Here is a 135,240-nt window from a genome sequence, read left to right on the forward strand (position 1 = left end):
GCACACAGTCAGCCATCAGAAAACGCTGGCGCCGTAACAGTGGGGACGCAGGCGCACAGAGTCTGAGGGTGGAGGCAAAGCTGGAGCGGGAGGGAAGGGGCTATTGGGTCCTTCTCCACGTGAGCTAAAGCCCCTACTCCCCGTCTCCCAGATGGGGCGCAGGTGCCGCCTCCTCTTGCCTCCTGGATTGACAGCCCTGCGTGAGGCAGACTGGGCACGGAGCCAGGAGGTGGGGACCAGGCTCAGGCTGGCTAATCAGGTCGTAGGGTGAAATTAAAAAGGAGGAAGAGGGCACCAGCCCATCAGACTTCACACTGCTTCCTGGCAGTGCCCAGGAGCTCAGGAGAGGAGCCGGGGCCGCCAGGCGCGCAGCCGCCGGGGTGCCCGAGCCCATCTGGAACCTGGGAGCCAGGGGCCAGGATGGCCCCGCAGAGAGCAGTGCAGCTGTCCCTGGAGAAGCCCACCTATGCTGTGTGTGTGGTGGGAGTGGAGACGCATGTGGACGTTCACAGGTGAGGGCTGGGCGGCACCCGCTTGGCCACCGGGGGCTGCGCTCCCATGGAAGACAGCAGGGTGGGCGCCCCGGGGGACGGCTCAGGCGCGTTGGAAGATGCTGGCAGGAGATTGTTTTGACAGCGCAGGAGGTGGAGTTGGCTGTGGAGCCTGGGAGGGAGGGACCAGGGTTTGGTTGGGTGCACTCCAGGCTCCAGCTCCTGGGACCAAGGTCAGGACACCGGTCTCCAGCCGCTGGGTGAGGTCTGGCCTCCAGATTCTGACCCTGAACCAGGCTTTGGGACACGGGCTCTGTGTTTGGAAGTCGGAATGGAACCTGGGTGGCACATCAGAGTGACTTGTTGCCCAAGACAGGCACAAGGACGGAGCTTCCCCTGGTCTCTCTCGATTTCATGCCAACTGCTGTGTCTGGGGTGGGCAGGCCGGTGTGTGGCAGCCCCGTCCCTGGAGACCATCCGGGGGCAGCCAAGGTGATGGGATCGAGAGGGTATGGCCATGTGAGTGGAGAACCCGGAGCAAGGCCTGGGTCTTGGGTGATGATGATGGTGCCAGTGAGAGTGACAATGATGACATCGGAGTGGGCAGCCATAGCTTCTCCTCCTGGCCCAAACCTCTCCTGCGTGGGCTCTGCCCCTGTGGGGTTCCTGGGACCTGGCTCAGCCAATGTTCCTCTCCCTGGCTGCTGGACCCTCTGCAGGTAGGGGCTTAGAGTAGGGGTCTCCCTTGGAGAGGAGCTAAGGTCAGGGGTCTCTTATCAGGTGGGATCTGAGCTGCCACGGCCCTCCTGGGTCTTGGCTCCTGGGTTTGCCCAGGCTGCTCCGTGGATGTCAGGCCCAGCGGCCCACCTGGCTTTGGGTGAGCCTCTGCCCGGAGCCCTCCCTGGCCCTGACTCTGGCAGCAGCCTGGGGCTCGTCTACGGGGCTGGGGGAGGAGCTGGGAGCCCGGGGAGGCAGACCTGGACCTCAGCGGCTGCTGGGGGTGCTGGCCCTGGGCTGGTTCTCTTGGATGCGGGTGACTGGTGAGGAACCCACGCAGTTTCTCCTGCCCTTTCCATAGGGTTGGCTCCACTTAGCAAGGGAAAGGAGCCAACATGCCCAGTTCCAGTTGGACTTCAGATAAACAACAAATAATTTTATTGCATATACTTCAAGGTACATACTGCTTAAAAAAAGTCCTGTCTAGTTGAGTCTCTCACCAGGGGCACGGTTGGTTCTGGGAGGTGCGTCAGTTCCTCAGGCCCCACAGTGCAGCTGAGACCAGATGCCTTCGACAAGAGCCAGGGGCTCTGGCCCTCACACCGCCGCTGACGTACTGTGCGGCACGGGCCAAGTTACTGCCTGTCTCTGGGCTTCTTTTCCCTGGGAGCCCCAGCGAGATGAGCTCGGCGTGGAGGGTGGGTGCCCAGACCCCGGGGTCGGACAGACTCGAGTCCTCATCCTGGCTGTGCCTGTGGCCGCTGAGCCCAAGTTTTTGCATCTGACAAATGGCCGCAACAGATCTGGGGGGGACCAATGGGACCGTGCAGATAGGGGGCCCCTTGTGTGGGGGCTGCCAGAGCTCTGATGGCTCTGGGGCTCCGTCTCCCCCAGTGTCTGTCCTTTCTATGGCTCCCCAAGGCTGGGAACCCCGAGCACCTTAGCACTGTCCCGTGGCCCCACCCAGCAGAGGCTCAGAGGAAGCGGTGGAGGTGGGGGGTCACAGCTGCCATGCTCTGGCTGCCTCGGGGTGCTGAGCGTGTGGGGGGGGCGACCTCCGCTGGGCCGTGCAGAGATGTTTGATCTGCAGCACCAGGAGAGCTTCCTGCCAGCCGGGACTGTGACAGGTGCACTTGTCCACCTGCCAAGGTTTTTAGAGAAGCCAGAAGCTCACTGTGGGGGCTGGGCTGGGGCGAGGAAGGGCTGCACTTGACCATGAACGACGGACCTGGGGCTCCTCCACTCCCATTGTCCTGGGCCTGGTCCCTGCCGAGACTGGGCCAGGGCTCTCTCCTTGGCCTTGCTGGTAGAGAGGGAAGCCTCCAGGAGAGACCGTGCCTGGTCACCTGTGCTGCTGGCGGCCAGGGCCCTCAGGGGGCACTGGGCGTGGAGAGTGACATCATGGGAAGTGATGAATTCCCCTGAGGGCTGTGTGCACTGCCTATTTGGAGAAATATTTATGTTTGGGGTAATTGTGTGCCATGCGGTGTCCCAGACGGAACCCTGAGGAATCCCCTGACTCAGCTACAAATCCCACCCCTGCGCTCAGCGGGCTCACTCAGTATCCGAGCCCCTCACCCCAGCGGGCTAGCTCACCACCCTGACACCTGCATTCCAGTGGGCTAGCTCACCGTCCTGATGCCTACACCCTAGCGGGCTAGCTCAGCACACTGACCCCAACCCCCACCCCAGCGGGCTAGCTCACCACCCTGACTCCTTGGCTCTCCCTGCCCTTGCTGGGTAGCTTGAGGTGGCCCCCAGACAGGGGCCAATAAAGAGAAGGTGGGCATCGCGGGCAATCCACGGGGCCCAGCCTGGCCACCTCCCTGTCTGCCCAGCGGCTGGAAGTGGAGCCCCAGGTGGAGGCTGGGGAGGAGCTAATTCCTTAGAACGGGGAAGGCAGGAGACGGGGACGCTCACTTGCATGTGCCAAGGCCACACCAGCTCTTTGGGGCGGAAGGGGGAGTTCGGGGAGAAGGGTCACCCCAGGGCCTCTCAGGTGAGCCCTGCCGAGGCCCAGGCCGGTGCATTCCCTGGGCGCCCCACACTTCAAAGAGTGAAAATGCCGAAGGCAGGTTACAAAGCTCAGGTGCACGGACGGGTGTTGTGGTGCTGTGGGTTAAGCCGCTGCTTGGGACTTCAGCACCTCCTACAGGAATGTGGGTTCGAGTCCCGGCTGCTCCACATCCAGTCCAGCCCCCTGCTGATGGCCTGGGAAAGCAGCGAAGATGGCCCAAGGGCCTGCGCTCCTGTACCTGCATGGGAGACCCGGATGGGGCTCCTGGCTCCTGGCACTGCTGTGGGCATTTGGGGAGTGAAGATGGAAGATCTCTGTCTGTCTCTCTGTCTGTCTCTCTGTCTGTCTCTCTCTCTCTGTCTCTGTCTCTCTGTCTCTCTCTCTCTCTCCCTTTTAAATCAATAAATGGCCTAAGCACCCAGGGTGCAGACAAGGAGGAAGTGCCTGGAAGCACAGGGACGCCGGGCCGTGGGCCTCTCGGGGCGGCCACAGCTCGGAGCCGGCACGGACTCACAGCCACAGGCAGGCGCCGGGCTCCGTCCTGCCGCCCTGTCACCACGGCAGGAGAGACACCCTTATTTGGAAGTGACAGCAACAGCTTAGGTTTGAGGGTCCCTGGAGAACATGCAGCTGGGGTGGGGTCGCCTAGGAGTCCCACACGGCGCTGACGGAGCCGGAAACGCCATCTTGGACTGATGGCATCTGGCATCCGCAGGGACCCCAAGGCAGCCACCCCTTGACGCTCCAGCTGTCCCTGCTTTCCCGGGCCCCCTCCCCCGCCACATCCGTCAGCCGGCCTCTCCCTCCCCCACCTCCTCCCGTCATTGCTGGGACACCGATACCTCTCTAGGACTTGCTCCTCCTCCTGCTCCTTCTCCTCTACCCCCCTCAGCGCCCCCCCAGCCCCCAGTTCTCCTCCTCCGCGCTCCCTGCCCCCTCCTCATCCCCACGGTGAGCAGGGTTCTGGGAGCGTCCAGGGCAGGTGGGCCCTGACGGAAGATTCCAGATGCAACGAGATCATGCGCTGGTGATGTCGAGTCCTCCTGGGCTCTCCCCAATGCGTTCCCTTCCCTGCCTTGTCTCCCCACCCGGCTTTCTCCGGAGTAGCGTCACTCCCACTGTCACCGGCTTCTTTCTCTGTGACTTCCGATTCACTGCCCGGCTCTGCCAAGGTGTGCAGGGAAAGGCGCAGGCCCAGGAGGAACTGGCAGATGGTCAGCCAGCCCCGGACCCTGGCGGCCTGGGAGGGCCGGGCGGTGAGGCCCCCTCCACCAGGCAGGAAATCATGAGGTGACTCGGCAGTGCCCGGGCCTCGCCTCGGGGATGGAGCTGAGGGAGCTGGGTCCTGCCTGGCCTTGTCCTGAGATGGTGTGGGGAGCAGGCAGGACAGCGCTGCCCTCACAGCCATGGCCCTCACAGAGTGGGTGGACCCGGGAGGAGAGGACGCGAGGGCCTGTGGGTAAGAGCCCTTGACTCAACCAAGCTGACCGAGGAGACGGGTCACGTGGGCCACAGCCATTAAAACCCACACCCCATGATAGGATTCGCTCCCTGACTAGGAGGGGAGCTCCTCACAGCGGGTGCTGGCCACAGCCCCCCGGAGCCAGCCAGGGACCTGGCCTCCCAGGTGACCACGTGTGTCTGGGCCTGGGTGCAGCCTGGGCCCGGGGCAGACAGCTCAGTTGCCCCGCGTCAGCATTTGAGGCCACGCAGAGCCCCGCTGTGCACCTCCCCTGCTCGCCTTCCTGGCCACCTTGATGATCCCACAGTGACCCCACCCCTGCAGCCCTGGCCCAGGCACTGCTCTGGAGGGAAGGGCGAGGAGTCCAAGTGGGGAGACCGGGACTGAGTGCCCAGCTCCTGCCCACGCCCAGCCATGGCCACTGTGGGCATTTGCGGAATGAACCAGCATTTGGGAGCTTCCCTGTCTCTCTGTCTCTCTCCCCCTCTCTTTGCCTGTCAAATAAACAAAACTCCACAGTAGGGTCCAGCAGGGGGCGCACTTGGCACCATCTGGGCCAGACTGGGTGCCACAGTAGAGGACCGGGGGTGGGGCTTGAGAGAGCTGGGCCCCCTCCTCCTATGACCTTGGCCCCAGTCCAGAGGCACCTGGCTGGGCTCCCTAGGAGGAAGCTCCTGGCAGCAGGACCACCTGAGCGCCGATTCACCAACTGCTGAAATCAAGGGGGCTGGTGGGTGCGACTGCAGCTGTGTGACCCTGGGGCCGTGGCTCGGCCTCTCTGAGCCTGTTTGCGCCAGAGCTCACTGGAGACGTTGTGGCTTGCCGTGTGTTCCTGTGAAGTCGGCGCCTTTGTTGTCCCCATTTTACAAATGAGGACTTTCACAATCTGCTCTGGGGAGAGGCAGTGACTCACGAGGCTGCCTCTCGAGTCCGGGCCGGACCTGCGGGCACCTCGAGGTGCCCGGCCCTTGACCGTCTCCGCAGGGCACACCCAGGAGAGGCAGCTGCCCCCAGCCCGTCTTGGGCAGGCAGGGCTCCCCTTGAGAGAGGGCCTGTGCCCCCGGGGTCCTCCTCCTGGGCTCCTGGGCACGGCCCTCCCTGGGCTCCCAGGAGCAATGGCCATCTTGGGGAAGGAGGAGAAGGTGAGGGCACGGCCTTGGCCCTGTGAGAGTCTGGAATTCCAGGATGGTGCGAGGTGGGCGTCAGCCACGGCACCCCCCTCCCTCGTACCTCTGGCTGCAGCCAGCCGTGGGGGAGAAGACAGGGGGAGATCAGAGCCAGCGCAGGGAGCCGGGGGTGGGTGTCTGAGCTGCCCCTCCCACTGCCAAGCACCCACACCTCCCCATGTCCGAGAACCCCCTGTGGTCTGCAGCCCACTGCAGCCACTTAACAAACGCTCCTGGCACCTGCTCCCGTGGGCGCCGATGCTCTGAGAAGGTGCCGCCCACTCCTGCTATGGGAGCGACCCCCAGGGCGGTCAGGGGCAAAATCATTGCCAGGGGTCGGTTTAATGGCTGCGCACTTGATCTGCTTCCTCCCCAGCCAGGAGAGTAAAGGGAGGGGCAGGTGGTTCCTCTCCTCTCCTCCCCCGAGCCCGGCCATGGCTCCATGCCTTTGGGACAGCCCTAGGGTAGCGGCCGAGGGGGCGGCACTGTCTTAATTGCTCCCCACACCATCTCCATCAAAGCCCACGAGAAGATCCTGGGACAGGGACTGCTGGGATCCCCATTTGCAGACAGAGAAACTGAGACACAGAGGTCAAGAGACTTTTTCCTTTTTTAAAAAGAGTTATTTATTTAAATTTCAGAGTTAGAGAAAGAGAGATATATCTTTCATCCCTTGGTTCACTCCCCAAATGGTTGCAACAGCCAGGGTTGGGCCAGGCCAAAGACAGGAGCCAGAAGCTTCTTCTGGGTCTCCCATGTGGGTGCCAGGGCTCAAGCACTAGGGCCATCTTCCTCTGCTTTCCCAGGTGCAATAGCAGGGAGCTGGTTCAGAAGTGGAGTAGCCGGGACTCGAACCAGCACCCATATGGGATGCTGGTGCTGCAAGTGGCAGCTTTACCTGCTACACCACAGTGCTGCCCCCCATGAGACTTTTCTGAAATCCCACAGCCCACGATTGCCGGGCCTGGGATTTGAACCCACGGCTGCCTACTTCTGGGAGCGAGCCCATTCTCTGGGGTGGGGGCAGGGTGGAGGGCGAGCTCTGCAGCAGACCCAGGCAGGGTGGATTCCCAGCTCTGCCCTGTGTGACCGCGGTCTGCATTGCAGTTCGTCTCTAGCCTCGGTGGGCAGGGGCTGGGCGGGTGGACTGGAGTAGAGGAAAGGCGCTGTGAGCACGGGACACCCTGCCCCCTGTGGAGCCTCGGTCCGCTTTCCTGGTGCCTGGCGAGGTGCTGACGCACAGTGGGTTTGCAACCCTAGTGGGACCTCCTAGTGGGAGCTCTGTGGCCTGGGGCAGGGCAGGGTGGGGTGGGGGGCAGCTGCTAACTCTTAGGACAGGGCCGGCCATGGACTGTGTGCCCTGGGGGCTGGGCCCCCAGCCGGATCTGCAGCCCCCGCAGAGCCCTCCCCATGCTGGCCGCGTAGAGGGGACCTGCCAGGTACAGGGCCGGCTATGGGACTGTGTGCCCTGGGGTGCTGGGCCCCCAGTCGGATATGTAGCCCCAGCAGAGCCCTCCCCGGGCTGGCCGTGTACAGGGCACCTGCCGGGTCCTGCTGGCTCCTGGGTCACTGTTCTGGATTTCAGTCCAGGAAAATTGGAGGCTGCCCCGCCCCCACCAGGGGCTCCGGGTGGGTCGGAGGCTGGCCAGGGAGCCACAGTCTCCCATCTCTTCTGTGTTGTGCACCCCTCCTGCCCCTGCACAGGGCCCTGGACACCCCCAAGGGGCCCCTGGGCCCCCACCCCTGCCCAGCTGGCTCCGCCCCCAGGGCTGCACTGCCCAAGCTTTGGGGTGGGACTGGCGGCCTGGTGGGACTGCTGCATGCCCCCTCCCGCCAGAGTCCCTTAGATGAGGCGTGGCCTACAGAGCTGCGGAGGGCGGAAGCTTCTGGAAGGCTGGTTGTAGCCGAGCCGAAGGAAACACTTTCTAATGACCTGAGCTGTCACAGCAGAGAGGTGTGGGGCCGTGAGCTCTCTGTCCTGGGAGGTGGCGCTCAGGTTCAGGGTCCTGGCCCGGCAGGGGGAAGGCCAGAATGACCTCCCAGCCCCCTCTGGTCTAAGACCTGTGCAGATGCACTTGGGCAGGGCGGGGCCGGCCAGGCGTGCGCTCCATCCTCCCCACCTGCACCAACCTCACCCCTGCAGGGTTCAGGAGTGTGGGCGGGGACAGCCTGTCCTGACCTCCACGGCTCACCCGTGCGGAAGTGTCAAGGCGGAGCTGGCATGGCCGGGTTTCCACACCTCCTGGTTTCCTTCCTCCATCTTCCCCAGCCGTCTCTTCCTCCCATCCCTGACGGGGCACGCGCAGGGCACACGTGCGCATGCTGATGTCAGCCGGGACAGCCCGGGAGAGAGGCGGGACCTGCTGCTCACGCCCGCCTCGGCCAACAGTGCTCCCCGAGGAGAGCTGCCTCGCCTCTTGGGGTCGGGGGTGGCTTCACCTTTAAATGGGCCAGTAACACGTCCCAGGGGGGCTGTTGTGAAGGCGAGAGCCTCACATAGCAGGGGTGTCCGCGTGTGGGCTCTTCCTCGCCCCAGCATCCCACAGCAAGCAGCCCCGGCCGGGCCTCCACCCACCCTGTGTGCCTCTGCCCACCCTGTGTGCCTCCTCTGCGAGGTTCTCTGAGGATCACCTCCGTTCTCTTAGCTGCCTCTCTCTTGAACCTGGCCTGGGGGCCCTGCCCTGGGCTCAGGGTGGGGGACGGTGCAGGGTGAGTCGGGCTGGATGTGCCCTGGGCGGCACAGACTGACCGTGAGGGCCCCCAGGAAGGTGTGTGTGAGCTGAGCGGGCACAGAGGAAGCACAGGGGTCCTGGCTGGAGCGGGCTGGGCTGAGGGCAGTGACAGTGACAGCAGCGCCAGCAGCCAACTCTGACGACGGTCAGGTTTCAAATGCAGCACCTTTAAGAACACTCAGAGCGCTGAGCTCTTGGTTCTTTGGCTTATACCCATTTCAGAGAGAGGGAAATGGAGGCTGGGATTGGAGCCACATTCCTTCTACAGAACAGGACAGACGGTAACCATGGTTACAAGGGCAGGAGTGGGTGGTGTCTGCAATGGTGATACTAATGGTCCCTTTCATTTAAATCCATTACCTCACCTGGTGGGGAGCTTGGAGACTGGCCCTGGCTGCATACCTGGCGACTGGTCTGGTCTGGGGGCTGAGGTGTCTACCTGGAGCAGCTCCCAGGGCTGGGGGGGCATCCTGGGCTCCCCCAGGCTCCAACCCTGCCAGTCGCCCCCCAAGGCCACATCTGCAGACCGGGGACCGGAGAGGTGAGCGAGGGCAGCAGGTGCCCCATCTCTGAGCCTCCGGGCAGGGCGAGGGGAGGATGCCAAAGAGATGAGACTGCAGGGCCGCCCGGCACCTGTCTGGCAGAGCTCTGCCTGCTTGGGTCCAGCAGGAAAAGCAGCCCCTCCTCCCAGCAGGTGCAGGACAGGCCCTTCCGGGGGGGGGGGAGTCTCCTGGGGAAGCCCCTGCACCTGGCTCCTGCTAGGGGGGAGCAGAGACAGAGAGAGACACACACAGAGAGACACAGAGAGAGACAGAGAGAGAGAGAGAGAGACAGAGACAGACACACACACACACACACACAGAAGACAGAGAGACACACACACACAGAGAAATCTTTCATTCCCTTGTTCAATTCCCCAAAGGGCTGCAGCAGCTGGGAGCTGGGTTGATCTAAAGCCAGGAGCCAGGAGCTTCTTCCAGGTCTCCCACGTGGATGCAGGGTCCCCAGCACTTGGGCCATCCTCTGCTGCTTTCCCAGGCCGTAGCAGCGAGCTGGATTGGAAGTGGAGCAGCTGGGACTTGAACCGGCGCCCATATGGGATGCCAGCCCTGCAGGCGGCGACTCTGTACACTATGCCACTGTGCTGGCCCCAGGTTGAATCCTACTCTGAAAACGGAAAACCGAATGTTTGCTCGGGTGCACGTCGTACTATCATAAAGCTTTAACATTGTAAGAACCACAGACCAGGGGCCATCTCTGTATTAAAAGCAAACTTAGGGGCCGGTAGTGTGGTGCAATGGGTTAAGCCGGGGATCGCTGGCGGCGTCAGGGCGCGCGGCCGTGGAGAGCGTGGCTTGGTGGTGGCGAGGATTTTGCCAGCAGCTTCGGGGGACCGGGGACCCCCGTGTACTCCTGCTCATGTGGGGATGAGTGTTTTCCTCGTGGGGGCACGGTGGGCAGCAGGATGTGATGGCCGGAGCTGACCAGCATCACCATTGTCCCCGGGGCAGCTGTCTGGCGGGGACACAGGGACCAGGGCAGGGGTCTCCAGGGGGTTCAACACCTGGTGGTCTTGTGGGTGTCCAGGAAAGGACAGAGGCAGAGGATAGAGAAACAGACCCCACTGGGGAACCATGGCAGGCCAGCGGCCTCTGGACGTGGACCTGACCTTGGGCGATGGCCAGGGGAGGGAGGAGCACTGGTGGGACGAGATGCCGCCCCCTGAGGCCCTGTGGGCTCAGCCCCGCCTTTGCAGGGCTCCCTCGGTGGCCCTAAGCAGCTGTGGCTGGGAGCAGCGTGTGTGCCCTCAGCCTCCTCTCCAGAGCCCTGGGGAATCGGTGTTTGCGTGGGTCCCTGGGTACCGCGGCAGTCACGGGCGACATCTCCACTCAGGTGCATATGGGCCTGGGGACGCCCGGCAGGGCAGCAGGAAGTGAGGAGCCTCCATCCAAGAGCAAGTGCGCCGGGCACTGTCATGAGTGCCAAGGGTCCGGCAGTGAACAAAACACAAAACCGCTGCCCTCGGGGGCTGACCTGGCAGGAGAGAGGGACGCCTCGCGGGCACAGGCAGGAGTCGGAGCAGGGGCGAGGGGAGGGGGGCGAGGTGCGACATGAAACGCGGTGACTGGGGGCCTCGCCGAGAAGAGGACATTTAAGCAGAACCCTGCGGGCGGTGATGGGGGGAGCCATGTGGCTATGTGGGGTGGGGGAGCATTCTATCTGGAGGGAACAGCAGGTACAAAGGCCCTGAGGCAGGGCGGCCTCGTGCCTTTGAGGAACTGCAGAGAATGCCAGTGTGGTGGGCACAGAAGTGTGAGGAGCGTGGATGGGGAGGAGGGGCCAGAGGTGGTGGGGCGGTCAGCGGGGCCTGGGAGCCACTGGGAGGAGCTCGCCTTCTGCCCGCTGGGAGGGAGACCGCTGCTCCTGAGCAGAGAGCACACAGCCCGACTGATGCTTGCAGAGCAGACGGCAGGGGCGTGGGTGGTACTGGGAGAAGAGCGAGGCAGCGCTCAGCCCTCCAGGGGGCCTCATGGAGGCCCGGAGCACAGTGGTGGCCGCAGAAGCCGGGAGACCTGGCCAGACAACGGGTGGCCCGTGGGCCTGGGGAACGTGGCCGTGGCCGACTTGGGGGTGCTTGAGGGTGGGGCGCCTGGAGGTTGGCCAGCTATGCGCTAGCCCGGGGGGGGGGCTGTCTGAATGGCCGGCAGCCCCGGTGCACCGCCCACTGCTGCTGTCATCTGTGGTCTCTTCCTGGCAGGGACGTTCCCGAGGGTGCCAAGACCTTCGGGGTCTCCGGGAGCCCCGGCGTGGAGGTCTTCGTGGCCTATGACCCCACGCAGGTGACAGAGCCTGCGGGCAAGACCCACTGGCCCCTGGATGCCAGTGTGGATGTGGTCTTGTCCGTGGGCACCGCCAGCAAGGACTTACATGACTTGAAGGTAAGAGGCCACTGTGGCGGTCAGGGGCTGTGTCGCCCACCCCAGCTCCACCTACAGCAGGAGCCCCCATGGCACACCCCCATTCATATACAGAGGGAGCAGGTGCAAAGGCCCTGAGGCAGGATGGGCTAGGATCTTCACAGGACAACACGTGAATAGACACCTGGCCCGGCCTTCATGTGGACACACATGTCGCCCACTCCTAACGGCCCCCACCTCTCTCAGGCGCTGTCCCGGGCTCCTGCTCACTGACACGATCCCTTCTCCCCAGCAGGCCCTGGAGAGGGCGGGGGCTGGGGCCGCTTGGCTGCAGGACGGGCTCTGCCTGTGCCCTGTCTCCAAGGCCATGGGGCGGAGCACCAGGCGCAGCTCTGAGACCCCTGGCTGGGATGGTGGGGGTGGGGGTGGGGATCATGGCTCCCATTCTGTAGACGGAGAACCAGAGGCTCGGGGAGTTTGAGGAACTTGCTGACAACAGTGACGACAGCTGTCCAGTCCCTGGATGTGGCCTGTGGTCACCTGCTCCTTCTGGGACACCCCCCACCCCCCACCCCTGGTCCTAAACCGTCCTGTTCTCAGACTACCCAGGGAGGGGGGGTGGCAGCCACAGCCTCTAGCTGGGAACACAAGCCTGGAGCCCCTGCGTCCCGGGCCCCTGGGACCCCCATGTCCCCTCTCCTCCCAGTGGAGGAGGGACGATGCCATCCACCCCCCTCAACAGCCATGGCTGAAGGGGCGGCCTCGGCCAACTGTGTGTCCCCAGGTAAAGGTCTCCTACTTCGGGCAGCCGGAGGCGGGCGCCCTGGCCCACAGCGTGCTCTACCTCACTGGCGTGGGTGAGTACCGCCCCCTGGAGACCATGGCCCCCACCCCGCACCTGTCCCCAGGGGCTTCCTAACCCCCCTCCCCCCAGCAGTGCTCAGGGAGCTGGGCCTTGCCCCCTGCAGGTTGCACACACAACCCAAGCAGCAGCATCTTATGGCCCAAAGCTGGTGGCACAGAGTTCACTTCCGGGTCGTGCATCTCCATCAGGAGTGGGGAGGTCTGGGAGGGGCGCTGCATAGTCAGCAGGGAACAGGTGCACCTGCCGCCACGCACCAGGCCCGTCCGCGCGTTCCGCGGTGAGCTGAGGTTCAGCCTTCGGAGAGCGGCTTTGGGCTTCCGCCGTCAGAAAGCAGGTGGGGGCTTGCAGCTTGTGTGCAGGCACCGCAAACCGCAGGTGCGGCTGGGTCTGCCCGCCGGGCCTCGCACCAAGTGCTGGACGCCTGGCTGTTCCACCTTGGGCCTGGTCAAGGGCCCAAGGGGAGGACCTAGCAATGCCACAGCCCGGGAGCCCACAGCTGGAGCCACGGCCGAGTCTCCCGTGTGCCCTCGCTGGACACCAGGACCTGGCACCAAACCCCGGAGAGCCCTAGGCCCCCCCAGTCCGAGCGCAGGGCGCAGGCTCCAGGACAGCAGAGCCCGGTCCCTGGAACCCCGGGTGGCTCCCCAGCTGCCAGCGCTCAGGGCCACCAGCATAGACTCCAGAAGGCCACCAGAGCCGGCAGCTCGAGAGCCAGTGACGCGGGGCCCCCAGCGCCCAAGTCACTGACACCCCCGGCACCGAGGACCAGGGCGAGGGTGTCCCTGGGCTGGGAATGGGCCATTCTCGGTTCTCGTGGGCCTGGGGCTGGGGGAGGCCCCGTCAGCCCCGCCCCATCGCATTCCAGATGTTTCCCTCGACGTGGACTTGGGCCGTACCGGCAAGATGAAGAGAAGCCGCAGGAACAAGGTGAGACCCCCCCCCCCCGCTGCCGCCCTCCGGAACCTGGGGTGGCCCCCTCCCCCAGGGCACCTCCAGAGGGCTGGCAAGGCCCCAGAGTCTGGGGTCTCCAAGGCGTAGGGAACCCTGCCAGGGACGGCCACACAGGCCTCGGTGGGCACTAGCTTACGCCACGTGACCAGCACACGTGTGCTTCGTGGCCAAGAGCTCATCCTCTCTGCTCATATTTAAGGCGATTCAAACTCTCTGTGTCCTTAGTGAGAGGAGAGACAGAGAGATCTCAGAACGGTGCCCTCCCGGGGTCACGTTTGCAGGAAGCAGGGTTTGGGGGCGGAGGCAGGACTCGACCCCAGGCGCCCTGCCGTGGGGAGCAGCGTCCGAGAAGCACTGGATCCTCCGGGTCTCTCTCGGGCCATCTTGGGGTTGGGCCGGGGTCTTTTGCTCGCTGCCTCTTCCATCTGGAGCTCTGTTTTTGAACCCTGAACGGCCCAGGGGCTTTATAAAAACCTGCTGAGTGACTGGATGGAGGCAAGGAGGTGAGCCTCTGTAGAGGACGCTGTGGCGGTGAGCCGGAGTCAGACCCCAAGAGGGAGGAAGAGGAGGAGGCTGGGGTAGGGTAGGAAGAGGAAGAGGTGGGGGGGCTCAAGGTCTTCCCCCACAGGAGGCACCTGAGGCTGAAGGCACAGTTGGCAGAGAAAGATCCCAGAGAGGCAGCCTGGATCGTATGGTTATGGACAAGGCAGTGCAGGGCTGCCACGGACAGCTGTGCAGGCTGCTCACTGCAGAAGGATACTTGGGCCCTGGTGCAGGATGGCAGCCACCCGGGGGTGGACGAGAGGGCCATTAGGCTGGCAGTGCTCGGTGTGGTCCCCGAGGCCGGGTTCTGTTCCCTCCCGGGTGCCACGAGGCTGAGCCCTGCCCCGCGGTCGGCTGGAGATGAAGCGGAGGCCAGTGGGGCGGAGCGGTGGCTGCCGAGGCGGGCGAGGTCCCAGCCATCTTTCCCGCTGCAGCGTGGGCCTCAGCGTGCAGGGCTTGTAGGACACTGGGTGGACATCAGGGATGTCTGTGGGACAGGCCACAGGGGAGGGCTGGGGTAGGGAGGGTCTCCCCGGGGTTCTCGGCCCCTCACCCCGATCCAGGGTGGGCAGGGCAGCCTCTGTGCCCCAGGCGGACCGAGCGCCGCTGGCTCTTGAGGTCCCTTTCTGGGTGTGGAGGCGGTGCCCCTGTGCCTGGTGTGTACAGTTGTACACGTTGTTCACTGCACAAGGGCGGGGTGACTCTGGGTAGCTCCAGCTCCCAGCCTACAATCCCTCTGTGAGTCTTTCAGCAAACCCAGAGCGGGCGTCTCAGGCTGCTAGGAGGGGTGGCCCGGGCCCCGTGCAGAACCCCCTTTCCCGAGCCCCCGGTCCCTCTGATGCCCAGATCTTCTTATTTGGCCCCAGAGAACCTGGCACTGGGGCCCTGAGGGCCATGGGGCCGTCCTGCTGGTGAACTGCGACCGGGACAGCGACAGGTCCAGGGACCCCGACCTCGATGACGGCCAGCTGACGTCGCTGGCCGGTGAGCGACATGGTTGCTGGTGGTGGTGGGGAACCGGCCGGTGGGGCGCCTGGCCAATGAGCGACAGCGATCACGGGGTGTGTGTGTGTGTGAAACCATCTGGTGTAGGGGAGAGGGGACCCAGCCGGTGGAGGGAGGGCCCGGCTAGTGGGGGGGTTGTAAAGGCACCCCTGTCCCCAGACCTGAAGGACATGTCCCCCATGGTGCTGAGCTGCGAAGGCCCGGACAGCGTCTTCGACAGCCACAGGCTGGTCTTGAACGTGCCCTCATCTGATGCCAAGAGACTGCGGGTCTTCTGTGCCCGGGGTGAGCGGCCGGGGTGGGAGTGGTGCACCCTCCCGGGGTGGGGCGTGGGGCGCCCTCCCTTCCCCCATTCTGGGGCGCCCTTCCCTCCCCCGTTCACCCCCATCTCTCCCAGTCCCCCCATTCATCACTCTGAAGCTGGCACGGCTGGTGTCCGACGTAGTGTCCCGGAAGGAGGGTCCGCATTGGGCCCATTGTACGGGGAGGAAAACCGAGGCTCCGACGCACGAGTTCACTGTCACAGGACCAACCAGGAGCAGGGCGGGCATTTGGGTCCCGGCCCCTTGAACACCAAAGCCCCTCTCCTGTCCATGGCCTGGGACCCCTTCCCTCCTCTGCCTGCCCAGCACCGCCCAGGGGAGGCTGAGGCCTGGGCCCCGCCCCATCCTCTCTGTCCCCAGAGTTCTTATTAATCAAAGCCGCAGCAAGAGGCTGAGTTAAAGGCAGAGAGAGAGAGAGAGAGAGAGTCCTCCACCCGCCGGTCCACTCCCCAGATGGCCGAAACAGCAGGGCTGAGCCAGGCCAAGGCCAGGAGTCAGGAGCCCACCCGAGTCTCCGCATGGGCGGCAGGAGCCCACTGCCGGGAGTGGGACGGGAAGTGGAGCAGCGGGGATGTGGGGTCAAGGTCACTGCTGCCCCGTGCTGCCCGCCCCGTTTGCAACATTTCTAAGTGAACCGCTCCGTGGCGTTTAGCTCATCCCGCACGCCACATGCCCACCGCTGCCTCTTCCTCGTCCCCGGCGTCTTCACTATCCCGGATAAAAACAGCCGGCCACCGCTGGTCACTGGCCACCTCCCCGGCCCCTCCCCGCCCTCTGCTCTCTGTCCCTGTGGCTTTCCTGCTCGGAAGACACAGCACGCGGCGGCGGGAAGTCCTCCAGGATCTCCCCAGCCTAGCGAGAACAGGCGCACGGTTGCTCTTAGGGATGACAGGTGCACCTCCCTGCACACTCTGTCCCCTCCTCCGGCCACAGCTGGGGTTCTGGTCCCCTTTTGTGTCGGGGCTTTGATCTCTCTGCCTGGCTCAGAGTTCTCACGGCTTCCCGAGAAACACACCGTGGCCCATTGTATAGATGAGGAATGAACTCACTGAGCCACAGCCACGTGACGTGGGTGTGGCACGGCTGGACAGCGACCCAAGTAGCTGGCACCCCAGAGGCGGCTCTGCCCCTGGACTCCCACCATGGGGCTCCTGCCCATCCTGGGACCCCGCCCGGCCCTGGCCCCTGACCCTGGCTCTCGGCAGGTGGGGTGTCCCTCTCGGACTACAGGCAGGTGCTGGGGCCCCGGCTCCTGTCCTACGAAGTGGAGCGGCAGCCGGGGGAGCGGGAGGTGCGCTTCCACGTGGAGGGGCTCGCCTTCCCCGACGCCGACTTCGCAGGCGTGGTCTCCCTCAGCGTGAGTCTGCTGGACACCAGGGTACGTGCGGCTCGGGCCGAGGGCTGTGGGGGGCCGGGCTGGGGCTGGGCGCTGAGTCCTCCCTCCCTCCCCCCAGCCCCTGGCCGAGGTGCCCGTCTTCACAGACACCGTGACCTTCCGCGTGGCCCCCTGGATCATGACCCCCAACACCCAGCCCCCCCTGGAGCTGTATGTGTGCAGGTGAGGCCGCCCCACCCCCCTGCCCCGTGGCCCCGGATGGGGAGGGGTGAGGACAGGGTGCTGGCTGGCCCCTCGCTCAGACCGGCAGGGAGCGGGGCCCAGGACCAGAGCTGGTGTGCGTGGGCACCGCCCTGAAGCTCGGGCCTGGCCCAGGTCCCCGGCTGTGGCTCCCACCTCCTGGCCCCTGAGTGGTCTCATGGCTGCAGCCCTGGGGCACCCTGGGTGTGGCCTGGGCAGTAGCGGCCCTAGGGGGCCTCGTCTCCTGCATCTGCTGAGGACTCGGGAACCCAGCCCAGCCCAGCCCAGCCCAGCTCTGGGCCATCTGCATCTCTCAGAACCTTGGGTGGGCTCCTTGCTGGGGGTGCGTGGGACAAGGCCCCGCCAGGCCTCTGTGGGGGGGCCGGATCCACAGACAGGGCCACAGCTGGGCTGCACACAAATCCCAAGGCCGGGATGGGGGTGGCCAGACAGGTTCGCTCTGCTGACCTGGGCCCAGGTGTGTGCAGGTGCTCAGAGCGTGTCCTGTCTGCCTGTGTGCTCACAGCCCCGCCCGGCCCTCGGCTTAGGCCAGGCCAAGGAACAGGAGGAGCCGGGGCGCCTGCCCCCTACAGCTCCAGGACTAGACATTCAGGCCCAGGTCACCTCCAGGGCGGCCTCTCGGATTACCTGTGCCGGCTTAGGTGCCTCGCTCTGGGCTCCACCGCCTGGGCGTAGCCCTGCTCACTGTCACTTGGTCTGGGGACGTCCCCTGGGTCCCCCACGAGCCTGGAGCTTCTCTAGGGTAGAGACCGTGTCTGCACCTCTGCACCCCGGGGGCCACCCAGAGCCCAGCACAGGCTGAATCCAGGCCACGCTGGCCCCCGCCCCGGCCCTGGCCCCGGCCACAGGCCCTCGCCACGCTCCCGCCTCCCTGTCTTTGCAGCGTGGTGGACCCGCACGGCTCCAATGAGAAGTTTCTGGCCGACCTGGCCTCGCTGGCGTCGAAGGCCGACTGCAGGCTGGTGGTCTGCCCGCGGGCGGAGAATCGCAATGACCGCTGGATCCAGGTGCGGGCGGAAGCCGCGTGGGAGGGGCAAGGCCTGGGGTAGGGGAGCCTGCAGGGGTCCTGCCCCTCCTCGGGCTCCTGGAAGAGGCCCCGGCCTCCCTCCCAATGCCCTAGGACCAGCCGGAAACCCCTCCCACCTCCGCGCCTGCACCCCGCCCAGGTCTGCCCGGGGCCACCTGTCTGATAGCGCCTGTGCGGGTCCGGTGCCTTCATTCCCCCCCTCCCCCTCTCTCCCAGGACGAGATGGAGTTTGGCTACGTGGAGGCCCCGCACAAGTCCTTCCCCGTGGTCTTTGACTCGCCCCGGAACAGAGGCCTGAGGGACTTCCCCTTGAAGAGGATCCTGGTACGCCGAGGCGGAGTGGGGAGGGGGCCGGGGCCGGGTGGGCCCTCCTATGGGAGCCCCCAGCGAGGCCTCTCCTGCAAAGATGGGGGCCCGCAGACACGGGAAGTGGGGGGCAGCCAGCCGGGCAGCCAGGGAGGGGCTGGGGCAGGACGAGCTAAGGATATGCAAACCACATGCAAATAGGCAGCCGTGCCCATTGCCCCTTTTCTGGGACTCTGCAGTTCTAGGTAGGGGCCTGTTTTCCAAAGGGAAATCAACAGAAGAGTCAGCCCCAGGGAGACCAAGCCGCCTGTTTTGGGGGGAGGGGGCACCCCTGGTGAGCCCCCCTGGCCCCGGTTCTAAGGGCCAGAGCCTCTCCTCAGATAGAGAATGCTTTCTGAACACCCGCTGTGTGCCAGGCACTGTGCTACCTCCTGTGCTCAGGATGGCAACAGCTGCACCTGCCATCGTGTAGCGAGTTCCAGCACTGTCTCCCCTAGCATGTCACCGGCTACCTCATTTAGCTGACAGGGCACACCTATGGACAGAGCTATTCTAAGTCCTTCTTTGCGAATGAGGAAACTGAAGGTCGGGAGGTTACGGAACTTGCCCAAGGCCACCCAGTAAGTTAGTGGTGACATCAGGATGTGGAACCAGAGAGGCTGCCCCCACATTCCCGCCCTTGGGCTCCTGTCTTTGGAGTGGCCCTGCTGCTGGTTGACCCCGTGCCAGTCCAGGGTGGGGTGCCGGGGCAGGGGGCTGAGGGCCTGCAGAGCCGGTGGGGACGTTGGCCCCAACCTGGAGAGGTCGGGCAAGTGCTCGGCCGGGGGACACCTGGCCCCCAGCCCCAGGCTGCACCTGTGGGGCCAGGGGGCTTCCGTGGGTTTCTGCTCTCATCTCCGTGATCTCGAATCTGCTGCTTTCTTTGGGGTTAGTTTGCTCTTTTCCCAGCTTGCAATGGAAGCTAAGATCTTCAACCTTTCCCTACGGTACAGGCGCTTAAAAACCCATGGAAGGTGGAATTTAAAGATAAGCTTGTTTTAATGTGAAAAATGTAAACCTATGCATATAGGGGGACTTCAAAAAGTTATAGGGGCCGGCGCCGTGGCTTAACAGGCTAATCCTCTGCCTGTGGCGCCTGCACACCGGGTTCTAGTCCCGGTTGGGGCGCCGGATTCTGTCCCGGTTGCCCCTCTTCCAGGCCAGCTCTCTGCTGTGGCCCGGGAAGGCAGTGGAGGATGGCCCAAGTGCTTGGGCCCTGCACCCCATGGGAGACCAGGAGAAGCACCTGGCTCCTGGCTTCAGATCGGTGCAGCGCACCGGCCATAGAGGCCACTTGGGGGGTGAACCAACGGGAGGAAGACCTTTCTCTCTGTCTCTCTCTCTCTCTCTCTCTCTCTCTCTCACTAACTCTGCTTGGCAAAAAAAAAAAAAAAAAAGTTATAGGAGGGGTGGCGTTTCCGTTACTGGGGGGTGGTATTTCTGCCATGGGGGGATGGGTGGGTGTCTTGCTGGTGGTTGACATACCGCGTCCCACATCCGGGTACCTGGGTTTTAACCCAGCTCCGGCTCTCGACTGCAGCTTCCCGCTGACGCCTCCCTGGGAGGCAGCAGCGATGGCCCACGTGACGGTCCCTGCCGACCACGTGACTGGGTCCCTGCCGACCACGTGACTGGGTCCCTGCCACCCACGTGACTGGGTCCCTGCCGCCCATGTGACTGGGTCCCTGCCGACCACGTGACTGGGTCCCTGCCACCCACGTGACTGGGTCCCTGCCGACCACGTGACTGGGTCCCTGCCGCCCACGTGGGGCACCCGGCGTGGGGCCTGGCTCCCAGCTCCAGCCCCTGCTTGTCCCCGGCTGTTACAGGCAGCTGGGAGTGAACGCGGGAGCGCGAGCTCCGTCTCAGGTCGGAAAGAAAATGTGCAGGGCACGGCGTGTTATGAGAACGCTTTGCATCGAGTTCAAAATTTTTTGCATCAAAATAACTGATTTTTCTGTTTTTATATAAAAAAAGGAGATTCGTGTATTTGAAAGGCAGAGTTACAGACAGGGCGGGGGTGGGGGGGGAGGTCTTCCATCCGCTGGTTCACTCCCCAGTTGGCCACAACGGCCTGGACTGGGCCAGCCCCAGCCAGGAGCAGGACCTCCATCCGGGTCTCCCACGTGGGTGCAGGGGCCCAGGCACGTGGGCCGCCTTCCGCTGCTTGCCCAGGTGCGTTAGCAGGGAGCTGGATCGGAAGTGGAGCTGGGACTCGAACCGGTGCTTAACCCTCTGGGCCGACGCTGGCCCGAGCGCCTCCCCTAGACGCGGCTTCCCGGAGTTCTAAGAGCCCGGGGCTGGCCTCCCGGGCCGCTTCGCCAGGATTCTGAGCGCGCCGCACCGGGGCGCCGCACCGGGGGGCCGGGGGACCGGGGGACCGGGGGCGCCTTTCGCTGCGGCTCTCCACGGGGGTTTGCTCTGGGGTCAGGGACGGCTGCTCCTTGCCAGGCGCCCGCGGTCTTCCGGTTATGCGGTTATCCCGTTGTCCACCGGGGCTTGCGTTGCACGGAGCCCAGAGAGCGGGGGTGCGGGGGGGGGGGGGGGGTTGTGAGAAGCTGCCCGAGATGCTTTCTCAGGCAGGAAGACCAGGGGGCGGGAGGTCCCCCAGTCCCCCCATCCCCCATCCCCCTATCCCCCCAAGAGCCGCCCCTTCTGCCCTAACTGACCCCTCCTTCTGGGGGCGGGGTCTCGCTGCTCCTCCCCTAGGGTCCTGACTTTGGATATGTGACCCGGGAGACCCTAACTTCCGGCGCCTCCAGCCTCGACTCCTTCGGCAACCTGGACGTCAGCCCGCCCGTCACGGTGGGCGGCAAGAACTACCCCCTGGGCCGGATCCTCATCGGCGGCAGCTTCCCCAGGTGCGAGGCCGGGGCCGGGGGAGGGCTGGACCACCCACGGCATCCATCCCTAGGCCCCAGGTCCCCAGCAGGGCACCCGGCCTGGGAGGTGGCCTTAGCCTCTGCCCAGGAAACCTGGAGTTGTGGGCTCTCCCTGCAGAACCTCCCAGAACCTTAGGGGGGAACTCGCAAGCTCGTGGCCCAGGGCCTTGGGGCCTCCCCTGGTTTTAGGGGCTCCGTTAGTCCCCAGCCTGCACTGTGTCCGCAGGGGGCCTCCCCAAAAAGCCGGAAGCCCAGGCAGAGCTGCAGAGGTGACCGCCCGGCACTGAGGCAGGGGGATGGACTCGGTGATTTCTTCCGAAAGGGCCCAGAGGTCGCCAGGGCGGGTGGCTGAGGTCAGGGTGTGTTTGGCCAGGCTGCCGGGTGACAGAAGTGACCCGGTGGGTCCCACCCCCTGGCTGTGATGGGGCAGGAAGCGAGGTATTTGGGGTTTAGCGCTCCGGCCACGGGCCACACCCTCCGGCGGGACGGAGGAATGAGGTGTGGGTGCGCTGCTTCCTCCCTGAGGTCTGCCCCCTGCCCCCCGCGCCCGGTGCCAGCCTGCTGGTGGGGTGAGCGTGGAGCGTGGGCGTGCCCCAACGCCCCCAGCCCCACCCCGACCCCTGGCTGCCCTCAGACCCGAGGCCCAGGGAAGACGGGCGGTGCTGGGACGTGAACCCGGCGGCCTCAGGTCTCCGGGGCAGGCGAGGCGAGGCGCCCTGGCAGCCACCCAGGCGGGGAGCAGGTGCCCCGGCTGGTGCCTGGGGCGGAGGATGGCCGGGGCAGGAGCGGGCTCAACCTGACACAGCGGGGGCTGGGCCCTGGCCACTCCCTGTGGGCAGCTTTCCTGCGACCTGGGCTTGAGTCCGGCCTTGCCGCTTAACGCTGGACCTGTCGCCCAGCCGGTGCCGGGCACACAGTGGGTGCTGTTTCTGTGAAGACGTCTGGTGTGTGCCAGGCACTGCTGAGGGGGCCGGGGGTCTATGAGGGAACAGAACAGATGCTTGTTAAGTGCACAGTTTACTTGGTGCTCCATGCCTCAGTCGCCTTGTCTGTAAAATGGGCCTAATAGAGACCCCCATCCCAGCTGCATAACCAGCATTCCGGGGGGCAGAGAATCCACGTGAGCCGGCTCTCAGTGCCCCGCCGCTGCCCCGCCGGCCTCCAGCCTGGGCCCGCCTTGCAGCAGGTTGGGACCGTGGGACAAAGTTAATTGACCACCTACTATGCGCCACGCCCATTTAGTTCTTGCAAGCTTGGGACTATCAGGGTTCCCATTTTGTTCTTGATTTTTTTATTTCAAGATTTTTTTTTTTTTTTACTGGAAAAGCAGAGAAAGTTGATGGACAGAGACTCTGCCATCCACCAGCTGGCTCCCCACATGCCTGTGACAGCCAGAGCTGGCCAGGCCGACGCCAGGAGCCAGGAGCTCCACCCTGGTCTCCCCTGTGGGTGGTGGGGACTTAAGTACCCGAGCGGCCACTCCCGGGGTGTGCATGAGCAGGAAGCTGGGACTGGTGGAGCCCGGGCCCAGCATGGGGGGGGCACTCCAGGTAGCACCTTGACCGCGTGCTGCGTGCCTGCCCCTGCTGTCCCATTTCACAGATGAGAACACCGAGGCTCAGGAGGGCAAAGTCACGTGCATCCGTCTGCCCTTTTCATGACTTTGTCCTCTCTGCAGGGCTGGGGATGCAGGACAGCCGAGGAGTGCGCCCCGGGCAGTTTGTTGTCTAAGGAGCACGAGCAGTGTTGGTCTGATGGGATCGCTCAGCGGCTGAGGCGGGTGTCAGGGAAGACTTCCTGGGGTGGCGGTGACATGGACCTGTCACGGAGAAGGGAGCGAGGCAAAGTGTGCCAGGCAGAGGGCGCCGCACGGGCCACAGCCTGGGGGCCGGAGAGAGCACGGCTCGGGGAGGCTGGAGAGGTGGCAGGGGCAGGGGCGGGGCAGGGCTCCTCCAATGCTCAGGTGGTCCCTGCCCCAGCCCAGCAGCAGCCTGGGGAGCCGGCCTGGGGCACAGAGCTCAGCAAATGGGGCTCAGGAGTGGGAGGGGCTCTCGGGGGGGGGGGGTCTCCGAGGACTCTGCTCCGATCCCTGGCCCGGGCTCCTGCCCCAGCCTCTAGCTCACCCTGCGGCCGGGGGAGCCGAGCTGGGAGCCCTGGCTCAGCCATGCCCATCGGTCTGCTCTGGGGGTCCCCAGGCACGGAACAAGGGCCTGGAAGGCGGGCAGGGGTTTCTGCTATGGCCGCACCCAGAGCTGAGACAGGAATAGGGCCCTCCACAGACAGTCGGAGTCCTGGGATTCCGGGAGGGCTAGATCCTGGCCCACGGCGTGTTAGTGGCACGGTGGGAATCCCACTGGTGCCTCTGCTCCTGCCTTGGCTGCTCCTCGGTGGTGAACGGGGGCTACGTTCTAGTATATTCTATCAGAGAGGGACAGCGAGCAAACCCGGAGGGCGGGTGAGAATTGCACAGACTGCGTGGAGAAAGGCGCATCACGTACCTCTTCCAACCCCCGGCCGCTCGCCTGTAGCCCTGGGCTGCTGGCCCCGCCTCACAAGGCTGTTGTGACGATTACGTGAGGTGACCCGGGCGGCGCTTCTGTGTGGGGCTCAATGCAGAGGGTCGGTAGATTCTGCCCAAGCTTTGGTGAGGACCTGACATTTAAACAGAGCCCTGAAGGCCATAGGGGAGTCAAAGAAGCGGCTACTCAGGAAAAGAATGTCCCGGGCATTGGAAATCGCCTGTGCAAAGGCCCTGAGGCAGGAGACATTAGAACAACAGGGAGCCCAGTGGGGCTGGAGCAGATGGGGTAAGGAGCCGAGCGGTGGGGAGTGAGGCCGGGCTTGTGTGGGTATCAGAGAGCTCGTGAGGATTCACTAAGACACGTAGTGTGAGCTTAGAGTAGGCACATAGTGGGTGCTCAGCAAACATCGGTTCCCGGCTCTGCAGGCCTGGGTTCTGCACCCTCTGCGTGCTGCATTGGAAACATTCTTTGAGCAACTCTGCCACCTAGTGGTGGCTTTGAGGATGACTCGGAGACGGAGCCACCTTTGGGCTGGAGTCATCTGGTCCATGCCCCTGCCCACCACGCAGAGGGCTGAGAGCACGGGGGGGGGGGGGGGGGGGGGGGCTTCCTCATCCCCAGCCTTATCTGCTTTGGGTTCCTGCTGCTTCCGTAGGGACACATTCTCACCATTTTAAAATAAACCCTTTAAAGTTGCCAACACGCGATTAAAATAACAGAAACCCCAGAGAAATCTTTCCCGTAATCCAGCCCAACCTTTGAGTCAGGCCCTTCACCCGTTGCTGCCCGGGGGGGTGGGGGGGGTCTGTGGCACGTGCCAGTCGTGGGGACCGTGGGCTGTGTATTACACAGAGCCTCCGATCCCGCGGTTTCGCGGCAGGGGTGGGGGGTGAGGTCTGTTGTGTGCGGAGCTGAGGCTGTGGCAGGAGCACCTTAGAGACCCTGGCCTTCCTGGAGCTCATAGCCCAGTGGGGTGGAGGCGGGAGACTAGCGAGACCCAGGAAGGCCAGGTGGTCCCTGGGGCAAGAGAGCGATGGGGCCGGGGCGGGCGCTAGGGGGCGCTGCAGCCTTCAGAGACAGAGTGCATTGGGGAGGTGCAGCCCTGGGTCGGTGGGGGACGGGCAGAGGCCTCGTAGGGGCCCCGTGAGGACCTGCAGCTACCGTGCGTGCGTGAGATGGCAGTGACCCCGGGGTTTAGCCAGGTCTCCACGTGGTCTGAGCAGGGAGAGGGACAGGCCGCTGGGTCGTCAGTGTCCGTGGGCTGCGTGGTGGCGGCAGGGCTACTGTCCCGAGTCTGAGGCCGGGAGCCGGCATGGGTTCTTGTCCGGGTCGCGTCCTCAGGCCGGGCCAGCAAGTGCAAGGCGAGACGCGACCCTGTCTGAGCAGGGAGCGTGTGCTGGTGTCTGCGCGCGGCCAGGGCGGGGGGGGGGGGGGGGAGTGCAGCAAGGCATTCTGATTAAAAAAAAAAAAAGTGATTTGTTTATCGGGAAGGCAGAGGGCGGGGGAGATCCTGCAGCCGCTGGTTCGCTCCCCGAGTGGCCACGGCAGCCAGCTGTGAGCCAGGCTGAGCAGGACCCCGTCCGGGTCTCCCAGGTGGGTGCAGGGACCCCAGCACTGGGGCGCCTTCTGCCGCTCGCCCCCAGCAGGGAGCTGGGTTGCGAGCAGAGCAGCTGGGGCTCCAAGCAGCACTCCAGCCTGGGACGCTGGGGTCGCAAGCAGCGGCTTCACCCGCTGCACCCCTGCGCCGGCCCCGACGTTCTGACTTGTGCGTCACCCCTCAGCCTCAGCCGCCGGGCCTGTGAAATGGGGCGTTGCCTGCCTAAGACGTCTTGGGGGTCCCTCCACGCACACGCGGCCTTGGGTGACGTCTTCTCCTCCGGGGCAGGGATTCCAGTCCTGCTCCCTGCCCCTGCCCCCTCTTTCCACGTCAACCCCCCCACTGGCAAAGGGGGTTCTGCCCCCTGTCAGGGACTCCTGGGGACTGGGCGGTGCTGAGCGCGGGGTGCCCGGGGCAGGGTCCTCAAACTTCAGAACGGGTGGGAAGCAGGTGCTTCTCAAAATGCAGATACCTGGGCCCCTCCCTGGGGATGGTGGCGTGCGGGGTATGGGGGCTGAGGAATCCTCGTGGCCACAAGCCCCGCCCCTGCCAGCCCCTGACCCCGGGGACTCCCTGGACTGAGCAGGGGCTGCTTGGAGCCAAAGGCTGTGTGTCCCTTGAGTGAGGAGTCCGCTGCCCTGAACCCCGGGCTGGGCCCCGGGGGTCTTCCACTCCCTTTGGTCCATGCAGCTGTCTCCTGGGACTTCTTTGGGCCCAAGGAGGAGGTCGGGGTGGGGGTGGGGCAGGCGCTCTGGGTGACAGACAGGACAGGGGGCAGGTTCCTGGGAGCACCTAAGGGTTGGGACAGGTCCCGGCCCCGCCCTGACACTCTCGGCGCTGGCACAGACCTGACCCGCGGCGTGTCGACCCCCTGCCCCCCCGGGGCGTCCCCCCTGGTTCCAGTGCCACTGGCCATCAGGGAGGTCTGGCCCTGTCACTCCTCAGCTGTGGGAACCACGTTAAGTCGCTGGGCTCAGTTTCCCCTTGGACCGGCTCAGAGGGTTGTGGAGGGGAGGGGCCGTCCGAGAAGTGCCGCCCTGGTGACCGCCGCCCGTCCCTCCATGGCCAGGTCCGGCGGGCGGCAGATGGCCCAGGCGCTGCGCAGCTTCCTGCAGGCCCAGCGGGTGCAGCCGCCCGTGGAGCTCTACTCGAGCTGGCTGTCCGTGGGCCACGTGGACGAGTTCCTGAGCTTCGTGCCCACCTCCGACCCGAAGGTGCGTCCCCGCCTCCTGCCTGGGCCCTGCCCACTGGAAGTGACAGGGCTGAGACCTGCTGCGCCCTGGGAGGGGTCAGCGCCTCAGGTGGAGGCTGCTCTTCCGCTGACTACGAGGGCCCTTGTTCTCGCCCTTCCTGGCTGTGTGTTTGCCCCCAAACCCCCAGCCACCAGACGCGCGCTGGTGATCTTTGCTGAGCACCTACTGTGTGCCAAGCACTCATCTGAGTGCTTAATCCTCTAGCGAGCCCTCAAGATGTGTGCAGTGACTCTTGTACCCATTTTACCAGTGAGGAAACTGAGGCCCTGCAGGTGGCAGGGCAGGATTCAAATTCAGAGCTGAGGGGCCAGGTCTCTGCACTAACTGCTGCGCTCAGCTGCTCTGCAGAGGTGACCTGGGAGGGGGTGGCCCTCAGGGAGCGAGGAGGGGCATCCTGGGGGCCAGGGGTCCCAGCCCAGCGGGGTACGAGCTCCCAGGGCGTAGCAGGCACACTTGCAAGGGAGCTTGGCCACTGCCTTGCAAGGCAGGAGATACCTGGGCGTGTGGAAGGGTGAGCCGGGTTCCTGGTGGCTGGGTGGGGGAGGGCTGCAGGCTGGGGGGCATCTGGGAGGATGGGGCGGGGTGGGGGAGGAATGGCTGACCCTTTCTTTGGGGCTGGTGGCAGGATGGGGGCACAAGGGTGCCCCATGCCCAGCCTGGCTCCTGAACGGGGCCCCTCCTGAGGTTGGGGGTCTCCTGTGTCTCGGGGGAGCCTGCCCCCTGAGCGGTTCCCTCCCCCTGTGCCAGGGCTTCCGGCTGCTCCTGGCCAGCCCCAGCGCTTGCCTCCAGCTGTTCCACAAGAAGAGAGAGGAGGGCCACGGGGAGGCGGCCCAGTTTGAGGGTGAGTGACAACGCCCGGTCTCCATGACAGTGCCCCGCGGCTCAGCCCTGACACCTGCAGGCCAGGGCTCTTCCTGGATGGGGTGGGGCGGTTCCTGGGGCACATCCCAGGAGAGCAATGGAGACTGGGGTGCCCGGGTGCGCCAGGCCCCTTCACGCTCGCCTGTCTCCCCTGCCACCCCCTTCGAGGCTCAGAGAGGAGAGGTGGCTCTCATGGGGCTGTGGAGCCAGGGGGGACAGCAGGGCTCAAGGGCGTGCGGAGGAGGAGGAGCCAGGCTCAGAGGCCCAGGAACTGACAGGCCCCGCCCCCTCCTACCTGCCAGGACCTGCCCACTTCCCTGGGTGTTCTCACCTGAGGAGTGGAGCATTGGGAAGAACAGAGTTCAGATCCTGGTCTTGCCGCCCGCTGGCTGCGTTGGGATCAAGGCTGGGGTCGGAGCTGCCTCTCGGTGCCTCTGAGTCGGAGGTCATAATTAACTCCTCCAAGGATTCTTTTAAAGCTCAGTAACAAACTGAGTAGGGCTCCCGGGCATGGTGGGTGTTCGGTAACAGAATCTGGTGCTGTAATTATTAGGCTCAGTGAGCAGAAGTCCCTGCCCACGGGTCTGCAAATCCATCACCAGGTTTTACCCACAGCCAGAGCCTGGTCCCTCTGCATGGTCTCCAGGTCTCCATCTCCTGGCTGGAGGCCTGGCTCTGAGGCAGGAGAAAATCCTGGCCTGGATTCTGCAGCTCCAGTCCTGTCTTTCTCTTGCAGGGTTAAAACACAAGGCAAACAGAAGCATCAACGAGATGCTGGCAGACAAGCGTCTCAGGAGCGACAATCTCCACGCACAGGTGCGCGCAGTCTGGCGCACAGTAGGGCCACCGGCTGCTCTAAGGGGCCCCCATCCTCCAAGGAGGAGCTCCCCCAGCAGCTGTGGGGAAGGGCGGAGGATTCAGCCCTGGGTCTCTGATGGTCCTGGGGCGGCTGGGACCTGTGGGTAGAATAGCGTCTCTACTCTCTGGAGCCCACAGTCTGATGGAAGAGACAGGGCTGTGTGCCCCAGGGAGCTCCCAGTCTGACGAGGGAGGTCTGCTCTACTCTGGGGGTCTCAGCAAGAGGCAGGGCTTGCCCAAGGGTAGTGCCGCTGCCCAGTGAGTGGGAGGAGATGCCTCCCCCTGCCCCTCACCAGTGGGGCCGGGCACTTGCCCTCAGCTGCCCAGGTGCACCGTGCTGTGGCTGAGGCGGGGATGGTGTCCTAGTGACCCAGAACCTGCTCCATCCAGGCGCCAGCTCTGCCGCTTCCCAGCCACCCCCTCAGGGGATGGCGGCTGCTGCCCTGCGCAGGCCCTCAAGCTGAGCTGAGCGGCGCGCGGCCAGTGCCCGGCCAGGGTCAGAGCCCTCCTGCCCCCTCCCACCCCCAGAAGTGCATCGACTGGAACCGCGAGGTGCTGAAGCGGGAGCTGGGCCTGGCCGAGAGCGACATCGTGGACATCCCGCAGCTCTTCACCCTGAAGGGCTCCTACGCGGAAGCCTTCTTCCCCGACATGGTGAGAGGCTTCCCCTGCGGCCAGGGGCATGTGCCCCCCCATGTGTGCATTGTGTTCATGCATGTTCACATGTGTTGTGCGCATGCATGTGTGTAGACAGAGACCACTTCCCTGCACGGTTCTTAACCAGCACCGATTTCGCCCCTGCTGGTCCACTACCCCAATACCCACAATGTCCGGGACTGGGCTGGCTGAGGCCTGGCCCCGGCTCCAGGTCTCCCACGTGGGTGGCAGGAGCCTGATGAACAGAACCGTCCCGCAGGAAGCCGGAGCCAGGGGTGCAGCACCGTGGGTGTCCCAACGAGGCGGGTGCTCCTGGCACCGTGGGCAGAGGCCAGGGCTGCTATACACACCCGCACTGCACGGGGCAGCGCCCATGGCCAGGGATTTCCCCAGCCCAAACAGTGGGGGCTCTGGGGATGGGGGAGACCCCGCCTCTGGGTCTCTGCCAGCAGCTGGAGGTGAGAACTGCACCACGGGGAGTGAGGAGCGAATTCCTGTGGAGGGGATTGAACCCGGCGCTCCTGGACGGTGGGAGAGGGGGCTGAGCGCCTGCCCCCACGTGGCATTTTTGCTGATCACAGTGAGGCAGGTGCACCTGTCTGGGAGCAAGTGGGTACGGGGCAGGGACACACCGTGGGGCACAGGGAAGCCCCTGCCCCCAAAGCACAGCTGGGTTCTGAATGTTTCAGCTTTTCCTTTCCGGTCTTGGCTGCCTACACTGTACCCCCACCCCGGCTGTCTCCCCCCCGCCCCCGCCGTGTGTCTCCCCAAGGCAGCTCTGGGGCAGGGCAGCTGCGCGGGTGGCACAGGAAGGGCCTCCTGGCTTTCATTCCCCGGGGGGGCAGCTGGCGAGCGTGAACAGGTGTGATCTCACCTGCCGTAGATGCTGCCGGTGCAGGTGCAGGCCTGGCCCAAGCACCCATTACGCCCTCGGGAAGGGAAGCCAGGCAGTGGCAGCTGCGGGGGGGGGGGGGGGGGCGCTGTAGCTGAAATCCCTCTTCTGGGAGAAGCCAAAGGTCGGAAGTGATCCTGGGGCCCAGGTGGGATTGGAGGCAGGGGCAGAGGCCCCGGTGCCGGGTAGGGCGTTGATGGCAGCCCTGGCCTCTGCCCACCGGATGCCAGGGGCACCTGTAGCTGGGAGAATCCACGGTGCCCTGGAGGGAGCCTGCAAAGCCGTGCGGCCACGGGACTTCCTGGGACAAGGAAAAGAGTCTGGATCCAGGGGGCAGACAACTGTGCACCCCTGGAACGGACACTGAAGTTGGGTTTGCTGCACATAAGGCTGAAAGCTAGGCCTCTCACACCGCGCACTTCCCGCGAGATGTCAGGGCCCCGTGGACCACATGGTCGCCCACGTGACCATGGGGCGCTCGCGTGTGGGTTAATAACGGAAGCGTCCGTTTCATTCACCGTGAAGCTGAGTGTGAGCAGCCGTGCGTGGCTGGTGGTGGCCGCTGTGCTGGACGGCAAAGCGCTCGGGGACCCACTGAGGGTGGGGCAGGGCCAAGGCCACAGCCCACGACCCTGGGCAGCCCTCCCTGGGGCAGCGGCCCCGCCCAACAGCCACCCTGGCCGTGGGAATCTCCACAGTCCGTTCTCGCTGCAAGGGCCCCTAGGGGGCGCTCAGCTGGCTTCCCTGCTCGTCAGACGGGGAAACCGAGGCCCCCAGACAGAGCGCAGGCTGCAGAGCGGGCCCCAGCCCCCACCCTCCTGACTCGTCACCAGGGAGGAAGCGGAGGCGTGGCCTGGCTCCTCTTCCTCTCCTGCCCCCCCACCCCCACCCCAGCGCTAGCGGGCAACGAGGTAGCTCATGGCACTGGCCCCCAGGGACCCTGCAGCTGCCTCGACCGTGGCGGCCCTGCAGGGCAGACCTGAGGGTGGCGGGCCAGGGCGTGGGGAGTTTGAAGGCAAGAAGTCCCCGGACAGCTCACCCCATCTGGAGACAACCCAGGACCGCCCTCCGGACGGGGTCCAGAGTCCCTTTGAGCCCCAAAGACAGCCCTTTGACCTCAGCTGTCAGTCTGGAGCTGAGATGCCCTCAGAAGCCCCCTCCCCCACTGTGCTGGGGAGACCGCCCTGCCCAGTTAGAGCCCAAGCCAGGTCTCCACGGCGGGAAGGAGCGGGACCACCAAGATGCACTAAGCGGCCCAGGGGCTCTCAGTCCCTCCCCCAGCGCCTCATCCCCACACGTGGCCCCACTCGTGGCCCCACTCGGGCAGGGTGTAAAAGCGTGGGTCAGATCCAAGTTCCAGACCTCGTCTCCCCAGCCTTTGGCCATGTGGCCTTGATCATGTGGCCCAGCCCCAGAGGGAGGTTGTGAGATTTAGAGGCTGTGTGTACAGGGCTCAATAAACAGTAACGATGATCAGGGCTGCCAAGAACAGACGAACAAGGTGTGCACTGCACAAGCACGCCACACTTGTGAGGACATCACACTGTAGGCCTTGTCCAGAGTGCATACTTAATGCACAAGTTCCTGGCAGGCGACAGTGAAATCTCTTGTTCTAACAAAGTCCTTACAACGCCGGGATTTCCTAGTAGATGGAAGAGGGTGTTGGAGAAAGGCGAGGCTTTGACTGATACAAGGTTGCCAAGTGTAGGTTTTCTCCTGCAGCTCTGGCGGTTGCGGATTCTTGCAACCATGCATCTCTTTCTTTGCTTGCCTAGGCTCTGGTTCTTACTGAGCTCAGACCTGGGGGCCCAGGAATGCTGGTGGGGCTGGCACTGGCCCTGGGAGGGGGAGGCAGCAGCCGCAGCCCAGTAGGGGCGGAGCCTCCACAGCCAGGCAGCCTCCTCCTTGCCTTCTCTATCGCAGGTGAACATGGTGGTGCTGGGCAAGCACCTGGGCATCCCCAAGCCCTACGGCCCCATCATCGACGGCCGCTGCTGCCTGGAGGAGAAGGTGCGGGCGCTGCTGGAGCCGCTGGGCCTGCACTGTGTCTTTATCGACGACTTCCTGTCCTACCACGAGCTGCTCGGGGAGATCCACTGCGGCACCAACGTGCGCCGGAAGCCCTTCGCCTTCAAGTGGTGGCACATGGAGCCCTGAGCGCCCCCCACCAGCTGTCCTCGCTGCCCTCCTGGGGGACACTTGGCGCTCTCCCCGCCTCCCGCCTGCCCAGTGCCTGCAAGTGTGCTGGCCACCTTGGGCACTGGAGCTGCAGCGCACACGGGCACCACCCTGCCCGCACTCTGGAGCTGGCCCCACCCAACCTGGGACGGACTGACCGCAGCCCCCAGATGTTCTGGAAAGAGACCAGCAGCCCCAGCATGTCCGAAAAAGGCTGTGAGGGGCCTTGGCGGGCAGCCCTCACCTTGAATCGCGGCCGCTGTGGACGCCTGCCGGGGGCGCGAGGAGAGACACTCTGGGTTTGCACCAGGAGAAGGTCCGTGGGGTCTCAGTGAGGCCCTGCCTCCAGGATGCTCTGGCTCTCGGAACACAGCAGGGGAGACCCAGGGGGTCCTCCTGGCTTGACCAGCTGTCTCCTCCCTGGGGGCCCCTCAAGGCTGTGACCCCAGCATCCTCCGCCTGTGTGTAGGTACCCGGACGCAGGACAACCCAGCACCTGGGCCTGATGGCAAACAGGAGAAAGAAAAGCAATGCAAACCCTTTAATTCCCGACTCCGTGCTCAGCAGGTGCTTGTTACCGTTGGCTGAGCCTCTAATTAGGAGAGTCCTGGCTTCCGGCTCAGGATCGCTGAGAGGCAAAGTGAGCAGGAGGCCCGGACGGGAGCGCAAGAGGCCAGGACTGGGGGGAAGGCAGGAGGCGCCCCGGGGGAATCTCCAGCCCGGATGCTCCTGGATCTCTGGTACCTAGTTCTGGATCTGAGCGGAGCTGGCTTCCAGATGTAGCCAGGGAGGGGCCCAGCTGTTGGAAGAGGGTGGGAGGCGTCAGCTTATCTTGAAGGCGGGGTTAATTCCCTCTAATGCTCTTTAATTACGCCCCTTCCTGCTGCAGGCAGTAGGAGGGGGGAATCGGGAGGCCTTCTCCCAGCAACCTGCACGTAGCTGAGCCGTGTCCCCTCCCACAGGGGAAGACACGGCTGCCCCAGAGGTTAACAGCCCGGGTGAGGTCACCCTGACGTGACAGGCGGGCTTGCTGGGCATCGACAGGAGGCAGCCAGCCTGCCCCGCCCCCTTTGGCTGGGGGGCTACTTCTGCCGGCGTGGGTTTTTGGTGGCCTCTGGTGAGACCTCAGACTGAGCCACGGAACACAGCACACAGGTTTACGTGGTCTGCAGTGGTCAGAGTAGGTGGGCAGGGATCCGGGTCCTCCCTTCTAGAAGGTTCTGTGGAACTCCATCTGCAAGCTCCTGCGATAACCGGATCAGGATCCAACCCGGGCTGAACCAAGGAGAAAGGAGCTCCCTGGGGCGGAGGGCGTGAGGCGGGTACTGGGACTCCACAGAGAAGGGGCTGGGGGCAGGGAGGACCGGGCAGGGGGTGGGGCCGATGGAAGCCCACCGAGCGGGGGACGCTCCGGGGTCGCTGCTGAGGCCATTCCGGGGGCCCTGGGTCCACTCTGCGAGTGCGCTGGGTGACCAGTTGTCTCTTTCCCCGTCAATAAAGACGTCTACATGCATTTCTCTCACTGCCGCCTCCGTGGCCTCCCTTGTTGGGCTCTGGGAGAGAAGGAAAGCGAAGGGGCTTCCCATGCTCCCCCCACCCCTGCCACCTGCTCCTGGGCGCAACTTCTGCAGGCCATGGGCAGCCCTGACACAGCCGCCAGAGCCCCCAGCGCCTGCGAGGCCCCGGGGTGGGGTGGGGCTGAGTCAGCAGTGTGGCTGGCACACACCCGCCTGTCGCCCCCAGGGCACCTGCCCTGCTGTGATGGGGATGGGGCGGGGCCCCGCCGCTTCCTCTCTGCTGTCTCCTCCTCTCCAGGAAGCTAGGAGGGGTGGGGGCCCTGCTGGCAGAGAGCTGGTGCCCAGGGCTCAGGCCCTTTCATCTCTGCCGTGCCCAGCCTTGGTGGCCTGGTTTCCATGGCTGAAAATACCACCTCTCTTAGCCCCATCCTGGGCACCGCCTCGGACGACACCCTTAACGCCTGCTCGCTTGCTCGCTCAGGGGCTCACTTTATTTTAGCTTTTGTGTGGACTAAGAGGCAAATCATTGCTGCTCGTCAGTCATTGACACTCTAGTCTGAATGCGCCACAGGCCTACTGCTGGCATTGCCTGGGAGACCCAGGGCTCTGAGCAGGAGGCCGGCTCTGCCCGCTCGTGGGGTTCCGGGAGGATTCAGGCTGGCTCTGTCCACACCGCAGCTGTGCGCACAAGCAGGCTGGGGAGACCACCCACGGCTTCCTGCGGAGCCCAGTTGGCCACCAGGCCTTTTCCAGCTGAACAGACGACACTGTCCCAGCGGCCATGCTCTCCGGGGACAGGGACACACACACAGTCTAGTGTCCTGAGATGCTTGGGCTGATGCCGATGCACCTGCTGAGGTCTCCGGGGAGCAGATCCCACCAGGGACCCTGCCTGAGACCCGCAGTGCCACCGGGCGGGAGAGGAAACCCGGATTTAGCACCTGTGTGCCTCCGCCCAGCAGGGCGCGTCCGCCATTATCTCCTCCAGGGCTGGTGCTGACCACATTGTCTGTAGGCGGAGAGAGGGGACAAGAGCCCCCAAGGCAACATGGCCAGGGCACGGTGCAGCCTAGGAACCCAAGCCTCCTCTGCTTGGAGCCCTTGCTCCTGCTGTGCCAGAGCCTGGACGCTCGCTCAGGCCTCAGTTTCCCCACCTGCCAGACGTCCCAAGCTCCCTTTGGTCCTAGGGAATCCCAGCCTCTGCATCTGATAACGACGATGACAATGACAGTGATAAAACAATGCCAAGCCCCACACTGGCGCTCCCCGGCGTCCATCCGTGTAAGCCATTTATCAGATGCAAAAGGTGAAGCACCGGGCGGCAGAGCTGCCCAGGGGAGGGCTGAGGTGGACCCACCCCTACCTCTCAAATCCACACGCAAAGGGCAGTAACACATTTTGGGTGCTGGTAAAAAAAAAAAAAAAAATCAATCTACATGCTAGGCTGCACCCCTGCAACCACTTTGTCTCTGAGCCTGCAGGAAAGGGAGTGAGGGAGGCTCTAAGTCAGTGCCCACCACCCCTGTACACCCTCCTCCCAAACCCCCCACTGCCACCCCCAGCAGTCCCCAGGGCCCTGGCCCAGTACCTGTGGGAACTTGCTGTCTTTGCAGCAATTAACTTCTCAGGTGCTTAGGAGGGGGCAAGATTCATATGCAAATTTCAGATCCCTTCTAGCCAATCCTGAACTCTCTGCTCTGGGAAGGGGTTGGGCTTCCAGGACTGGAGCCAATGGGTTTGCACCTTAGGCTGGAGGGGTGGGGCCGGGGACTTTATAACTGCGTCCCAGGGGGCATCGGGGCAGTGCTGGGTTTGGTGGCCAAAGCCTGGTGTGCAGCCAACATGTCGCTGCAGAGGATCGTGCGTGTGTCCCTGGAGCACCCCACCAGCGCCGTGTGCGTGGCTGGCGTGGAGACTCTCGTGGACATCTATGGGTAAGAGCCAGAGGGGCCAGCCCGTTGGGCCCTCCTCCTGGGAGCTGGGGCTTCCTCGGGGCTCAGGCCACTCCCTTGTCGTGGTGCAGCCAGGTTAGACTGCGGGGGGAGAAGGGGCTTGCCGTGGCTGGTGCTGGGCTTGGGGGCGGCGACAGTTTACTCCGTGCAGAGATGCTGCAGGCTGGGCTGGGGGCAGGGGGGCTCTGTCTGGGGCACACAGGAATACGAAGTGTACACCCAGCCTCGTCACCCCTCGGTTTACACCCCCAAAACAGAGTCAATCTTTTTTTTTCCAATCTGTTGTACTTAACACGGCACTCACGATGCACCAAGCACTGTTGCACCCCTTAGGACCACCCTAGGAGCTGGGTTTCTCATTAGCGTCATCTCATCTGACAGATGACCCGTACACAGGAGCCAAGTGGCAAAGCCAGTGGCTGAGCCCGCCTGTGGCTGTCTCAGGGGTGCTGGGCGGGTCGCGGCTCTGCAGCCCCAGGAGGGCGCTTTCCCCAGCATTTCCTCCCCCACCAGAACCCCCCCCCCCCGCCATGTCTGTGGTGCCTAAGGCCAGGCCCCACCTCTCTCCTAGGCAGAAAAGGCAGGTTTGGGGAGGGGCGCAGGAGCTGGGCTCTGGGAGCTGTGCCAAGCGGCTTTGACGGTATCTGTGGAGTGTTTGGGGTCCCAGCTCGGGGACAGCACCCAGGATGCTGGGAGGAAGCAGCGGAGTGAGTGACCGTCCCCACCTCTCTGGTCTCCCGCCCCTCTCCGCATTCCCGGTTTCCCTATTTCGGCGTCTTGGTTCCGTGCGTGGCAAGGTGTTGAGAGGCACCCCGGCCACCGTTTCCTGCACCAGGGCCCCTCCCACTGTGACAGCCAAAACTGGGCACGTTGTCCCATGTGCACTGAGGGGGCAGACTCGCCTGCCTGTTGAGAAGGTGCATCCCAGATTCAGACTTGACAACCTGGAGTGAACTTGAGACGAAAGCAGTCCTCGGGTTTGTCCGTGGGCATTGGATGAGAGGGGTTGAGGGGTGGTCGCGGGAGAGAACTGAGTCTGGAGCAGGTGCAGCCCAAACAGGCTCCAGGAGCTGAAGCCCGGCTGAGGGTTGGGGGAGGGGGTGGCGAACGGAGTGGGAAGGGGAATCAGTGGCTCCTGAAGACCAGGCAGTGACAGAGGCGGTGGGGGGAGGGGCCCCTCGCTGCCTGGCGCCGCCGCCCGCTCTGGGGATGCGAGCCATGGGTGATTCACCTGCCCCAGCTGCCTCGTGCCCGTCGGACAGCTGTGTCTCCAGTCTGACCTGCCCAGGAGGCCTGGGGCTGGCTGCTCCCCTACACAGCTTTCTTAGAGGGCGGAGGAAGCACCAGGCAGTGGGATGCAAAGATGGCCACGTCCTGGGGGAGCACGAGTGGGGGGCCCACGTTAGAGGCTCACGCCGGAGGCCACGAGAAGCACAGCCAGGGCGCGGGGGGTGGAGACCCCAGGGAGTTCATGTGAGGGCCTCCGGGGCCCGGTGACCAGACCGCGCTAGAGGTGGTGGTGAGCGCCTGGGTCGTTTCGTTCACATGGGCGGGCATCGGGGGTTTCCCTGGGGTCTGGTACGTGCACACAGGGCACAGCCACTGCCCTCCAGGAACCCCGTCCCTGGGGGCACTAGCAGAGGCCGCACCGCCTTCTTGTGGGGGGGGGCTGCAGGCGGGGAGCAGGACTGGGTGATCACCACGGCCCCTTCCGGCTTAGCGGCGCTGTGAGTTAGCAACCCCGGGCGCTCAGCCTGGGGGCCGAGGAGAGACAGGGCAGCAGGTGTGGCTGCGCTCTGAGCTGGGGAGCCGGTCTCTCCCTCTGCAGGATGGAGACTGTGGTAACTCCAGCGACAGCCTCAGCACCCGAGCGTGGCGCTCGCTCTCCTGAGCGGTTGACGTATGCGATGGGATTCTCACAGCAATCTGATAGATGTGAATCCATTTGATAGACGTGCAGACTGAGGTACAGAGAGGTTAAGTAAGTGGCCCGAGGTCGCACAGCCGGTATGCAGCAGAGCCCAGATGCAACCCTACCAGGTTGGCCCTGGTAGTATAGCACACGTGACCAACACCTGCTGGGGGTGAGCACTTGGTTACGGCAACTGTCTCCATAATCAATGTCGTCATCATCAAAATTGTATGTATTTTTTTTTTATTTGGAATAGAGAGAGAGAGAGGGAGAGAGAGAGAGGGAGGGAGATCTTCCATCCACTGGTTCACTTTCCAAATGCCTCCAACAGCTGGGGATGGCCAGGCTGAAGCCAGGAGCGCAGAACTCCATCCAGCTCTCCCATGTGGGTGGCAGGGCCACAGGTGCTTCGGCGGCACCTGCTGCCTCCCTGGGTGTGCAGTAGCAGGAAGCTGGACTCTGAGCAGAGCCGGGGCTCTGACCCCGGCGCCCCGATGTGAATGCTTCTCCCGAGCAGCATCTCAAGCCTGTGCCAGTGGCCCCTCCCATAGCATTGTCACTTGCAGGCTGTGTCTGGCCCTGTGGACAGGCTCAAGTGTCCTCGGGCCTGCCAGGAACCTCATGGCTGGGGAACAGCCACGGGGCCATACTGGGAGAAGGAGAGGTTGAGAACAGAGACCAGTGTAGGCGGAGCACTCGGGGCAGGCTTCCTGGAGGAGGAGTGCCTTGAAGAATGAGCATAGGCAAGACCTTGGGCCTCTCTGTTGCGGTGGACCCAGCCCTGTGTTCCTGACGGCTGATGCGCTGGAGTTGGCCCAGGGCGCCTGTGGGAGCTTTTCTTTCTTGAGCAGTGATGGGGGACGGGGGGAAGAGAAGGAGGGTGGTACAGGGGTGCCCTGAGCTTGGCGTCTCGTCTGCTCCTCACTGCGGCTGGAGGCCAACATTACAGTCTCCATGTAGCAGGTGCGAAAATGAAGACCCAGTGGCCTGGTCGCTTGACACCTCTTGTCCTTCAAGCCACAGCTGAACTTGAACCCAGAACTCATCAGTTTCCAAAGCCCAGGTGGTTTCCTGCATTCTACTTAGCTTTTTCTTTTGTGTTTTTATTTTTTAAATGATTTCTCTTAGTTACCTGAAAGGAAGAGGGAGAGAAAGAGAGAGAGAGAGAGAGATATTTTCCATCTGCTGGTTCGCTCACCCAAAGGCTGCCGTGGCCGGTGCTGTGAAAGCAGGAGCCTGGAAGGCCATCCTGGTCTCCTATGTGAGTGGCAGGAGACCCGGTACTTGGGCCATTTTCTGCTGTGATCCCAGGCACACAGCAGGAAGCTGGATCAGAAGCCGAGCAGCTGGGACTGGAACTGCCGCTAGAGTGTGGGCTGCTGGTGTTGCCGGCGGCGGCTTCACCCACTGCGTCACAGCGCTGGCCCCTCCATGGCTCTCTCTCGAGGCTCTGACGTTCAGCCTTGAGATGAGGGTCTCGGACTTGGGCTTTGAGTTGGTTCTCGTTGGACAACGTCAGGATTCCAGGCTGACCTCTGGTGCTGGGACCACCTGGGCCAAGGTCACGGTCAGTGGCCAAATGTTGAGATGGGAGAGGGACTGGAATCTTTCCTACCGGGCCCTCCCACGCCACCGGGAAAACCTTCTTGGAGTCCATCAGGGGGTGACTGCGCAGTGGCTGAGGAGCCCTCCAAACTGGTCACAGACTTGGACATCAGTCCCCAACTGGTTCAGTGGAACCCTCCCTGGGGGCTCACCCTCCTCTCCCCTCCCCGCCCCGGCCCAGGATCTCACAGTGAGTCAGGGCCAGAGCAAAGTCTTCCAGTTCAAATGGGCGACCTCTGAAAGGCAGAGTTACAGAGGCAGAGGCAGAGAGAGCTCTCCCATCCGCTGGTTCACTCCCCAAACGGCCGCAACGGCTGGAGTGGGCCGTGCTGAAGCCAGGAGCCAGGAGCTTCCTCCAGGTCTCTCACATGGGCGCAGGGCCCAAGGACTTGGGCCATCCTTTACTGCTTTCCCAGGCCATAGCAGAGAGCTGGATCAGAAGTAGAGCAGCTGGGACTTGAACCGGTGCCCATGTGGGATGCCGGCACCGCAAGCAGTGGCAGTACCGGCTATGCCACAGCGCTGGCCCCATGGGCAGGTCTAAACCTGAGCTGCTGCCAGCTTCCTGGCCTGTGGACCCCTCCTTCCATCTTCCCTTAGCAGCTGTTACTCACAGGGCCGCACCTGGCAAGCAGCCGGCAGCTGCGGTTGGGAGTTCCCTACCCTGGTGCAGGGGAACCGCCCGGGGGGCCTGGAGATCAACCCTGATGCCCAGGGCCCCACCTCGGATGCCTGGTTCAGGTGGTGCGCTGGGGACTCCAGCAGCATGGCTCAGGTGAGGCCCCCGGAGTGGCCGTGGGGCAGGGTAGACAGCAGCTCCTGTCACCTGTTGGCTGGCAGAGCCGGCACCACGGTGCCCTGAGCTTTGGTCTCGCCCCCATCACCCCGGCTGCATAGCCTGAGCCACTTTCTGTGCCGTCCTGTGCCTCAGTTTCTCCACCTGTGTCCTGAGGAGTTGGCTTAGGGCAGTGGTTTCACGCTCTGCCCCTCCCTGGCTTGACGCTGGATGTGGTTCTGTGGGCCGGGCCGGCAGAGTGGGGGTGTCTGTGAGCCTGGCGCATTGGGTAGGGGCAGCCGGAGCTGTCACCCAGAGCCCCAGCCAGCCGCGTCTCTGTCCCCTCCGTCCCCGCAGGCCAGCTCACAGGGGACGTCATTGGTCATCTTGTCACACCTTCTGTTTTCAGCCGTGGCGCCCTCGCCCGCTGGCTTCTCTGCTCCGGAATTGTCTGGGTTTGTTTTCCCAGAGGCCAAGGCCCTGGGCGCGTGGAGAGCGGGGAGCGGGGACAGGGCTGGCTGTGAGTCCTGGCTCTGTGTCCTGTGCAAAGCCTCAGTTTCTGCATCTGTAAAATGGGGCTAACGGTCCAGGTGACGCCCCCTCCTCCGATAGCTTGGGACCAGAAGGGGTTCAGAGGGAGGGCTTTTCCAGTTTTTGGAATATTTGCATATGCATGATGAGATAGTTTGGGGTGGGACTCGAGTCTCGACCCCAACTCCATTTATGCCTCGCGGACACCCGGGCGCTCAGGCTGAGGGCGACGACATAGTGTGGTCTGTTGTGACCCGTCCCGTGGGGTCAGCTCTAACAGCGAGCCGGTGCTCAGAACGTTGGGGACTTGGGAGCGTTTGGGATTTTCAACCTGCTCGTGCATCCGTCGGCTGCGGGAGCCCCCTTCATCTCCACTGCCCCCATTGTCATGGGAGCACCAGGGAGACCACGTGGTGCTGGCGTGCAACGTCGGGGTGTTGCCTGGGGTCATTCCTTCAGCCCCGGGGACCAGGCTGAGTCCCTGAGCAGCAGAGGCCGGGGCCCAGTCTGCAGCACTGCCGGTCCTAGGGCTTTGTGTTTTCAGTAGGTCAGCCTGAGGGTGGCCGCTTCCCGGGTGACCAGTTGTCCCCACCAGTCTAGGCCCCTCTGGCTTGTAGCACTGTGCGTTGTGCATTGTAGGAGCCCAGGGCTGGGGGTCTACCCCCACCCACGTCATCCCACCCCTCTCCACTCTCGGGCTGGCCAGGCCGGGGGAGCAGCTGGGCCCTCAGCTTCCTGTGTGTGACCGCTCAGCTGAGCTTGGCAAAGCCGGGGTGCGGGGGCTCAGCCACGCTGGCTGCTAGGTGTGGCCCGGCTGGGGGCACACGTGGTCCAGGAGAGGTTCCGGATGCTTCCCTGATCCCGAGGAGGTGGGACATCTGGGTCCTCCTGGGCCTGATGCAGGCTCTCCTCCTGCGGCCACCCCTTCGGTCCCCTAGAACTCAGCTTCCCTGGTGGGGCCTGGGCCCTGGCCCCGAGGCTGGAGCTCAGCCTCCCATTGTCCCTCAGTTTCCCCTACAGGGAAATGGGGGCAAGACGTGCTTGTCCTGAGTGCACACCGCTCGCGTACAGACAGCTGCAGACCGGGGGTGGGGGAGGCTGAGTCAGGCCCCCGAGGTCTCACGCCTACAGACGGGGGGTGGGGCTGCAATCTGTCCACCCCCGGGGCCCCCAGGCGCACCTGCCTGGCCCCAGCTGTGTCGCGTTGCTGCTCGATCAACAGCCATCGCCAGCTGCCATTGTCTGGAGATGAACTAAAAACAAACTCATTAAAACCTGAGCCTAAATGGCCTCCCAAGGGGGCACCGAGAGACAAGCGTCCCCTCCAACAGGTCCTCCAGGAAGCCCGCCTGGCCGCCCCAGCCTCTCGCTCACCCCGCCCCATCCCTCCGTCTCCTGCACCCCAACTGACTTCATAGCCCCTTCCCCGTCCTGGGCGGGGCCGTGTTCCAAGCCTCTCCTATCTGCCATCGCATGGGAGCCTAGTGATTGCCATGAGCTTGGCCAAAGGAGTGTCATTAACCCATTTCATAGATGGGATGACTGAGCTAAGTGACTCAGCCAAGGTCACCTGACCTGGAACCTGGCTCCTGACTCGACAAGCCCGGGGCTTCCACGGCCCCAGCTGCACCTTGTCCTCCTTCACCTGAAGCCCCGGTTTGGCCATGGCCCTGGGGAGGGGTCTCACTTCCATCCTCATCAGCCCCCACCCCCTGCGTGCCTCTCACACAGGGAGGGCCAGGGGAGCTGGACTGTGCTACCCCCAACCCAGGGAGGTGCCCGCAGCCGAGTGGGGGTTCCCACCAGGGGGGCCAGCAGGGGTGTGCAGCCTAAGGAGCAGCCCCCTGGGGAGCTGTAGGTGCAGCTGGGTGCTCCCTGGGGTAGGAGGTGCCCTTCTCACCCGGGTCTCACTCTCTGAGCCCATCTCTCTGATGCCCTGTCTTGGGCTCCCCATCTCTGTCTCTCTAAGTCTCTGTCCCTGACGGGGGCTGCCCACACCCCCAGGGCAGGGCAGGCCGGAGGAAATGACAGGTGTTTGAGAGCAGGGCGGCTAGATCAAAAAGCGATGACGGAGCGTTAGCCGAGCGCGCCCTTGCTAACGTGCGCGGCAGACTTAGGGCAGCACGATTGTTTGCTGTTGATGGGAGCGTCGGGTCCGACAGCGCCTTCCGGGTCTTTGTCTGACGCATCCCTGGGAGAAGCAGGTGTGTGAGCCCCCCCATCTGGCAAGGACTCCGGGCAGGGGCCATGCACCCGAGCAGGACCCGCCAATGGAGCGGGTTTGTGCGGGAAAGGGCCTGCCTTCCTCCCAGGGGAGCTGGGTGGGTGGCCACCTGCGCGAGCTTGGAGGCGTAATTTGGCCACTCGAGCCTCAGTTTCCCCATGTGTGAATAGGAGTAATGGCGCCTCCTCCTGGGCGGCAGGGAGGAGCCCAGAGCGGAGGGGTGGGAAGGCTTGGCCAGGCCCACCTTGGCGAGGGCGCGGGGATGGGTGACCTGGGAGTCAGGGTTATTCTTGTTATTGTCCTGGAGAGGTGGCGGCGAGGGTGTGGACTCGGGAGCCAGAGGGCCTGGGTTTGGATCCTGCCCCTGCCGCTTGTGAGCTACGAGACCTCAGACGGTTACTCAACCTTAGTCTCCCCATCTGTGAAACAGGAGACAACATGAGCGCCTGCCTCTGATGCTTACTGAGAGCATTGCGTGGCACAAGACACTGAAGCGGGGCTGGGCCGTGCTAGAGCCCTGCCAGCGTTAGCTTCTGTAACCCCATGGGCCATGGGGGCACTACTTCCTCCAGGAAGCCTTCCGGGCCTCTCCCTACCTGGATCTCCATAGCCCAGAGCCCCATCCGGCAGCTGTGAGCAAAGTTAAGCCTCAGTTCCCCAGTGGAAGTGGGAGGGAGGAGGGAGGACGGGAGGTGCACCTGCCCCAGGCCGGCCACACCCAGGAGCGCAGCAGGCCCCCTGCAGGCCAGCAGCAGCCGGGCAGGTTGGTTTGCACACAGGAGCCCAGAGCGGCAGTGCCAGGGCCAGATGACGTCACTGAGTCTGGCTAAGTTCCCCAGGCGACGGCGCCGAGCTGTGGGAAGGCGTGGGCTCGGCCTCTCTGAGACCTCGTGCAAAGCCGGCTCTGCTAGTTGAGGCTGTGTGATGCCATGCCTGTGAGTAGACCTCTCTGAGCCTGTGACGGGGGACGATTGCACTCGCCTGGTAGGCTTGTCACAGGAGCCAGCTAACGGCAGGTGCCTGGCACACAGCGGGCAGCCCCTATGCAAGTGCAGGGGGGACCCAGGCCATCTCCCCTGCCGTGGAGGCTCACGGGGGCACGTGGGGAGGGAACTGTACGGGGAACACCCTCGCTGCCCACTGCCGTTCCCTGAGCTCTTGGCACCAGTTCTGCCCCAGGAGGTTAGGAGGCAGCTGGGTCCTGGCCGCCCAGGAGCTTCCGGCTCTGTTGGGAGGCCACAGCAGGGGACAGGTGAGTGGGTGCCGAGCCTTGGACCTGAGCATGTGGACACAGCTGTCTGGGAGCTTACTGCGAGGCTCTCGGGGGCTGGGGCAGTCAGGGAAGGCTTCCTGGAGGAAGCAGGGCTTCAGCCAAAGCTCGGACATCTGCACCATCCTTCCCACGCCTCCCGCTCTCCCCAGGTCGGTTCCCGAGGGCACAGAGACGTTCGAGGTGTACGGGACCCCGGGTGTGGACATCTACATCTCTCCCAGCATGGAGAGGAGCCGGGAGCGCGCGGACACCGGGCGCTGGCACTTTGACGAGGGGCTGGAGATCATCGTGGTCATGAATTCCCCCAGCAACGACGTCAATGACAGTCACGTGAGCACTCCCGGCCTGGGGTGGGCGGGGCCCAGACGCAGCGCCCAGCGTCCTCTCCTCTGGGGTGCGGGCAGCACAGTGGGCGAGCTCCTGGCCCCGGAGCGGACTGCACACACACACTCTGTGTCCCCGGCAGGTCACGTGGGCCCCGGGCCTCTGTTGGCCTGTCTGACGTGGGGGTACTCATCACCTCTCCCTCGGGGTGGCGTGCAGCGGAGCATGGCCAGCGCTCGCTCCTTCTCCCAGTCCCCAGGAGCCTTGTGCGGGGAGGAGCTGTGCTGGCCTCAGCGCCCCCCCCCCCCGTCTGCAGGCTGACGGTGGATTGGGAGGGGCCCCTCCCCAGGCGACCCCCTCCCTGGGCGACGTTTCTCCTCGCTCTCCCCCAGCCCACTCTGATGCTGATGCTGTCAGCGTGGGAGGAGGACGTGGAAGACATGGGTGCACTGAGTGTGGCATCGGGGCCCAGCCCAGCCCTTCCCCGGGCACTAGGTGGCCATTCCCCAACAGCCCCTGAGGCAGGAGCGGCTCCCCACTCCCCAGGTTCAGGGCCACACACTGGGCAGGAGAGCCGGCCACCTCCCTGACACCTGGGGCAGCTCCCACCATCCCGCCTCCTCTGTTCCCACTGAGCCTCTCCCCTGAGCACAGCTCAATTGAGCCCATTTTACAGACAGAAGGAGTGTGGCTTACCTGCACTGCAGAGTTGGAACGAGGGTGAGGACAGGGTCCTGGGGCAGCCTGAGAGGCCCCCTCTGGGTCCCATCAAACGGGGTGCTCTGTGGACGCCTCCCCACCCCGTGTTAGTTCCTGGGCCCCACGGCCGCTGAGGTTGAAGAAGGCCTGAGTCCCCTCCCCGACCCTGCCTTGGGCCAGGGTCCAGGTAACTGTGTGTCTGAGATGAGCACCATGGCCGGGGCTGGACAAGGCAGGGACAGGAATTGCAGGACGGAGCAGGCGTGGCGCCTGACCCCCGAGCTGAGATGAGGCCGTCAGGGAGGGGAGGGGCCCCTCCAGGGGAGCGCTGTGGCCGCTGGGGACACAGACAGGTCTGGCCCCCCGACATCTGCCGTGGCCGCAGGTCTCCAGGCTCTGGGCGGAGCAAGCCCTGTGTCTCCTTCCGTCCTCACAGCCAGCAACCACCCCGTGGGGCAGGAACCCCTGCGGCCCCCAGCCTCCAGCTGAGACTGAGACCCAGAGAAGACGAGGCCCCTCCCACCACCGCCACCGCCCGGGATATCCATGGGGGGGTCCAGGATCTGAGCCCAGGCCGTCTGATTCCAGAGCGCACAGCCACCGCCTGCCCACTGGTAGTGGAGGCCGTGTTTCCCGGGGGCACTGCCCGCAGGCCCAGCCCTGCACACGTGTCTGAGCTGCCCTGCGATTGCCTGCACACTGATAGTGGAGGCCGTGTTTCCTGGGGGCACTGCCCGCAGGCTCTGCGGTCCTCAGAGGAAGATGAGGAAACTGAGGTAGCTCAGAGAGCTGAAGGTCCTTGGCCAAGGTCACTGAGAGCAGCCAGGCCTGCCTGAACCCACAGATAAGAACGGTGGCTGGGACGGTGCCCCTCAACCCTGCCCGGTAGAACTCCCCATTTCACAGATGGCAAAACTGAGGCTCACGCAGTCGGTTGTCAGCAGCACTGGGACCCAGGCTCCACAGAATCCTTCATGATGAGGTTCCATTATACAGATGGGCTGATCAAGGCAGGGAAATTATAAACAGCACAGAGAAAGCTAAAGGAAGAGCTGGCTTGGCGTGCAGAAGTTCCTGAGACCCTCGCCCTCCCCACCTACCACCCTCCCAGGCCTGTATTTTGGGGTGGGGGCTCTTGGCTCCCACTGGCCTGATGACCCGTCTCTCTGCAGGTCCAGATCTCCTACCACTCCAGCCACGAGCCTCGGCCCCTGGCCTACGCAGTGCTCTACCTCACCTGCGTGGGTAAGTGAGCGACCTGGCGGGGGTGTGGCCAACAGGCCTCTGCCGAGCACACAGGGAGATGGGTGGGAATGACACTGAACCAGGGTGTCAGCCAGTTTTATTATAAAAATTAGAGAAATGCACACTTAAAAAATTCCAAGAGTACATATTGAAAAGTCAACCTCTTCTTGTCCAACCCAAGGCCTCTGGTCCCCCAAAGCCAGCGTCTTTCTAGAGAGGAGCTGGGCGTGTGCACACATACACACACACACACCTGTGCATCCCCCTCTGTGTACACCTGGGACTGCCCCTTGCCTTTCCCAGCTTACACACTCTGCTGATTCTCCACAAGTGGATGTACAAAGTCCACGCAAGCTGATTCCGATGCTGGAGCAATGGGACAGGGAGCAGAGGGTGCCGTGGGTAAGGCACGGCGGGCTCTGGCCGGGGACGTGCCGATAATGCGTGAACAGGAGGGGGATTTACACAGGGCAAGGGAAATTGTCAGAAAGACGCAAGTGGAAAGCTTGGAGATAAAAATCATAGTAACAGAGGTGGAAAATGCTCCCGATGAGTTCGATAGACTGGACGTGTTGAGGAAGGAACAGGTGAACTTGGAGATAAGTCGGTGCAGGTTTCCCAGGCTGGGGATGCCTTTGGTGCATTGGGTCAGATGTTGGACTTGGTGAAGGCGTTAGCTCTGACCTGTGCACAGCACAGAGAGAACCCCGAGCGACAAGAACAAAGACCAAAACGTGTAAATGGGCAAACCTTGAAGGCGTAAGTTTGTAGGAGAGAAGACCTCTGTGGTCTGACTCCACAGACACTGGACGGACTGAGTGACGCTGAGGGCGTGGGGCTAGGAGCTCCCGCAGGAGGCGGGCGTGGGCTGCAGGGGCTGCAGGGGCTCCAGCCATTAGCACCGAGGCCCGGGTGCTTTATCTCTAGGAAGAAGTTTCATTAGCAGAGCAGCCGGGATCCAGGGAGCATATACTTTAAATTCTGATACATTGCCCAATGGCTTTGCACCGAGAGTTCTGAGTTGTGCACCTGCCGGCACCCTGGGGAGCCCCCGGCCAGCACTGTGTGCATTCCGTGTTTGCTGGTTTTGCCAGGTGATTAGGTCAACGTCTCATGGTGGCTTGCATTTGCCTCTTAAGTTAGCAGTGACGTCGGGTATCCCTCCTGACCCCTTCACCCCCACCTTGCAGGAACACAGACACACCCATGCGCATGCGCGCACACACACACACACACACACACACTGCAGACCCTGGCAGCCATCACTCAAGTCAGGAAACAGAAGGTGACCTCGCCGCCACGCCCCTCTCTGAGCCTCCCTCCCACCTCCCCCGACGGTAAAGGCTGCTGTGTGCTGAGCCTGCCCGGAATGGCAGTCCTGGGCTGCTCTGTCAGTAGGGGGTCGCCATGGGTGCAGTGTGCAGGTGGGGGAGCCATCAGGTACTAGGGGGCGGGGCCTCTCCCGCAGGATCAGGTACTAGGGGGTGGGGCCTCTCCCGCAGGATCAGGTACTGGGGGGCGGGGCCTCTTCCGCAGGTTTGGAAACTGTTTCAAATTCTCCTCCCTTCCTCCTCCCCTGCCCTGCTCCTGCAGGGGCTCGGGGGAAGCTGTGTTTTCTGTGTAGGAAGACGGGGTTTGACCAATCAAAGGCTCCATTTGTGCCGCAAAGTCTCTCCCAGTTTCTGCCGGGCGACTCGGAGAAGGGGGGTGAGGGTGGGGCTCACGGAGTGTGAGGACTCGCGGAAGCTGGGCTCGGAGGCCTCACGGCCAGGCAGGGGCAGAGCGCAGATTCACACCCACGTCCTGGTGGTCGCCCTGTCTCCCAGAGAGGGCCGCTTCACACCCACCAAGGTCGTCCTGGGAGTCCTGGGCTCCCAGCAAGGTGCTACAGACAGCGAGGGCTGTCAGTGTGCAGGAGAGGAGGGGCTCCGGGAAGGCTTCCTGGAGGAGGCAGCATTTGGTCTGGGCCTCTGCTCTGACCCTCCTTCCCCCTCCAAGGTCTAGTTCCCATCCCAGGGAGCACACCCATCTCCGGGCTGTGTCTTCTTGGAAATGTGTTATTTGTGCCCGGCCCCTGGTGGGCACCGTGACATGGCCTCTGGGGCTCCGGCGAGGCTCACAGGGATGCCCACTGCCTCCTCCTTGTAGACATCTCTCTGGATTGCGACCTGAACTGTGAGGGCAGGCAGGACGGGAGCTTCGTGGACAAGGTAGGCAACCCCCACCCGGGCCCAGGACCAGGGAGCGGCGTGTGACGCTGCTGTCAGGTGGGTCGGGAGAGGCGAGGTCATTACGGATAGCCCCCTGCCTCCTGGCTGGTGCTGAGGTCAGGGCACGCAAGTGAGAACTGGGCACGGCCAGGATCATCTGTGACCAGGAGAAAAACCACCAGGGACAAGCCGGCACAGAGGCACACAGGCCTGGGCACGGCTCTGGGTCAAGCGTTGCCAAACTTTTCCTATAAACTAGACGGGTGTTTGGGCGTCGTGGGCCCTGCTGTCTCAGGGCCAGTGTAGTCTGAAAGCAGCCAGGGTCAGTACACAAGCTGACGGACGTGGCTGTGTTCCAATAAAACTTTATTGACAAAAGCAAGCAGTGGGCCAGATGTGGCCCACAGGCCGTGATGGGCAGAGCCCCTGCCAAGTGTGAAGCTTCCAGAACTTTGGGCTGAACGGCGGTGGCACTGATGCACTGAGAATTCAGAGGGGACGGTCAGGTTGGGCTGGGCGAGCGGGGAAGCTTCTGGAAGGCAGTGCGCAGGAGCTGGGCTCTGCAGGGATGAAGATGGGGGGGGGCGCTCCAGGTGGAGCGGGAGGAAGGAGTGGGTGGGAGGCAGAGAAACAGGACATGGGCTGGAGGCGCAGCCCAGCCAGCCACGAAAGGCAGCTCTGTGGTCTGCGCTCGGTGGTGTGGCCAGAGGGAGCCGTTGCCATTTCTGGAGTGGGGGTCCCTCCGTGAAAGGGCCCCACCCCCAGGGGGTAAGGCGCAGGCTCAGCAGGCGCCGGGGAGGGCGCAGGTCTGGGCGGGGCCCCAGCACCTGCCCTGTTGTGCCATCGGCAGCGGCAGTGGGTCTGGGGGCCCAGTGGACACGGAGCCATCCTGCTGGTGAACTGTGACCGCGACGACCCGAGCTGCGATGTCCGGGACAACTCTGACCAGCACGTGCGCTGCCTGGAAGGTGAGGGGCCAGCACGGGGGTCCCCGGGTGTCCAGGGCCCCTGCTCGGTTATGGCATGGGGGCTCCAACCCACAGAGGGGACCCAGGAGGCAGCGCTGGGGTCCGCAGTCCTGCCCTGGGCCACACCTTGATGTTGGACAGAGTCCGTCTCAGGCTGGCCGCTGGCCTCTCCGGCCGCCCAAGGCCTGCGGGCACTCGCGCTGGGGCGGAAGCTGGAAACGGTGTCCCCACCACCTCCCTCCTCCAGGACAGCAGAGGGCGCTCCCTCTGCCAGGCCCCGCATAACCCTCCACGTTGGAGGGTATCCTCACCCCAACTCAGCAGTGGGATGCTGAGGGTCAGAGGTCAGGACACCTCCCGTTGCCCAGCGTTTCTGTGAGGCCCCAGCCTCTGCTGAGAGCACCTGCAGTACAGGCAGCAGCAGGTGAGGGAGGAGGCGGCCGCATCCCGGGGTGCTTAGCTGCTCCCACGGGACCCTCACGCACAGCCGCCTGGAGCATGTGGCTTCGTGGTTTGCTCCGGGTGGGGTCCAGTGCCTGCAGAGCTGGGCTGGGGGACCAGGTGCCCGGGGACAGGACCCCCCATGTCGCCAGCCCCCGTGTGGCTTCGCAGACCTGGAAGACATGTCCGTGATGGTCCTGCGGACCCAGGGCCCTGCGGCCCTCTTCGATGACCACAAGCTTGTCCTGCACACCTCCAGCTCGGACGCCGAGCGGGCCCGGGTCTTCCACCTCTGCGGTGAGTCGGGGCCTCCTTGCCACGGGCAGCTCTGCGCAGACTCCAGGGGCTGCCTTGGGAGGTCCCTGGAAGAGTAGCCAGCAGTGGGTGGGGGGCACTTTGGGACCCATCGGCTGGTTTCCCCAGCGTGGCACCTGGCCTGGGGTTGTTTTCTTGGATGGGTGAATTTCAAAAAATATAGTCTAAGCATGTTCTGAAATTCTCAGTGTCGAGAATGTCGGCTCCACCTAAGTGCAAGCGTCAGGAGCCCCCAGGCCAGAGCATGGTCCTCACTCGGCCGTGTCTGCCTTCCGGCTGCAGCGCCCTGGGTCTCCTCCCCGCGGGCTTCGGGCTGTGTCTCCCCGGAACATGGATGACTGTTGGTTTACACAGTTGGCACCAGAATCACAAAAGTGCAAATGAGCAGCTAAATACCCTCTTGAAACAGCCTGTGTAGATAAATGATGTCTCCTTGTGCGTGTAGTTTTTTCCCCCAAAGATGTATTTATTTATTTACTTGAAAGTCAGAATTACAGAGAGAAGGAGAGAGAGAGAGGTCTTCCATCCACTGGTTCACTTCCCAGATGGCTGCGATGGCTACAACTGGGCCAGGCCAAAGCCAGGAGCTTGGAGCATCTTCCGGGTCTCCCACGTGGGTACAGGGACCCAAGCACTTGGGCCGTCTTCTACTGCTTTCCCAGGCACATTAGCAGGGCACTGGATCGGAAGTGGAGCAGCCGGGACTCGAACCAGCGCCCATATGGGATGCTGGCTCTGCAGGCGGTGGTTTCACCCGCTGAGCCACAGCGCCAGCCCCCGCCAGTGCACATGGTCTTGTAGGCAAACTAGCCAGAAGCAGAAGCTCTGGGCTAGGGGCAAACGCTGTTTGGATGCCACTAAACAGTGTCGGCAAGGTCAGCCACACCCACTGGCCACGCCCATGCCGCCTGCCTCCCAGCTGTGGCCACTCTGGGCATTGCACACCCCTCTTGCCTTTGCCAGGGGCAGGTGCTAGGAAGGCGTCATCACACCCACGTGCGGTGAGGCTGCGCATGCTCCCCGGGGCCTGCCTGGGAGTCACCCGCCCCCTCGTCCCCCACCCCCACCCCAGGTCCTGAAGACTCCTGCAAGGCCTACAGGTGCGTGCTGGGCCAGGACAAGGTGTCCTACGAGGTGCGGCGCTTCCACGGGGACGAGGAGCGCTTCTTCGTGGAGGGCCTCTGCTTCCCCGACGCCGGCTTCCCGGGGCTGCTCTCCTTCCACGTCACCCTGCTGGATGACTCCAATGAAGTAGGTGCTGGCCCTGGACGGAGCGGTGGGGCAGGGGGCAGGAAGGGCCCCGTGGCCACTGCAAGGGAGGACCCAGACCCCCCATCCCCCGCTGGGCCGTCTCCACCTGGCCGAGAAGCAAGGGGCTCCCTCACGGAATCGGAGCCTCCCTACCCCCACCCTAGGCCCCTGGGCTCCGAGTCCAGTGCTCCCTCCTCCGGTCCCCACCCCCCCGCAGGACTTCTCCCAGTCCCCCATCTTCACCGACACCGTGGTGTTCCGCGTGGCCCCGTGGATCATGACGCCCAGCACCCAGCCGCCCCTGGAGGTGTACGTGTGCCGGTGAGTCTGGGGGCCATGGGCATCCCTCCCGGGCCCCTGCACCACCTCCCCGCCCCGGCTCTGTCCTCAGCCACTCTCCCTGGCCTCGCCCGCAGGGTGAGGAACAACACGTGCTTTGTGGAGGCCGTGGCTGAGCTGGCCGAGAAAGCCGGCTGCAAGCTGACCATCTGCCCGCAGGCCGAGAACCGCAACGACCGCTGGATCCAGGTAACAGCGGTCACCGGGCAGGGGCCCGCCGGGCGCCACCCCGGAGTGGGAGGCTGGCCTGCGCTGGCCGGGGCTCCTTAGAGATACCCAGGAAGGCCTACCCAGGTGGTGCTCCCGGCTCCTAAGCCGGCCATGCCCGGGCCACGCCCATGGGGCCATCTGTGGACATCGCCGAGGCTGGTGGGCCCTGATGCGGTAAGCTGCTCCCTGGCAGAGGCGGCCAGGGTGCCAGCAGCACCAGGAGACCCCGGAGGAGCTGGCGTCCCCTCTACCCCGAGCCTCCACGAATGTCCCTGGGAGGAAGGGCCCGGGGCTGGACCAGACTCGGCACGTGTGGGAGGGTGGTTTCCGCCGTCCAAGTGTGGCTCTGGGAGCCCCTGCAGTCACCCCCATAACTGAGGCACTCTCAGGGGAGCAGGTGCCCGGGGATGAAGCGCCCCACCACCAGGCTGCACAGGGCGGTGGACCAGCAGGTGCACAGGCCCAGGGGCAGGAGGCAGGAGAGAGGAGTGGAGCTTGTGTATTCTCCCTGCCAGGGCCCGGGTGGGTGTTGAGGTGGGAGACCTTGAACGCCAAGCTAGGGAGCTTTCACTCTGGCTGGAGACTAGACCAGCGAGGGGGGCGGGGCAGGATGCCGGAGCTAGACGGGCTGGGTTTGGGTCCCGGCCGTGCTACTGACTGGCTGTGTGCCCTCGGACAAACACCTGGACCTCTCCATTCCTGGCTGTCGTCATCTGTCACCTGCACATGACAGCGCCTCCACATGGGCACATCCTGGGAAGAGTGGGGTGCAGCCTGCAGGAACTGGGGGGCCTCTCACTGCTGTGCCCTCCGTCAGTGCGGGGCCATCTTGCCTCCCAACCAGGACAGTCACCCTGACCTGCCCCGACCCCTCATGACCACGGGTGGAGGGAGAGGGACTGGCTGGTGCCCTGCAGCCTCTTTGTCCCACTCGGGCCACCCGAGGTCCCCTCTACATCCATCCTGCCCTGGCCCAGCATGGGGACACCCCAAGGTCACGGCCACGTTCTTACACTCGGCTCTGTCTCGCTGTGTGACCCCAGGCAAGCGTGTCGGCTCTCTGAGCCTGCAGCCCCTCCCCCAGCCAGCAGGCCTCTGACCCCTGCCCGCCCCTCCGAGGGCTCAGCCGGCCTGCGCCAGCCGGGGGTGTCCTAACTGCCCTTGTCCCTGCCTTCCCTGCAGGACGAGATGGAGCTGGGCTACGTGGAGGCGCCGCACAAGACCTTCCCCGTGGTCTTCGACTCACCGCGGAACGGGGAGCTGCAGGACTTCCCTTACAAGCGGATCCTGGTGAGCGCAGGCCGGGTGTGGGCGGCAGGGCCCAGCCCGGGGGGGCTGGCTCCGCAGGGGCGAGGGTGCGGGTGCCAGGGCATCCGCGGGAGGTGCGGCTTACACTGGCGGCAAGGAGCTCCCCGCGCTGCCTCGGGCCGTGCTCACACTGGACAGGATCCATTCTTCTGGAACCTTCCAGGGTGGCCAGGCCGGGGGCAGCCTGTGTTCTCACTCACTGGGTCCCTGGGTGGGAGGAAAGCACAGGCCCCGGGCCCGCCTCTGTGTGACGTGGCCGCGTCACTTCTGCTCTCGGAGGTGCAGCCCCGGGCTCCCGTGTTTGTGAGGGTTCTCGGGGCTCCGGGGCCACAGGGAGGGGGCCGGTCCTGTTGGTGATAAAGGAGCGCGATAGAGAGGCAGAGAGGCTGCTGGCCAGGACCCCGCTGAGCAGAGCGGGGAGACCTCTTCAGTGCCTTAGAGACGGGACCCCCGTCAGCCTCAGCTCCGCCTGGCCCTCGATGGCGGGGGGCGGGGGAGGCCCAGGCTGGGGCTGGGTGGGGGAGGAGCCTGTGGCCTTGTGGCCCCGGGCACAAGTCACTGCACAAGTCCAGCTGGCTGCCATGGGGCTGGACTTGGCTGTGCAGGGAGGGGGTGCCGTGGTCTCAAGCTCCGTATCTGCTGAGGGGAGCAGGGGCCCCCAGAACCCTGCCCGTCTCCCTGCGCCCTGGGATGCAAGCATGGCCCGAGGGGTCCAACCTCCGGCCTCTGTGTATGCATGGGATGGTGACCAGGTCGGATCTCTGTCTCGGACTTGGTCTGTCCACCTGAGCAATGGGTGGCTACTCCCGTCCTGTCTTGAAGGAGCTCAGAGCCCAGCAAGTGGCTTCCAGCTCTTCCTTGTGCCCCACCCCCATCTGACTCCGCCCCAACTGATGCTGCCCCCATCTGACTCCGCCCCCTCTGACTCCGCCCCACCTGACTCCATCCCCCAGGGTCCCGATTTTGGCTACGTGACTCGGGAGCCCCGAGACAGGTCAGTGAGTGGCCTGGACTCCTTCGGGAACCTGGAGGTCAGCCCCCCGGTGGTGGCCAACGGGAAAGAGTACCCCCTGGGGCGGATCCTCATCGGGGGCAACCTGCCTGGGTGAGCGAAGAGCGGCGAGGGAGCGGGAGGTGGGGGGTGCTGATGATGGTGGGGAGGGACCACGCGCCCCTCGAAGGGAACCAGAAAGAGGAAACAGTGGAACCACGGCCCTGGGCGTGGGGGGCCGGGTGTTTGATACCCACGGTGAGGGGTGTCTGATGCCCACGGGGGCCGACGAGCCCTTTTGTTTCATCTGAGTCTGAAACTAAGTAGACGATGCTGGTCACAGACTGTCAGCCCACAGTAATAGAAAAAGATTCAGTCCTCAGCGGTCCTGGGAGAAGCGCCCCTAAGTCAAGGCTTGTTCATACTAGCATGTAAATGACTGACCCCAGATCTGTTCCAGAGGGCAGAAGGGAGGAATAAGACAAGGAAAGTGAGGCGCAGTTGCAGAGAGAGTAGTGAGCTCCGGGTCGTGCGGCACATGGCCTGGCTCTGGGCTGTGCGGCCTGGCTCTGGGCTGTGCGGCACGTGGCCTGGCTCCAGGTTGTACGGCACATGGCCTGGCTCTGGGCTGTGTGGCACGTGGCCCTGGAGCACCGGGGGAAGGCGATGATGCCGTGATGGGTGGTTGCTGTGGGGTGGCCGGGACAGCGAGCCACGCGGTGCAGCTATGCTGTTAGAACCAGGCTCAGCGCCCGTCCGGAGTTCACCTGTGGGACTCAGAATGCCCCCGCGGGTCGTCTTCCCTGCGCACAGCAGCAGGCCTGGGCTTTGCCAGCGAGGTTGCCCTTTAACCCTGCGCCCCCAGGTCGAGCGGCCGCAGGGTCACGCAGGTGGTGCGGGACTTCCTGCACGCGCAGAAGGTGCAGCCGCCGCTGGAGCTCTTTGTGGACTGGCTGGCCGTGGGCCACGTGGACGAGTTCCTGAGCTTCGTCCCCGCCCCCGATGGCAAGGTGAGGGCTTGGGGGGCGCCTGGGGGAGGGGTGGGGACCCGGGGCCGGAGCTCAGCCAACCCCTCCTCTGCACACAGGGCTTCCGGATGCTCCTGGCCAGCCCGGGCGCCTGCTTCAAACTCTTCCAGGAAAAGCGCAAGTGGGGCCACGGCAGGGCCCTCCTGTTCCAGGGGGTCGTTGGTGGGTAACAGCCCCGGCCTCGTCACCGCTCGCCCGCTCCCTCCCCTAAGACCGACCGTGGCTTCGGAGAGGGAGGCCCAATTTCATTTTTTTGAGAGCAGAGAGAGAGAGCACGCGCACTCCCATCAACCACTGGCTCCCTCCTCAAGTGCCCTCGACGGCTGGGGCTGGGAGGCGGGAGCTCCATCCAGGTTTCCCCCGCGGGCAGCAGGACCCCGGCTGCTTGAGCCGTCACCACTGCCTGCCGGGCGCGCATAGGCAGGAAGCCGGAGCCAGGTCTCCAAGCTGGTGCAGAACACAGGTGCTCTGATGGGGCCTGCGGGCGTCTAAATCCCCAGGTTTCATGCTGGCCCCCGGCTGGGCAGCTTTAAAGCAAGGCTGTCCCCGCCCCCGCTAACGCCGCGTGGGGCCCCTCACTCCTGCCCCTGCACGCCAGCCTTCCCCACCACCGCTGCCTGGGCCTGAGTCAAAGCGAGGCGAGGGCAGACGCGGGCGGGCATGGACGGTGTGGGGACACGGCAGGCTGCCGGGGGTGTCCCCAGGACCTGCTCAGGAGGCCCCGAGCTTAGGGTTTAACGCCCTGTGGTCCCAGGCTTGAGATCCTAGTGACTGTTTCATTGTGAGCACTGATGGATGGGGGTTGGGGGTGGCGCATCTGCTGGGGGTGTGCAGCCTCTGTCTCCACCCCCACACCCTGCGGGAGCCCCGAGCAGCCCCCCACCCTCAGCGGGGGCCTGGGCACTGGCAGGGCTGGGTCCCCAGGTGGGGCCTGGCATCTCACCCACACCCATGTGACACCCCCACCAGGACCCTTCCTCTCTGGGACCCCAGGGGTCTCTGGCCACGAAGAGATTTTCTTAGCCCCATGGGAGGCAGACAGGAAAACATCAACACTCCCCGGGTTTCCAGCTTCCCAGGGCCCCTCGCTCTGTTTGCTGAGGTCCCTGTGCCCCTCGCCACACAGGAGCCAGGCAGAGCAGTGGGAGAGCACAGCTCCCAACCCACTGCTCCCGAAGAGACCACGTCTGATCTCGAAAATCCTCTGATCCGAGTCTGATGTGCTGGCGGGATGGAGGGGAGGGACCCTCGGCCTTCCCGGGAGAGCCACGTCTGCAGGGGGTGGGGTCGCGGGTGCAGGCCCGGCAACGTTATCCCAAGCTGCCAGGCTAGGGGGTGAGCAGGGGCCTCCCCGGGAGCCACGTGCAGCCACCAGCCCAGGCTGTGGCTGTGACATCACGGGGGCTCCGAGGCCAGGGTTCCCGATCAGGTGCCCGTGCACCTGCCCCGTGCTGTGTGTCTCATGCATGCCGCACTGCCTCTCTGATCCTCGCTGAGCCTATGAGGGTCTCTGTCCTCACCCTCCCTGCCCCCTTCATACCTTAGCATGGGACACTCAGAGGCCAAGCAAGAGTGTGTGCAGCTGGGGCCTGCGTCGTGGCTCACTTGGTTAATCCCCCGCCAGCAGCGCTGACATCCCATATCGGCGCCGGGTTCTAGTCCTGGTTGCTCCTCTTCCAGTCCAGCTCTCTTCTGTGGCCCAGGAAAGCAGTGGAGGATGGCCCAAGTGCTTGGGCCCTGTACCTGCATGGGAGACCAGGAGAAGCACCTGGCTCCTGGCTTCAGATTGGCGCAGCACCAGCCATAGCGGCCATTTGGGGAGTGAACCAACGGAAGGAAGACCTTTCTCTCTGTCTTTCTCTCTCACTGTATGTAAATCTACCTCTCAAAAAAAAAAAAAAAAAAAAAGAGTGTGAGCAGCTGGGACCGGACCCAACTGTGTGCCTGGAGCGTGCACACGGCCTGGGGAGCCTTGGCCTTGGCCTTGGCCTGGCCAGGGCCTGGCCGTGGGACGTGCTTCATGTATGGCTGACGTGAGCCACTGGCTCGTGTCTCCCTTCCTGGACAGTCCCGCCTCCGGGGGAGCCCTGCAGGCTGGCTGGGGAGCCCCCCTGCCATGCGGCCACCCCCTGCTGGTGTAGGAACCCCAGACCCCCGCCCCTGCCACACCCCCACACTTGCACAGTGGCCCAGCTGAGCTCTGACAGGCGATGCCCAGGGAGGTGAGAGGCTGTGACCTTGGCCTCCGCCTGGCTGCCACCAGAGCAGGTGACCTCCATCTGCCTTCTCCCCGCCCCACCCCTCCTTGTGTCTCTGGCTCCTGCACAGGCGACGGGCGGGTCAAGACCATCTCCATAAACCAGGTCCTCTCCAATGACAACCTCATCAGCTTCAACAAGTTTGTGCAGGTACAGGGGCCGGGGACTGGGGACAGAGGGGCTCAGTCCCCTCCTTGAGCCAGAGGAAGTGAGCATGTGAGCTGCACACGTGGGGGAAGACAGAGGCCAAGGACGATGAGCAGCAGGTGGGGAGGAGTCTGCGAGGAGCCCGGTCCCGGTGGCCGCGGGACGGGTCAGGAAGCCCGTGGGCTGTCCACACTCGCACACCTGAGCTCTGGGCGGAGGATGGGACAGGGCTGACTGGGCAACAGTCAGCCACGGGGCTGGAGCACCCACACGGGGCTCTTGGGTGTCCCCAACTCTGCCCCCGCCTCTGTCAGAGCTGCATCGACTGGAACCGCGAGGTGCTGAAGCGGGAGCTGGGCCTGGCCGACCGCGACATCATCGATATCCCGCAGCTCTTCAAGCCCGAGAAGAAAAAGGCCGTGGCCTTCTTCCCTGACCTGGTGAGGCTGCGTCTGGGCCTCGGTGCCTGGGGGAAGACGCTCGGGCCTCTGGGCTGCAGGGGGGGCGGGGACATCAGGGCTTATGTGGCGCCCAGCAGGAGGGCTTCTCTTTGGCTGACCACCAGGGCCAGGCCTGGCTCGCGGCTGCCAGGGAAGCGAACGACTTGACCTTGGTGGCCTCAGCTGGGGCACAGGGGCCCCTTCTGCCTTCCTCCCAGCTGGTGGCGGCCTGCCCACCTCACTTAGCTCCAGGTGCCCTCTGGGGGCTCGGAGACGACAGAGGTTGGCCCTTAATCTCCAGGAGCTTCCGGTCCAATCCGCGGGAGAGGAAGGCTCTCACCTCTCAGGGGACCATAAAGTGGGGTGGCAGTTTGGGGGTGGGACAATGTGCGTCCAGCCTCAGAGATAAGACTGGGGATCCAGGAAGGCTTCATGGAAGAAGCGGCCTTTGATTGGGCCTTGAGGACTTTGCTGGTGCCTCTAAACCTTGGTGCCTCTGAAATGCGTGGGCAGCTGGGACGGCACCGGGGGTCCTGCTGCTGCAGGTCTGAGTTGCACGGCAGGGGGTCGCCTGGCTTCGCCCCACCCCCAGAGGAACTCAGCTCACCCACCCTGACACCCGGGGAGGGGCCGGAGGGCCTTCACGCCACCCTTCCTTCCCCTTTCTGGCCAGCTTGGCTCTCTCCTTCCTTCCTGTCCCCTGGGGCCACTTTGTGATTGGTTGTGCGCCCCCAGCAACTTGCACAAGGGTTCAGGCTCTGGTGTTGGCAGGAAGCGGAGGCCACCCGAGCTGGCTCCGGCCAGGGGGAGATTGGAGGGCCCCGGAAACAGAGGCCAGGGTGGCTCAGCAAGGCCTCTGGGGCCAGACCCGGCTCTGGTCTCTGTGTCCGCATCGCTCCCTTCTCCCGCGCTCCCCCCGCAGTTTGCCTTTCACCGCTGCTCTGTCCCTGGGCACACGAGTGACCATGGCCATACCTTCCCAGGGTCAGCTTCCCGTTCCCCAGAGGGACAATCTGATTGGTCCGATTTGGGTCCGCTGGCCGCCCTGGTCCAATCAGCTGCGGCTCGGCAGGTTGGGATTCCATGGCGCAGACAGGGCGGCGGCAGAGAAAGTCCTGGGGAGCTCTACAGGGGCTCCCAGGCTCAAGAGCTCCTCCTGGCCCCCGCCGAGCGGCACTGGAGGAGCAGCGACTTCCGAGGTCGGGGCTGGGGGCTCGCAGGTGCAGCTCTGCCTCCCTCCCCCGCAGGTGAACATGCTGGTGCTGGGCAAACACCTGGGCATCCCCAAGCCCTTCGGCCCCATCATCAACGGCCGCTGCTGCCTGGAGGAGAAGGTGCGGTCCCTGCTGGAGCCGCTGGGCCTGCACTGCACCTTCATCGACGACTTCACCCCGTACCACATGCTGCACGGCGAGGTGCACTGCGGCACCAACGTGCGCCGGCAGCCCTTCGCCTTCAAGTGGTGGCGCATGGAGCCCTGAGCCCGCCCCTGGGGCTGACGGACACGGAGGCAGGCTCCCGGACGGCGCGCATTGAGAGACCCCACCCCGCACACACACACAGCCCCGTGTGGGACGCGCAGGGGCCGTCCTCGCTCAGAACCCCCTTCCCCAGAAGTGTCCGTGCCTCGCCTGCCACCCATCTGGTTCTCAGACCCCCAATGCCCCTGGCCTCCCCCCAAAAAGGACCTCGTGTCTGTGGCCTCTCCCGTGGCTCCACGTGACCCACGGGGACTCCCCCAGACACCCCCACCCCCACTGGCAAGTCCTCCATTTGGGGACATGCTCAACTTTGGGGTCAGAGGACATCCATCCGTGCATCTCCCCAGCCGTGCTGGCCTGTGGGTCCTGACAGAGGCAGGACCACGACTCCGCTGTGGTGTGATTGCCCCCTGCTCTGCAGGGGAGGGGCCCCAAAGCGAGACTGCTGCACACAGACAGGAGCGTGCCTGCCTAACGCTGCCCCAAAGGGAAGGACCTGGCGGTCCGTTAGGTCCATGTGCAGCCGCGGTTCCCACGGCCAAGCTCGACTGATGCTGAGCCCCGCACCCCCACCTGCACCTGGCATGAGCCTTCCGCAGACACGTGACCCCGGCCGGCAGTCACCGCTCAGCCTGACAGACACCCTGTCTCGGACCTGCAGAAGCCAGCTTGGAGCTCCTTGGAGCTGGAAGGGCGTGGGGAGTTGTTGGAGACTGGGGGGGGAGGGGCTGCAGACGAGGGGGAAAAGCATCTTCCCTAAGGTGCAGGGTGCGGGGCGGGCCCCGGGGAGCAGGGACAGGGAGGCTGCGGTGGCCGTGGCACCTGCCTGTGCAGGACCTGGCCCAGGGCCCTCTGCAGAGCTCTGCCCCGTGGGGGAGGGGCCAGAGGGGCCCATGAGACGGCACAGATCTGGGAAGAGCCGCTCTGCATGTAGGGGAGCTGGGAGGGTGCTGGTTCTCTCGAGCTGTGCGTCCACCCCTTGTGGGTCTGTGAGTCCGGCTGCGTTTCCATTGACGGTGAATAAATCGACAGCACCAAGTGCGTGGTCTGGGTCTGGTTCTGCCCCCTCCCTGGGTCAAGAGCAGGCAGGCAGGACCGAGGGGTTTCCTGCCCAACCCCCCCGAGGATGTGGGGTGGAGAAGCCCACATCGGGCAACACGGCGCGGGGTTGTCCCGTCTCGGTCTCTAGGGAGCGAGGACTGCCCTGCCCCTGCCCCAGATGGCTCTGAGCAAGTCCAGGGGGTGGGGTGGGGGGTGGTGGACAATGGGGAGCCCTGCTGGGGTGCCCTTAGCTGCACCCTGCTTCCCACCCACGGGGAGCAGGTTCATCCCTCTGTCCACCAACTCACGGCCCCTGTAGTCTCTCCCGAGATCCAAAACACAGGAATGTTCCAGCTGGTCCGGGAGGGGGTTGGAGAAGTGCCCCCACCCCCTCCCCAGGCTGCCTTCTCTGTGTTTACGTAGTGAATTCAGGACAGTGCCCCCTCACCTGCCCAGACTTCGACAAAAATAACCCTCCCACCACGGAGGGGGGCCGGGAGAAATGAGGGCGCCGAGGAAAACCCGGCTTGGGCCGAAGGCTTGGGGTGGGCGTGACTCTCAGCCGGGCCTCGCGGTCTCCGGGCTGGTGGGGGGACCCAGCCCCGGGATGAGCGGAGCAGGAGGGGTCTCTAGCGGCAGGGGGTTGCTTCCCCATAGTCACAAACTGCCAGGAAGTTGGTGGACTGGGCTGTAGTCTGGAGGCCAGAGCCTGGCATGGGTCTTGGGGTGAGGGAGGGGCTCTGCGGGGCCGGCGCTCAGGGGACAGTCCGCTCCCTGTGCTTCCCACACTGGGGGCCCCTCCCTCCTCTGCCTCTGACCCTCCTCCTCCCTCCTCCACCTGCAGGCGGCCTTAGGATGACCTTGAGCCCCCTGTGGGGAGCCAGGCCGTCCCATGCTCCCTAGGGCAGCTGCAGGGCAGTCGTGCCCCGGCCGTAAGGGGATGCACGCCCGGGGCCTGGGACTGGCACGCGGGCAGCTCCAGGAGCTGCTGCTTCCTGACCACAGCCGGCCAGGCCCCGGCAGCCTCGCTGAGGGACACCACACAGGGACCCTGTGACATGCAGCGGGGGCCCCTGCCGAGCCGGAGAAGGGGTCCTCCTTCCAGCGCTGCTGGTCGGTGCCGCAGCCTTGGGGGCGCTGGGCTGACCCTGGGAAGCAGGGGTGCAGGCTCGGTGGTTCCTCAAAGTCCTAGGGGCTTCCCCCGCCAAGCCTGGGGCGGAGGGTCCCTCCCAGGCGGGGCCTGGGTCTCAGGCCCAGGACCCCTAGCTTCTTGTGGGGGCACTCCCACCCCTCTGGCTCCTCCTACACCACAAGTGGACTTGACCAGGCCTGCGGAGACTGGGAGATGCCCTGCGGACCGTCCCCTCTCCTCACCGGCTGCCTGGAACCCCTGGGAGCTGGACCCTGGGATCCGGAACAGGTAAAGCTCGGCTCTCAGCCCTCAGTTTCCTTCTCTTAAAATGGGCACAGCAACTGCCTGCCTCGTGGAGCCGACTTGCTGGGAACAGAGTGCTCGGCACATAGTAAGTGCTCAATAAGTGCTTGCTGCACTGTGACCCTGCCTGCCCTCTCCCCCCACCCTCTCCCCATGGTTCTGGGAGGGCACGGGGGTCAGGGAAGGGAGGGCTGCCCCTCCCCTCTGGCTCGCATCCGGGCTGCCCCGGGAGAGGATCTGGCCCAGACAGGCAGCCAGGCACTGTCTTTCTTGTGGGGATTTAAAGCTCGGAGCCCTGACTCACGCTCAGGAATAAGTAACCGCAGGGCTCCTAACCCCGTGGTCTCCGGTGCCTCTCGCAGCCCCAGAGGGCGGAAGCGGCGGCTGGGAGCTACGAAGGAATTCCGGATGGCAAGACAGAGTCAGCGGGAGCCCCTGCTCCCTGCACAGCCAGCCTGGTCGTCGCGGGCCCCTCCAGCGGGGCGCCATCTTGCTCGCTCCGCCTCGCCAGCAGGCACCTGCCGGCATCGCCCTCACTTTATAGGCCGGAAACCGAGGTGCAGGAAAATGACAGAACTTGCCCGGCTGTTCACGGGGCACACAGGTGGGGGCAGTGACACGAGACCCCCAGGCCCCGCCAATGGTTCTCACCCCAGCCACGCACTGGGAACCAGCCAGCAGATGTTAAAATCTAACAAGCCAGGCCCCGCCCTCCGAGACCCTGCCTGACACTGGGACATGGCACAGGCTGCCCAGTAGTCCTTAAAAGAAAAAAAAGCTAGTCTGTTTTTTTTAAGTTTTTAAAAAATATTTATTTATTTATTTGAAAGGCAGAGCTACGGACAGAGAGAGAGGGGTCCTCCATCCGCTGGTTTAGTCCCCAATTGGCTGCAACGACCGGGTTGGGCCAGACCAAAGCCAGGAGCCAGGAGCTTCTTCCGGTCTCCAACGTGAGTGCAGGGGCCCAAGCACTTGGCATCTGCTGCTTTCCCAGGTGCATTGGCAGGAGCTGGATCAGAGGCGGAGCAGCCGGGACTCAAACCGGCGCCAGTGGATCTCAAACACAGCGCACCCGAGGCTTCCCAGCAGCACAAAGCACTGGTTCCTGGGCCCCCAAATCCCTGGGCCCGGGGCTCCGTCTGTTACAAGCGCCCAGCTGGTTCTGTGGCTTTGCACCCTGTCCGTGGTGGAGGACAGCTGGGGAGGACGGATGCCTGCCACCAGGCTGGGATGCTCCAGCTCTCGGACTCTTGGGCCATGCGTGAAAAGGGAATGAACAGCCAGACTGACCGGGAGGTGGCGTGGAGCCAGAGAGGACACGAAGCAGTGTGCCGCAGATGACGTCCGCGTGGCCACTGAGCGCGGAGCCAGCCTCCCCCCCAACCCCCACCCCAGCACACGTGGCCCTGGGGAAAGGGAAGATTGTGGGCGGATCCACGTGGGTGACGGACGTGAGCCGGCTGAGCCAGGAGGGATGGGCAAGGCCGTGATTCAGGCCCGTGACGTCGTAAAGGTTGGTGGTATACGCAGAGTTTGTTTTGTTTTTATTTTAAGTCGGAGCCGGTGTTGTGGCTCGGTGGATTGAGGTACCGCCTGCGACCCTGGCATCCCATAGGAGCACAAGTTCAAGTCCCGGCTGCTCTACTTCCGAACCAGCTCCCTGCTAAACTCCTAGGAAGGCGGTGGAAGCCGGCTCACGTGATCGGGCCCCTGTACAGGGCTCTGACCCACACAGGAGACCCGGATGGAGTTCCAGGCTCTTGGCTTCAGCCTGGCCTGACTCTGTTTCAGCCACTAGGGGAGTAAACCAGCAAAATGGAAGATCTCTTTCTCTCTGTCTCTCCCTCTCTGTAACTCTGCCTTTCAAATAAATTAATCTTTTTTTTTTTTTTTTTTTTACAGGCAGAGTGGACAGTGAGAGAGAGACAGAGAGGAAGGTCTTCCTTTTGCCGTTGGTTCACCCTCCAATGGCCACCGCGGTAGCGCGCTGCGGCCGGCGCACCGCGCTGATCCGATGGCGGGAGCCAGGTGCTTCTCCTGGTCTCCCATAGGGTGCAGGGCCCAAGCACTTGGGCCATCCTCCACTGCACTCCCTGGCCACAGCAGAGAGCTGGCCTGGAAGAGGGGCAACCGGGACAGGATCGGTGCCCCGACTGGGACTAGAACCCGGTGTGCCGGCGCCGCAAGGCGGAGGATTAGCCTAGTGAGCCGCGGCGCCGGCTAAATTAATCTTTTTTTAAAGATTTATTTTATTTATTTGAAAAACAGAGTTACAGAGAGAGATAGACAGAGAGAGGTCTTCCATCCGCTGGTTCACTCCCAAAATGGCCACAATGGCCAGAGCTGCGCCGATCCAAAGCCAGGAGCCAGGAGCTTCTTCCAGATCTCCCACGCGGGTGCACGGGCCCAAGGACTTGGCCCATCTTCTACTGCTTTCCCAGGAAATAGCAGAGAGCTGGATCAGAAGTGGAGCAGCCAGGTCTCCAACCCGTGGCCACATGGGATGCCGGTGCTTCAGGCCAGGGCTTTAACCTGCTGTGCCACAGCGCCGGCCCCTCACATAAATTAATCTTTTTTAAAAGTTAAAATTACCTGTGCTTTGGACAAAATACTATGGCTACACAAGTCCAGGGTTGGCATCCCATATGGGCGCAGATTCGAGTCCCAGCTGTTCCACTTCCGATCCAGCTCTCTGCTATGGCCTGGGAAAGGAGTAGAAGATGGGCCAAGTCCTTGGGCCCCTGCACCCACGTGGGAGACCTGGAAGAAGCTCCTGGCTCCTGGCTTCAGCCTGGCCCAGCCAGGCTCCATGGGTGTCACCGCTGGGGGGGGCTCCGAGTCGCCCTCCCTGGCACAGCAGAGCCAGCCCCGCCCCCGCAGGCTCCTCTGGGTGCCCCCAGGTGCTGCATCTGCCTGTGACCCGGTGATCGGCAGTTTCCTGGAGAGACAGGAGTGAGTCAGGCATTGCTCAGCCAGAGCCGGGAAGATGGTGCAGGTGTGTGGGGTGGGGACGAAGCCACGTGGCTCTGCCCACTGCGGATGATTGACAGCGCTGCCGATGGGGCCTGGAGCCAGGGGCCAACTCTGAGGCACACGCCATGGAATTCATGAGATGTTTACCGCCCAGGCACCACGTGGCATGGCTGTGGCTCGGAGCGGAGGCCGCTGGGGCAAGCGTGCTTCTGGGCTTTTGGCTCCTTGCCGGCTGTGTGACTCTGGGCGAATGACTTAACCTCTCTGAACTTTGCGCTCCTGGTTGGTGGGACGGGAGAAAGCGTGTATCCCAGGGTGGAGTCCTGCCGTGAAGGGGGCAGACTGTACAAGGAGCTGCTGGGCCCGGTGCCAGGCACCCAGCAAACCGGGGCGGGGTGGCCAGCCCAGAGCCAAGGGCAGCTGTGTTTGGATCCGTGGTCTTGGGTTTTCCGCATGGCCACCCAAGGAGACTTTTGCCTACCTTTTCTCTTTGCTTAAGGTTGTTAGTTATTTGAACGGCAGGGTGACAAAGAGGAAGAGACCCAGACCTTCCATCCACGGGCTCAAGCCTCCAAATGGCCACGACGGCCAGGGCTGGTCCAGGCCAAAGCCTGGGGCCCAGAATTCCATCCGGGTCTCCCGTGTGGGTGCAGGGACCAAGCACTTGGGCCATCTTCCGCTGCCTTCCCAGGCATATTAGCAGGGAGCTGGATGGGAAGTGGAGCAGCCGGGACTCAGGTCCTTAACCCACTGTGCCACAGCGCCGGCCCCTTCTTGCCCACTTTTTCTGGACGATAAACCTTTGTCTGAGCTGCAGCTGGACGCATGGGGAGTCAGGCTGCAGGGAGCCCTGACTGACAAGGCAGGTGTGTGGGTGTCCCCTGTTTGCCCCTGTGGTGTGCCAGCGGCCGCTCCCCTGAGACTCCGGCTGAGACAAGCAGGGGCAAGCGTCCATCAGGCCTGGGGCAGGAGAAGGGCTGGGCTCCCCGTGCCCCGAGGGTGTCGCCGGCACCCGAGACTCGGGCGCCCCCAGGATTCCAGCCTTGACAGCCCTGCAGGGGCGCAGGGAAACCCCCCACGGAGCCACGACCCTGAAGCAGAGCTGTCTGGGAAGAGCTGAGGCCGGCGTTAGGGAGATTGGGGTCCTTTTCTGGAACCTTCTTGGGTCTGCAAATGCGAGACAGCAGCCTGGGAGGCTGCAGGTCGTGTGAAGTAGCTGCCTCTCGCTCAGAAACGACAGCTGCCCGGGGCGGTTCCCAGGGCTCCGGCGAGCAGGGAGCGGGGCGGGGCGGCACCGTTCAGAAAGAAGTTCTGACCTGCGGATCCCCGCCCCACAGGGCGCTCGGCGGCGGCCCCGCCATCAGATTTATTTATTTTCATCTGGCTGCATTTTGATTCCATTGACACATTCCTGAAGGGATTTGAGCAGCACACTGATGGTTAAACAGCAGAAGAATAAAGACGCGTATGACCACGAGGATCAAACACTGCACGTGGTGGAGCTTGGAATTACGCTCTGAGCTTCCCAGCAGCCAGTGTGAGGAGGGGAAGTCAGCGCCCCAGTCCTCCCTGCCAGAGAGCAGGCAGCCAAGGTGATCCCCACCGTACGGGGGCCTTTAGAGGGACCCAGACCCCCAGCACCCTCGGCCACCTTGTTGGGAAACCCGTGAGAGATTTCCCATGGCTGAGCCTGTCTGCTCACCTGTAGGACGGGAGTGAGGCTGCCTTCCGGGTCCGTCGAGGACCGAAGCCGTGCCCTGCAGACCGTAGCACCTGACCAGCACTGATTCTTCCGTTTCCTTCAGGTGCCCCAGCCACCCTTCTCCAGGCAGCTGGTGGACCTCGCACCTGTTTCATGAGGGCACAAAGTTCCCTACGTGTGCCTGGCCCAGGGGCTGACTTTGGGAGAGGGGTGGAGCCTGCTTCCGTAACGCTCACAGCCGAGCGGAGAAGCGAGGCAGAGCCACGTGCCGGGCGCAAGCACGAGGACGGCACAGTAACCGCAATCAGTCACATAAAAAAAAAAAAAAGATGCTATTTATTTGAAAGGCAGAGAGAAGGAGAGAGAGACAGAGAGACAGAGAGAGAGAGAGAGAGAGAGGTCTTCTAACAACTGGTTCACTCCCTAGATGGCTGCAACACACAGAGCTGGGCCGGGACAAAGCCAGTGCCGGGAGCTCCTTCCAGGTCTCCCACGTGGGTGCAGGGGCCATCTTCCACTGCTTTCCCAGGCCACAGCAGAGAGCTGGATCGGAATTGGAGCAGCCAGGACTCAAACCAGAGCCTATATGGGATGCCGGCACTGCAGCCGGCGGCTTTACCTGCTACGCCACAGCTCCGTTCCCTAGTCAATGGTCATTTAAACAAAGGGGGGGGGGGGGTGAGAATGGGAAGCGGTGTTTTTAACCTGATGAAGAAGTCCCTGGGGCCGGAGATGACTTTGGTGCGATCGCTTTCAAAACCAGTCTCCTGCTACTTACGCAGCAAAGTTGAAAACAGGCTAATCCTCTGCCTAGCGGTGCCGGCACACCAGGTTCTAGTCCTGGTCGGGGTGCCAGATTCTGTCCCGGTTGCTCCTCTTCCAGGTCAGCTCTCTGCTATGGCCCAGGAAGGCAGTGGAGGATGGCCCAAGTGCTTGGGCCCTGCACCCGCATGGGAGACCAGAAGCACCTGGCTCTTGCCTTCGGATCAGCGCGGTGCGCCGGCCGCGGCGGCCATTGGAGGGTGAACCAACAGCAAAAAGGAAGACCTTTCTCTCTGTCTCTCTCTCTTTCTCTCTCTCACTGTCCACTCTGTCAAAAAAATAAAAATAAAAATAAAATAAAAAGTTGAAAACAGCCTAAGGCCGTGCCAGAAATTCCACTCCTGGGGTGGGGTGAGGTGGGGGGGAGCCTCCAGACACTGGGGAGCCGTGCTGGGGAGGAGTGAATCCGCAGAGCCGCCCCGGTTGGCTCATCCAGAACGGACGCCAACGCCCCCTCCCCAGCAGCCATGGCCCTGTTCTGGACCCCGGGGGGGGGGGGGGTGTCAGCGAGGAGCAACCACGCACAGCCTGTGGCGCCCACGTCGCCAGGACGAACTCACGCAAACTCGGTGCTGAGTGAAAGAAGCCTCAAGGGGACAGAGAGCCTCGGGGAGGGGTGGGCGCGTGGTGCAGCCGGTAAACCTCCCCTGGGAATGCCTGCGTGACCGCTCTGAGCGCTGGGTGCAGTCCTGGCTCAGCCCCTGATCCCGGCATCCCGCTAACACACACCCTGGAAGGCAGCAGGTGCGGCTCGGGTGGCTGGGTCCCTGGCACCCAGACTCAGCTCCAGGCTCCCAGAATCAGCCCAGCCCCGTCCCAGACAGCGCAGGCTTTGGGGAGCGAACAAGTGGAAGGGAGATCTCTCTCTCTCTCTCTCTCTCTGCCTCTCTCTCTCTCTCTCTGCCTCTCAAATAAGTTAATCAATAATTTGTGAACAGAGTTTTCATTTACATGAAGACCACAAATGGGCAAAACTAAACAATAAAAGCTGTATGGGGCCAGCGCCGTGGCTTAACAGGCTAATCCTCCGCCTTGCGGCGCCAGCACACCGGGTTCTAGTCCCAGTTGGGGCACCGGATTCTGTCCCGGTTGCCCCTCTTCCAGGCCAGCTCTCTGCTATGGCCCGGGAGTGCAGTGGAGGATGGCCCAAGTGCTTGGGCCCTGCACCCCAAGGGAGACCAGGAGAAGCACCTGGCTCCTGGCTTCGGATCAGCGCGATGCGCTGGCCGCAGCGGCCATTGGAGGGTGAACCAACGGCAAAAAGGAAGACCTTTCTCTCTGTCTCTCACTATCCACTCTGCCTGTCAAAAAATAAAAAAATAAAAGCTGTAAAGAAGAACCAGGGAGCGAGAGCCCAGGCAGTGGCATAATTGTGATTTCCTGGGAGGAGGGGCGTGCAGCCAGGGGCCGTCCCCGGAAGCCTCGAAGCACTGAAGACCCCCCCTGTCTTCCCCGGATTCATTCGTGGAAGACGCCCACATAGGGGACGGCCAGGCCGCGCACTCCAAACACAGCCTGGCCCTGTCCCCAGCCCCGAGTCCTGCCCCCGGGATGACGTCCCCACAGGCACCTGGAGCAGGTGGCCAGGCCAGTCCCGGACGGCAGCTCGGGTGTCCGGCCGGCAGGACCCCAAGCGCCCCGTGGGTCCTGGGGAGCCCCAAGCTTTCCCTGGGGCGGGCTGGCGTCTGAGCCTCCAGCATCCGGGGAGCAGCGACGACCCGTTCAGGCACTGGGGGTGCAGCCGAGACAGACACGGCCTGCTCCCAAGGCCAGCAGGGGCAGACACTGAAGCTCGCTGTGGCCGGATCAGAACGCTCCGCCGGGGACTGCAGAGAGGCCCTGCAAGCAGACGTGCGCCCAGGGAACGCCTCTCAGCACGGCTGAGGACGCCGAAAACTTGGTAACGGCTGCGCGTCCACCAGTAGGGAGCAGCCGCGCGATGCCACAGCCAGAGCGCCCGCCAATAGGGAGCAGCCGCGCGATGACGCCGCCAGAGCCCCAGGTGTAGGTGGGTCCGCACTAGCGCTGGGTCCAGCTGCCTTTTCTTCCACTGCCCTTGGCTCCTGCCCATCAAAGCCTGTTGCCAGGTGTGCGTCTACCAGGAGGGTTTGCACCCATGGTGCACCTGCTCTCCGTGTGTGTGTGTGTGTGTGTTTTACAAACCTGGGTTTTCGCTGCCCCTGGAGAACAGCAGATAATGACAGATCCTGCCTTGTCTCCTCTCGCAGGTGCTCACTCTGGGTCTCGGGCGGAGGCCTTGGGGCTCATCCCTTGGCCGCCGTCCCTCTCCATCCACCCTCAGTCCCTAGGGGAACTGGAGGTGTTGACTTCTAGTCATTTCCTGCCTGGTCTTGTCTCTGATTTCCAGACTCCGTGTCCCACGGCCCTCCAGGGCATCTCGGCACTGACTCACGCTTGACCCGGCTGGAACCCAACTCCCACTCCCCTCGCTGCCCGCCACGGCCCCTCCCCCAGCCTCCGGCTCAGCTGGGGGCAGCTCTGTCCCTCCTAGGGCGCAGGCTCCTGGATTCCTCTTTCCCTTCCACCTTCTCCACCCCGGATCCAGCCCCTCCGCACATCCTGGGGGCTACACCATCCCCAAATGTCCAGAACCTGCCACTTCTCACCTCCCCCACGGCCCCACCCCGGCCCGACCCCCCGTCATCCCTCACCTGTGCCCTCCCTGGTCACACAGCAGTCCCAGCGTTCTGCCCGCACACACCATGGCTGCTCCGTGGCTGCACACACAGGCACACAGACAGAAAGACACTCCAAAAGCCGCCAGCAGCGGGGCCGGGGCCAGGCCAACGCTGGGGCTGGGAACTCCGTCCAGGTCTCCCAGGGGGTGGTAGGCGCCCAAGCACTTGAGCCATCACTGCTCCAGGATCTGCACCCGCAGGAAGCCGGAGTCAGGAGCCAGAGCTGGGATTCGAACCCAGGAATGCAGACGTGGGAAGCAGGCGTCTGAGCGCTCGGGCCCTCCCAGCTCTGTCGACTGACAATGCGCACAGCCAGAGAACTTGGGCTTCTTGGACCTACTGTGTGCAGGAAGTCCCGTGGACCTGTCAGGGCATCAGGCAACAGGAAACAAACAAGCCCCGGCTGAGCTAGGGCAGGTGGGTGGGGTCCTGGCCCACTGCTGCAGGGCGGTGGGACCCGGGGTGGTGTTTACCCTCTCTGAGCTGTGCTGGCCTCGTCTACGGCAGGGGCACGGGGAGAGGGCCCAGCCCACAGGCACACCGGCGAGCACCAGGACCCGAACCCGAGCCTGCCCGGTCTCATGGCCCGGCTCGTATGAATGAGCAGATTCTTCGCTTCACGCCAAAGCAAACAAACAAAAACACAAACAGGATCTGCAACCCGCAAACACTTGGTGCTCATCCCAGAGGGCCAGGCACGCCTCCCCCAGGCTCCCTGCCTGGACCTGCCCAGCGCTGTGACCCAGAGAGGGCCCCGAGGCAGGCGGGGCGGGGCGCACACCAGAGGCCCCAGCACACAGTAGCCAGGTACCTCGGACAGGTTACTCTGCCTCGCTGAGTCCCGATTTTTCCCTCTGTAAAGTGGGTCGCGCCAGCACCACCTGCGTACCTGGCACTGTGTGAGGAGCGGCTGGGATGGCTGCCAAGGGACAGGCAGCTCATGGCCCTCACACGCTGGCCCCAGGCACCTTAGGTTTAAATTCTGGCTCTGCCCTTCCTAGCTGTGTGACCGCTCTGTGCCTCAGTCTCTCCCTCTGTGAAATGGGTATAACTGACCACGGTGAGCTGCTGGGAGGAAGAAATGGGGGAGGGGGCTCACGGCAAGGAGCTGGTGCACGTGAAGTGCAGAGACAGGGGCCCCGCACAGGGAAAAGACCCAGGATGCTGTGCGGTCGCGTGCAGCCCAGCCGGGAGACGGGTCCCACGCCTGCCTGGTGTCGGCCTGTGAGGCCTGGGCCACGGCCTTGGCCTGGGCCATGACCTCTCCCCACCTGTCTTGCCTTCTTTCCTGACACCGCTTGGCGTAATCGGGCACAAGTGCACGGATCCAGGTGTTCATGGCCCAAGGCAGGGGCGGGGGACAAGAGGACTGAGCCCACCCCCGTGGCCAGGTCTCCGGGCCCACAGCCTATCCCAGGGGCCCCTGCCGCGGATTCTGGCATCAGCACCCGTCGGGGCTCCCAGGGGAAGCCCCAGGGCAGAGGGGGACTGGGAGCCCGCGGGACCTGAGCGGGGAGGGGCTGGGCGGCCCGGCACACCGCAGGTGCTGACTCACGGCCTCCGCTGGGCGGTATAAAGCCACCAACCCACGGGCGAACGCAGCCGCGAAGACGATGGCCCAGGGGACGGTGATCCGCGTGGCCCCGGAACAGCCCACCCATGCCGTGTATGTGCTGGGCACCGCCACTCAGCTCGACGTCCTGGGGTGAGACGGGGCCTCCGGGATTTGGGGCCGGGGGTGAGGCTGGATGAGCCGGCGCAGCTGGAGAGAGAAGGCCAGTGCAGCCCTGGGAGGTGCCGGGCTCACGGCAGTGGGTTCTCGGTCATGGGCAGGTGCGGCTCCGCGGGGGGCCTCACCACACGTGAGCCGTTGCTGGGGAGCAGTCAGAGCTGTGCTCCTCTCGCCGTTGGAAACTTAGGGTCACACAGCAGTGGTGCCCCAGAAGCAAGGCTGGGACCTGGGCTTCCCACCCAAACCTGGTTCACGATGTGTCTGTTACCCCACATCTCTCCGTGGCTGAGGGAGATACGAGACAGGCACTGGCATGGGAGAGACTGGGGCAGAAACCCTGGCTCTCTGGGTGACCTTGGGCAACTGACTCAGTTTTCCCATCTTTGAAGTGGGAACAATTCCTACTTTATAGGGGGTACAAGGTTCGATGAGAAAAAAAAAGTGAAAATGTTTGGTGAGGACGTAGCACAGGGCCGGGCGCATCCCTGCTAATTGTTCATTCATTCATTCAGAAACGCCAGATGAGTACCTACTGGGTGCCAACCCTGTGCCAGGCTCTGGGTAACGCAAGTCAGAGGAGGAACTCCTGGGAATGCGTGTGGCCACCGCTGCTGTCCTTGCTGGCTTCCGTGGTGGCCGTGCTGGCTCCCCCACCCCAGGTTGGGCACCATGGGCCACATGGTACCCACGGGGGTGCCCGGGGCCTTGTCTTTAGCAGCCTGCAGCCAGCAGTGTCTGCTCCCCCAGAGCTGGGGGGCGGGGGGGGACCGAGCCAGAGGAGGAAGAAGCCCTGAGGCCGCGGGGGCCCTGGCTGCCCTGAGAATGAGCTGCTTGTGTTGGGGACAGAGGGGACGGCGTGCCCAGGCTAGCCCGCCGTCCAGTCCTGCCGGGTCCAGGTCACTGCTGCTTTGTCAGGACAGGGAGCAGGGGGAAGTTGGGCAAGGAGGCACCCGGAAGGGTGGGGCTCCCCGAGGTCTCGGCCGCCCCAGAACCCTTCCTCCTCTCCCTGGGGCCCGGGATTGAGCGCTGTCACTGCCCCCCCCCCCCTGCCACGCCTCCTGTCATAGCGGCTGACGGGGCAGGCGATGCTGCATTCCCGCTGGATGGGAGGGGACACTGAGCCTTGGCGAGGTGAGGGGACCAACCGGAAGCCACAGAGCCCGCGCGTGGGGGAAGCAGGACTCAGACCCGGCGGCCTGGCCCCAGGGCCCTCCTGTGTCCCTGGCCAGCCCTTCCACCACTCCCGACCACTCCTAACGTGGCCCCAGCCAGCGCCCCGCGCTCCTGGGCTGCTGTCACTCTTCCCAAAGCCAGGGGGGCAGGCCACACCCCTCCCCCCCACGTGTGCCCCCTGCCCTGCTGAGGCTGTGCCCTGCCCCTCGGGGCTGGAATCCCAGCGGCAGGAGCAGACGGTGGGGTAGGGGCGCCGCCCCCAGAGCTGCTCGGACCAGCTGCGTCTGTTCCCAGCTCAGCAAGGCCTCTCCCCGCGTGGGAACATGCGCACAACGGCCTGGGAGCAAGATCCACCCGGCCAGGGGTCAGGGAGGCCTCACGCCCACGGCCGTGTGTGGATTCTAATCCTTGTAGAGGCTCTGCAAGGCAAACAGCATCAGCATACCCATTACAGGGACGGGTAAACCGAGGCAAAAACACCTGCCAACATCAAACCAAGACGGGCCTCAGACTCGCCGGCGTCCCTCAGCGCGGTGACAGCTCCTGGCCAAGCAGTTCCTTCAGCCCCTACAGAGCTCAGGAAAGGCCCGGAGGAGGGAAGGTGTCCAGGGGACACAGCACGGAGGCCAGCGGGCTCTCCTCTTCCTCCCAGTCGCTCCCCAACAGGAGACTGCGCAGTGTAATCCCAGGGGCGTGGACAGGTCTGCTAGTGTCTGTGGGCCTCAGTTTACCTGTCTCTGAAATGGGGGAATCAACACCCGCTGCTGAGTGTGGCCGAGACCGGGTTCCAGGGTCTGGTAGAGCAGTGCGGTTTCCGGGCAAGGCTGCGGGAGTGGCCGTGGCCGCTGACACACACGGGGCGCCTCCTGCTGGCGGTCGTGGGTCCCGAGACGGCAGGAGCCCCGGGCCGAGGAAGGATGTTGGAGGCTGGCAATAGAGAGGAAGCCGGGCTGCGACACAGGGGTGCCCCCGCCCGGGAGAAACCCCCAGCCCAGGTTTAAGAGCTGGGCACCATGCAAAATGGCCAAAGGAGAGACCTCAGGGCTCAGAGTCGCACTCCTGGGCGGTCTCCCCGCCAGGCCCCGCCCCCTGAGCCTCAGTCTCCCCTCCTGGCCCAGGCGTGGGGGCGGGATGCACTGGAGGTTCCGGCCGCTCGCTCCGCCCCTCTGAAGGAAGCCCAGGGGACTTGGCTCGTTGGCACGTGTGCTGTGGCCCTGTGGTCCCCAGGCTCACTCTTCCTGCTGTTCTGGGAGCCCCTCGTTCATTCCCCTGTTGGAGGAAACGCAGGGCGTGTGCCCGTGGGCCGTGGTGCCGGAGAGGTCTGCCCGGCACCGGCTTTGTCCCGGCACTGGGCTTTGTGAGACCAGGGGCACGGCGCCAAGGCAGTGGGCTTCCAGGCTTTGGCGGGAACAAGGGCCTCTCTCTCTCGAGTCCGTCTGGCCGGGCGGCTGCGTGATATTCAGAGGCACCTGAGCAAAAAGGCGCTGGGTTTGCGGGGGTGACCCCGGCCCGCGAGGCCCCCCTGGGCACAAGCTGGGCGGCCCCTCTGTAGGAAGTGAGTAACCGTCCCTGTCCCAGCAGTGTCCTGCGTGGGCCCTCGGAGCCTCACAGCCACCAGGAGAGCTGAGACGTCCATGTCACTCCCGGGTGTAGAGCAGGGAGGGTCATGGCTAAGGTCAAGGTCACACAGCTTGTGGGCAGCAGCCCAAGGTCATTGCCACTCTCCATCCTGGGAGAGGCTGCAGGACCGCGTCCCCTGAGGGCGGAACCAGGGGCACCTGCAGTGCCGTGGGCCCCTGGGTGGCTCTCCTTGCTGTGCCTGCAGGGGAGGGGGACCTGCACTCTCTGCCAGTGCTGGCGCTGGCCGTCTCCCTGAGCCCGAGAACCAGGGGACCACCCTCAGTGTGGGCACCAGGCTGGAGGCAGGTGGGAAGACCCCGGCCTGTGCTGAGGGGACAGGCAGGGACAGACGCTGCTGTAGAAGGAATTGGGGGACCCCAGACCCTCCAGCTTGCCCCACTCACCTGTGTCCCCAGCACAAGGGTGACACTGTGTGGGGGGGTACGTGAGCACCTGCTGATGGACTGATCCAATGGCAGGGTGGGAGTGGGGGGCTGTGCCTAGCACACAGTAGCTGTTCTTTAAGTGTTTGTTGAGTGAATAAGAGATCGCAGTCTTGTTGACCTTTGAGCTCCTTTAGTGCTGGGTGCATACAGGGCGCTCAGTTATCTTGAGGGGGGGGGCAGAGCGGGGGGAGTGGTGGCGAGAGAGAGAGAGAGAGAGAGAGAGAGAGCACACTACTAACCCTCACAAGGGCGTGGTCTTGTCCTGTTCCATGGTCCTGCTGGAAGAAGCCTCCCCGGCCTTCTCTGGTCAAACAGCCCCATTCTGGGGTGTGGGGTGGATTCAACAGGGGCGGGAGGAGGAGCGGAGAGAACTTTCCAGAGCCCCGGGTCTGCTGTGAGCCACGCCTCTTGCCCATGTGTTCCCCGGTAACCTCTTGCTTTATAACCCTGGGGCCATGGCTGCCTTCCCATCAGTCCCCACCCTCTGACCTCAGAGCCCAAGGGCGCTGCACCTGTCAGCTGCACAGGGCGGCGCCCTGGCCTGCAGCCCTGCCCCCATTCACGCAGCCTCCACCCAGATGGTTCCCTGACCGGTCCCCTCCCTCACTCTGCTGGCTCCCTGCCCGCTGCCCATGCAGGTGCATTTCAGCTGGGGCCTTGTCCGCAGAGGCGGGGGTCTGGCTGGGCCCCTGCCCCATGGCTGCTGCGCTGTGTGGCTGACGAGGGACAGAGCCTCGGTGTGCTGTCTGTATCGTGGAGGAGAGGGAAGGCTCAGCCAGACGCCGGGAGCACAGGGCCGGGCACACAGTAGGTCTCAGCCCGCGTCTCTCCAGCCTCAGTGTCTGCATCTGTAGAAGGGGCTGGCAGGACAGCTGTGACACAGAGTTGTCCCGAGGACACAGGTGGAGACGTGTGCGAAGCCCTTAGCACCGTGCCTGGTGCCAAGCAGCGATGGTGGCCAAGGGGGCTGCGCTGCACCACACGGCGCCCCACGGCGGGACTCAGCAGGGGTCTGAATCAGGACCCCGTCTCTTCCCCCCTGCTCCTGGGACAGCCCCAGCAGCCCAAACTGTCTCCTCCTCCCGCTTCCCCCACACTTGGGGCTGCACGGCTCCCCTCCTGCAGAACCTCCCGCGGCTCCCAGTTACCGGCCAACTGAATCCCAACTGCAGCCGAGCTCCTGTCCCCACCCCCACCTTCCAGCTGTGTCACCGGCTGGGCTTCCTCCTCTCCGCCCACCTGTGTGGCTCCCCCTGGTGGGGACAGAACGTCACAACGAGGCACAGACGCCCACTCACGCTTCTCTCGGCTTCCCCTCCAAGTCAGGGCAATTCAAGAACTCCCGTTAGCATCTTGTCCTGCGGCTCCGCACACCCCCGCGGGTGTGTCAGGGTCACCTGGCCAGCGTGTCACAGCCCAGATCAACGGGCGCCACCCCTAGGGTCTCCAGTCCTGTAGGTCTGCGGGGAGCCCGAGAATCTGCATCTCCAACACATTCCCAGGCGAGGCTGAGGCTGCTGCTCCGAGGACCTTACTTTGGGGACCGCTGGTCCTTGGGGGAAGAACCCGATGCGGGCCCCAGCCGGGGGGGGGGGGGTGTGTGTGTGTGTGCAGCATCACAGCGCGGGACGCCAGGAAGGCAGCAGTGAGGCCGCGGTGCAGCTGGTGCCAGCCACTGCTTCTCCAAGCCTCAGTTTTCCCAGCTGCAAAACGGGACTCCCATCGCCCCACCAGGCGATGTGCAAATGCAGGTGAACAGGCGTGCTGACAAAGGTGACCAGCTGACCGCCCGCTGCGGGTTTCCCTGCGAAGGCAGCCGGCAAGGCCGTCAGGATGGGTGAAGGCACCGAGCCCTCGGTGGCACGGGGGGCGACCAGACGCCCAGATGCTGTGATGGACAGCTGGAGCCATCGTGATTAAACTCCACGGCGTTTGTGCTTGAGCTGTGAACAACGGTTTTGTATTTTCACGACACGGCACAAACGGGCTGCTAACTCTTTTATTTTTTCTGAATATTTTAAATGTTTATGTATTTATTTGAAATGCAGAACAGAAAGAGAGGGAGAGAGAAAGAAAGATCTTCCATTCACTGGTTCACTCCCCAGATGGCCACAACAGCCAGGGCTGAGGCAGACGCTAGCCAGGAGCCAGGAGCTCCATCTGGGTCTCCCACGTGGGTGCAGAGGCCCCAGCACCTGGGCCATCTTCCACTGCTTTCCCAGGTGCATTAGCAGGGAGCTGGATGGGAAACGGAGCAGCCAGGACTCGAACCGGCGCTCCGGTGAGAGGTGTGGCCTCGCAAGCAGCAGCCCCAGAACAGGTCACCTGCTTTTCCTTGGGCAGATTCTGCTTTGGGTTCGGGGGTTTTATGGTTCCTGTCTTCCAAGCAGGGTTTTGTCTGAGGTCCCGAGATGGAGGGTGGGTTAATTACTCCCCACCCTGTAGCAAATTGTCACAAATTAGGGACTTCAGAAGACACAAACCGAATCCCTCGCAGTTCCCCAGTCAGAAACCCAAGCCTGGGTCTCCTACAGTGGCAGCGCCACTCAGAGGTCTCCCACAGCCTGGGGTTTGCACCTGCAGGAAGGGGCGGCGCCTGCTGGGGATAGCGGGTGGGCCAGGCCCTCTCCCACCGGGCCGCTGCCCTCCCTCCCCCGTCTCGCCCGCAGCTCCGCCCCCGAGGACTGCACGGCCTTCGGCATCAGTGCCTCCTCAGGGGTGCTCGTGGACGTGGCCCACGGCCCCCCAGCCAAGAAGAAGCCCAGCGGCTCCGCTAAGTGGCCCCTGGAGCCGGGGCTGGAGGTGACGGTGCGCATGACGGCCGCCAGCACTTTCACGGACGACCACAAGGTGAGTGTGGCAGCCGTGGGGGCCCCGGCCACAGCGTCCTCGCCGACACCCACCCGGGGCTGCCCAGAGCCCATGGAGGCCGAGGTCTTGGCGAAGTTCATCCACACGGCACGTGTTTAAGGAGCACGTGCTAGGGCCAATGAGCGTGTGTGTGTGTGCACATGTGTGTGTGTGTGCGAGATAACTCAGGTGCAGGCGGACGGCCCCAGGGCACTCTGTCCTGCATCGAACTTGAACCTCCCCCAGCTCTCAGGGCCTTGGCAGGGCCAGGCTCGCACTGGAGACTCCAGGGGGCCCTGGGTCCTTGTCCCTGGCCCACCTCCTGGTGGCTCCAGAGTTCCATGACCTGCAGCTGTGTCGCTGGGTCGCAGCCGGTGGCCAGGCGGGAAGCACAAGGCAGCGACAGGGAGCAGAGTTGATGGAAGCCTGCAGTCCCAGGGCTGGGGGAGGGGCCGTGCACAGCACGTGCCCCCCTCTTCCCGGCTGGGGGCTTCTGTCCCTGAGCCTTGAGAGCTTTGATGGATGACATGGCCATGACGCTCACGGAGGGTGTTTGATTGACACCTGGGCGGGGCACACTTGGGGTTCTCTGTGCATGTGGCTACAAACCAGACTTTCCGGGCTGGTGCGCTCCCACGGTACCAGGATACTTCAGCCACAAGTTGAACCGCAAAGTGGGCAGTGCTGGGCAGTCCCAGTGGACAGCAGGGCCCCGGATTTCACCCTTGGAGGGGGGTCTCGAGGCCTCTCCCCAGTCGCTCATGTGGGATCTCCTGCCTGGCAGCTGCACCCTGCCTCCCCTCCCCGAGTAGCCCCCTCCCCACTCTGCTGTGAGGACCCTCGCCCACCTGCCCCATGCAGGATGACCGGCTTGTCTCCAGGTCCTTAACCCAAGTAAGGTCGCAGCCACAGGGGTCAGGGACAGGAATGGGTCTGTCACCGTCCAGCCTGCCACACCGCCTTTGGCCCCTGGTGGGGGCTCCCAGAGGGCGGGGCCAATAGCCACCTTCTCCTCCAAGGCCACACAGGCTCCTCCCTGGAGGCACAAAGTTGTCACCCACTGCAGTGCAGTCAGGGAAAACTTCCTGGAAGAAGTGGCAGTCGGAAGGCTGGTACAAAAACCCTGCCTGAGAGAGGGGAAGAGGAGCAAGAGCTATGTAGAGGGGCGGCCCTGTGCCCACCCCGGATGAGGAGATGGGGAGACCCAGGCCGGGGAAAGAGGAAGTTCTGTGCGGGGAGAAAGGGAGGTCAGGGACACAGGAGCTGCAACAATAGGTTTGGTAACAGGGGCCCATTTCCCAGGGTCCTCGGCGGGGAGTGAGGCCCCAGGGGCTTCAGGAAGACCCTGCTGGTGGCAGTGGGGGGAGACTGAAGGTGGGGAGAGCAGAGAGGTGGCTGTGCCCCGGAGAGCCCCCCCCCACCAACCTGCTCTCGAATGCCCAGAGGACCTGGCCTTGCCTGGAACCCGGGTCCTTCCGCTCGCTATGGCTGCTCCTGGGCTCATCCCCCCCGCTATTGAGCCTTGCTGCCCACCCCCTGTGTCTCACTGACCCACCCCCCATGCAGAGGGCTCCTTCCAGCTCCGCCCCCTGGGAGCCTCCTCTCCAGCATCAGTCACTCAAGCTGTCTGCCCCGCCCCCGCCAGCTCTAGCCCACCCTGCCGTCCCCGCGGCCCCTCTGGAGCAGACACAGAGCAGGGGCCAGTGGGTGTTTGTTGACTGACTCAGAGAAGTCACTAGCGGTCTCCTGCTGACCTACAGGTGCGCATCTCCTACTACGGATCCAAGCCGACACCGGTCCAAGCTCTGCTCTACCTCACCGGGGTCGGTAAGTGACCACCAAGGCCCTCTCCCCAAGAAGCCACAGCTGGGGTCTTTACACGGAGCGGAGGTGAGGACAGCTCTGGGCCACTCACACACGGCGGCTGACAGGTGCTCCGTCCCCACCCGTGAGCCCCGAAGACAGGTGGCCAGCGCGGGGCGGGGGGGGGGGGGCATCGGCGGAGCTTCCCGGGCAGCTTCCGGTCTGTTTCTCTAACCAGGGAGGGCGTGTGGGTGATCAACGTCTGAGTCTCTACAGCTTTGGGACACCTCAAGTATTTACAACCAAAGCAGGTGACGGGGCAGGCGCCCCTTGGGACACCCACATCCCACATCAGAGCGCCGGTCCGGGCCCCGGCTGCTCCACCTCCAATCCAGCTCTGGCCGATGCGCCTGGGAGGGAAGCAGGCGATGGCTCGGGTGCCTGGGCCCCCGCGACCAGCATGGGAGACCCAGGTGGCGCTCCTGGCTCCTGGCTGTGGCGAGCATCTGAGGAGTGAACCAGCAGATGGGAGATCCCTCTCTCCCTCTTCCTCTCTCTCTCTCTCCCCTTCTCTCTCTCTCTCCCTTTCTCTCTCTCTCTCTCTCCCTCTCTCCCTCTCCCTTTCTCTCTTTCTCTCCCTCTCCCGCTCCCTCTCTCTCTCTCCCCCTCCCTCTCTCTCTCTCCCCCTCCCTCTCTCTCTCTCTCCCTTTTTCTCCCCCCCCCCCCCCGCCTTTCACACCTTTCAAGATGATGCAAATGAAGGACTAATTCTTGCAAAGTGGGTGATGTTACTTTGTGCAGCGCAGACCAGCATTCCCCAAACCCATCCTGTCAGGGACGTCCTGGGCGCGTGCTCCTTTAATAGTTTTCTCTAAACAAGCAGACAGGAAGCTCTAAAGCCTGACCTCATCTCAGCCCGAGTCTCGTGCTGCTGCGTACCTGTGTGTGACGTGTATAAACAGCACAGGACCGCTCCGCGTCCTGCAGTCACATGTCAACAGTCACTGCAGGGGCTGCACATTTAGTCCTTCCAGCAAGGTAACGGAACTGGTGCAGTATGATCCCATTTTCCGTATGGGAAGACCGAGGCACGACAGGGAAACAGACCACTCAGCCGGTTAGTGAAGAGCCTGGAAGCTCCGGCCGCCCTCTGCTGCTCTGATACAGGGTCACCCAGGACAGATCATGGCAAATGACAGGCAGAGTGGACAGTGAGAGAGAGAGAGAGTCAGGGAGAAAGGTCTTCCTTTGCCGTTGGTTCACCCTCCAATGGCCGCTGCTCCGCAGCTGATCCGAAGCCAGGAGCCAGGTGCTTCTCCTGGTCTCCCATGCAGGTGCAGGGCCCAAGCACTTGGGCCATCCTCCACTGCCTTCCCGGGCCATAGCAGAGAGCTGGCCTGGAAGAGGGGCAACCGGGACAGAATCTGGCGCCCCGACCGGGACTAGAACCCGGGGTGCCGGCGCCGCAGGCGGAGGATTAGCCTGTTGAGCCGCGGCGCCAGCCAGCAAATGGGATTGAAGTTTCTTTTGGTATCAGCAATGTCTGGAATGCATGCAGAGTCGCTTCACACAGGCATCTTCCCTGGATTCTCCACAAGCCCCTTGCCCGTGGCCATGGCGTCTGAGAGGCCATCAGGGTCCATCTGACGTGGGCCAGGGTCACAGGGCCACGCCGTGGGGCGCAGGGGCCCGGGTCGTGGGAATGGCGCATTCTGATGGGGGAGGACTGACTGTGACACCGGCCTTGTCAGCCATGCCAAGGCTGTCACAGCTGGGCGGGGCTGGCATGGCCACCACCCCGAGGTCACCGGGGCCAGGGCTGGGGGGGGGGGGGGCTAGGATCCTTCCAAGCTTGCAGGGGCTCCACTCGGAACCCCCACTGGGGGGCGGGGGCAGGGACCAGGCACGCAGGGTCCAGCTGATGGCACAGTGGCCCCAGGAGCTCTGCTGTGCTGAGTGGCAGCCAGGCTGTGGGGACAGGGGCGGGCAGGGTGGGGGTGGGGTTCATGATCTGCCTCTCCTCTGACCGACAGGGAGAGGGGTCCCCACCTTGGGGAAAGGGCCTGGCCGTCTGGGACCAGGGTGGATGCCCCGCCCCGTCTGTCACCAACCTTCTCCCCTTCCTCGGTGGGATTGCAGAACTGTCCCTGCGCGCCGACGTCACCCGCACCGGCAAAGCGAAGCCCACCGGAGCCTCGAGAGGCCAGGTACTGAGCCACCTCCGCCCGCCGAACCCGCAAGGGGCCTCGGCGCTCCGCTGGGCTCGCCCAGGGCGCCCCCGTGTGGCGACCGCGTGAAAGGCGGCATCCCCTGTTAATTGTAAAGAAAGACAATTTAGGGAGAAAATTCGCGCCACCAGCACCGTGTGGGTTTAGTAATTTCCCAACTCTTTCTCAGGGTCGCACTGCCATCGACTGTGGGTTCAGAGCAGGCGCTGTCCCGCACCACGGGGACTTTAGCCCAGTTAACGCCCCGCACAGAGCATTTGTGGCACCCCTGCCCTCTGGGCCAGAGTGACCCCCAACCCCACTCCCCACCCCCGCCTAACCCGGGGTGGTGCCTATGGAAGTGAGCGATGGAGACGGGAGCGGTAGGAGCTGGGGGCCGGGAGACGGTGGCCCCGGCTGCAGACGGACCCGGCCACCGGCCACCGGCCACCGCTCACCTGCAGTCCTCGAGGGCGTTGGAGAGCGTCCCTGAAGCCCCAGGGTCAGGCTGGCATGCGGTGCGCACTGCCGGGAGCTCCATTCTGAGGATCGGACCGGTCAAATCCGGTTTACTGCCCTGGGCTCCCCGTCTGCATTTTGGGTGGATCTGTTTGGAGGCGGCACAAATCCACCGTGAGAGCCGGGAGTTAGGGGCTGAGCTGGAGGGGGAGGGGGCTGCGGCCGGATCCTCAGTGCGCCCGTCTCCCCCGTGCCCGCAGAGCTCCTGGACCTGGGGCCCTCGCGGGCAGGGCGCCATCTTGCTGGTGAACTGTGACAGAGACAACCCCACGGCGTCCAGCAGGGACTGTGAGGATGAGGAGGTGTTGGACCACGGAGGTAAAGGCTCGGCCTGAAGTCGGGCTGAGTGAACCTGTCGGGTGATAGGTGAGGCGGTGGACCAAGGTCCAGAGAAGGCAGGTGACCCGCCCAAGGTCACACAGCAGTCGGGGAAGCGCCGTGGCTGTTTCTCCTGACGTCTCCCACGGGCGCCTTCTTCCGTGCCCTGGCCGCTGCCAAACCCAAACTTCCGGTCTTGGGTCAAGCTGGGAACCCGCCGTGTAGCCCAGCGCACCCTGGTCCTTCCGGAGGACTGACTCCTCTGACCTTCAACACCAGCTGCACAGACAGGGAAACCGAGGCACAGGGCGGGCCAGCAATTCTCCCCAGGTGTTGGCAGACCTCGGACCCGAGCCTTGGCCTCCTGGGGTCTCAGGCCACCTCCTTCTCGCCCCAGACCTGAAGGACATGTCCCTGGTGACCCTGAGCACGACGACCCCCAAGAACTTCTCCGCCACCCACCAGCTGGTGCTCCACGTGGCCAAGTCTGAGATGGACAAAGTGAGGGTGTTCCAGGCCACCCGTGAGTCGCCCGGGCTCCTCCCCTTCCTGCCCCAGCCAATGGGGTGCCGCCTCTCCAAACACCTGCTCCGAGAGGAGTTCCTGTGCCAGGCTCTAAGAACCCGGGGTGGAGGGGCAAGCAGCGAGCAAGACAGAAACACCTCTGTCCGCCTCCTTTAGAAGGGAGACGCGGCCGGCGCCGCGGCTCACTAGGCTAATCCTCCGCCTTGCGGCGCCGGCACACCAGGTTCTAGTCCCAGTCGGGGCACCGATCCTGTCCCGGTTGCCCCTCTTCCAGGCCAGCTCTCTGCTGTGGCCAGGGAGTGCAGTGGAGGATGGCCCAAGTGCTTGGGCCCTGCACCCCATGGGAGACCAGGAGAAGCACCTGGCTCCTGCCATCGGATCAGCGCGGTGCGCCGGCCGCAGCGCGCCTACCGTGGCGGCCATTGGAGGGTGAACCAATGGCAAAAGGAAGACCTTTCTCTCTGTCTCTCTCTCTCACTGTCCACTCTGCCTGTCAAAAAAAAAAAAAAAAAAAGCAGGGAGACGCTTGTCACTGCTCTCTCTCTCTCTCTCTCTCTCTCTCTCTCTCTCAGCCTCACACACACACCTCTTGTTCACAGAGACTTTGATTGACACATGCAGTCACTTGTTCTGGAACATTCTGCCAATCAGAGACAGCTGTAACTGGCAGCTCAGAAGCACCTGCTGCTGAGCTCCGGGCACAGGCGTGGAGCCATGAACCTGCCGGGGCTGTGTGGGGGGCTGGGAGAGAAGATGGATAAAGGCATGTCATGGGGTGGAGGGGGGAGCCTGGAGGGGGTGGTCAGGGCAGGCTTCCCCCACGAGGAGGCCTCCGGGCGGACGCAGGCGCAGGAGTGGCCTGGCGCTCCCGGGGAAGGGGACAGAGCTGCAAGGCCCTGAGCAAGGCAGGAGGCCGGTGAGACTGGAGCCCAGTGTACAAGGGGCAAACTGGTGGGCGAGGGTGGAGAGAGGACGGGGTGGGGGGCAGACCAGGCGGGTATGGACCGTGGCCACCACGCGGAGGGAGGTGTGAGAGGCCGTGGTGGGGTTTCTGCAGAGCCAAGGCTCACTCCAACTCCAGACTCCGTGACAGACCCCCTTCTTGCCTCAGCCCAGGCATCCCCTCCTCCAGGAAGCCCTCGGGGCTTTCTGCATCACTGCTTGGGTAGTCTTTGTTCCGCTCTACCTACCTGTGCGCTCTGCAGGGCAGGATGAGGACTCTGACCCCCAGGTCCCCCCACTCCTACCCCAGGTCTCTCCTGAATGAATGAATGAATGAATAAGTGATGTGAACTGGACTTCCTGCAAAGTTAGGGTCGGCTCTGGCGCTCCCCGTCCTGGACCCCCAGCCAGGGGAGCGATGTCCCAGCTGCGGCTTTGGGTCCTGGGGGAGGCTCGAGCTGGATTCCGCTGGGAGGGCCCTTGGGGATGACACGGGGCGCCCAGCGCGGGGACAAGAAGGAGGCCCCGGCGCCAGGCCTGCGGGCCTGAGCCTGCCCGCCTCCTCCCCAGGCAGCCAGCCGCTGTCCAGGTACCTGGCGGTCCTGGGGCCCCAGCAGCCGTCTCACGTCCTGGAGCTGCCCGCCGGCCAGCACCACACCGAATTCTATGCCGAGGGCCTCTCCTTCCCCGACACCGGCTTCCCAGGGCTCATTTCTCTCTGTGTCTCCCTGCTGGACACGTCCAACCCGGTAGGCCAATCCTGCAGCCCAGAGCGGGGGCCCGGGCAGGGCAGCGGGCGGTGCTGCCCCCCACCCCGTGCTGTGACACCTCCCTGCCCCGCCCCACCCATGCAGGAGCTCCCCGCAGCCCTGGTTTTCCAAGACCGCGTGACCTTCCGCGTGGCCCCCTGGATCATGACCCCCAACACCCAGCCGCCTCAGGAGGTGTATGTGTGCAGGTGAGGCCCCGGAGCCCAGTGGGGAGCTCTCGCGCGGCAATGGGAGAGTCTTGGTCCTGACCTTGACCCACTGAGGGCCTCCGGCTTGCTTGGGACCCTGCGGGCCAGGACACAGGCCGGAAGCCAGTGAGGCTGGGCTGCCGCTCCAGGGCTGTCCCCGGTGGCCTGGCCGGGCCACCCAGCAAGGTTCCTGCGGCAGGCATGGGGACAGGCCTCAGCAAGACGGGACCAACCCAGCAGGGGGCTCTGGTCAGGCCGCAGCCACCTCCAGAGCGCCTGTGCGGGCCCCCAACCCTCCCACCCCCACCCCCACCCTGGGCCCGAGCTCTAAAATCCAGAGCCCCCAGGAGCCGCTTGTCCTCTCTCCCTAGGGTCTTGGAAAATGAGGACTTCCTGAAGTCGGTGGCAGCGCTGGCCAAGAAAGCCAGGTGCAAGCTGACCGTGTGCCCCGAGGAGCAGAACATGGACGACCAGTGGATGCAGGTGCGCCCCCCGCCCCCGTCAGCTGTGAGTTACGGCCTCCCGCAGGGACGCTGCCCTTCCTTTTAAAAACAAAGACAAAACAAAGATTTATTATTTATGTATTGAATTTTGAAGGCAGGTTGACAGAGAGAGAAAGAGAGAGAGAGGGAGGTCTTCCATCTGCTGGTTCACTCCCCAAATGGCCACAATGGCTGGGTCTGGGTCAGACCGAAGCCAGGAGCTTCTTCCTGGTCTCCCGTGCAGGTGCAGGGGCCCAAGCACTCGCGCCATCTTTCCCAGGCCACAGCAGAGAGCTGGAAGGGCAGCCGAGCAGGTGCCTGAGGCAAGCAGCGGCTCTGCCCCTCCCTCCTCCCAGCGCCTCGGTCACCTGCCCTCCCGCCTCCCTGTCCCTCCACCCTCCTGCTGGGCTGAGCTGTGTGAAGTGGCCGCTAGCCCTTGTCTTGACCCACAAGGACGGAAATCCTCGATGGCTCCATGTAGCCCTGGTTCAGAATCGCGTTCACGTCCAGTCCCACCCCCGCCCGTCTGCAGAGGAGGCAGGATTCATACTCGGTTCCTGTCTGAAGCTCCCCTGTACCCTCTTACCACCACAGGGCTTGGCCCCTCGGGGGGAGTGGGAGGGGGCGCTGCCCTCGCTGGCCTCCCGGCCTTGGCCTTGCAGCCCTCCCCGCAGGACGTCTGAGTCCCCACAGACCCCCCCACACCTACCAACACTGCCCACTGCCCAGCCTCCTGGCTCTCAAGGACAGGGCCGGGGTCTCCCTCCCTGTGGGCCCCGGCACCAGCAGGAGCAGGAGTGAACAAGCTCCGGGCGGGCCCCCTCGACAGGCTCTGCTTGCTGGGGTCGAGGGTCTCTTGCTGGGGTGAGAGCCTGGAGGGCTCCCTGACCCCGTCCCGGTGCCGCGGGCTGAGCCTCCTGCCCGGTCTCCCCCTCCCTCCCTCTCTCCATGCAGGACGAGATGGAGATCGGCTACACCCAGGCCCCACACAAGGTGCTGCCCGTGGTCTTTGACTCCCCGAGGGACAGGGGCCTGAAGGATTTCCCCATCAAAATCGTGATGGTACCTGCCGGGGCGGGTGTGGGAGGGACACAGCCTGCCAGAAATAACACACATGCACACACACACACACACACACATCCCGCGCACCTGGGGATGGGGGGGGGTGCACAGCCTGCCGGAAATAACAGACACACAGACACGCACACACACACATGCAGACACGCACACACACACACGCACACAGACACACACGCTGAGTGGCTCTGGAGGGCGGGGTTCCCGCTCAGCGGGGCCCTGCAGGTGGAACACACACACACACACACGTGCACACTCACGCACACACATGCACACACACGCTGAGTGGCTGGAGGGGGGGTTCCCGCTCAGCAGGGCCCTGCAGGTGGAACTTGCCGTTCTGTTGTTACCTTGATGAGATCTGTCTCTTCCCAAAGCTCCTGCCACCCACGCGCTGGGCTTGTCCTCGGAACAACTCCACGCAGGGGGAGGTGGGTGGGGCCGGGCGTCCTGGGCCGCAGGGTGGGACAGGACAGGACCCTCTCTCTCCAGCCGCTGGAGGCTCCGTCTTTCAGGTGGGCTTGGCCTTCAGGGGCTGCGCGGGGAGGGAGGTGGGGTTGCAGGACCCGTGGTCATTTGCTAGGTGACTTTGTCAGATGTCGGGTGGGAAGTGACATATCGCTGAGTCGTGCTTGGCTGGCCTGGCGGGTCCATGCACACTCAGCACAGACGGTTGTTGTGGTTGTTGTTGTTGTTATTATTATTATTATTATTAGCTGTGTTTCCTGAGCACGCCTTCTGTGTCATGCGCTGACTCACTGTAATTTGACCACCTTTTACGGAGATGCTATCAACAGGCCCATTTTGTAGATGGAAAAACTAAGGCTCAGCATGGAAAAGCTGGAATTCACACGGGGCAGTCTAGCTCGGGCTGCATACGGTGCCCCACCCGCCTTCTTGCTTTCCCAGGAAGACCCACGCTGGCTCTTGGCGCGCTGGGGGAGTGGAGGAAGGGGTGTAGGATCCGAGGTTTTATGGAGCAGCTTTCCCGGGAGGTCTGCACCCCAGGGCAGGCGAGGCAGCCCCGCCCACACGTGGGCTTGGAGCGAAGCTTTGGTTTAACTCAACAACTTGTCCGAGTCTCACCTCCTGCCGCCCAGCCCCGCACTGAACCATGGAGGCACAGAGACTCCGCTGAGCCGGGGAGGTGGGGGTCAGGTTCACCCTGGATCAGGAGCAGGGCAAGGGCCTGGCCACCTGCCGCCAGGAGTTTGCTCCCTTCTCGCTGGTTTCGGGCCCCCCCTTGTTCAGAGGCCGTGTCACTGTGTCACCGTGTCACTGTGTCACCTACTTTGTATCTTTTTTTTTTAAGATTTTATTTATTTATTCGAGAGGCAGAGTTACAGACACAAAGAGGGAGAGACAGAGAGAGAGAGGTCTTCCATTTGCTAGTTCAGTCCCCAGGTGGCCACAAAGGCCAGGGCTGGGCCAGGCAGAAGCCAGGAGCCAGGAGCTTCCTCTGGGTCTCCCACGTGGGTACAGGGGCCCAAGGGCTTGGGCCATCCTCTGCTGCTTTCCCAGGTGCATTAGCAGGGAGCTGAATCAGAAGTGGAGCTGCCGGGACAAGAACTGACGCCCATATAGGATGCCAGTGTCACCGGCGGTGGCTTTACCTGCTACGCCACAGCGCCGGCCCTGGCCTCCTGTCCTCACAGCACTGTGGGAGGTGACAGCGAGCGTTGGTGAAAGAGTAGGGGGAATCTGAGGGGCTTGCAGTACCCAAGGGGTGACAGGGGAGGGAGAATTAGGGAACAGGCTGAGAGAGGACGGTCGGGTGGGCCTCGGCGACAGGCTGACCCTGCGGCAAGAGCTTGGCGGAGGCCAGGGAGCTGGCTGCACGGTTCTGGGCAGGCTGCACCATCAGTGCAAAGGCCCTGAGGCAGGAGCCTCTACAGGGGCAGCGAAGAGGCTGGAAGAGGCGGGGCAGAGCGAGGAAGAGGCGGGGCAGAGCGAGTGGGTGGAAGAGCAGGAGGAGAGGTGAGGGGACGGGTGGTGCGGGAGAGGGATGGATTTTTTTTTTTTTTATTTCTCCTTTCTTATGTCTATAAACAAAACGGATTTCATATACGCAGTTTTAAGGCCATACTGATGCTCCCCACCACATTCCCTCCTTGTTTCTTGTTGGTTTTCCTTTTCCTTTTGTGCTAACCTACTTTTAATGTACATTCTAATCACAAGCTCAATCCTCCACTGCATAAAAACTCAACAAGCAGCAGGCGAAAAGCCACTGTTGCCAGGGGTCTGGGTGAGGGCTGGCGACAGTAACCAGACCTCGGGCGTCACTCACCCACCGCCATTGCGTTTCCTGAACTCTGAGTTTTGTCCTTTGTGGGAGGAGACCGGGGGTCAGGAGAGTGATTGCAGGTGTCCCGGGGCGAACGTCCCGGGGTCCTGGTTGTGGGGGCCCCACATGGAGGGACAGCCCCTCCCGATCGGCTGTTGCACTGCGAAAACCTCCAAGGGTCCCCAGGCTTGGGCCGAGTCCATCTGGTCGCTGGCGGTGCTGGATGGTGGGGACCCAGCTCAGCTGCAGGCTTCCTCTGGGCTTCTACTGCAGCCACGGTTCATGCATTTGCTTTTTCTGTGTAAGGTGTGCTAACTGCATGCATTTCCCAAATGCAACTTGAGGCACGCAGGGATTCTTCCCACGTACCCACCGCCCCCAACCCCGTCTTCCTCCTCCCATTCTTATTTTTTGCTAAGATGTATTTTCAATTTATACACATAAGATTAACTCGATACTAAGTAAAGAGTTCAACACACAGTATGGGGGGAGGGGAACCTGTTTTTTGACCAGTGCCGAGTCATCGCATCTCAAAGTGCCAGTTTCACTTCTGTAGATACTTTCAGGGTTTCTGAGTTGTCGCAGGTCAGGGAGAACACACGGCGCTTGTCCTTTAGGGACTGGCTTCTCTCACGAAGGATGGTGTTGTCCAGTGGCATCCATTTTGTTGCAGATGACAGTATTTCTTTTTTTATTTTAATCGCTTTGTGGTATTCCACGGGGTACGTATCCCATCGTTTCTTCATCCAGTCTTCAGTTGGCGGACATTCGGGTGGATTCCACAGCTTGGCCGTTGTGAACTGAGCTGCGTGAGGGGCAGATCTGGTGAACCTGCCGGCCCCTCTAAGGCCATCAGTTAGCGTCTGAGGTGCCGGGAGTCAGCACAGGGTCTCACTCAGCAGAGGGCTGAGATCCGTCCAGGGGGAGTGGCCGGCAGGGGCCGGGGCAGAGCGGGCGGCGTCTCAGCAGAAGATGGGGCAATGCGGGGAGCAGGGCGTCTGGGCAGGTTCTTGGGCAGAGCCCCTAGCAGTTCCTGGCCACTGTGAGAGACAAATGAGGCAGAAGTGACGGCCAGGCTGTGACCGGGATGGGGGTGGGGCTGCGGGTCAGCAGCTGTGCTGGGGTGGGAGAAGACAGGTGGACCTCAAGTGTGTCTAACCTTTGGGAGAGAGGGGGCCCCACATGTGAGGACTGTCCCCGTGTGGGAGAACGGCCAAGGGCAGACAGTGGGCTGAGGACGTGGGCTGCCTCAGCGGCTGCCCAGGCAGGGAAACCAGGCGGGCACCTCGCCCAACGGGCCGCAGAGACTGGAGGGTGCACCAGGAAGATGGAGGAAGAGGCTCCGGCCAAGACTAGAGACGAGAATCCCCCGGGGTGGGTGGGGTGGGGTGAGCAGGACAGCCCCCCCATCCCACAGCCCCCCGCCCCGCGCACCAGTGAAGCAGGTTCCAGTCCTTGGCCTGCACAGCTGTGGAACCCTGGCGTGGGGGGGGGGGGAGGCACCGGTGACTGCAGCCAGAGCTCAGAGCTCCCCTCCGGAAGGCCCTGCCGGCGCACTCAGGGGTCAGCGGGCGTCCCGGGCTCTGCACCTGCCAAGGGACCTGCAGAGGCCGCCACTGCCCCGAGCTCAGCTTCTCCCCTGCAGAGCCAGGCCGGGGCAGGCAGGGGGCCTCAAGGAAGGCAGGTCCTTTTCCTACCCACTGACTGGCCTCGCCGTCGCCAGCAGGGACGCGGCCGGTGGACCCAGGCGGCCGACCCCCACCGAATGCCTCCTATGGCCGCCTCTGCCCCGAATATTCCCCCGGGAATATTTGCTCCAACTCCCAGCACTTCAAAACACTCATGGAAAAATGGAATAAAAAGATAAGCTTATCTGGGTGTAAAAAAAAAAAAAAAATGAAGATCCGTGCATACTTCTTTTTTTCCACAAACTTCCTGAAGACCCCTCGTACGTCTCCCGTCTCAGGGACCAAATTTCGGCTACGTGACGCGTGGGGCCGCAGAGGAGGTCACGGGGCTGGACTCCTTCGGGAACCTGGAAGTGAGTCCCCCGGTCACGGTGGGGAAGAAGGATTACCCGCTGGGCAGGATTCTCGTCGGGAGCAGCAGCTTCCCCAGGTAAGGGGGCAGGGCTGGGGCCGGGGGCGGGGCCCGCAGGGAGGGCGCAGGGGGCTTCTGGGAGTTGGAGGGGCACCCGAATGCGGCCCTGTAGACCTGAGTCCCAAGTCCAGCTCCGTGGCTCACCGCTCAGCCAGCAGTGTGCACTGGGCCAGGCGCCGGGAACGCAGCCCTGCACGTAGACAAGGCCCCACCACAGCGCTAGTGGGCGAGGCAGGTGGCAGAAACAAGTGAAAGATGATTTCACACAGAGAGGAAAACGAGGAGGGGGCAGAGCTAGGGTAGCGGGGTGGGAGGGAGCCCTCTCTGGGGGAGGGGCGCTTGAGCTGAGGCTGCCGATGGGAAGGGCACGGCTGCGTGGAAATCCGGTGCAGAGCAGGCCTGGCGTGGGGAAGAGCGTGTGCAAAGGCCCTGCGGCAGGGAGGAGCTTGCTGTGCTGGGCAGGCCAGGGTGCCTAACGCAGAATAAGCAAGAGGAAGAGCAAGGGGGTGGCGCACACTGGGCCGGGTCCGAGAAAAAGGCTGAGGGAGATGCAGGGAGGTCCCCAAAGCCCCACAGGTAAGCAGGAGTCACCAGCCCAACCCCGCGGTACATCACCGGCATTGGGTGACTCAACAAGCAGCAGTTTCCAAGGCTGACATCTGGCCCTGTCCGCCTTGGGGCCAAGCCTGCTCCCCTCCAGGAGCCTGGAATGACAGTTTCTTTTCTCTCTTTCTCTTTCTTTCTTTCCTTCTTTCTTTGTCTCTCTCTCTCTCTCTCTCTCTCTTTCTTTTTTTTTTTTGACAGGCAGAGTTAGACAGTGAGAAAAAGAAACAGAGAGAAAGGTCTTCCCTCCGCTGGGTCACCCTCCCAAATGGCCGCTACGGCCGGCGCCTGTGCCGATCCGAAGCCAGGAGCCAGGTGCTTCCTCCTGGTCTTCCATGTGGGTGCAGGGACCAAGGACTTGACAATTTCTTTTTTTTAAGATGTATTTGTTTATTTGAAAGGCAGAGTTAGAGAGAAGACAGAGAGAGTCTTCCATCTGCTGGTTCATTCCCCAAATGGCTGCGACAGCCAGGACTGGGTCAGGCCGAAGCCAGGAGCCAGGAGCTCTATCCTGGTCTCCCACGTGGGTGCAGGGGCCCGAGCACGTGGGCCGTCCTCCGCTGCTTTCCCCGGCCGTAGCAGGGAGCTGGGTGGGAGGTGGAGCGGCACTCTCCCCGGTGACGCGCCTTCCTCTGCCCCCGCAGCGACGAGAGCCGGGACATGCACCAGGCCCTGTGGGACTTCCTGTGTGCCCAGCAGGTGCAGGCCCCTGTGAAGCTCTATTCGGACTGGCTGGCCGTGGGCCACGTGGACGAGTTCCTGAGCTTTGTCCCCGCGCTGGACAGGAAGGTGCGAGGCGCCGGCCACGCCTCCTCGCTGGGTCCCCAAGCACAGCTCCATGCTCTCCCTGGGCAGGGGGCGTGCCTGGCTCAGCAGAGGGGGTGGGGGAGGCGCTGCCCCTCTGGGAGCCCCAGTGGCAAAGCTGACCTCTGACCCCAGTGTTTCTGCCTGCAGGGCTTCCGGCTGCTCCTGGCCAGCCCCCGGGCCTGCTACAGACTCTTCCAGGAGCTGCAGCGGGAGGGCCACGGGGAGGCGCTGCTCTTCCAGGGGCTCAAGAGTGAGTGGCCAGGCCGCCGGCTTCTCTCTGCCCCTTCCTCTGCCTCCCGCCGCCAGGCAGCAGCATCCAGGCACCCGATGTGGGCTGAGCACGCGGGAAGTATAGCTCCCAGCCAGGCAACAAAGCAACCAGGACACGGGCCCCAGGGGTGGGGGTCCTGGAGGAAGTGAGGCCCAAGCAGGGGCCTGAAGGCCGAGCTGTCACCGGCCAGCAGGTGGAGTAGTTTGCGAAGGGGGCGGGGGGAGTGCAGACAGAAGGTGCAGAGGCGAGAGGAAGCCCCTGGGTCTGAGGACCCCAGGGCCACCCAGAGGGCTGGACAGTGATTAGGTTGATTTTCCCAATTAAGTCCGTTTAAAATATTTTGAAAAATCATCATAGACTGTCTTAGCCTACCACGGTACACAACATTAGCAGTAACTTCTGCACCTACCTCTGTGTCCGTGCCCATTGTCCAGCCCGAGAGAAACATTGTCACTGAGCAATCACACCGCTAAAATGCGCCATTAACAGCACCTGCCCCGCCAGTGCTCGGGGTCACCTGGATGTTAGGGATGGCTGCTGCCGCCGCCTTTTAAAAAATTGCGTTTTCGTGTTATGTCCATTCTCTCCATAACTCTGTTTAATCTGCAAGGAAGACAGACAGAGATCTTCCATCTGCTGGTTCACTCCCCTAGAGCCCCGGACAGGCAGGGCTGGGCCAAGGCTAAAGCTGGGAGCGGGGCTTCTGTCCAGAGAACTCAAGCCGCCACCTGCTGCTTCCCCAGGTGCGGAAGCAGAGCTGTGCCCAGACCCAGGCACGCCGCTCAGGGAGGCTGGCATCCTGAGCCAGATACTCTCCCCTGCCCCCATGTTCTGGATGGGGACACTGAGGCCCCGCTGCACCTTCTGGGACTGGGAACGGCCCTCAGAGGTCACTGGCTTTTGCTTTTTTTTCTTTTGCTCCAACAGGAAAAAAACAGCAGCAAATAAAGGAGATTTTGTCCAACAAGAAACTGAGGGAGCACAACGCCTACGTGGAGGTACCGCAGCTGGCCCGGGGGTCATCGTGGCCCAGGGGAGACAGAGGCACAGAAGCAGGGGGGCAGAGGGAGGGGAGGAGGCCCACGGGGTCCCCCAGAGCCCTGGAAACATGGCTCGGTCCCCAAGAGCCCCACAGCCACCGCCACTGCCTTCCTGACCCCGGCCCTCGTCCACCCTCAGCCCACGGCCCAGCCCCCCGCCCCCCTGTAGCCCCCCACCCACCGCCCCTCCCGCCCCTCCCGCCCCCAGAAGTGCATCGACTGGAACCGTGAGGTGCTGAGGCGGGAGCTGGGCCTGGCCGAGGGCGACATTGTGGACATCCCGCAGCTCTTCAGGCTCGTGGGGGGCGGCAGGGAGCGCCTCAAGGCCGCCGCCTTCTTTCCCAACATGGTAAGGGGGGCGCCCTAGATGCCGGGGCCTCCCGGTCACGCACTGCTTGGGGGTGGTTCCGGCACAAGAACTCTGGGCCGGCGGGGACAGGGTTCAGAGCTTCCGGGCTGGGGTGGCTGTCACTCCGCTGGGGGCTGCAGTCGCCCTCGGCCACGACAGGTGCCAGGAAGGGAATGCATGTGGGGGCCCTCGGCTGGGTGGCCCCAGGGGACCTCTGCGAGGTGAGGGTGGTACCACCCCTTCCCTGGCTGGGTGGGACCCCTGATGCAGGAGCACAGATGTGAGGGTCACACACCCCACCCCCAGTGCCCAGCCCGGGTCACAGCCCCCATCCCTCTCCCGTCTCCTCTGAGAACACCCGAGGGCCCTTTGGCCGCTGCCTTCCCCAGCGCTGGGCTTGCAGCCCCGGACCAGCCTGCACCCTAACTTGGTGGTTGCAGACTGGGTTCCCCAGGGCTCTGGGGTGCCTAGGTGGTGCCTCAAATCCGGAGCTCAGGTTGTCTGTGTTCCATGCACGGAGGCCCTGCAGAGGGTCTTGTATAGAATGGGGGTCCCGTGGCCCTGTCCTGCCCGGGCTGGGACGGCCTGAGCCTAGCGCCGGCCGCATATCACCTGCAGCACAGATCTATCCATGTGTATGATCCGTGCAGACATTACCGGGTTTTCCATTCTAGTCTTAGGAAACTTTCAGTTTAATAAATGCTTTCGGCCGGAATAAAAGAAATAAATAAAGGGCCCCTGGGCTAAAAGAAGAGGAGAGCCCCTCCCCCACCCCTTGAACTCCCTCGGCCCCAGGCATCTCGGTCCCCTCTGCTCTGGCAGAGCCAGGCTTCCGGGGCAGGAACGGAAGCGGGTGCCGACAGCTAGGGGAGGGCTCCTGGCATGACGCACGGGCCAGGGCGAGGGCTGGCTCTGAGCCGCCAGCGAGGCCTCTGCAGGGAGCCTGAGCCAAGGCCTGCTGGCTCCCCGGTGGTCATGGAACAGGCAGGGAAGTGAACCACGGGAGGCTCTCAGCCCGGGCTGAGCCGCACGGAGAACGAGACACCCTAAGGACTCAGGAGGGCAACCCTGCACTGACTGTGTCCCTGGACACGCCAGCTCATGTTTATTGTTGCCATGGAAACCAGAGTTCGGGGACACATGGCAGCTTCGCAGTGGGGCTGGCATCTGAGCTGGGTTTGACCAGAAGGTGGTCGGTGAGGGAGAGAGACTTGGGCACCAGTCCTAGAACAGCGGGGTGGCCCTTTTCCCATGCAAGACTCAGTTTCCCCATCCACAAAGGTCGGGGTGGGGTGGGGGATGTGCGGACCACACCCCAGGCTGCAGCCTCCCTCCCGCCGCAGGTGAACATGCTGGTGCTGGGCAAACACCTGGGCATCCCCAAGCCCTACGGCCCCATCGTCGCCGGCCGCTGCTGCCTGGAGGGGAAGGTGCGGGCGCTGCTGGAGCCGCTGGGCCTGCGCTGCACCTTCATCGACGACTTCTACTCCTACCACGTCCAGCAAGGCGAGGTGCACTGCGGCACCAACGTGCGCCGGAAGCCCTTCGCCTTCAAGTGGTGGCACATGGAGCCCTGAGTGCGGGTTCGCCGGGCGCCCTCCTGCCCCCACTGCCCAACCCCCAGCCCGAGGTGGCCGGCGCCCTGCGGCATGGCGCAGCTGGAGCTCCCGGGGCGGCTCACTTCCCTTCTCCTGGCCCCAGCCCCGAGGCCTCCCCTGAGGGTCCCACGAGGGTCCCAGTGTCACAGACTCAGCTGTGCTTGGAGGAGCTGCAGGGAAGTTGTCCGTCCCTGTGTGCGCCACGGCCACCTGTCGCTCCTGTCACTCACCACGAGCTCGCTTGGCACCGCAGAATTGCCAGGGTCTCGGAGCCAGCATTACCGTGTGTGCCTTTCGCCGGTGGATAAGTCTCACGTGAGGGGCTGGCATCGGACCTAGCAGCGAACATGGCTGCGTCCCACATCAGAGTCCGTGGGCCCCGCTGCTGGTCCAGGTCCTGCCTGCAGACTCTGGGAGGCACTGGTGGCGATGGAAGCAGTTGAATTCCTGCTACCCACGTGGGAGACCCGGATGGAGCTCCAGGCTCCTGGTTTCAGCTCCAGCTGGGTTCAGCGCTGTTGCATTTAGGGCATAAGCCAGCAGATGGCTGCATCTTCTTCCTCTCAAATAAAATTTTTAAAATACATTTTTTTAAAATCTTGCATTGAAAGGGCTAACTGAGGGACAAAATGGAGGAACTAAGGCTAACCGCATTTTTCTTGCTTCTGTACGAGTTGGCTAAGCTTGCATGCGATATCTTTAGAATAAGATAGGACGGAAACTCCCCAACCCTTATCCTGTTGTGACATACCAAGGTTTTACTGCCATCCTCGTCCTTGCTTGCTTAAGCTGATAAGGAAAGAAGAAAAACCGCAAAGCACGGACAGCCCGTACCACCCCCGCCTGGCTTGCTTTAGCTGATAAGAAGAAACTGCCCGCGACCCCCATCCCAAGCCCCTTACCTAGTAACCATTAACATATCCAATAAAATTGTAACACAACTTTTATCTTGCCCAATAGGATTGTAACATAACTAAGTATGCTAATGCTGTGGTTTTAAGCTTTAAATACCCTGTAAAGCTGTTGTTCGGGGCCACTCTCTCTCTGCACTACACTAGAGGGTGCTATTGAGACGGTCCATTTGCAAATGAAATAAACTTCCTCTTGCTATTGCATCGGTTGGAGTGGAATCTGTGTTTCTGGGGTTCGGACAATTTGTGGGACGCCTGCTTAAGGGGTCTTACAGCATAAGGGGGTTTAGCACTGTGGTGTACTAGTCTAAGCCTCTGCCTGTGGCACCAGCATCCCATATGGACAGCAGTTCAAGACCCGGCTGCTCCACTTCTGATCCAGCTCTCTGCTATGGCCTGGGAAAGCAGTGGAAGATGGACAAAATCCTTGGGTCCCTGCACCTGCATGGGAGACCTGGAAGAAGCTCCTGGCTCCTGGCTTCGGATCAGCGCAGCTCCGGCTGTTGTGGCCAACTGGGGAGAGAACCAGCGGATGGAAGACCTCTCCCTGTCTCTCCCTTTCACTGTATGTAACTATGCCTTTGAAATAAATAAAATATTTTTAAAAAATCGTACGTGGTCCTGGTTGGTTCTGAGCTCCCTACAGAAACTTTCAGGAAGGGAACAGAGGCCCAGAACCCCTCCTTGAAATCCTTTCCCCGACAGCCCCCAGCTGAACATCCGGCGAAAATGAGACAAAAGAAAGTGCTGGGGGCGACGTTGAAGCACTCCGGGTTAAGCCAGTGTCCTGGCTCCGGCCTGGCCCCGCCCCAGCCGATGCGGCCATTTGGGGAATGAATCAATAGATGGAATCGCTCCCTGTCTCTCCCTCTCTCGCCCGGTCACTCTGCCTTTCAAATAAATAAGTTTTGATGCCGTCTTTTCCAGAAGCATCCATGCTGCGGGACCGACATGGACACTGCCGTGTCTCTGGGTGTTCTCTGAGCGTCTCTGACTGCGGAGCCCCGGGCTGCCCTCGGGCCCTGAGGCCCTGAGTTCTGTTTGCCGCACTGGGACCTTCGGGACAACGGACAAAAGGGACACCGAGAAGACAACTCCCAAATTTTACTTATTTATTTGAAAGGCAGAGTGACAGAGAGGTCTCCCATCTGCTGCTTTACTCCCCAGATGGCTGCAAGGGCCGGAGCTGGGCTGACCCGAGGCCAGGAGCCAGGTGCTTCTTCTGGGTCTCCCACAAGGGTGCAGGAGCCCAAGGACTTGCGCCATCTTCTACTGCTTTCCCAGGCCACAGCAGAGAGCTGGATCGGAAGTGGAACAGGTGGGGCTGGAACTGGCGCCCTGGTAGGGATACTGGTGCCACAGAGGCTTCGCCCGCGTTAATGTGGCTGTGTCGGCACGATGCACTGTTCTGTATTTGTCAGAATAAAGATAAACCACAGGCAGCAGACTGGCTGGCAGGTGCCTGGGCCCCCGGTGGCTCAGCGTCCCTGGGCGGGTGGGGGCGGCGGTTGCAAAGCCCAGAGGCCAGAGGTGTGGCCTGGGAACCTTCTTCCCGGTCAGGAGCTCCTTTGAGAAAAGCACAGCCCAGGGCCAGCGCCAGGGCACTAAGGGGTTGACGTCAGACATTCTCTACCCCGCTCCCTGTGGGCTCCACTCTGCCAGCAGAAAGCGTCAGAAAATGGGCCTTGTCTGGCCCGTGAGCCCCCTCACCATGAGCCCCTGCACTGTTAGCCCCCTCACCATGAGCCCAGGCTCTATGAGCCCCTGCGCCGTGAGCCCCCTCACCGTGAGCCCAGGCTCTGTGACCCCCGCGCCGTGAGCCCCCCAGAGCAGGGCCTGGTGCCCGCGGGGGACCACAGGCTGCTGTGTTAAATGCCACCCACCGGAAAGTCCAAAGCTGCAGGTATTGCAACACCTGAAGCTTTCTGAGTCGCCAAGAAAACACTCAAAAATTTTCAGATTTTGGATTTTCATTTTAGGGATACTGGACAATCAAGTCTGCCAATATTCCAAACCCTAAAAAAAACCCAAGATCGGAAACACCTGCAGTCCCGAGAGCAGACGCTCAGCCTGCGAGTTGCCTTCTCTGTATCCCTTTTGTCCGTTGTCCCGAAGGTCCCAGTGTGGCAAACAGAACTCGGGGGCTCAGGGCCCGAGGGCAGCCCGGGGCTCCGCAGTCAGAGACGCTCAGAGAACACCCAGAGACACGGCGGTGTCCATGTCGGACCTGCAGCATGGATGCTTCTGGAAAAGATGGGAACAAGACCCCCTGTCCTCACACAAAGCCACCGTCAGCAAAATAGCGTGGAACTGACACAGAGACAAACGCACCTGTGGGGTAGAATAGAGAGCCGAGAAACAACCCCCTCCCCCCAGGATGTGGTCGGGTGGCCATTGAGGGCGCCAGCAGAGGGCAGTCCGTCAGCAGACAGCGCGGGGAAACCAGACATCCACGCGATGAAGAGTGAACTTGAACCTTCACCTTGTACCATGCATGAAACTGACAAAAATGGATCAGAGACCCAAAACCGTCAAACTCCCAGAAGAAAGCACACAGGAGCTTCACGGGCCCGGTGTTGTGGGGCAGCGGGTAAAGCCGCCACCTGCAGCACCGGCATCCCACATGGGCGCTGGATCAGGTCCCAGCTGCTCCACTTCCCATCCAGCTCCCCGCTAATGCACCTGGGAAGGCGGCAGACAATGGCCCCAGCGCTCGGGCCCCAGCGCTTGTGTGGGAGACCTGGGAGAAGACCCTGGTTCTTGGCTTCAGCCTGGCTACTGCAGCCATTTGGGGAGTGAACCAGCGGATGGAAGACTCTCTCTCTCTGCCTCTCCTTCTCTGTAACTCTTTCGAATAAATACATAAATCTTTACAAAATTAAAGAAGCTTCTTGACATTGGACTTGGCAAGGATTCCTGCACTCTGACACTCGACGCACAGGCGCCAAAAGCAAAAGAGGGCAAGTGGGACCACGCACATGCGGCTTCCACGCGCAGGACACGATCGGTAGAGCACAATGGTCCCCACGGGACAGGGAGAAGCTTCTGCGAGTCACACATCTGGCAAGGGCTTCAGAGAACAGAGGAAGAACTCCCGCGACTCGTTCACAACACAATAACCCAATTAGGGGCCGGCGCCGTGGCTCCCTTGGTTAATCCTCCACCTGTGGCGCCAGCACCCCATATGGGCGTCGGTTCTAGTCCTGGTTGCTCCTCTTCCAGGCCAGCTCTCTGCTGTGGCCCGGGAGGGCAGTGGAGGATGGCCCAAGTGCTTGGGCCCTGCACCCGCATGGGAGACCAGGAAAACCACCTGGCTCCTGGCTTCGGATCAGTGCAGCACGCCAGCCGCGGCGGCCATTGGAGGGTGAACCAACAGCAAAGGAAGACCTTTCTCTCTGTCTCTCTCTCTCACTGTCCACTCTGCCTGTAAAAAAAAAAAAAAAAAAAAAAAGATTAAAAATGGGCAGAGGGCCTAAACAGACATTTTTCCAAAGGTGATTTACCAACGACCAACAAGCTCCTATGAGAAGCTGCTCCACATCACTACTCATCAGGGAAACAGCCCGAAGCCGCAGCCGGGCGGCACCTGACACCTCTTAGTGTGGCCACAAAGGGGCCTGCTCCGCGGTGCAGCGGCTAAGCCTACACTATCAGTGCCAGCAGCTGCTCCACTTCTGATCCGGCTCCCTGCTAATAGCCTGAGAAAGCTGCAGAAGATGGCCCAAGTGCTTGGACCCTGCCCCCACCTGGGGGACCCAGAAGGAGCTCCAGGCTCCTGGCTTCGGCCTGGCCCAGCCTTGGCCATTGCAGCCATTTGGGGAGTGAACCAGCAGATGGAGTCCACCCCCCCAACTCTGCCTTTCAAATAAATAAATATTTAAAAAGAAACACATAAAAAACTATGCATGAATTTCAAAACTTTTTTTGCAGCTAAATAGACTTATTTCTGATTGCCTCTCTCCATGAACACTTTGAAGCCCCCGGTGTGTTTCCTGACTTCCGGGAGGCTTAGGGGGGCGGGGGGCCACGCCCCCTCCAGGGGCTGGTGGGGAGCCCATTCCCTGCCTGCCCGGGCTTTCCTCCCGCCTCTGCCTCCCTGCTGGTGGCGCCTTCTCCGTGGCTCAAACCTCCGCCACCTCGCCCTAACAAGGACCCGTGTGGGGCCATCTGCAGCCGGTCTGGGGAGCCCAGACCCAAGAGCGGCGAGCAGACTTCACCGGCTGCCCACAGCTATGGGGGCAGGTGGAGCGGGGAGGGAGCTGCCCTAAGAGGGCGGGTGTTTGGCCTCGCGGCTGGGACACCCACGTCCCACATCTGAGAGCCGGGGTTCAATTCCCAGCTCTGCTGGTAACTCCAGCTCCCCGCCTCTGCAGCCCCAGGAGGGCTCCGGTGACGGCTCACATGTGATGGCTCACGTGTGACGGCTCACGTGCTTGGGTCCCTGCCGCCCATGTAGGAGACCCGGACGTGCCCCTGGCTCCCGGCGTCGGTCCCCGCCCCGTCCTGACCATCGTGGGCATCTGGGGCGTGAACCAGCAGAGGGGAGCTCTCTCTCATGAGCACAAACCCCTCGCTTCAGCCGGAGAGCCCCCTGGAGATCCTGGGTTTTACTTGCTGGGGGTGGGGGAGGTCATTCTTTGTTGAGCCGCTGCTGCATCCCAGGCTGTCTCAGTGGTGAACAGGAGGCCCCAGGGCAGGGAGCAGGGCCCACTCTGGGTCTCTCCACGTCCCTTCTGTGCCCTGCTGGGCCAGGGGCTGAGCTGGGAGTCCCGTCCTCCCGCCGTGCTCACAGCCCTGGCACAGGCAGGGCTGCCCGAGGGATGAGACCCCTGCCCAGACACACCAAACCCCCTCCAGCCTCCCCCTGGCTGCGTGTGTGTGTGTGTGTGTGAAGGGTCTTACCAGGCAATCCTCTGCCTCCGAGAGCAACGGAAACAGCTGACCTTGACCATGAAGCCGAGAACTTCACACCTCCAAGAGGGAGATTTGGGGAACTTAACAAGCCCAGCTGACCTCACAGCCCCGGCCGATGCCCAACCAACATCCCCTGCGCTTGTGACGCGCAGGTGACCTGTCGGCAAAGGACCGGGAACCACGCTCCCCTACGAGCCGGCCCAGCCCCAGGCAAAGTGCTCGGCCACAAAAAAGGGGAGGGAAGATTTCTACTGCTCCCGAGAGGACCCCTCTCCACCTTGTGCCGCGAAGTGAGAAGAGCGAGGCGCAGGAACTCACACGGGCACGCTTGCCTGGCTACCCAGACATCTGGGAAGACACAGAGACTGGGGACACAGGTGGCTGAGGACAGGGCAGGAGGGAGCCTCTGTGTGTGCCCTTTTTGGAATTTGGGACCACGTGAGTGTGGCACTGGCTCAAAGATAAGCATAAGGGGCTGGCGCTGTGGCGTAGCCGGTTAAGACGCTGCCTGCAGTGCCGACATCCCGTATGGGCGCTGGTTCAAGCCCCGGCTGCTCCACTTCTGATCCTGCACCCTGCTAATGTGCCTGGGAAGGCAGTGGAGGATGGCCCAAGCCCTTGGCCCCTGCACCCACTGATTCCTGGCTACAGCCTGGCCCCTGTGTGGCCGCTGTGGCCATTTGGGGAATGAACCAGGGGATGGAAGATCTGTTTCTGTTTCTCTCTCTCTCTCTCTCTCTCTCTCTCTGTGACTCTGCCTTTCAAATAAATGTCTTGAAAAATCAATTTAAAAAATAGGAAACAAGTGTAAGCATAACCCAAACTTAAGACACGAAATGAACAGTGTCTGAGGTGAGCTGGGCGAGTTCCCGGCGCAGGGAGCAGAGTCCTGCTTCTTCCCGCGCTGGTCACTGAGTTAGATGTCCGTGTGGAGCACAGCGTGAGACGTGACCTGTGTGCAGCGTGAGACGTGACCTGTGTGCACGTGAGACGTGACCTGTGTACAGCGTGAGACGTGACCTGTGTGCACGTGAGACGTGACCTGTGTGCACGTGAGATGTGACCTGTGTGCACGTGAGACGTGACCTGTGTGCAGCGTGAGACGTGACCTGTGTGCACGTGAGACGTGACCTGTGTGCAGCGTGAGACATGACCTGTGTACAGCGTGAGGCTCAGCAAGCTCACACACGTCATCACTTCATCAGTTCCTTCTCCCCTGGTGAGACTGTTAAAAACCTACCTTAGGTTGGCCGGTGCCACGGCTCACTTGGCTAATCCTCCGCCTTGCGACGCCAGCACACTGGGTTCTAGTCCCGGTAGGGGCGCCGGATTCTGTCCCGGTTGCCCCTCTTCCAGGCCAGCTCTCTGCTATGGCCAGGGAGTGCAGTGGAGGATGGCCCAAGTGCTTGGGCCCTGCACCCCATGGGAGACCAGGAGAAGCACCTGGCTCCTGGCTTCGGATCAGCGCGATGCGCCGGCAGCAGCAGCCATTGAGAGGTGAACCAACGGCAAAAAGGAAGACCTTTCTCTGTCTCTCTCTCACACTGTCCACTCTGCCTGTCAAAAAAAATAAAACAAAAACAAAAAACAAAAAAACCCACAATCTACTTTAGGGAGGTTTTAGTGGGGCAGTTAAGACCGCTCTTGGGACACCCACGTCCCATACCAAGGCCTGGGTTCGACCCAGGCCTGGTTCTGCTCCCACTTTAAGATTCCTGATGGTGTGTGCCCTGGGAGGCAGCAGGTAACGGCTCAAGTCCTCGGGTCCTTACCCCCCACAGAGGGGACCCGGCCAGATTTCCTGGCTCCTGGCTTCGGCCTGACCCACACCTAGTTATTGAGGGCGTCTGGGGAGTAAAGCAGTGGCTAGAAGGTCTCTCTCTCTCTAGTACATAAAAGAATAACTTTTTAAAAAACCTACTTTAGCAAAGTTTAACTGTCCAGTACATGATAAGAACTCCTATTTATGTGTTCCGTGGGCTCAGCAGAGAGGGGGAGCAGCAGTGAGCCAGGGGCCAGGCAGGGCCCAATGCCTCCCTCCGCCTGCACCTGCTCCACCCGCCTCCCGACACAGCTGTGAGCCAGGCGCTCACCTCAATCACCTGAGGGTGAGACCCAGGTTCCTGGACCACGCCCCACACCTGTTAGTGGCTTCCCGCTCCCCACAGCATCCACCATGGAGCTCACCCTCACCACGCCAGCCCCGTGCCAGGCTCCCCGCGACAGTTTCCGGAAGACACAAGCCCTAGGGCCACCCACTCCGAGGAGTGGACCGGGGAGGTGCCAGCTTCCCAGAGCCCCTCCTGCCCCCGAGCGAAGGCCTCGGGCTCCCTGCAGGCTCTGCGCCGCCCCCAGCCACCGGGAGAGCTCAATGCGGGGAATCCGCCCCAGCTGGGCAGCTCCCAGCCCTTAACAAGGGGGCGGACTCGAGCGGCCCTGAGCCCATAACAGGGAGGGCAGCGCGAGGCGGGTGCCCGGGTCAGCTGCAGGGGCGTCAGCCTGGAGGGCCGGGCCATGTCGTTCCAGAACACCCTCCGCCTGTCCCCGGACAGCCCTGTTCACGCCGTTTGTGTGCTGGGTACAGAAATCAACCTGGACCTCAGTGGGTGAGGTGCTGGGGGCTGCGCTTGGGTTGGCTGGGGTCGGGCCCTCCCCCCCCCAGGCAGGGAAGCTGCGCTCAGGGACCCCTGGGCCCAGGGACTGGGGGTCTCTTCTCTGTGGCCCAGTCCTGCCCCCCTCGAGGTGCCTAGTCTGGGCACCCCTGCAGGACCCTGCACTCCATTCCTTCTCGGGGGGGAGGGGCTGAGACTGGCCCTAGGGGGAAGTGGGGAGGGTCTGGCATGGAGGGACTCACTCCTGCAGCCCCCCCAACCCCGGGCTTCCTCAAGGTCACGGCTGGTGCCCATCTGCTTTTCCCTGGAGGCTCAGACAAACGTCTCCTCCCTCCTGGGAACTGAGCTGCAGCTTTGGTCTTGAAGGGACCCCCACGAGGATGGCGTCTGGGCCAGAGCGTGTGGGAAGGAGGACGGGGGTCCTGCCGGGGGTGGGGGAGGAGCAAGGCTGGAGTAGGGCCCCAAACTGCCCTGGCCCCGGCACCGAAGGAGAACGCGGGCCAGGGCCGTCCCCGCCTGCGCCAGCCGCCCTAAAGGCTGAGGGCATAGGCCTTGTGCGCCCCAACGTGTGTCTCCCTGCCGGGCAAACCAGGGCTGCGCCGGACAACTGCGAGTTTTTCACCGTCAGTGGCTCCCAGAGGGTCCTGATCAACGTGTGCGACGTGATCATCACCGAGAAGGAGGCGGCCACCATCTGGCAGCCCCTGTCCGACACCACGCACGTGCTGGTGCGGATGGTGTCGCCCAGCCCCGCCGTGGACGAGGACAAGGTACGGGGCAGGGGGAGGGGTTCCTAGCACAGCCGACGGGATCTTCTCCACGGAAACCAAGGGCCATGGGTCTGCGACAAGTGTGGGGCCAGGCCGCTCTTACTGCTCTGCAACACACCTGTGAGGTGGGCGCTGCGTCTCACAAATGAGGCCCCGGGGGTGGGGAAGAGGCCACCGGGGCTGATAACGGGCAGGATGGGATTCAAGCGGAGCGGGTCTGACCTGCACGGCTCCCCTTCCAGCTGCTCTTAGTGTGGCTGAAGGCATTCGCTTTGATTCATTAGAGAGCGAGCACGGCCCATCCACACCTCAATGCCTACTAGGACCGCTGGGAGCCGGGACTCGGTCTGGGTCTCCCACGTGGGAGGCAGGAACCCAACCTTGAGCCTCGTGGGGCCTGCACTAGTGGGAGGCTGGGGCGGGTACGGAACCCAGGCACCTGGTACCTGCTCAGCTAGGCCCCTGCCCCCGGCTGAAAGGTGTGGGCAGCCGCGATCGGATGGGCTTCCCGGCTAAGGCAGCCATTTCTGGCTGGGGGGGCTCTCGTGAGACTTGAGAGTTGATGTCTATTACGTGCGTGCTGTATACCAGATCCCTTGAGTTGGCATCTACCTTCAACTTCCACATGGAGAAACCGAGGCATGGGGTGCCATAGCATGGCGCCAAAAGCATAGAGTGGGGCACATCCAGGGTTTGAGCCCGGACCTGTGTTCTTTCCCCTGGATAAGCCATTGCCCTGTGAGCACCTGTGCCCCCTGATAAAACAGGCAGCTGGTCGCATCGTGGGCAAGGTGCCAGCCACGTGCTTCTGTGGCAGGAGCAGACCCAGCCTTTGCTGCCGACTTGAGCCACCAGGGCCCACACGACACCCAGAACCCAGGCCGCACCCCGGTTCAGACGGACCCTCTGGGGGGTGGGGGCGTGGCCTCAGCTCTGCAGGTGATTCCAAGGTGGAGCCCGGGTAAGAACACCTGAGGCAGTTCCAGGCTGGGGGCGGGACCCTCGTGGTGCAGAACCTGCCGCTGTTGTCTGCCGTCCACCGTGCCCTAGGCTGCAATGGCTGATGGCAATGCTCCATGCCCGGGGCAGGCACCTCTCCAAGGGGACCCGGAACTGAGCACCTCTGAGCCAAGAACTGAGCCCGGACCACCCGAAGGCCATGCTTGGCTGTGATCTGCCCAGGGCTCGGCCTCCAGCACCAGGAGCAGCTAATGATGGCTTGGGATGCTCAACCTTTGGAACGGGTCGCATGAGCACGGCCCTGGCTCATGGCCAAGCCCTCAAGGTCAGGGCCAATGGCTGGAGGAGAGGCCCCTGTCGAGCAGAGGTTGATGTGGGACCCAGGGGAGATGGAGTCCACCTCCCATCCCCGCCCCACTATCCGGCTTCATTTTGAGTGAGCGGCTTGTCCCCACTGCCCATATGGGGCCCAGCAGCCTGGGTCCCCACACTTGGCCTGGGTGGCACAGGGCCAGTCTCTCACCCCCCACCCTCGGGGCTGCTGGTTCCCCTGGTCGGATGGGAAGGGGTGGCAGGGCTTGTGTGAGGTTCTAAGTGCCTGTGGGAGCTGCTCCCCCGGGGCCCCGAGTGCTGTGGCCCCTGTGCCAGCTCACGGCTGAGACATCGGAAGCTATCCTTCGAGCCTAAGGTTGCACGCCTGGGCCTGGGCCCGTACCTGGGGCTCTGTTCCTGCCCTCTGCCCTCCGATGCCCCCCTGGATCCGGGCACTGTCTCCGCAGGTCTCGGTCTCTTACTATCGGCCTCAGGAGGAGGAGCCGGTGGCCACAGCTGTGCTGTACCTCACTGGCATCGGTGAGTGTGGCTCCTGCCAGGAGCCTGGGGCCCAGCCCACAGCTGGAGAGCAGGGGTGAGCTCTGCAAGAGCAAGGAGGTGTCCCCTACGGGTCCTGAAGGAAGGTCCTCACCCCTACACCCCCGCTCAATGTTCAGTCTTTCCCGACCTCGCCCAGGGCCAGGATAGAAGCAACCAGAAACTCCTTGTGTGCCCGTCGGCTCCCCACCTGTCACGTCCAGTACCTACGCTCTGCTTCTTCCTGTTACGGTTGACGCTGTGTCTGGTCCAGAGTCCTCTCTCCTCACTCAATCCCGGCCCCTCTCATTCGAGAACATTCTCATGCTGCTTGCTGATGAGAGAAGCGCCAGCCTGCCTGTCCCCTGAGTTGGCCAGGGATGCACTGCACTTCTATGTGCTCCAGCCCGATGCTAAGTCGTCTGTGAATCCTCCCCCCCACCTCTCTGCTCCCTGTGTCCTCAATCCCCTTGGTCTTGGATCTGCTCCCATCACACCTCCCCTCCACCGCTCTTGAGGCCCTAGCTTTGGTGCCAGGTCCCACGGTCCAGCCCACTTTCCTCTGCCTTGACCTGCAGCATGTAATGCCGTGGGGGCTCAGGCCTCCCTCTCCCCCCACCACCTCCTCCTCGGAGCTCCTCGCCAGACCCTTGCTCCCCCAGGCCCCACCCCACCAGTCATTGCTGCATCCCAGGGCCCTGGGCAGCGGCCAGGAGGCTCCATGTGTCCTCTAGAGACGGACTTCCCACAACTGTCTCTAGCCAGGCATCGCCCCTGGACTTGGCATTGCCCACCCAAGGTGGCCTTCTGGGTGTTTAGCAGCCAACTCAAACTTAACGGATCCCAGATCCAGCTGTCTACCTCCAACATCTGTCCAGCAGTCTTCCAGTCTGGCACCTCTGCTCCACCAGCAGTAACCCTGGGATGGCCCTCGCCCCGTGGCAACCCGTGTACCTGTCGGCACTACTTTAACTCCCGCTGGAACCCAGCGACACGCCTCTTCCTGGGGCTGCGGCCGCCTTTGGCCTGGATCACCGTCCAGGTCTCCTAGTGGGATTCCCCACTTCCCCCTCAGCTCTTGTGCAGGCCTGGCCTTGACCCTGGCCCGAGCGATGGTCTCTAGGAGACGGTTGGAGGACGTGATGTAGGTTCGAAGCCTTCCTGCCGCTCCCATGTTTCTTGGAGTCGCTTTGCCCGGCAGGCCTCTGAGCAGCTCCCACACTGCCCTGCCTTGCTTGTGCCCCCCTGTGACCTTTGAACTTGCCACCTTGGCCTTCCTATTCCCCCAGTGGCTTTCCCAGATACTGATACAGATCCTTCTCTTGCCTCCCTCCGTCTCTATTCCAGTTCCAGCTTGGATTCCCCTGATCATCTAAAATTAACCCCATACACTCCCCTCCCTGTTCCCCCAGCGCTTGGGCCACTCCGATGTGATGCGCCCATGTCCTCTGTGTGCCTCTACCACACACATACCACACGCTGGTGTGAGTCCCCGGGAGACGGGGCCTCTGTCTTGCTCACTGGGTCCCCAGGACCCACACCAGAGCCTGGTGCACAGCGGGTGTCAGGTCCTGGGGCCTCCGTGTGCCAGGCGCTAAGGACACAGCGGCAAACCAGGTATATGCTCGCCACCCTGTCCGGGCCAGCTGGGGGATGCTGCATCAGGTGACGAGCTGGGGACAGAAGGCCGTGACACTGCCTCAGGTGGGCAGCGGGGCAGCATCTGTGGTGGTAGCCGGGCAGGAGCCTGGGCCTTAGGCTGTAAAGGGGCTTGGGTTTGCCATGTATGGAGCTCTTTGTATTAGAGAGCAGAGAACTCTCCAGAAGGCCCTGGGGAGTAGAGCATGGAGTAGGAGTGACCTGGGTAGAAGCTGAGAGGCGTGAGGTGCCACCGTGACCACAGGGGGCTGGCTTGGTTGGTGCCCGGGAGACTGGGGTGAACGCTTGGGCCTCTGTCGTCTCCCTGTGTGTCTAAACCCACAGCTCGCGGGAAGGCCGGGCAGCCTGGTGGCGCTCTGTCCGGCAGGCCCGGGCAGCTGAGACGCCCGCCCTCCCTCCCTCTCATTTCAGAGCTCTCCCTGCAGGTGGACATCTACCGCAATGGGCACATGCAGGTGCCAACCGAGAAGCAGGAGAAGGTGAGGCTGGCGGGGCGGGGCACGGGAGCCAGGCCTGGTCTGCGCCCGCTTTCTTTGACGTTCGTCACGTCACTGCAACAGAAGTCGGACCTGGTGAAGCCAACTTTGGCTCCTTCTAGAATGAGCTAGAATGTCCAGCGACACTCGGCTCACAGCCTAGTTGGCCAGAGCGCCAGGCTAGGGGAGAGGGTTCCTGTGACCCTCAGGTAGCAAACAGCCCTTCTGGCTTGCCTCCATCCCAGCGTGGGTCACGCTGAGAAAAGTCAAAGGGGCACCCACATCCGGCTTCTGTTTCTCCTCGGAGCCCACCTGATGCTACCTTCCCGCCCCTGCAGGGTTGGCCTTGCAGACTCTGCTCCATCGCCCTGGATGAGGGTGTGGCCCTGCCCCTGCCGGGAGGGGTCCCCAGTAGCAGAGGGTTTTCCCAGCTGCCCCCCCGAGCCGACATCCCTTTCCTTTGCAGGAAAAGTGGGTCTGGGGTCCCAACGGTCAGGGCCCCATCCTGCTCGTGAACGCTGGCCCGGCCGACGTGGGTCAGCTGATCGATAAGGAGACCAACAAGGTGTTCCTTTCCGACGGTAAGGCCGTCCCCACTGGCCTCCTGGACCTGTCTGCCCTGCCTCTCTGCACACGCGGGCTCCTGGCCAACGCCCCTGCCTCTGAGCCAACCTTGTGTCCCGGCTCGAAGCTGCACAACCTGGGGGAGAGGCCACGTGGTCCCACGGGCTCTGATGCTCGCTTTCTGGCTGTGAACTCGCCGTACTCGCCTCCCCGCTCTTGGTTGCCATCTGTGAAGTGGGCAGGATCCGATCGGCCTCGCAGGGCGGCTGAAGGCTAAGAGGAAAGCCCCACAGCCAGGGAACAGTCGGGGGTGGGGTCCCTGGGGCCAGGGTTTCGGGTCTGCGTGGTAGGGTGGGATGTGCTGGCTCCTGCGAAGCTGGAGGCGAACCCTCGCTGGACTGCCTGTTCCAGGCCCTGTTCTCTGTTTGTTGGGCCCCGGGGTGAGTGCCATCCTGCTCTGGCTGGTGGCATGCCTGTGCCCATGTGGGGACCACGCAGCAGAGCCGTGCTGTGGGCCCAGACGACCTGGCCCACACAGGAGACCTGGTGGCCTCGGGACTCCTCCATAGAACCCCTAACCCCCGTCCCCGGGGCACTGGCTTCCACGAGCCTCCTAGCCTCTGCCTTGCCTTTTGTCTAGAAATCAAGAACCTGTCCCGGATGATCCTGAACCTCCAAGGCCCCAGCTGCGTCCTGAAGAAATACCGGCTGGTCCTCCACACCTCCAGGGAGGAGGCGGAGAAGGCGCGGGTCTACTGGCCCCACAGTGAGTGCTCCTGCCGCCGGGCCCCACCTCCCCGTGGCGGGGTCTCGGACGCCCACCGGGGACCTCAAGCTGGAGGTCAGCGCCTGTTGTCCTGGACCTGTGGCCCGGGGACTCCCTGGCTGCCACCCTCCCCATGGAGGGGGCCCCGTCCCCACCTGTGAAGCGGGGGTGATATGCAGGGAGTCTTGGCAGAAAAGGTGGCTGTGGCCTCCCACAGATGGGGTAACGTCTCCTCCCAATGCCTCTCGATGGGCGAGCTCTCTTCTTCCAACCCGAGCCCCTGCTGCGTTAGCTTCCCAGAAGTCGGGGCCCCTGAAGCCGGAGTGGCAGCCACCAAGCCGCCCACTGCTCGCCCCCATCGCTTAACTTGCGGGAGGCAGGCGGCACGCCGTGTCCCATGGGTGAGGGCCGCTGGGCCAGCAGGTGGACGAGTCCACCTCCAGCAGGGACTCTGACCTGAGCCTTTGGCTTCCGCCACCTGCCTTGGTTCAGCCTACTGCCCCTCTCGCCTCGGGACTCACTGGCCCCCTCTGGGGGCCGCACTCGGCTTGGAGTGTCCCTGGGGCTCGTGCGGGATGGGAGGGGCGACCTCTGGTGACAGATGGGCTCTTGCGGCAGGGGGCAGGGGGAGAGTCCTAACCTGCAGCCCCTGCCACCTCCTGGTCTGTGCTCGGAGGCCTCCTCTCGGTCTCCACCTCTCGGCTGTGACCTGGGACCAGCCAGGGAGGGCAGTCCGGGCTGGGTGTGGCTCCTGCCTGGGGACTAGGAGGGTGTGTCAGTCGTGAACTTGGCTCTGGCGCTGTGAGGCCGCCAAGTGTGGGAAGTTGAGGCAGGCTGGGCCAGGCTGTGAGTGGTCCTTCGAGTCTGCCCGGGGTGGGGGCCAGAGTCGCAGAGACCGATCTCCCACCTGCTGATTCATGCCTCAGATGGCTGCAACGGCCAGGGCTGGGCCAGGCCAAAGCCTGGAGCCTGGAACTCCCTCCAGGTCGCTACATAGGAGGCAGGGACCCAAGCACTCGAGCCATCTCCTGCTGCATTCCAGGGCACGTTAGCAAGAAGCCAAGTGTTCCCAGTGGAGCAGCCGGGACTCGAACCAGTGCTCACATGGGATGCCGGCATTGCAGGCAGTGGCTTAACATGCTGAGCCACAGTGCCGGCCTGGTCTTTTTCCTGAGAAAGCTCACTGAAGCTTGTGGGGCCGGGAAGCAGCTCGCAGCATCTCGTCTGGGCGCTGCTGAAATGCACAGAGCCCAAGAGTCCCCGGACTAAGACGCAGCAAAGGGGTCTGGGAGTCGCTTCCAGAGAAGTTGAAAGCCAGGGCACGATGTTCTAGAAACACCGGGCAGGAGGCCTTCCAGGCGGCAGCGTCCACCACAGCAAAGGCTGCTGGTAGGAGCCAAGGCGCAGGGTCAAGTCACGGTCATCATTTGAGTCCTTAGTGACCTTGCTAAGGACAGAGGCGGACGTGAGCAGACACAGTGAGTGCAGGCCATGACGGGGGGAACCACACAGGGAGGTGCCCCTGTGCTGAGTGGGAGGGGCTGTTTGAAGGTCGTAGGTCATCAGCAGGTGTGCGAACAGGTGGCCCCACCCAGCGGCTGGGGAGAGGGAGCCGAGGGAAGAGCCTTTTAGAGAAACGTAACTGGGAAGTCGGGACGTGCAGGAGCTGGTGGACGGGGCTGTGTCCCTGTCTGGGGCCTGAGCTCGTGCCAAGGTTGGGTCACATCTCGGAAGCGGCCTTTCCAGGCCGGTGGTATCTCGTGCTCAGGGGCAGGAGTGAATTTTAGAGGCCTGGGCTGAGACCCTTCCAGGAAGGTAAAGGAGAAGGATGTGGGAGCTGGGTGGGAGGTGGTGTCGCTGGGGTGGGAATGGCAGGTGCACCGAGGGGATGGGAGGGGTTCATTCTGTCCTGGAGACACCTGGGGTGGCACAGAACTGAAGGTCACTGAGACACAGTCAGAGGCCACGATGTCTGCGTGGCCTGGTCTGCGGTGTCCAGCACCAGGGGCAGCAGAGGTGGGAGCGGCTGGAGCAGGACCCGGCCGTGGAGAACCGGGAGGCTGCGGGCAGTTGTAGCGAGGACGGGCGGGCGTGAGCTTCAAAGGGCCTGAGGGGTCCTGAGGCGCTCTAGGAGTCCAGGAAGGATGGGGGAGGTGCCTGCCCACCCCTCACAGCACAGCACGAGGGGACCAGGGCGGCGCCCAGGCCCAGGAGATGGCTGTGGCCATGGCGGCCCTGGAGCCTGAGGCGGCTGACTTGTGCACGCTGCACACCAGGGACTGATGCACAGCCCAATCCCTGGGGGCCTCAAGGTCAGGGTGAACCCAGTCCCGCAGGAGCAGCCGTCATCAGGGCTGCACTGCCGTGTCAGACCGGCGAGGGGGACACCGGTGGTCACAGGGAGGCCCAAGCGGCCCAGGAGGGACACGGGAGGTGGCCTTGGGTCAGGCTGATCCCTGATCTAGCTGACTGGGGTTGGCTCCCTTGGCCTCGGTGAGGCTTCTGCAGTCGACACGGATGATCACGAATACCCTTGGTGTCCTTGGAGGCTCACCCCGTCAGCAGGTGTCCCGACCACCCGGGGTGGCCCCTGCAGGTGCCTTTGTTAGGAAATCCTCCCAAAAGCTGTCTTCATGGTCTGAGGTCCGAGCGTGGAGCCACCTCCTCCTCCTGTAACTTCCCCCTGAGTCGGAGGCCCTGGGGATGGATGCTTGTGCCTGTGTCCCTACTCCTGACAGGCGACAGGCCTCTGGAGGGTGCTGGACAGTAACTGGCCCTTGTCTGAACAAATGGCTGATTGTCCCGGGGGCCTTAAATGCCACAAATGGAGGGAGCGAGTCTACCCGGTCCCTGCACTCCTGGCGCCCACGTGCCCTGGCCGGCAGGTGTGCTGGCTGGTACCAGGCGCTTCCCACAGCTGGCCTGGCCCTTCCCTCTCTCCTCTCCTAGAAGACAGCTCCAGTGCCTTCGAGCTGGTGCTGGGGCCTGGCCAGCACTCCTACACCTTCGCCTCCATTGAGAACCCCTTGAAGGAGACCTTCTACCTTGAAGCTACACAGTTCCCGTCTGCCAGCTTCTCGGGCCTCATTTCCTACTCGGCCTCCTTGGTGGAGGAGTCTGAAGACCCGGTATGTCCCCAGGTCGCCGAGGAGCCCTAGGCCCAGGCCATCTCCCACGGTTGAGTGGGGGATGAGGGAGCTGCGGCTCAGTGGGTGGAGCTATGGGTTCCAGAGGTGGGTGGGGCCCTGGGGGCGGGAGGAAGCTGGGAAGCCAGGTCACAGCGAGACCTCGTCTTCTGTCGCAGTCGATTCCAGAGAGCCCGGTGTACAAGGACACGGTCGTGTTCCGCGTAGCCCCTTGCATCTTCGTCCCCAGCACCCAGATGCCCCTCGAGGTGTACCTGTGCAGGTGAGAGACCCTTGGGCACCTGCACCAGGCTCCCTCTTCAGTCCACGCGGGGCCGGTGGGTCCAGACCACGCCTCTCAAACGTGGAACTCCCCCAGCTGGACTGCCGGGCCCTTCCCCAGGATGGTCAAGAGCCTGGGGACCCCAGCACCAGAGACGGAGAAGAGCAAGGCGGTCCATGACCCTGAGCTCTATGGGGGGCAGTGGCAGGGCCAGACCAGCAGCCCGACTTCAGGGTGCAACAAGTGAAGGGTGTCAGACAGGTGATAGCCTGTTCTGGGCGTGGCGAGGTGCTGGGGGAAAACTGGATGAGGCAGGTGGGGGTGGGGGCCAGGCAGAAGCCAGCAGGGCCCCACGGGTGAGGGCGATGCCCTGGCCTGTGCCCGAGTCCGTGTCCCGAGGTCGACTCTGGCTTCATGTCTGCAGGTGGGGGCGTGGCGCGTGGCCCATGGCATGCAGGGGCCTGCCTCTTTAAGGATGCGGGGCAGCGGCAGCCTCTCTGGGGAGGCCGGGCCAGGTGCTTCCTAGGCCCAGGCCGGGGAAGGAGGACTCGCCAGAGTCCAAGCGGAGCTGCCTGCTGTTGTACCTGGAAGCCTCTGTACCGTTCCTGCTCACTTACCTACGGCCTTGGGGCAGCCATGGGTTGCATCCGGCTGCAGGGAGGCCAGAACGTGGCCGTGTGCCTGTGGGACGGACAGGAGGAAGGGCCCTGGGGGGCACAGCCTGTGAGTAACCATCAGTGGCTCTGTCTACAGTCACTCTGGCCACCTGGAAGACCAGGGTACAAAGGGCAGGAAAGTGGCTCGGACACAAGGCAGCTGGTGCAGGGCGGGGGAGCTTGCAGCCATGGGGAATGCTCTGGAGACAGGACCACCCCCTCTCGGTCACTGCCACCTCCATGCTTCCCTCCAGGGCAGTGTGGGTGGGGCTGACCCCGAGGGAAGGGAAGGAGGGGCAGCCCCAGGAGCCCGGTGGGGGGCAGCACAGAGGGCCCTGGGCACCTTACCCAGCTGCAGCTTGGGAAGCAGCAGCAGGCTGGCCCGTGGGTGCTGAGACCCTGGCCTCGGGTCTGCGCCCCAGGGAGGCCGTTGCCCTGGGCAGCCTCCCACGGTCCACTGTGGCTCGCGCTCTAGGGAAAGACAAACGTGTCTGACTGCTGGGGGATGGGGGGTGTCACAGGTGATGCTCTGCAGGAGCCGGCCTGGGTTCGAGGAAGGGGGAGGAGCAGGTGGTGGGGACGAGCGTGCTTGGGGGTCATGGGTCCCAGAGGTCGCTCCACTTGCTCGAGACTGGAAATGGCAGGGAGCAGGTGTGGAGCCAGGATCCAGGAAGCTGTGCAGCCACTGGAAGAAGATACTGGGGCACAGCAGACAGTAGTGACAAGGACAAGGATCAGAGGAAGCTGTGGCGTGGGGGTGGGGCGGCCCTGGACTGATGTGTTACCAAGGATGGCAGAAGCGGTGATGGGAGGTGAGAACAGACAGCCAGGGGGAGGGACTCCAAGGAAGGGAGGCGTCCTGGGTGTGGCAGTAATGGTGGGAAACCCACCCCCCTCCAGGCCCTGCCAGGGAGCAGGATGAGAAGGTGAAATCTCTGGTTTTGCCAATGACAGATGCAAAAGGCAGTATAGATAGGCTGGTAGCTGGAGACTGGTAGCTCACAGTGGGTATCCACTGAGCCCGCGGTCTTCACGGAAACCCGCGTGACTCAGCAGGGGTGGCTTTCAGGCATGGCTTGACCCAGCTCAGCTGCAGGTGACTTAGACTGGAGCCATACGTCCTGCCCCCATTCAGCACCCTTGCATCTGCTCCCTGCAACTGTGTAGCCACAGACCTAAGAGATGGCTTCTTCGGAGCAGTGGCATCAATAACACGGCAAGCTTTGGACCTGGAACCGGGCTAGAATCCCGATGCGGGGAGGATAGGGGGGATGTCTGGGTTTTGTTTTAAGATTTATTTATTTGAAAGTCAGGTTTCCATCTGCTGGTTCACTCCCCAATTGGCTGCCAGAGCTGTACCGATCCAAAGCCATAAGCCAGGAGCTTCTTCCAGGTCTCCCATGTGGGTACAGGGGCCCATCCTCCACTGCTTTCCCAGGCCATAGCAGAGAGCTGGATCAGAAGTGGAGCAGCCCGGACTAGAACCAGTGCCCATATGGGATGCCGGCGCTTCAGGCCTGGGCATTAACCCACTGCACCACAGCGCCGGCCCCGGGAAGTCCGTTCTGAGTCCCAGCCTGGTGCTGTGTAGGGGGTGTGGAGATCCCAGAGCCCATGCCTGCCGCTGCCTGTGTGCAAACACACCCCTGCTGGCCACCTCCAGGAACCCTGGCTGCTTGGCTGCTTGGGGAGGGGGGTGGGATAGGACCCAAGAGGAAGAGTGAGCCAGTACCTTTGGGTCCGCCGACACAGCAGAGCTGGGCCACGGCTCGCAGCACAGAGGCAGAGTGACTGAAGGTCCCGGGCAGCCAGGGCAGGGGCTGTCACTGGCATTTCTTGAGCTGAGCGGAGTGGCGCTGGACAACAGGCTCTGGGCTGGGGGTCAGGAGGCGCCCCCCCACCCCGGGACGTGGAGGTCACGGCCAACTTCTCTCCCTGGGCAGAGAGCTGCAGCTCCAGGGTTTTGTGAACATGGTGACCGAGCTGAGCGAGAAGAGCAACAGCCAGCTGGCCTCTGTCTATGAGGACCCCAACCGCCTGGGCAGGTGGCTCCAGGTAACGCCCACCTGTGGGCGGGGGCCAGGGGGATCAGATGCGTCCTACACACAGGGGCTCTCATGCAAACCTGAGTGCCACAGAGGGGAAAGGACTCGCCTGAGCCGTAGCCATGTGGGGTGAAGCGACCTCACTGTCCACTCCCCTGCCTCCCCCAGGACGAGATGGCCTTCTGCTACACCCAGGCTCCGCATAAGACGGTTTCCTTGATCCTCGACACCCCCAGGGCCGCCAAGCTGGAAGACTTCCCCATGAAATACTCGCTGGTGTGGGGCTTGGTTGGGCTGATCTGGGTTTGGTCCAATCTTGCGGGCCTGGTGCCTGGCCAGGGTGATGGGGCCCCAAGGGAGAGGGTGTGAGTTCCCTGTGTAGGGGTGGGGTGCTCCCTGGGAGTCAGCATTAGGTGGAAGATGGGGGCTTCCGGCCCCTCCCTCTCTCCCTCTCTCCCTCTCTCCCTCTCTCCCTCTCTCCCTCCTCACGGGCCGGGTCTCCTTCCAGAGCCCTGGCGTTGGCTACGTGATCCAGCACACCGAGGACCACAGGGTGGCCAGCATGGATTCCATCGGGAACCTGATGGTGTCCCCGCCCGTCAAGGTGCAGGAGAAGGAATACCCCCTTGGCAGGGTCCTCATTGGCAGCAGCTTCTACCCCAGGTGAGGCAAGGAGCCAGATGCCCTCAAACTGCGGGGGAGGACCCTGGGGTTCACCTGGCTCCACCCTATCCCCCACCCCCCAGTGCAGCTCAGCAGGGGGCTTGCTCTGGGGCATCTCTTACCCCCGTGGGATAGGAGGGCTCCTTAGTCTAATCTGTACAGGAGACTAAAGTTTCTTTGGTTATGGGGCTTCGGCTAAGGCAAGCTAACCTCAGCTGGTCCTAGCGCCCCCTGCAGGTAGTGTCTCCATAACATTCATAGTTGACCATCACCATGGCTGTAGGTCTAAAACCGGGATACGTCTGGGTCTTGGGGGCCCGTCTGTCTGATCACTCGGCCCAGTCTTGAGTTGGGTCCGAGTACGGGATTCTCTGCCAACCAGCCCTTGACTGGCTACTTCCACCCAAAGGTCAGAGCAGCCGGGCCCCGGTGACAGCCTGGCTCTCTGCAGGTGGCAGGCAGCCAACCGGGACCCCGCTGGCTCACGGCTCTCCGTTTCCTTCCAGCGTGGAGGGCCGGGCCATGAGCAAGAGCCTCCGGGACTTCCTCTACGCCCAGCAGGTCCAGGCGCCCGTGGAACTCTTCTCCGACTGGCTGATGTCGGGCCACGTGGACGAGTTCATGTGCTTCGTCCCCACGGACGACAAGAGCGGGAGCAAGAAGGTGTGTGTGGGCAGCTGAAGGGCACGTCCGCCGTGTTGCCCGCACCTTCTGCTGGGGACTTCCAGAATCTTCCAGGGGGCGAAGGGACCTGACCTCTGACCCTCGGTGTTTGTCCCCTAGGGCTTCCTGCTGCTCCTGGCCAGCCCCAGCGCCTGCTACAACCTCTTCCAGGAGAAGCAGAAGGAAGGCTACGGGGATGCGGTGCTGTTTGAGGGCGTCAGAGGGGACCAGCTCCTCTCTAACGGTGAGCAAGGGGCTAGGGGGGCAGGGCCAGGTCCCTTCTGCGGGGGTCCCTGTAGACGGTCCTCCTTGGTAGCAGGAGCCCAGGGCAGCCTAAGAACAGCTGGAGCTTCTGCCCTGGTTCTGCTCCAAGACTGTGGTCAGCACAGGTAGACCAGAAGTCCCTGAAGTGCGTTCTAACGACTTGATGGGCATGTGGGTGTCTTGAACGCTAGGGTCTAGATTTGCCCAGGCAATGTGGAGTTAAGCACTCGGCCATGGGGACTGCACGGCTGGCACCACAGCAGTTCTGATCTGAATGCCATGGGGATGCACAGGGGAGACTTCTCCCCGCAGAAAGGGGCTGAGACGTTGGGGCGTTCCCTGGACCCTCAACACCCAGCTGTGCTGTGAGGACCAGCAGTTTCAGCCCCGTGGGAACAGGAGCCCACCTGCTCCAGCCCTGCTGGGGTCTACGACCTTCTGTTCACAACCTGATGGGAGGGAGACGGTGGCCGACGTACGCTGCGTGCCGAAGACGCCATGTGTCTGCTTGGAGATGGGGCCTGAACTGGGCCTCCCTGCCCACCGAGACTAGAGCAGAGGGTCCTAGAGTAGCATAGCCCGGTCACGGTCATGGTAGTGAGGTTGTACGGGCCCAGGAATGCGTAGAGGGCTCCAGCTGAGAGCTGAGTAGATGGCCAAGTCGCTCTGCCAAGGTGCCCTGGGCTGCCTGCCCCACACCAGGAACAAAGTGACCGCTGGCAATAAAACGCTGCCTGGGCTTCCTGGTGTAGACTCTGAGCGGCCTCCAGACATGAGGCCCTGGGGGGTGGGGGGTGGGCGGCTGGAGACCAGCCAGGCAACTCATGTGGTCACTGGCCCAAGAAAATTAAAGACAGCTCCTGTCCCCTGGTTCATCCCCCAAATGCCTCCAATAACTGAGGTTAGGCTGGGCTGAAGCCAGGGGCTGGGACCTCAACCCAGGTCTCCCCACATGAATGCCAGGAACCCAGTTACCTCTCGGGGTGTGCCTCGGTGGGAAACTGGGTTCAGGAGCCAGAGCTGGGCGCCCAACACTGAGAGACGTAACCTCTAGGTCCAGTGCTCGCTCCCACACTTCCCGTGCAATTCCGCCTCCCCCAACTTGTGCGAGGTCCCTTGCATTGCCCAGCCCTGCAGCCGCCGCCCCCCCCCCTTCCTCCAGGAAGGGAGGCCCGCACCATCAATCAGCTGCTCGCTGACGAGAGCCTGAGGAAACAGAACGACTACGTGGAGGTAGGGGCTGCAGCCGTGGCTGTGGGGGACTTTGCCCAAGAAGGGGCAGGCACTGTGGGTCCTACGGGGAGGTTCTGACCCACTGCTGCTAGAAACGGGGCCGGGGGGGACAGCTGCCAGCCACCCTTTCCTCCACGTCCCGATATGGACCAGATCCGAGGCTGGTACTGACCACTGCCACCCTGGGGAGACCAGAGGAGCCCAGACCAGCAGGTGCACCTCACCCTTGGAAGAAACAGCCTATGTGGTGACACCTTTCCAAGGAGCCAATCCAACATGGCCGTGGGGCCAGATCTGGATGCCCAGGGTGGGACAGGGGCTGGTACATGGCACAGGGGCCATCAGTGGCTCCTGCTTGTTCAGCCAGCTCTGTGCACCTCAGGATGAGTCCCCCTGGCTCTTTGCCCCAGTCAAAGGCCCTGGCAGCCTAGACAAGTTCCTAACTGAGCACCTGCTGTGCCGAGGCATCATCCAAACCCCGGGAACAGCCCTGTCTGGTAAAACCCACCCCTGTAGGAAGGCGGTGCGGCTCGGGGCCAAGTCCCTGACCTCTGCCATCCAGCTGGGGAGCGGCGTGTGACTCCCAGGGTCACGCTCTGGTCACCCTGTCGCTCAAGCCTGGTGTGTTTGCCAGAAGTGACTCGGCTCACACCCTGCCTGCCTCCCGCCGCTTCTGAACACCATAGTATCTGGCCCAGAAAGAGACCAGGGCCTCCCAACACGGCATGACAGTCCCGAGCTGGGGTCCCAGGGCCATCGGGCCCTCCGATCTCGTGGGATGTGAGTGACTCCCTGGCTGTGAGAAGCCGCGAGCCCAGAGCTGCTCCAGCTGCTGGCAGGGGAGGCTGAGGCCCCGGGGCAGGGCCGTTTCTTGCCCAAGGTGGCACTGGGCAAAGCTGCTGGCTCCCTGGGTCCTGGGAGTGTCCTGTGCCACGGTGCACAGGGCCCTGACCTCTGCAAAGCAGGCCAGGCCACCTGGCCCCGCGTGGTGCGTGTGGCCGGTGTGGGAACGAGGCCCTCGGAGCCTATCCTCGCACAGGGCCGCCTAGGTGTGGGGCGCAGGGGACTGCCCTGCACCGAGACCCAGGGAGGCTCTGGGCTGCTGGGCTTCAGCCGATCTGAGGGAGACGGTGGCCAGATGGGGCTGTTCATGTGCCTTCCTCGGGAAGGAGGGAGAGCTGTGGGCCTGAGCCTGAAGGCACACCTGCCCCTGCCACCGTCCAGGTCCCCACTCTGGGCGGGGTGGATGGCTAGAAGGGCCCGTGGCACCACGGGCTCGGGACTAGGAGCTGGGACTCCCCAGGCCTCCCAGGCCTCCCAGGCCTCCCAGGCCCCGGCCTTTCCCCTGAGCAGCATCCCTTCCTGGGGAACGGGAGCTGCCCGCCTCGGTGGCGGCTGGCATCACACAGGGCTCCCGGTGCGTGGGGAGGGCTGCGCCAGGCCACACCCCCCTCCCCCCTTCCTCTGCTGGCCCCACCCCAGAAGTGCCTCCGCCTGAACCGCACCATCCTGAAGTCGGAGCTGGGCCTGGCGGAACAAGACATTGTCGAGGTCCCTCAGCTCTTCTGCCTGGAGCAGCTGAGCAACGTGCCGTCCGAGCAGCAGAGCCGGAAGCCCCTGGCAAGGCCATACTTCCCCGACCTGGTGAGGGGCGTGGGGCGGGCCGGGAGCCCCAGCGCTGGGGGTGGGGTGGGGTGGGGGAGCTGCTGGCGGTGAGACCTGGGCCAGTCCCCAGAGGGCAGGGGCTCCCCACCCCCACCCCCAGACTCGGCGCAGCAGCTTGGAGGTGTAGCGTCGTCTCTACGGAGAGTGTAGACAGGAGGTGGGCAGTGCGGGGCTGGCAGGCGAGAGCGGGAGGCCCCTCCTGCTCCAAGCCCAAGCTCTCGCTTTTATTCATAGCGCCCAAGCAGGTGAATCCTGAGGCCCTGGGGACATAGGCCCTGCACCCTCCAGTCTCCCAGGGGCGTCCCCTGGGCCTGGGGTGGGAGCTGGCAGAGCCCCTGGGCCAGGGCGGGGAGGGGCAGGGTAGCCTAGCAGCCAGAGAAGCTCCTCTGAGGAAGGGAAGAGCTGAGCTGGGAAAGGTACAGCAGCCGGCAGGTGGGGAACACAGTTGCCACAGCCAGGTGGGAAATGGTGGGAGCTCCTGGAAGATTAGCACGCATCAGACTCTGAGGTAGACTAGTGATGTCTGCATGAGCACTGGCAGGAGAGGGTGCCAGCGGCTGTCCCAGCAGAACCGGGGCGTGCCCTACACTTGGCCCCGGGGCACCCCTTGCTTGGAGGGGGCAGGGTCTCTTGGCCCCAGGCATCCCTTGCTTGGGAGGGGGGCGGGGCCTCGAGGCCATGATCCTGTCCAGACCCCAGCCACTCTTCCGACAGCTGCAGATGATTGTGATGGACAAGAACCTGGGGGTCCCCAAGCCTTTTGGGCCCCAGATCAAGGGCAGATGCTGCCTGGAGCAGGAGCTGCGCCGCCTGCTGGAGCCCCTGGGCTTCCAGTGCAGCTTCATCGACGACTTTGACTGCTACCTGACCCAGGTGGGCGACTTCTGCGCCTGCGCCAACATCCGCCGCGTGCCCTTCGCCTTTAAGTGGTGGAACATGACGCCCTAGAGTGGCCGGGCGCCGCGCGCGCCTCCCCACACCGCCTGGTTCCGGGCCCTTCTGTGCCTCGCTTCCCCGCCCCCCTCGGGTGCAGCCGTATACCACCCCTTGGGGGCACAGGGAGGGGGTGGGACGAGCTGTCCCTCACCCAAGTGTTCACCAAAGAGCAAATAAAGCTCGCGCTTCCCAATGCATTTTGGCTTGGTGGCCTCTGTTTTGGGGCAGGGGCGAGTGGTCCTTGGTGAGGGCCAGCTTGGGTGGAGGTGCCACCCCTCCCCGCCCCGCCCCTTCCCCCTCCCCCTTCCTGCACCCCCACCCCCATCTTCAGAGGGGGAAGTGGACGGATGCAGATCTTCCAAATGCTTCTGACTGGAGCCCGATGGGACAGCCCAGGTCGGAGAGGGCCGCCCTGGCAGCTGGGGCCAGCTGGATGGGGCCAGGCCCGGTGGGCGGCTGGCCTCGGCAGGGACAGCCCTGGGCGGATGCTCACGTGGGCTGAAGCGCCCAGCCCAGGGCTCAGAGCTGTCTGCTTCTGCCCAGTTGCCTGTGTTAGGGGCACCCTCCAGTGGGCAAGGTGGGCCCGAGAAGGCCTCTGGCTGCCTGGCCCCCATTCCTCAGCAAGTCGGAGGCAGAGCTGGGCCCAGGGCCAGCCCAGGGGACCTGTGTCACAGCTGTAGAATGGGCTCGGGTCTTCTCAGGGTGCCAGAACGGGGGCATCGGTGTTCTTGGTGTGGGGTGGCCATTGAACACCTGAATCCTGTGCCACCTGCTCCCTCAGCCTTCCCCGCCCTCAGTCAGGTGTGGCTCGCCCAGGGTCACACAGCTAGGACAGCAGAGCTGGGACCCCAAGACGGAGCTCTGCCCACTGTTCTTGGGTGGGTCACTGCGGGCGGCGGGAGCCGAGCGGCAGACAGGGCTGGGGGGTTGGGGGGCGCTGGGTGGTGGCCTGCTCTGCATGGGGCCTGAGCTGCCCCAGGCCTTGCACGTGGGCCCTGCACGTGGGCCCCAGCCCCAGCGCTTTAGGGGCAGCCTCTGCTGCTGTGCATGGGGAGCCTCGGGGTTCAGGGTCTGCGCTGGCTGGGCTGGCACGGAACAGGCCTTGGGACCTGACGTGAAGGGACAGGTCAGCTGATGGCGTGCTACAGTTCCTGCGTGAACCGCTCTGCAAAGGCCCTAGGGGACTAGGGCTCTGGATCCCGAGGGAACCCACCAATGGGAGGTGGCCATTCCCTCCCCTCCTGTCTCCATCAGGGCCGCTAGGGAGCCCCTTCCTGCTCTCACCGACCCCATTCCGCCCTCATCCAGGAAGCGTCAACCCATGGGCACCTGCTGGATGCCCGTCAGCATACACCTGTGGCAGACTGAGGCTTGACAGAGGCCGTCCAGGCCGCAGCTCCAGGTCATGGGCTTCTGTGGCCAGTGCCAAGGTCGGGGCAGCTGTCAGGAGTCTGACATAAGGCAGTGGCCAGGGCTCGGGACGCTGCTGCTCCCGAGCGCCCAGGAGGTCCCCCCGTGCTGCCCGCACCCCGTGGGTGCCTCCCGCTGGGCTGAGCACAGTCCTGGGGTGCCATCTCTGCTCCAAGGCCATGCACGCTGCTGGGGATGCAGGCGCCTGGGGGCCCAGGGTGGGGGCGGGCAGCTGGGGCTCCGCAGACCCCAGGCCTCCCGTGTGCTCCCACCACGGCCACCTCCAGTTCTTGACGGACCAAGGGTGGTGGGCTTAGTTAAGGTGCCCCTCAGGACTCCCAACGTTCCCGATCGGAGTGCCTGGGCTCACGGTCTAGCTCTCTGGATCCCAGCATCCTCCAGTGCACACCTGGGAGGCAGCAGTGGCAGCCCAGGTGGCCGGGTTCCTGGCTCCGGCCCAGTCCAGCCCGAGCCATTTCGGGCGTGACCCAGTCGGTGGGATCAGGGTCTGTCTCCCCCTCCCTGCCTCTCAACAACATTTAATGAGACTGCTGCTGGCTTCTCCCCCCTTCCCTGGGCCCTGGCTGCTGAGTGACAGGAGGCCCTCCTGGTGCTGTCATGCTCTGGGTACCACGGTCTTGTGGCCCTCAGGTCCCTGTCCTTACAACGTGGCAGTGGGCTGGGACAGGACCCCCACCCCCGCTGCCACCGGTCCCATGGATGCCGCCCACCCGGGGGCGCCAGGGCAGGGGTGACAAAGGCAGGGATCCCAGCACAGCAACAAACGCCATCAGCACCCGGTGATGTCCAGGACCTGTGCCGGACACTGCTGGCTGCAGGTGGCCGCGACCTGTGCGATGCCCCGGTCTGGAACCCTGCAGTGGGGCCCAGGAGACGCCTAGGAGCCATGCTGTGGGAAAGGACCGGCTCCTGTCCTGTGAACCCAGCACTGGTGCCTGCTGCCCCCTGGTGGCTGCTTGGCTACACTGCCCACAAGGAGCAGCCAACGCCAAACACCAGGTGCAGTTGGACCAGGTATGAATACAGGGTCTTCAAAAAGTTCATGCAGAGATTTCCCAAGATTTTACACCAAAGTAGGCTGACCTTTTCATCCCATTTTCCCCTAAACCTTTCCAAGCCCCCTGGCATGTGCCTTGGCCCCCAACACCTGTCAGTCCTGGATGTCCCCACCCCATGGCACCTTCCAGGCCAGACAACTGAGGCACTGGCGGCCCCTGCCACCCACTCCCCAGCACGGTGCCCCGCCGACAGCCCTTTCTGTGGGTGCCGGGGCCCACGTTCAGCTTGAGAACACCGCATGTGTCCGTGCTGGTTCCACCACCAAGGAAACGCGAGAGCCAAGCCCGAGTAAACAATGATGCAGTTTATTTAAAATGTTTACTCCAAGAAATATATATATAAAAAAAAATAAGACAATTACAGCACTAAACCAGGCACCTTCAACCAAGTCCCGCCCTCGCCTCGGTTCCCCTTCCCCCGATCTGGAAGACTGGTCAGAAGCGGCAGGGGCCCCGGTGCCTCTCCCTGGGAGTGTGGAGGAGCCGGCTGCCAGGGAAGGCGGCGGCGGCTGCAGGTTTGTCTCGCCGGCTCTGAGCTCCAAGCCCAGCTCGGCCCCTGCAATGGCCGGGCCCCAGGCCGCTGTGCGCTGGGGCGGAGGCTGCAGCGGGACAAAGAGCAGCTGCCCGAGCCCCAGGCCAGGGAAGACCATCCGGGCAACCTGTCGGGGCCACGTGGACGCATCAGGTTAGCTGAGTGGGAGCCCGGGGGCTGCAGGGCCGGGACGGCAGCGCTGAGCCCCCTCGCGTCAGCGCCCCACGGGGGCAGCCCCTGCAGGAGGGACTGGGGTGGGAAGACAGGGAGAAAAGCAATGATGACCTAGATCATTTTTGGCATTTGTAACATTGAGACAGCGACAAGTGGTAACAATAGCAAAAAGCCAAACAATTTTCCAAAGAGCAGTGTTAACTGGCCCAGTCACCCCAGTCTCACGCCAAAGTCCTACCCCGTCCCCCCAAGCACCACGCAGCTAAAACCCTAGTTAAAGCACCCAAACCAGTCCGGACCCTCGGCAAACCAGCCCAGCCAGAGCTGTGGCCTCTCGGGCCCGGAAGGAGGGGTCCGGGAAAGGCACCTCGTCACTCACGTGGCGCGGGTCACGTGACACTGGCGACGGGCCTGGGCACTTGGGAGGGGGAGAGGGCGGCTGTGCCGTCCGCAGACACGCGGGAATGGGGGGCCCCGTCCGCCAGCCCGACTATTTGGTACCAGAGGCAAGCACGCGGGACCACAGAGCGCCACGAGCCGGCAGAGCAGAGACCCCGAGGCGGGTGGCTCCAGCTGGAGGTGGGGACGCAGAGGAAGCACAGGGTGCAGGGGCCGCGCGGCGTCTCTTCGGTGATCATGGGTGACGACGAAGCCCTGGCTGCACCGGGGGCCACCCGGCAGGCCCCCGCGGACACTCATCCCCACCTCTGCCCACAGTCGCCTGATTTGCATTTGGACCTCTTTTACAGCTAAAGCAGGTAAAAATGGCTACACGCAGACCCCCGAGCCCCCACCAGGGGGACCCGGCCAACACTGGGACGCTGGGGGGCTGACAGGCAGCCCAGGGGAGGGAGCCGAGCGACCACCAGGGCCCGGCGCCGTCGGGGACAACGGGGACAAGGGACAGCCGTTCTGGGAGAAGGGCAGTCCGTCTCCCCCGCAGATGCTAATTACAGCTGGGAGGGAGGGCCAGGAAGCAGAAAAGAAATTTAAAAAACAAGCGAAATAAAAGCCCAGATTGCAGTCGCTGCCCCGCCGCAGGACGGCAGGTGGAGGGGAGCAGGTGTTTTAATCTGACATGAGGGGAACCACTTTGGAAAGCGTACAGGAAAAGGTAGTCAACGTGGAATCGCTTAGAAAACGGAACCTCGGGAGCCTAACAAAAATGCACCTGCGGCCGACTCTCGCTTTTCCCGTCGCTCGTCCGGACTTCCCGCCCCAGTGCACTGGAGTGACCGCTGCCGCGAGGGGCGCCGCCCCATCAGAGGGTCCGGGGGTTGTACTCGGGCAGCTTCCTCAGCTTCTCCTTCTCCGTCTCGCCCTCGTCTCTCGCGATCACCAAGGAGTGTGAGTAGCCCATGGCCACCTGCGGGGACAAGGCAGGCCGGGTCCAAAGCTGCACTTCCCTGTGAGGGCGTCCTGGAGCTTGGGGTGGCTGAGCCCGTGGCCCAGGGACGCGGCTACGCTGGACCGGCAAGGGCTCTTCACTCCGGGGGGGGGACCCCCAACAGTGTGGCAAGGGGCTGGCGCCCTGGCACAGCAGGTAAAGCAGCCACCTGCAGTGCCTGCGCTGGCTCCAGTCCCAGCGGCTCCACTTCTGATCCAGCTCCCTGCCAATGTGCCTGGGAAAGCAGCAGAGACGGCCCAAGCGCCTGGGCCCTGTAGCCGCCCGAGACCCAGAAGAAACTGTCAGCTCCCGTTTGGCCCAGCCCTCCCCGGTGGGGTGAGGGCATCAACCCCCTTACTGAAAACAGCCAGGGTCATCATGACCCAGCACCCCCACCCCCACCACTAAGGCCGCCCAGGCTGCGGCTGGAACAGCAGCTGGGGGAACCCAGCTCCCTGGCCCGCACGCCCGTGGGGGCCTGGCCCACCATCTGTCTGCCGTAGCTTCCTGCCAGCAGCCCAGCCCTGGCCGGACCCTGGTGCACATCGTGAGGACGGGCTGGCCGGGACCCCTCTGCACCTCCCTCTTGCTAAGGGCGTGACCCATCAGAGCCCTGGCGAAGCGGTGGGAAGCCGGCCGAGCAGCTGCTGGACCCCGGGCGTGGGCGGGGGCCGTTGGCGCCCTCACCTGTTCCGAGAAGATGCCGTCCAGGGTCTTCACCTCCTGGGCCGCGGTGGACGACTTGGGCTTGTGGTCCCCATAGCCCTGCGAAGGCAGAGGAGGCGCTCACAGAAACGGGGCCCCACGGGGCCAGGCCTCTGGGCGCCAACGTTTACCCACAGGCGAGCTCGGGAGCCCAGCAGGCTCCTGGCACCTGTGAGGACCGCGGGGTGACAGACACCACAGTGCTGGCTGCTTACCCTGCTCCCCACACCCCTGTAGCAGCAGGCCCAGCCAAAGTGACGCCTGCATGGACGTCACCCTCTTGGGGCGAGGTGAGGGCCTGGCCCCTTCCCGGGGGGCGTGGCTCCCAGAACACCTGACTTCACCCCTCCGGGCTGAGCTCACACCCACACCCCTGCGGCCCCACAGACCCCGCCTCCCCGGGGCTGCTCACCAGCTCCCCAAAGGTCGGCGACGGCCCCCAGCTGATGGTGCTCTCGTCCGCGGCTACGATGATGCTGCTCTTCCTGCGGGGGCAGAGGCCGTCACCGCGCGGGCCCCGGCGGGCCCCGGCCGCCCCCGCCCGGGCTGCTTGCTCACGGGCAGGGCCAGGCCTCGCTGCCCTCCAACCCCACGGAGACGCGTTTCCATGGAGGAGAGGTGACCGAGGGGCCCTGCCGCCTCTCTGCCCGGGGTCCGAGGGCTCTCAGAGCCACGAGGTCCCCTCCGCCCCGGCCATGGACTAAGGCATCCACTGAGTGTGGCAGCCACACGGCTGTCCTCCACGCTTAGGGGTCTCCGTCTTTCCCCACCACGTGCCCAGCTGCGAGTCTGGACTGGTGGCCAGCCCGCACCCCCAGCTCCGCTCGCCCTCTCCATAGGCCTTCCCAGGGATGCCTCAGCTGTCTGCTCCTCGGCGCCCCCACCCGGAGTCCCACAGTCACAGGACGGCGCCCTCCCCCGTGCGTCCCACCCCGCAGGAAGGGACAGACCCAGCCCCTCACCTACCCACAGGCCAGGCTGCGGATCCTCCAGCCACACAGGTCCTGGACTGCCTTCGGGTACATGGTGGACTCGCGGGAGGTGTTGGTGGCGCCCCAGAAAAACAGCCCGCCTGCGGGGAAGCAAACGTGATCCCACCATGATCCGCGCCCCGGTGCTGGAGCCCAGCCTCCAGCAGCGCCTGCGTGGGAGGCACAGGAGTGGCACGAGCAGGCGCTGTGCGTAGCCACTGGAGATCGGGCTGCAGCTGGGGCGCAGTGGGCTGGGCCGGGCCTGTGACGCCCCCAGCCCACATCAGAGTGCTGGTTGGGGCGCGGTGGGCTCGGCTGGGCCTGTGACGCCCCCAGCCCACATCAGAGTGCTGGTCGGGGCGCGGCGGGCTTGGCCGGGCCTGTGACGCCCCCAGCTCACATCAGAGTGCTAGTCGGGGCGCGGCGGGCTCGGCCGGGCCTGTGACGCCCCCCAGCCCACATCAGAGTGCTGGTTGGGGCGTGGCGGGCTCGGCTGGGCCTGTGGCACCCCCACCCCACATCAGAGTGCCGGCTGGAATCCGGGCTGCTCGGCTTCCGACCCGGCTCCCTGCTGATGCACTCGGGAGAGCAGAGAGGGACGGCCCAAGTCCTTGGGACCCTGATTCAGCCTGGCAGAGCCCCAGCCATTGCGGCCATTTGTCCTCTCTCCCTGCCACGATGCCTTTCCAATTAAAAAAAAACAAAAAACAAAAAACCTGACAGCACCACCGGTGGGGATGAAGCGAGTGAGGGCTCAGGACCCGGGGACAGGATGGTGGCCACATGGTTCCCATGGAAACACTGAGCCGAGGAGGAAACACCAGGCCCGGGCCCCGGGCGGGGACAAGCACTGACCCACTTCGCTGACGGCAAAGGAGCAGGTGTAGCCGGCGTAGATCTGCGAGGCCCCGCGGCCGGGGAAGTCGAACAGCTTCACCAGGCGGGGCACCATCTCGTCTTTCTGCTCCGCATGGCCCAGCCGCCCGTAGCCACCGAAGCCCCAGGAGAAGACGCGCTTCTGGGAGTCCAGCACCAGCTGCGGGGAGAGGAGACACGAGGGTGGCACACACGGGCCCCCGGCAAAGGGGCCTGGCGATTGGGGGGGGGGGGTGTGTGGCTCTCCTGTCTGGAGAGCCTGGCGCAGCAGAGACGGCAAAAGGGGGCTTTGTGGCGCAGGTAAGCCAGCCCCCGTGACGCTGGCATCCCATATGGGCGCCGGTTCGAGTCCCGGCCGCTCCACTTCTGACCCACCACCCTGCTGATGGCCTGGGAAGGCAGCGGACAATGGCCCGAGTGCTGGGGCCCCTGCGCCCACAGGGGAGACCCGGATGGAGCTCCTGGCTTCAGCCTGGCCCAGACTCAGCTGCTGTCGGCAATTAGCAAACAGACCAGCAGGTGGCAGACGCGTGTCTCCATTCCACAAAGGAATCACTTAAAACCCATCTTTTCAACGCCTTTGGTTCGTGTCTGAAGCAGGCGGCCACGACTCAGTAGGCGGAAGTCACGGGGGGGGGGGGGGGAGTGATGGGGAGCAACCCTGGGGCCCCTGACAGGCACATGGCAGCCCCCAAGCAGAATCGCGCCCCACCGATCTGTAGGAGGGGAGGCGGCGGCATCTCACCGTGTGGTTCGCACCACAGGCCACGTCCCGCACCACCACGTTCGGCACCGGCAGAATCTGCCCGTCTTTGGTCTTCTCAATGAAGATGGCCACTCGCCGGGGCACCAGCTCGCAGTCGTACTCGATCCGCTGTGCCCGGGCAATGAACTTCCCGTCCGAGTTGTGTCCTGCGGTGACCGTAGAAGCCGCCGTCAGCAGTGGGCCCCCTCCCGGCCCTGGGGACCAATGGGACGCCAGGCATAGCCCTGGCTACCGCCAAGGCACCTTCCTCCTCCCGCCGAGGCCTCCCCACTGACACATCCCTGGACCCAGTTTGCTGGTCGAGACCAGCGACCGTTTTGGAAACGGCCCAGCATGGCCAGGACGTGCCACTGTGCACGCCTCCCACTGTCCACCCCCAGACGGACACAGCGGGGCCACCGTCATGGCTGCCTGTCCCCCAGTGGCCCCATCAGCCTGTCGGCCCTAGCACCAGCCCGTGGTACCGGGGAAGCTAGCCTGGACTCCAGCAGGCCCCTCCCCGCAAGCTACCCAATAACACACAACTGGTCACCAGAGCGGGGTCTACACCAAGTACCTAGAACCACAGCTGCAACCAGCAGGAGATCCCTGGGCAGATTCCTCACATTCTTCCCCCAAGGGATCTGCCAGGACCACCCCCATCCCCCACTGCAGACTGCCATCCCCTGGGACATGTCTGTCAATTACAGGTGGGGGGGTAGGGGCGTGGCCTTCAGCCTAGGGTGAGACACCACCCTCCCCCCACCCCCCCATCAGAGTGCCTTGGCCCAACACCGGGCTCCAGACTCCGGCTGATTAGGCTCCTCCCACCTACGTGGCCCAGCCCCTGGCTACTGCAGGCATTTGGGGAAGAGTCCTCTCTATTAAATTAAAAAAAAAAAGGGGGGGGGGCCGGCGTCATGGCGCCGTGCGTTAAGCCACAGCTCGGCACCAGCAGGCCTCACGGGACCACAGGCTGGAGTCCTGGCCGCCCCACTCCCCACCCAGCTTCCTGCTCACGTCTTAGATGCCCCCGTGTGGGAGGCCACAGTGCAGCCCCCGGCTCCTGCCTCCGCCTGGCCCAGCCTCTGCAGCCATTCAGGGAGCGGGGGAGCGAGGGGAAGCTCTGTCCGCACTCCGCAGGGGGAGGGGAGGGGGAGGGGGTCCGAGGACGCCACACCCTTCAAGGCTGGCTGGAGTCAAGGCCAGCACCACTGAGTGCGCCGCGCTGTCTCCCCAGAAGTAGCTGTTACCCCGAGCTCCTCTGCACCAGGTCTCAGGCACGCAGTCGGCTCGGGAGGCCCCAGCCAGGCACCCAGGGTGGGCAAGGGTGGCCAGGCCTCCAAGGCACCCAGGGGCCGGCACTGCGGCGTAGCGGGTAAGGCCTCCCCCTGCGGTGCCGGCATCCCATACGGACAGCGGTTCAAGGCTCAGTGGCCCCATTTCCCACCCAGCTCTACTGGGGCCCAAGTGCTGGGGCCCCTGCACTCGGTGGGAGACCAAGAAGAAGCTCCCAATCGGCCCAGCTCCCGCCGCTGTAAACCAGTGGATGGAAGGCCTCGCCGTCTCTCCCTGCCTGTAGCTCTCTCTCAAATAAATAAGTGAAAACAAAAAACAAAAAAGCACGCAAAGCCCAGGACGAGGACGCCCCGGCTGCTCCGCAAGCGAGGCCGTTAGACCAAACTACCTGGGCTGGGGGGGCTGCAAGTGCGTCGCGAGCAGCCGACCCGGTGGGTCCCCGGGCCTGGGGCCCAGATGTGCGTCCGCGGTCCGCAGACGCCCACTTCCGGCGGCTGATGGGGAGTGGGGTGTGGCCATGGAAAGGCAGGCAGCCCCCCCCCCCCCCGGGGAGTGCGCAGCGGCCGCTCCCCTTCACTTGCTCTGACTGAGGCGATTTTGCGTCGAAGTCCGTCGAAGTCCCCAGTCTGCCGGGAGTCGCCACGGGAATATTTATACAGGGGCCATCTGCCTGCCGACGGCCGCGGGGCCAGCAGAGGGCGCCCACGCGCCACTGCCGCGGGCCTCCCAGGAAGCGCAGGGACAGAGGAACACTGGAGGGGCGGGAAAGGAAATGGAGCCCGCAGGGAGGGCGGCGGGGCTCGGACACCCAATCTTGGCCGATTCTTCCGCCTCTCATCAAAGGCGAGGGTCAAAGGGACCAGAGTTGGCACCTGACCCCCACGTGACACAGGGCGCTGGCCTGACTGGCTCACAGCTGTGAGATGGTTTTATAGGGCACCCGGCCCGGCCCCTGAGACCGTGACAACGCTTTAACACAGACTTCCGTACCCAGCTGGCCGTACTCGGGGCACCCAAAGGAATACAGGTTTCCTTTGCAGTCGGTGATCATGCTGAACTCGGCCCCGCAGGCCATCTTGGTGATCGGCTGGCCGTTGTACATTATCTGCAAAGACAGGACAGCGGTCAGACACCCCAGCCACCAGGTGAGACGCCTCTCAGGGCGACGCTGCAGAGCCCAGGGAGACCCCTCCGCCTTCGTTCAAAGGTAAACCATGACCATCTCTGTACCCCAACAGTGCCCGGCAGGGCGCCTCCCATGGGTGTGGGAGTGCTCACTGATGCTGAACCCCACGACGGGCCTGGGGGCGAGGGTCAAAGGGACCCTTAAAATGACAAGGCTTTGTTAGCGGCATCGCCCACCAGGTGCAGCGAACCCCTTCCCACCCTCTTACTGACACGCGCTTCTCAGTCTTTATCTGATCCTAGCCAAAGGGCACAGGAGCCATGATTCACCCGGATTAACTGGAGAGGTGAACAAGAAATAGGCCGGCCGTGGGGCCCAGTGCGTGGGTTCGAGTCCTGGCTCTGCCCGCCTCCAGCTTCCTGCTACTGCGCACCCGGGAGGCAGCAGGCTGATGGCTGAAGCAGCCAGGTCTCCGCCAGCACCGGGGGGGACCTGGATGGAACGCTCAGCTCCTGCTGACCCGGAGTCACCCGGGCACTCGGGGAGGAGCCCAGCAGACGGCAGCTCTGTCTCTGCCTCTCAAACGATAAAACAAAAACCAAATTAAAGAAGAGCTTGAGAGGGGCGAGCAGTGCGGTGCGGGTTAGGCTGTGGTCTGACGTGGGCATCCCATGGGGCGCCGGCTGCAGTCCCGGCTGCTCCACTTCCGATCCGGCTCCCTGCTCACACACCTGGGAAAGCAGCTGAACACGGCCCAAGTCCTGGACCCCTGCACCCAAGGGCGAGACCCGGATGCAATCTCAGGCCCCTGGCTTCAGCCTGGCCCCGCCCCAGCTGCTGCAGCCATTTGGGAGGTGAACTCTAACTCCGCCTTTCAAATGATTAAATCTTTGGGAAAAAAAAAAAAAAAAAAAAGTTCGAAATCCAGAGCGTAGAAGGAAGCAGCCAAGGCAGCGGGGAAACTGCGGCAAACCTCGAGCCGGGATGGCCTCGGCAGTGCTGGAGACAGGGAGCGAGGACCCCGGGCCCGAGGCCCCCGAGGCCCAGATGAGCACGGCCACTGCAGGGGTCCACTCAGATCACAGACCGAGTCCCCCCAAACCACCGCTCAGGCACTGAGCACGCCCGGCCTCGAGCCAGCTGAACCCCACTCCTCCCCCGGACTCCCCGCGTCTTAGCAACAAGCGCCGGCCACCTGGTGGGTGACCTCACCCAAGGTCAGGTGACACACACACGACATTCGTCACGCGCCTCCTTTGGAAACAAAAGGTGGTCCTAGGACACTTTCTAGCTTGACCACAAACTCCACCTGTTCCGATGACTACACCACGTGACCCCCACTGAGCGCAGAGGCCCTCTCCCTGCACGGGGGCCAGCAACGCACTGGGGACAAGGACAGAGCCAGAAGTCGGGCGAGACACAAGTCCAGGGCCGGCGCCCGAGCCGGGGCGGGGGCAGTCACCTGCGCGGGGCTCGGGACGGCGTCGGTCTGGTTGCCAAGGCCCAGCTGCCCCATCTTGTTCTCTCCGAAGGCAAACACGGAACCCGTTTCTGGAAGGCAAGAACAAAGAGCAAGCGCTCAACGTCCGGAACACGATCTGGAAGCGGAGGCGTCAGAGTGATGCCAACAGCCATTTGCCAGACACAATGGAAGTGACACAGTGCCTCCAGACGGTGACGCAGGAGCGAAACCATCACACCAGGACCCGGGGGTGCGGAGAGGGGCAGCGTACAGCCTGGGCCCCGCCGCCGCCGCCGCCACCGGCTCCTGGAGCTTCTGTCCGATGCCGACCAAGACTCCATCAGTGACCCCACCCTGAGCTGCCGTGAGACCACTGGCTTCCCGCCAAGTTGGGGAGGGCCCCGCCCCCGCCTCACCGGTCAAGGCCAGGGTGTGGTTCCGGCCGCACGCTGCTGACACAATCACTTCGTGGCTCAGCCCCTCGATGAGTCTGGGGGCTTCCACTCTCTTGGTGTCTCCGTGTCCCAGCTGCCCCTTCTCATTTCGACCTGCAGACCGGCCAGAGGGAAGTGAACGGGCGGCCAGAGCAGCCCCCACCCGGGGGGGGGGGGCACCTCACACCCAGACGCCGTCGGCAGTGCCTGCTCAGGGAGCAGCAAGGCCCCCTCCAGGGACCCCGAGTCAGGTGAACACTGGTGACCAGGGCAGGGCAGGCCGGCCCCGCACACACACCTCCCTGCCGCTGAGCCAGCCTGGCATGGCCCAAGCCCTGGGAAGCCCACACAGCCGGCACGAGACGCGGGAAGAAGCAGGCAAAGGCGGCCAGGAGCCCGAGACTGGCCTCGCCTCGCTCGGAACCAGCCCGCGGAGGGAAGCCACATGTCAGACTGGCTCTCGGGGAGACTGGCGGAGGCAGGGCCGGACAGGCAGAGCATTCTGGCACTTCGAGATGTCAACTGGCCTCGGTGCCTCCCTCGCTGCCCAAAGACCACCTTACAGGCTGGTACCGTGTTGCGGCAGGCACTGCCCACGCTCACGGTCAAGGGCACGTCTCCCCGAGATGAGCTGGGGGCAGCACCCGCCTGGCTCTGCCAGCCCGCTGCACGGGCAGAGGTGTCAGCCCCTCCCCTGGCACTGGGGTTTAGCGCCATAGATAGCACCGCTCGGCTTCCGGGGGCTCAGCAGACCTGAGGCAGCCCTGCTGCGGGCCGTGCACCCCTGCCCGCCCCCAGCCCACCAGGTTCCTCAGAGCCATCGCTAGGGGAGATGCAGTGGGGAGATCAGAAAGGAGGTGTCTGAAGTGGGAACCCGACATGGAAGGCTGCGTTCGGCACGGGAACATGAGGGAGGGGGGCGCACCTCTCGCCAACCGGGAGACAAAACCCCGGGCAGCGTCAGCAGCCCCCAACAGCCTGCGAGGGTGAATCTGGGCCAGACACACTGGTTAGCTTTGCTCCAACAGAATTACAAAATTAGCAGAGCGCTGCGAAGACAACAGATGTTCGTCTGCTTGGACTGCGCGACAGCAGCTCATGAGATCGCAAAAAATGGTTCAGACAGACCGATACACACCGTCACAGGGACCACAGCTAGCCAGAGGCCGCCACAGAGGGCGGGGCCGCAGGAAGGGCCTGGGGCCCAGGCAACCTCAGGTGGCGCCTTGTTCCTGCCTGGAAGGGGGCAGGGACAGGAAGCCCCCGGAGCCCCCCAGGTGAGCAGAGACAAACTAGGGAAAGCCAGTCAGTGCTAGAGAAAGACCAGCGGCTGGGGAGCACCCAGAG

General features: G+C 63.6%; 5 protein-coding genes across 5 annotated transcripts in view; 4 read left to right on the top strand and 1 right to left on the bottom strand.

The window, feature by feature from the left end:
- Window positions 1–420: 420 nt before the first annotated feature.
- On the top strand, window positions 421–31,838 carry LOC133760575 (protein-arginine deiminase type-1-like). Its single transcript, XM_062193114.1, has 16 exons — window positions 421–512; window positions 11,344–11,524; window positions 12,288–12,360; window positions 13,234–13,295; window positions 14,729–14,846; window positions 15,027–15,152; window positions 16,396–16,568; window positions 16,645–16,748; window positions 17,671–17,794; window positions 18,031–18,138; window positions 20,869–21,020; window positions 26,230–26,374; window positions 27,161–27,254; window positions 28,011–28,090; window positions 28,661–28,786; window positions 31,605–31,838. Exons 1-16 carry the CDS (start codon window positions 421–423, stop codon window positions 31,836–31,838), a joined length of 1,992 nt encoding a protein of 663 aa, XP_062049098.1.
- Window positions 31,839–35,218: 3,380 nt separating this feature from the next.
- On the top strand, window positions 35,219–59,303 carry LOC133760576 (protein-arginine deiminase type-3). Its single transcript, XM_062193115.1, has 16 exons — window positions 35,219–35,310; window positions 43,798–43,978; window positions 45,844–45,916; window positions 48,065–48,126; window positions 48,977–49,094; window positions 49,707–49,832; window positions 50,923–51,101; window positions 51,319–51,422; window positions 51,518–51,629; window positions 52,833–52,940; window positions 53,912–54,063; window positions 54,815–54,959; window positions 55,037–55,139; window positions 57,306–57,385; window positions 57,697–57,822; window positions 59,070–59,303. Exons 1-16 carry the CDS (start codon window positions 35,219–35,221, stop codon window positions 59,301–59,303), a joined length of 1,995 nt encoding a protein of 664 aa, XP_062049099.1.
- A 12,285-nt stretch (window positions 59,304–71,588) lies between these two features.
- On the top strand, window positions 71,589–95,658 carry PADI4 (peptidyl arginine deiminase 4). The gene is made up of 16 exons (XM_062193116.1): window positions 71,589–71,680; window positions 77,616–77,796; window positions 79,557–79,623; window positions 81,739–81,806; window positions 82,526–82,643; window positions 83,041–83,166; window positions 84,681–84,859; window positions 84,965–85,068; window positions 85,440–85,551; window positions 86,505–86,612; window positions 90,878–91,029; window positions 92,259–92,403; window positions 92,569–92,671; window positions 93,620–93,690; window positions 93,941–94,081; window positions 95,425–95,658. Exons 1-16 carry the CDS (start codon window positions 71,589–71,591, stop codon window positions 95,656–95,658), a joined length of 2,001 nt encoding a protein of 666 aa, XP_062049100.1.
- An 8,345-nt stretch (window positions 95,659–104,003) lies between these two features.
- Window positions 104,004–121,705, top strand: PADI6 (peptidyl arginine deiminase 6). Its single transcript, XM_062193118.1, has 16 exons — window positions 104,004–104,110; window positions 104,709–104,886; window positions 106,626–106,698; window positions 108,766–108,833; window positions 109,297–109,411; window positions 110,035–110,160; window positions 113,110–113,288; window positions 113,465–113,568; window positions 116,168–116,279; window positions 116,438–116,545; window positions 116,778–116,932; window positions 117,439–117,595; window positions 117,716–117,839; window positions 119,022–119,092; window positions 120,575–120,736; window positions 121,472–121,705. The coding sequence occupies exons 1-16, from the start codon at window positions 104,019–104,021 to the stop codon at window positions 121,703–121,705; spliced, it is 2,058 nt and encodes a 685-aa protein (XP_062049102.1). The 5' UTR covers window positions 104,004–104,018.
- Window positions 121,706–124,474: 2,769 nt separating this feature from the next.
- RCC2 (regulator of chromosome condensation 2) overlaps window positions 124,475–135,240 on the bottom strand; it is a 16,472-nt gene continuing 5,706 nt past the window's right edge. Inside the window, exons 4-12 of the mRNA XM_062190517.1 lie at window positions 133,876–134,007; window positions 133,460–133,548; window positions 131,862–131,976; window positions 129,573–129,739; window positions 128,807–128,987; window positions 127,947–128,052; window positions 127,393–127,465; window positions 126,963–127,040; window positions 124,475–126,254 (exon numbers count right to left, since the gene is read on the bottom strand). Of these exons, the coding sequence (XP_062046501.1) occupies window positions 126,150–126,254; window positions 126,963–127,040; window positions 127,393–127,465; window positions 127,947–128,052; window positions 128,807–128,987; window positions 129,573–129,739; window positions 131,862–131,976; window positions 133,460–133,548; window positions 133,876–134,007 (1,046 nt within the window). The 3' untranslated portion in view covers window positions 124,475–126,149. The remainder of the gene's footprint in view (window positions 126,255–126,962; window positions 127,041–127,392; window positions 127,466–127,946; window positions 128,053–128,806; window positions 128,988–129,572; window positions 129,740–131,861; window positions 131,977–133,459; window positions 133,549–133,875; window positions 134,008–135,240) is intronic.

This window comes from Lepus europaeus, chromosome 5 (genome assembly GCF_033115175.1).
Source record: "Lepus europaeus isolate LE1 chromosome 5, mLepTim1.pri, whole genome shotgun sequence".
Taxonomy (NCBI): Eukaryota; Metazoa; Chordata; class Mammalia; order Lagomorpha; family Leporidae; genus Lepus; species Lepus europaeus.

What these genes read in the sequence shown, in the direction of transcription:
- PADI6 (XM_062193118.1), top strand. Translation starts at nt 104,019, where the DNA reads ATGTCGTTCCAGAACACCCTCCGCCTGTCCCCGGACAGCCCTGTTCAC. An exon ending in CAAGGTGTTCCTTTCCGACG is followed by an intron (nt 109,412 to 110,034) that starts GTAAGGCCGTCC and finishes CCTTTTGTCTAG; the next exon opens with AAATCAAGAACCTGTCCCGG. An exon ending in GGACCAGCTCCTCTCTAACG is followed by an intron (nt 117,840 to 119,021) that starts GTGAGCAAGGGG and finishes CCCTTCCTCCAG; the next exon opens with GAAGGGAGGCCCGCACCATC.
- PADI4 (XM_062193116.1), top strand. Translation starts at nt 71,589, where the DNA reads ATGGCCCAGGGGACGGTGATCCGCGTGGCCCCGGAACAGCCCACCCAT. An exon ending in TCCCCGCGCTGGACAGGAAG is followed by an intron (nt 92,404 to 92,568) that starts GTGCGAGGCGCC and finishes TTCTGCCTGCAG; the next exon opens with GGCTTCCGGCTGCTCCTGGC. An exon ending in GCTCTTCCAGGGGCTCAAGA is followed by an intron (nt 92,672 to 93,619) that starts GTGAGTGGCCAG and finishes TTGCTCCAACAG; the next exon opens with GAAAAAAACAGCAGCAAATA.
- LOC133760575 (XM_062193114.1), top strand. Translation starts at nt 421, where the DNA reads ATGGCCCCGCAGAGAGCAGTGCAGCTGTCCCTGGAGAAGCCCACCTAT. An exon ending in ACGCATGTGGACGTTCACAG is followed by an intron (nt 513 to 11,343) that starts GTGAGGGCTGGG and finishes TCTTCCTGGCAG; the next exon opens with GGACGTTCCCGAGGGTGCCA. An exon ending in TCCCCTTGAAGAGGATCCTG is followed by an intron (nt 18,139 to 20,868) that starts GTACGCCGAGGC and finishes CTCCTCCCCTAG; the next exon opens with GGTCCTGACTTTGGATATGT.
- LOC133760576 (XM_062193115.1), top strand. Translation starts at nt 35,219, where the DNA reads ATGTCGCTGCAGAGGATCGTGCGTGTGTCCCTGGAGCACCCCACCAGC. An exon ending in ACTCTCGTGGACATCTATGG is followed by an intron (nt 35,311 to 43,797) that starts GTAAGAGCCAGA and finishes CGCTCTCCCCAG; the next exon opens with GTCGGTTCCCGAGGGCACAG. An exon ending in GCTTCAACAAGTTTGTGCAG is followed by an intron (nt 57,386 to 57,696) that starts GTACAGGGGCCG and finishes CGCCTCTGTCAG; the next exon opens with AGCTGCATCGACTGGAACCG.